Source organism: Passer domesticus, chromosome 2 (assembly GCF_036417665.1).
Source record: "Passer domesticus isolate bPasDom1 chromosome 2, bPasDom1.hap1, whole genome shotgun sequence".
Lineage (NCBI taxonomy): Eukaryota > Metazoa > Chordata > Aves > Passeriformes > Passeridae > Passer > Passer domesticus.
The window spans coordinates 78578719-78718748 of record NC_087475.1 but is presented as its reverse complement, the minus strand read 5'-3'; the positions used below and the strand labels follow the sequence as shown (position 1 = coordinate 78718748).

The following is a 140030-nucleotide window of genomic DNA, read 5'->3' as shown; positions in this document are numbered from 1 at the left end:
GAACAGCACATTTTGCAAGTAAATAACAACAATAGGAATTTTCAAGGGGCAAGATATTAATTAATAGAAATGCAGATATCAGACTTTACTTCCTTTTGCAATAATCTTTTAATAACAAAGTCCTGTTCTGTTACCTACTTCCACTTCCTTTTTTTCAAATGCAATTTTCAAAGGCAATTAAAATGTAACCATTAGTATATTCCTTTTTACCTTTGTTTTTTGAGACTTTTTTTGGTTTACAGTATCCCTTTTCAAAGCATGAGAAATGAATTTTAGGGATGCAGTATGGTACTCCCAATCATAAGAAAAACACTCTTAACAAATGTCTTCACTGCCCCATTTTATTGTGAGCAGTTTGTCGGTTACTTTATAGTTTCATGTCATAAATGATTCATGGTTGGATGCACAAGCAAAACAGTTTACTGAAACTAATCCCAGCAGTGTGCAGACCTATTTGTATTTCTCTGGCAATGTTCCTTGCAGAAGCACAGTCAGTTGTAAACATAGCAGGAAAGGGATCTGTAACTAATTCTCATAATATTCACATATCACCAGGAGGAGTATCATCTTTGTTAATACGGAGGTCTGCAGCTGGAATCTTCTTCAGCTGACCAATTTTCCCATGCTCCAGGAGAGGGATTTATCTCCTGTCAGTATTCGTACCACTATGCTGGAGGGAAAATGGTCTAAAAAATTAGTCTTACATGTTATCATTCTTGGTAGTCTGCTTAAGAATTGGTCACAGATCTGCTTCTAGAACATCTCTGGAAAGAAGCCTTTATTTATATCAGTGTTGCTGTTTTAGCCACTTTTTCCATCAACAGAAGGAATTTGTCCAAAATGGATGTGGTTTATGTATTAGCCCAAAAGTATTCTGTCTGCTTGTATCTTTACTGTAATGACATGCAAAGGTGGGTTCATGTTCTTAATTTCAATAATTGACTTATTTAAAAATTATTTGAAAAAAATAGGTCATATAGACTTATAAACAAACAAAGGCAAGAGCAACTACTCAAATAAGCTGTTCATTTAAAACAGTTTCTTCCAAATTTTTAGCAGAATACACTAAAGTATTGCTTAGTACTGAAAACATAGATTGATATGCATTATATTTCATAGTATCTGCATTGTAAATTTACATGAAATAAAATTAAAAGGAGAAAATAAGGAAAAAAAACCCACACCAAACCAAAATCCCCAAACAAAACAGAGTACAAATCTTCTCAGTCAGTTTCCATGGAGAATTTTTGTTTTAAAGGAAAGTTTCCATCTCCTTATAAAAGAAAAACATATTTTATCTGGGTTCCAGTTTGAATGGTATAAAGGAAAAAGTTGGACTAAGTTTTACACTTTATTCTCCAATAGTAAATAAGAAGGGTTCCTACATAATGAATGGAGAACAGCAGCTGTCTTTGAAAGCCTCCAGAGGGAGAACCTGTTTATCTTAGCACCTAAATGTGAACAGGCTGAAATTCAGCATTTGTTCCACAAACAACCAAGAGAGCTGGCTTACAGCTTCTACATCTGGCACCCATAGGACTTTTTAACCCAAAGCTATTCTGGAGTGAGGCTCACAGAAAGAAGCAAGGTTGCCTCCTAAATAGGTGGGAATGGTGGAAGCAGCCCAGTGATGACAGATGATATTTAACAGCTGTAGGATACCTCTTAACTTCTTTTAAAAGACTCACAAAGGAAGTTTGTAAATAAAAACTGAAAGAGGACAAAAAAACCTCTTCAGAACAACAAATACACATGAAAGTTGGCCTGAAATATGAACAGAGTACCTAGCTATAGAGCTGAAGGATCATGAAAAAAAAAATACAATGCTTACAAAATTCACATTTGTCCTTTTTTATGGACTTCTTATGATACTCTTGTCATGCATGCTGAATGAGAAGCACTGGAAGTATTATCACAGCATGGTCATTTAGATGATATTTTGAGCTTGTTACTGAAATAGGTATGCTATTCTCTTAAAACACAAGATAGGACTAGAAGTGTCTCACTGACAGTTGTTAATGGGAATTAATTTTTATGTGTATCCCTTAATTTTGCCCAGCATTTTCTTTCTATAGATCTGTATTTTATCCCTTGATGCTTCTCCAAAAAATTGTCTGAAGTCTCTTATTTCAATTTTTAAACCAAATTGCTTTTCCCCCATGAGTTTTATATAAGGCAGATGCTGTGAGTGTTTTTAGATTGCAAATACCTTTTGTTTTTCAGAGTCTCTGTGCTCTGTGTTCAGAACTGCACTGTTTTTCTGATACTAATCATGCACTAAAGCTAACTAATGCATGGAAAAAAAAAACCTTTTAATGAAGAAAGAAATTTTAGTCAGTGTTCTTTTTAAAGTAGAATATAACAAAAAGAACTGAAGTAAAAACCTTCCTACTGTTCTTCAAACATATATGAACCTGATTCTCTGTTCTTTTATGCCTCATCTGTAGCTTCATGAAAAATTGCCTTTCTCAGCAAATGTGGTTTAAGATACTCAGAATGTCACCACCTTCAGCCAATTATTCTTACCCCTGTGCAACCCTTTGACACTGCTTAGTTATGCCAATACAGTTGATTCAGGATGCATATAATAAATTAAATGGTCCAAGGTAGAAGTAAAAACCAAACCAAGGATCAGTGAAATCTGATTCTGCAAGGGGTTTGGGGTGCTGCAGGGGTACAGCTATAGCAGCATTGCTGGCATGCTTTTAATGATTGCTTCAATTACAGGCATTCTTTGATGTTAAAATGCTACTTTGAACATTTTTGCGATGACAGCAGTGACCCTGGCAGTTTGGCTTTTCCAATATATGTCTATTTCAGGAATTAGCTTCCATAAAAGAGAAAAATCTACCATGACAGTGAAATGGTCTCTGTTTGAGAAAATGTTTTGTTCCTTTGAAATATGTTTTACATTTCAGCAAAATTTCAATGGAACATTAAACCTAAGGAGATTCACTTAGATTGCAGAAGCTGTGCTGTCTTTATGCATGAGTGTCAAGCAATAAAGCACATACACCCCCCGTGTGTTCTCTTGGTAGGGGGCCCGTGGAAACTGCCGCTTTCAATTCTATCTAATGTTTACACGCTAGGCAGTCTTCCTTCAGATATTGAGGGTTGCTTGTTCCTAATGTTCAGGCATATAGACCAATCCATCACATGAAACTGTCAGTGACATTTCTACCCCTTTCTTGGTTTTGCCATTAAAGGGAGGAAATAAACATGAGACCTCTGCTTTATCCCTTCAGTTTTCCTCTGTTAAGGGATTATTCATTCACTTCCATGTGTAAAGCCATGAATTACAAATGAATGCTGATGTATTCATTTTGCACCTAGAGTCTTATAATTTAGCTGAACTGTATCTGAATTTACTATGCATTGTGACTTCAACATGTTTTTGGACAAAGATTTTTCCTCAATCTATGTGTCCAAAAGTGTCCAGAAACAAGTCTTCTTCCTCTATTCCTAATTGCAGAAAGATTATGATGATGAATGAAACCTTTTTTTTCCCCTGCTCATTAGCCTAAATGAAAAAGGAACAAGGACATGGATTTCAGCTGTAAGTGGAACCTACTTTTAGACCACCCACTATGAAACATACCTATATGTTTCCTGTATTTTTAGGTCACAGAATCACAAAATATTCTGAATTGGAAGAGACATACAAGGATCATTGACTCCCGCTCCTAAGTGAACGGCCCATTCAGGGATCAAACCCACAATCTTGGTGTTATTACCACCATTCTCTAACAGATCAGATGGACATTTATAGCATTAACATTTATACCTAAATATTCCTGCAAAGCTGTCCAGGGAAGAATTCTTTGCTAATAATAGATGGTGAAAAGCAAGATGCATATCTCACTCATTTTAAGGTAGGAAAAATCAAGATTCAGAATGGATTTCAGCTAGAAAAGACCTTCTAAAATGGATGTAATTTGCAATAGATTCTGGAAGACATAGAAATATGGCCTTCAGCCATGAAGTGTCAATTACAGGGCCAAGAGTTGCTTAGAGAAGAAGCCTAAGTTCTCTGCTTGATTAACCAAAAGGAAGTAGAGGCTGATAGGAAGATCTTTATGTTATTTTTCCAAAAATCTTGAGAGAGTTAGAGACTCAAGTTTTGTGGGGAAGTTTAAAATCCCTTACTAGATCAATTTATATAATTATAAATTCAAATAGAAAGAGGTCAGACACACACCAGGTCTAGTCTAGCTCACTCCATAATCCTGAACATGTAACTTGGAAGTGGGAAGAGCAAGGTTTCAAGAATAATCTGCTATATCATTTTTGTATAACCAGAATTGAAGAGAATAATTCACATTTTTAACCAAACACAGGTTTATGTAGCATAACAGTGACTGTTTTGTTCTCTGTTTTTCTTTTGTAATTTCTAATAATTTCCTAATAATATATTTCTTACTATGCTGTCTCTTTTCCACTGAGCTGTGCAAGAGCTATTACCATAACAGATAATTTAGAAGCTCAAATTGTGTGCATATTGTCTTTTTTTCCCTCCATTTATGTTTCTTTGCATGTAGTGACATTGAACTTGACTCATCCAGTTTTGTGAGATCTATCTGCAAACCTTTGCAATTAATTTCATTTTTGAATACAGTGAGTAATAATTTTGTATCAGCAAACTTTTCCATATCACCTTTCCACAGAGTGTCTCTTCTGATGAACATCACAAGCCCTGGTTCAAATCATTCAGACACATCAATGGCAGTATCCTTCCACTGTGGGAAAACTCTTTCTTGCTATCTTGTCATAGATTTTTCCCTTTATTCAGAAATATGTCAGAAGATTTTCCAAATCCAGAACCACTCTGCCAATCACATCAAAGTCATCTTCATGCTTATTGATTCTTTAACAAACTCTAAAAGTTTTGTGAACTACAATTTCCCTCCACAAAAGCCCTGTTTTCTATCTTATTGCTCCATGTGCATTTATGTCTCTGCTATATCTACCAAGAGTTTCTAGCAATTTGCAGACTGAGGAAGTCAAATATTCAGACCTATAATTTGACGTCTTCCTGAATGATAAATTTAGAAATCTGGAGATTTTGTCAAATTAAATTCCTTTACTAATGGTGATGTTAGTAATAAATTATATACTACAGTTAACAATTACATAATTTACTACTTGAGCTCCTTCAGAACTTCTGAATGAATCACATATGGTACTGGATATATTTTACTCTTTATTTTACTAATTTATTTTAAAACATCCTCCACTGACACTTCAGTCTGAGACTGTTTCAATGACTCACTTGTCATAGGAACAGCTCCTTCTGATTTCCACACTGATGTAAAATATTCAGTCAGCTTTTCTGTAGTGGCCACATCTTTTCTGCTTTTGTAACATCTCAATCATTTCTCAACTGTACAGAAAAAAAATATGTTTGAAAAATTTATGGGTCAAGATAAGGACAGGGAGACCACCCACTGACTGTCATCATTGGCAAAACACCATTTCCTTTGGGGAAAAAAATTTAACCTATTTATCCAACAGAACAGGATAATGAGAAATAAGAACAAATATAAAACCACCTTTCACCTACACCCCCATTTCTTCCCAGGCTCATGTTCACTGTTGACTCTTCTACCTTCATGCCCTGAGCAGTACCATGGGACTGGGAAATGGGGTTAATGTTGCTCCTCATGGTCTTCCTCTGCTCCACTGTGGGGTCCTTCACATTTGAGACAGTCCTACATGAACTATTTCTCCTTTGGTCCCTTCCACAGGGTGCAGTTCTTCAGGAACAGACTGCTTCATCCTGGGTCTCTCATTGGGCCACAGTTTCTGCCAGGACCCTGTTCCAGCAAAGGCTTCCCTTGGGGTCACAGCCTCCTTTGGTCTTCCACCTGCTGTGGCTAGGATTCTCCAGGGGATGCTGGTGCTATTGGGTTATTTGCTCCACCATGAACCTCCATGGGCCGCCAGAGCACAACTGGATCACCATGGTCTGTGCCATGGGCTGCAGGGGAATCTCTGCTTCAGTGCCTGGAGCACCTCCTGCCCCTCCTTCTGAGCTGACCCTGAGGTTGGCATGGCAGTTCCTCTCATGTATTCTCACTCTCACATCTGCAGTGTAGTTTTTTTACCCTCTCTCAAATATGTTATCCCAGAGGTGTTACCAGCATTGTTGATGGCCTTTGGCCAGCAGTGGGCCCTTTCTGGAGGTGTCTGAAATTGAATAGAGGGACAACCCTAGTCTTTTTTTCTCACAGAGGCCATCTTTGTACCCTTTTGCTACCAAACTCTCGCCTTATAAATCAAATCATATATCCATGTTTTAATACTAGTTTTACTTGTCTATAAGTTTATTCCTTTTTCATCATCCTTTTGTACTTTTACTTTTAAATAAGCAGACCTTATATTTTGCTTTCTTTTTATTTTCCTCATCTGGAAACAAATTCTACTCTTAAAAGATACTTTATTCATTAATGATATGCTCTGTACAGACTGTTATGATTCAGAAATTGGATCTTATGATGAATAGCTCCATGAAAATGTCAGCTCAGTGATCAGCAGTGGTCAAAAATAAACTGAGTGTGAGAGATGCCTTAGGTTTTAGATTTTTGATTGTATTTTTCAGATCCTGAAAAGATACTTAGATGTTTCATGTACTTTTAGATCACAGAATCAAAAAATATTCTGAATTGGAAGAGACTTACAAGGATCATTGACTCCAACTCTTAAGTGAACTTTAGATTCACTTTAGATTGTAGTTCTGAGCTTCATATTAGGGGATAGTAAGCTCTGTTCACAAAGTTGGTAGACAAAACAATTCCTTTCCTAGCTTGGGACCAGGAATAACCACCCAAATTTCAGGCCCAAGAGCATAAACAACAGTGGACTAAAGAGGAAAAAACAAGAAGGATGGGACTTCATACCCTAAGGCTATAATTGGACAATTAACTCCAATATGCTAATGGACCAGAATGTATAAATGTGAGAGACCCTGTGATCCGTTGTCTATTTTGTGACCATTTTGGATTCATCTTGGGTGTAGCCCTGGCTGGACTCTTGTACTGCCCAAGGTGGATCCATTGAGGCCTTTTAATAAATACCTACTTTATTCTTTAGCTCTGTATAGTCCCTGTTCTAGGTCAGCCTTCACAGCGCTTCATGAGGAACTATAAAGAAAAGAGTAGAAAATAAAATAGAAAACACAATCATATTGGTAGAAAAAGTTCTTATCCCAAAATCTAAAAAAGGATGTTGCAGCTGGAAGAGGCTTACAGAAAGCCACAAAGAATAATAAAAAATATGGAATGGCAGTCAATGGAATTCATAAATAGCCCAGGACCATTCAGTCTGAAAAGTAACAATTTAGGGAAGGTTTTGACAGAAATCTGTCCTATCATAAGGGGAAAGGAATAGATAAAAAGAGACAGATGGTTCATTTTCTCTTCCAAAGTGAGAATGAGAGTATCGCATGCTGTTGGCAGGTGGTAGGTTCAAAGAAAAAAAAAAAGAAAAAAAAAAGGGAGGTAGTTGTCTACATAAAATGTAGGTAGGTAACTCTCCCCAGGTCACTTTTTTCCCAGAATTCTTTACTTTATACAAAAAGACACTGCAAGCAGTAATACATGTACCACTTGCAAGCACACAATGTCTGGCTAGAGCAACCAATGGGAAGCAAAAATTACCATTTCTGTGTCTGCATGCCTCATGATCCTCTCTGGATCAGCAGTCATATGATGATGGGATGGTGGGAAGTGTCAGTCAGCCCTGTCGTACTCTGGCAAGGGTTGGTCTTTGGTGCTGCCAAAAAGGCAGATTCTATGCTTTTTCCATAGATCAGAATAGTTTCATGTCAGTATTTTTCTCCTGAATTTCTAAGCTGCAAATTGTTACCTCTCACTTCAGTTTGTGTATTTTAGTTTTGTTACCCTGTAAGGTGTTAGTTTACTTATCCCCAGAGATCTGAAAAACAGGTTACTCAAAAACCAAGCCAAACCTGAGTGTTAAGTTGGCAGCTGCATCTTCATGGGATACACTTGGAAAGAATTTTGCTCAGGATATTTTGGATACCAAGGTTTTGCATGCATTGAAAAAGGAAGGGGACAAAAATAACAATTTAAGATATTAGATAGAAATACCAGAGACCTGATTCTGTTAAAGGTTTGTTTCTGTTTCAAGAAGCTCCTGAGTAGTAAATCACTGTGGATCTCAGAGAGCATTCACAGCATGCGTCATCACTTTGATCTTCCTTAGAAATCTGTTTGTCATCATTGATGGAAGTGGGACATAGGGCTGGGCCAGCCTTTGATCTGGCTCAGCACAGCTGCTTTTGTGCTCTGAAAACCTTTGCTCTGCCATAACTATGTGGTCTGGATTTAGTAATTTGATATTTTTTAACACCTTTTTGCCAGAGATTGCACATTTCTTTGGCAAAATGCTTTTAAGCAATGTTGTCCCTATAAATTTTTTTTTCATTTTAGTTCCTCTTAATTTGTTTTTACCATGATTTCTTGGAGGCTTTCTTGTTTCAGAAGTTTCTTTATATGAAGAGGATGAAGTATGGAGACGAAGGAAAACTTTTCAATCAGATGACTGAAGTGTGAGATGAAGTACAGTATTTTAAGAGGGTGTCAGTGTAGATTTAGCTACTTCATTTATACTACAGCTACTTCATATTCTCCTCTTGGATATTTCAAAATGCAGTCATTTTGGTATCTCACGATTTAACTATGTATTATAAGTCATTAATACAATTTCCCAGATAATGAGTATTAAGTAAAACATCAAATGATGTTTCTCTTTTCATTCCTTGTAGTGACCTTGATGTTTGCATTTCTGAGGCATTATCATGGACACATGATGATATAAAGCAAACAGAATAATATATTCTTTAATCTAAGCATGACATTTTTGTTCACACGAATTGGGATAATTGTTATGGTTAATTAATTTACTGTATTTAACCTTCACTATAATTTAAGCTCTGGAACTTTTTTTTAGCAGCTTGGTCTACTATGTCAGTGCTGTGTATTATCTTCTTGTTTCTGAAGGCACATAAATGATGAGTTTCTCAGTTGAAGTTTTTCTATGCTTGTTATGTCCATATCTTCACTTCCAACCAGTCCCTTCAGTGTATTCATCTTACTTTATTGTTTTTCAGTATTTATAGACTTTTACTATGAGAAAAACACATTTTCCTTTGATCTAGTTGTCTATTTTTAGATCGAAATTTATGTGGTGAGAGGATTCTTTGATGTCTCTTATCTGAGGTTTATTGAATTATATCTTTATTTGGAGGCTGAAAGTTTTGCTCTTAGAGGATGACTAATCTCAGACTGTTTTCTTTAATTCCCTTGTTAGATTCCCCCTAATATTTATAAAAACAAAACCAAATCAACAACTTCAACCATTTTATATTTTGAAGTTAAATGCCCGTGCATATTCAGTATTGGCATAGACAGAAATGATCCTGTTTTTATAGGACTGATATATTTCAAAGGTTTCTGAAAATCCCCTCACTGCCTCACATTATTCCTGCAAGCATGTTTAACACTGTTCCTTATCAGCTTGTTTACCAAATTGTAGAAGCTTTCCAGAGAGCACTATTGTCAAGACTTTATGTCAATATTGAAAGATCAAATTTTGCATCCTTTCTCTCCCCTGCTAGTCATGGGCACTTCATCGACAATGTAAAACAAGTAGAAACCTTGTGAGGTTCATTGCTTTCATATACAACAGAGAGGTTATGGGCATTCAGAGCTGACTGCTCAGGTGTTGAATGGAATCTGAACTGTACATGTTAAAGAACTTCTAAAGGAGGCTGCTCCTGGTCTTCTCTCCGCACTGCCCTAGGACAGACCTCCAAAGATTAATTTTTTCCTTCCATTACCTCCAGAGCTCATTAAATAAGGGGTAGGGGGATACAGTCAAGTCTGACTAAAATCTCCATGCCTCTTGTGGGGGAATAGTGATGCCTCTCCACCTGCTCCCAATTTTTATACTGGACATGACACTCTATGGTATGGAATAGACATTCTATGATATGGAATACGACTTTGGCCAGTTTAGGTCAACTGCGCTGGCCGTGCCTCCTCCAGATTCTTGTGCCCCTTCTCACTGACAGAGCTTGAGACACTGAAAAGTCCTTGGCTTAGGATAAGCACAGAGCAGCAACAACTGACACATCAATGTGCTTTCGACATTATTCTCCCACTGAGCCCAAAACACAGCGCTGTGCCAGCTACTAAGAAAGAAATGAATTTTATCCCAGCCAAAACCAGGACACCCTCTCAGCATGGTGTGAAGAAAGCAGAAATATCTACAAGGACCCTAAGGGCTAGGCATGAGATAATGTCCTGCTTGGGTAGCTTAGTCTAGAATGAAGTGAGCTTGGCCTCAGTTTAACCCCTTAAAGCACAGGCTGGAGGGTACAATTGTAAAACTGCCATTTATCTGCTGTGTTAGAATCTTACTAGTCATGTTGATGTGGTAATTTTTTGTGCCGAAGGGGAGCACTGCTGGCAGAAAAAGCAGCCTCAACTAAACAAATGGAAGGTAAATGCTCAAAAAAACCCCCAAACCCATCACTGGAAAGCTCCAATTGGGTAAATCCATTCTTATTAACTGAGCATTTTCATTACACCTTTTATGGTTGTCATGCTTCATTATTCTTCATGTTTGGTAATGAATTTTATGGTATTGTCAAAGTGATACTGATCACTCCCTTGAAATGTTTTTAATTTAAAAATGTGCTGTGCTGTTCTATTAGAACACTGCTTCGGTGTCTAAGGCAACTGTCTTTTATTATAGGTCAGCTGGTGTGAATCCCATCACTGGTAATTGAGAGAATTACATTAAGATAAAGGCGATTGTATGAAATCATTACCATTGATTAGAATAAAGATCATTCATTTTCCAAAGTTTACACTAGATGAATATGCATGTGCATCTAGTAGAAATCATGCCAGCTCAAATTATTTAAAGTGATTATACTTTTCCCTTGCAATTTTTGGTTAAACAAATAGAAATTGAACTTGAAATGAGATGTACTTGAGACATTTTATACCTTAAAATCAGTCTTTGTGTTCTTTTTTTTTTTAGTTTCAATGTCAATACTTTTATTTTAGAAATTACATTTACATGCTAAAAATTCATAGTTAGTATAAATCCTGATTACATATTATTCTCAATCAGAAGGTAATAAAAGTTATTCTTGATATAAATGACAACAACAAACTTAGGTAGTTATAGCATTACTCAAAAATTGAAATCGTGACCCATGGAAACATTTACTGTATTTCTAAACCACAAGTTTTAGATTGTGTCAAAGACACTGATATGTCAAAATGTGTTTTCATGCACAACTGAAAAAAATGAAAAATATCCATTTCTCTCATAAGTAAGTTTTATAACAAATAGTTTATCCCATTTAACTGGAAAATCTTGTTCTATAAATAGATATTAAAATACAATTTTAAAAGTCTGTTTTCATTTTATCTCCTTTGTTGATTTTTTAAATTGGTTCTTGTAAATAAATGCATCATATCTTTTTCAGAACCATACCATTTACTGCTTAGTAGAATAAAAAGAAGCATGGAGGCCAAAGTATGTTCAATAATGGATGTAATGGGTTAAGGCTGGCCAGACACCCACCAAAGCCGCTCTCTCATTTCTCTCTTCAAAATGGGCAAAGGAGACAAAATTTAACAAAGCGTTTGTGAGTTGAGATAAGGACCAGGAGACAGACTACACATCAAATACCATCATGGGCAGAAGAGGCTCAACTTAGACACATGAAGTGAATTTATTACTAACAAAATCAGAGCAGGATAATGAGAAGTAAAATAAACCCTTAAAACACCTTCCCCCTACCCTTTCCTCCTTCCCCGCTCTACCTTCCTGCGCAGTGGTGCAAGTGGACAGGGAAAGGGGTTTATGGTCTTTTCATCACCTGAGGTTTTCTTCTGCTCCTCAGGGAGAGAAAAGTCCGTCCTCTGCTGCACTGCAGGGTCCCTCCCATGGGAGACAGTTCTCTGCAAACTTCTCCAACGTGGCTCCATCTCATGAGCAACAGTTCCCTGCAAACTGCACTCTTCCATAGGGTGCAGTCCCTCAAGGACAGGCTGCTCCAGTATTGGCCTCTCTCCTCATGGGTCTCAGCATCCTCTCAGGCATCCACCCACTCCAGCATGGGCTCCTCCATAGGCTGCGAGTGGATCTCTGCATCCCCGTGGATCCCCAGGAGCTTCAGGGCCACAGGTGCTTCACGATGGTCTCTAACAGGGACTGGAGATGAATCTCAGCTCTGGTGCCTGAGGCCCTTTCTCCCCCTCCTTCCCTGATCTGTGACTTTTTCTTCTCACATGTTCTCACTCTGCTCTTTTCTGGTCACAATTAAAACTGTGGCACAACCTTTATTTTTTTTTTTCCTTTTTTCTTAAACTTGTTACCACAGAGGTGTTACTGCCATTTCGAATTGGCCCAGCCTTGGCCAGCATCACAGTGTCCAGCTTTGGAGCCACCAGGGATTGGCTCTGCCAAACACTGAGGAAGCTTCCAGAAATTTCCGTCAGAAGCCACCCCTGCAGCAACACCCTCACTTCCAAAACCAGGCCATACAAACCCAGTACACTGTCACTTTACACTCTTATGGGTTCCAGCATTTAAATATATCAAGTTGTGAATCTATCATCTCTTTGGGGCTATTGAGTGAACTGGAATGCCAGCTACTGCACTCTCCTACTGAGCTCACAAATATCAGAATCAGATTTTGTGTTTTGGGGGTGGGTGGTGCGGTTGGGGAGTGGAATTTCTTTTAGCACAGATAATTGAAACAAAAAAATTATTTTCTGGGTATTTTTGGTCTTTTGTTAATTGATAGCATTTTGTCAAAAAACTTTGTCCTACAGACTTATGTGAAAAAATTCACCCTAACCAATGACTATGTATAGGTTAACCTAATGGCTACATGTATATTAAGCTAATTGTATGAGATTTCTTTGCAGTGTATGAATGCTTTAGGTCCTTACAGAAAGGGACCAAACTCCCTCAAGGATAAAACTTATTATAAATCCAAATGATCCAGTACAGTTAAGGTAGTATTGAGGTTTCCATTAAGTAGAATATCTAAGTTCTCAGTGAAAATGGTCCAAAATGGGAGTTTAAAAATTTGTCCTGTTTTCACTGCAATATTACCATATCGCAGTGTTATTATCTCTGCAAACTTATTTAACTGAAATATTTCAGTTACTCAGAAAAGGAGGGAAAAAGAAAAAAATATTGACATTTATAATATTCCATTATTTATAATGAAAATGGAAACTAATTTCACAGGTAATTTTTTGTGAAGGTGGTCCTTGTGCTCAATTCTTTTCTTTTTTTTTTCTTTTGGAGATGTTTTTCCTGAGATGGATTTCATATCTTACATAAAGGATTTTTTTATTCTCTACTATGTTTTTGTATTTGAAAGTGATAATCTACTTTTATATATTATATATAATTATATATTATATATAAATATGTATATTGTATATAAGTATATATTATACATATAAGTATATATAGTTTGGCTTATGGTTCTCTTGTGAAATCTGTCACATTTTGAGGTTCATGGAGGTTCATTCTATAAAGTCAGACTTTCTAAATTGTTTTACTTTCCTGAAAAAGTGTTATGTAGTTATCATACTTAGTAGATCAGATGGTTTGCATCAGTACTTCTGAACTGCAACACCAGAAATAACTTGTTCTTTTTAGAAAGCATGTCATGTGTCATATTTTCATATGGTGTTTTTAAGGAAATGAACATTCATTATAGTGAAACAATATTTTAAAATCATACCTCATGAAAAAGAAGTTTATGCCTCATGATTAAGAAGTTTAGCACAAGATCTGTTACTAATACATTAAGCCCACAAAAAAACCTGTGAATATGATCTCTAAAAACTAGTTATATATTTTTTTTTTCAGACAGATAAAACAAATTATCACTGAGTTTTATGGCATATTATGAAATTGATATAGACTGCATGTAAAGTAGAAGTTATGCATTGTTGAAACAAATCTGTTACAGGCGCTGGACGACAAGTGTAACAATTTTTTCATGTATTCAACTCTGAAATAATAAAAACAGGGCTCAGTGAACTGGAGAAAACAAGGCCAGACTTCCCATAAGTAGACATATGGAGATATTTTTTTGTGTTAGTGTGAACTTCTGCATGCGTTCAGGGCAGAGCACTGTTGGGGAGAGGTTTATAAATATCACTGTTGGGTTTGATGTCTCATTTGGAGCCAACAGATTAAGAACAATACCAGCTTCAGCTTTGCTACTAAATTTCCTATATCAAAACAAAAAGGAAGGCTTAGCTCCTTCAGTGTCCTGCCAGAAACCAAACTGTTCTTTTAGCCAGGTTCAATGTAACTGCATGTAAGTAGTTTTGTTCAGCTGAAGTAATTCTTATGCTAACTGTAGGCAAGATAGAGCAGCGAATCAAAGAGAAATATTATATTTGGGGATTCAAACAACTTGTATCTGGAAAAAATTCTGTTTGTTGATGTTACTGTTGGAAAAACACTCTTGTTTTTTGAAACCTATTCCCCTAGGGTCCCTCATATTTTACGTATGAGGGAATAAATATTCAAGTGAATGCTTGTTTCTTCACTATATCACTCCGTGAAATAACATAAATAAATGCAGAAGTGAGAGGAAAGACTTTTTGCCAGCAAAGGAAAATGGAAGACAGAATAAATGGCAATTGAATGAAATTGTTTGTTCTGCATTTGTCAGTGGTCCATACAGCAGCATGTGGACATGACTAGAGTGCATTTTTAAAGTACATATGAGTCTTAGTTTAATTATTTGCTCAAATTATTTTCTGGAATTGATATTCATAAGACTTTGGTGCATCTGTCTAAAGGCCTTAGCTCACAGTAATCATGAAAAGAAAACTACAGCGACACTCAAAGGAACAGCTTACATAGCTAATTACTACTTCTGAGGCTGGTACAGAGTCAAGCTGGATTTACTCTGTTACTCTCCAGGTCTAGCTTTAGATTTGTAAGCATGGATGCTGGGGTTTGAGTGTAGGCAAATGAAACAATGGCTGCATCTCAGTAAATCAATGATAGAAAAACAACTGGTCTAAAAACTGGTATAATAGATAAGGACAGAAGTGAGTTAATGAAAATAACAAATGAAGTATGCAGATGTATCAGCAAATATCACTCTCTTTCAAAGTAAATTTTTATATGCAGTCTTTGTCTTCTTTCAGTGGTATTTAGCCCCATGATTTTGTCATGTGTCACTTAATCCCTCTATGATGTCTACCATCCCTTCAGAGTGGTCCAGACTGTGAAGCATGCACCCCAACTCACTGGATTTATTATCTGCATCTTCATTGAAATGATGCATTCTGTCATCTGCCTTAGGAAACTCAGCCATTCTATACTCCACTTCATATTCAAAGATACCCTGCAGAGGGGTATTTGTCTAGTTAACATCTGTCCTAAGGTATGAATCTCTGTCCTCTCTCTTTGTCCACATTTGAGTAGCTCCAGAAAGAAGAGGTATGGCAATGAGTTGCCTGGTACAACCTGCTCTACTTCCTAAGAGCCCTTCAGGTATGAACAGGTTACCCATCTTCCCTTGGCTAACTGGGTATAGATCTTTAAGCTGGACTTTCCTGCTGTAATGAGTTGGGATCCCCAAACTACCACATACTACTCTATGACCATGAGTAAGCTACTCAGTCTAATTTTATTTATCTCCTGTTCATGTTTGTTGAAACTATTACATTTTCAAGGTATCTCTCCTCTATGTTATTGTCCAGTATCCAGCACAATGGGGTTCTGATCTCTGATGGAAACTTCGTATACTATTTGGTTATAGATAATGAATAGAACATATTTGCCATGCAGAGGTAATGAATGTAGAATACTGAGGGGGGCCCTTATTCCTCTTTAATGCTTATTATAGAGATTGAGAAGAAACTAAACATCTTTTGTGTGGGATTGGAAAATAACATTTTTATCCTTAAACAACAGCAGTACCACAATCTGCTGTTTACACAGTGAAGAAGCAGAAGTCCATTCATTTCATGCCTGGTTATCTGTGCTCCTATAAATTTCCTCAAAAAAAATTTTTCTCCCCTGGAATTTTGCTTGTATTGTCTCTGAACAGTGGATGAATGTAACTGTTTTTAAGTGGTTTGGGGAGAGCCTTATAAACATATAAGGTAATGTTGGAATATTCATAACACTGCTTTTGTGACCCATAAATGAAGAGCAGTGTGCTTTCTGGCTGTAGAGCTGCCATGCAGTCATGCTGCCGAGTGAATTTTTATACAAGAGAAAAAATTGCTTCTGCAGATTCTGATTCTCATCTCCACTCTCACCACTACATTAGGAAAGTGGCTGTCATTCATGTAAGTCTTTACCTACTTTTTAAATATATAATTTATAATGAGAAGTAATGAGGCACAAAGCAGACAACTGAATAGCAGAACCTGATGAAGCTCTGAGTAGTCATGGGTATTTGCAGGAATGCTCCATGTTTCTCCTCCTCTCTTGTCCCTAATAGAAAAGGAAGACAGGGGCAAGAAGATCCTGGTGTACTGGAAAAGGCAGCCAGGAGAGTAAAAAGACTAAAGGTTAAAAGTTGTTTGGATGTAGACTTCCTACAAAGTTTGATGGTGAACTAAACAGCTTTGAAGATTTGAGATCAACTGCCTCCATCAAATCCATGTCAAACCAAGCTGAGGTACCCTAATCACTAAATAATTTTCTGTCTGGCTTGCTGTATTTCTGTGGTGCTAAATAAAGAACAGACATTTCACCAGATCTCACCAACATCAATTACGTTTTGTTTGGAGCAATCCTAGGAACTAGAGGACGTGGAATATAACTGGGAGCATATGAAGGCACACAGTCACAAGTTCAGGAGGGTATTGTAGTTTCAAAAATGCATTTTAGTAGAGATAATTCCTAGGCAACTCCAGGTTTCATGTCTTCTCCTTGATTTCTTGCAGGAGCAGCCCTGTATAACACTTCACAAGGGAATCTTCTGACTATAGGAATGGTGTGGTGTTCTCAATTTACTGCAAAAGGGAAGCCTGACTTGAAATTGTTAAACAACAAATTACAGCAAGCAGATATCTAACCCAAATTCTTGAATCACATAAAATAGCCCCACTTTATTGATATAAGTGGAGTTACTTTGTTTTTCACCAGCAAAAAGATATAAAAGCAATTTATATAATTTAGCAAAGAAGCTGTGTGGAATTAACATTTTGTTAATTGTTTCACAAAGTCTGTTAATTCCTAAATGAAATATAGTGACCCTGACTGTCATGGTTTGACCCTAGCACAATGCCAGGGCCCCCCTGAAGGATATATTTCCAAAATGGTTACTGTGAGATGTGACCCGGAAACAGAACAAAGCAGGCTCCCACTTGGGGATGGAGGGAAAAACACCATACTTTATTAATTACAATATCTAAAAAGGAACACACACAAAGCTAAGAATGAAAACCCTCCAAATACATTCCTCCTCCCCCCTCCCTTTTCTCCATAAAATGAAATAACAACTTAGATTTCCACCCAGTCACCATCTCTCAGGTAATCAACTTTCAGTCCATCATCACCCCTCAAATAATCAACTTTCAAATTCATCAGGGAGAGAGGAGTCCCCCCTTGCACCATAGGCTTCCCCTGGAAGCACAATTGAAACCTCTGGTGTTTCTGTGTCACTCATGGCCCCACCCAGAGAACATCGGCCCTCGTGACTTCTTCCCCTCTCACCACTGCACATGGGCCAGGACTGCTTTTAGGGTTCCCCGTTTAAAGATGCTCCACCCAGTTCCAAAAGCAGCAGTCTCTCAACTTTGGGACACCAGTCCCCCCCACATTTACCCCCTGGGGCCGAGGGGCCTCGTGAACAGAGATCTTCCCCTCCATGGAGACAGAGGGCATCTCACACCCTCCTCAGCCGTCTCTGTTCACGCCGCTGCTTCACTCTTGACTCCAAGGCATTGCCTCCCCCTAAATACATTCTCCGGGTCTCAGGAAAAACATGGGTCTGTCCATGGCCATACAAGAAAGAGTCCAGCTCAAGGCCACTCCATCATCTCTTCCTACCCAGGATTCTTCTCACCTCTTCCAACTTTCCTTACACTTGCCCATTTCATCATCTCTCATCTTTCTCTCCTCATTCTCATTCATGAGGGTCAGTATTTGTAAGGTTTCCATTATTCCAGCAAGGGTTTAAAATCTTTGCCTCTGTCTGCCCAGGACTCCCACAGCTGCCGGGCACCTTCTCTCGCTGCATCCTCCACTTCTGGCCGGCTGTGCTGCCAGCACAGTCTCTATCACTCTCTCCGGGGGGGCTGCCCAAACATCCCAGGTCTCCTCCATCCCTGCCTCTTGCAGGGCTCACCCATCACAGGCCGCATGACTTCTCCCTCCCTCACCCAGACACAGCTGGGCAGGGGAGAGGAGGTCAGACTGCACTCACCAACACCGGATTCCAAAGAGGAAGTTCTCAGGGAATCCTCTGCTTTTAACCCCTCTGTGTTCTCAGAGGTGTATCCAAATCCCCAGTGGCCACCACAGGTGAAAATTTCAAATCTGGCCACTGATTAGTTTGACCACAATTTTTCCAAAAACTCACTTCCGGGTCAAACCAAAACAATGACTTAGGTAATATACAGCCTCATAAAGACATCACCTGCCTTAAATAAACTAATAAATGAAATGGCCAAAATGTGTGGAAAGAGGTCTCCGCACCAAAGCATTGGATGATAAAATATGATAAAATATGTAAGAGGATTAATGTATGCTCTTTTTGTTTGTTCATGCAAGTTTATAGTTCGTAGTGATGTGTGCCATTTAGGAATGGATCGGGACAATATGGCTTATGATATATTGGTTTCTCAATTGAGTTTAATAAAGGCTTACAGGTGAAACCAGGTGACTGGACATCATCTATAAGGAGAGGACAAACCCTGGTTTTCCAGTTGATTAAATCACCTTTGAATTGGTCTCTTAATTTAACAGTAGTAGATACTTCATTCATGTAGTAAGCTGTGGTCCTTCTGTGCAATGATTTTCTTTTACTACCAGGGAGTACTGATCTCCCTAGCACCGATCATCACAATATCATCCCTTTCACAAAACAATTTCAGAATTTCAGAGAAACAGAAAGTCAGGTGTTGATCTTCCTAGAGAAAACATAATGATTGGACAAGCAAAATAGAAAACAAATTAAGAATTCCTGAGGCATTATGTGCTTTTAGTAATATTGTATCAAAATCAAAATTTGTCACTTTATGCAGTATTTTAAAATGACAATGCAACTTGTGACTATTTGAGTACATAATTCAAAACTGAGTGACAGTGACTGGTTAATAGTCAGCCATACATAATATAAATAAATCAAATGGAGAAAAAAATAAAAAGAAAGCCTATTAGTAAAATCCAGCATGGATCAAGGAATACATTTTTGGTTATTCTGTTAGAAAAATGATTGTATTTGTTGAATTATAAAACAGTGACTTTCATATTCATTAAATAAGGAAGAAAAATGAAAAACCCCCACGACTCTTGATATTAAGAGCATGAACCATATCTGATATCAAAATTAAAATATGTATTTATATACATACTTCAGGTTACCCTGATCTTTAAAGCTTTTAATTTAGCTGAAAAAATTAGAGTTAAGTTTTATGTACTCTTTGTTTTACTAGGATATATTTTGAAAATCTGTTTCATACAAGCTCTGTCTCTCTCCTTAGAGTAAAGATAAGTCAGAGAAAACATACAAAATGAATAACAGGTATACTGACTCTTGTTTGCTTTTCAATCTGCTACATGGTCTTTAGTTATTATTGCTTATAAAATTTTTATATTGAAATGCCATTATGTTAACTGATTTAGAAACACAGGTGCATAAAATACAGATTAATGGAAACAGAGGTTCCTTCTCCTCTCCTTAGCCTAAGGAGAAATAACACAAGCTTAATTAACTCTGCTCTTGGACATTTTATATTTCTAACAAAATATAAAATTAATTAGTATTAAGCACTTCTGTTTCAGCAATGACACGATTTTATTAATTTGATTACAAGAAGGATAGAATTGGAAACTATGTTTTGAATGATTCTATATACACATATGTGAGTTTATTTAACATGGTTAATTATTTGCAGAATGGAATTTTTACTTTTATTAAATACTTTCCACTTGAAACACTCCTTAACCCATACTATAAAATGAATAGCTGAATGCTATAGGGTTTCCTGAAGATGAATAAGAATCTATAACTAATCACTGAAAACCCAAAACTGGAATTCCTTTGAAGTGAGGCATATTTAGGATTTTTAGCTTTTACTTTTAAATAATAGCCAAATAATCTCTAGTTTGAGGTGCAATATTTTATTGACATTGCAGCATTTTAATCATGTATCCATCTGAATATGCAGTAGATTTTGTGTTTCAGGCAAGCTGAAGCAGAAAAACAACATCTGAAAAAATATGAAAGATCACAGTGTTATCATCTAAGATATAAAAGTGTTAGGATTATAAATTGTCACATTACTGCCAGCACACACCAATGTGTGAATGTATCATGAAAAAAAACTATGCAGACACTTGAATATATTATATTGAAAAATATAATTTTTAAAGTTTCTAATTTAAGGATCTCTGCTGTGAAAAACGACAATAAAAGCTTGTTATATTAGTTTTATTTTGTTTTTTTAAAAATTGTTATTTATTTTGCTTCAGGGGATGAAGCATTTATACACAAGGCAACAAAGGGTTTGTATTGCCTTTCATTTATCCTCTTGAAACCAGAGCCACCTAGGTCCTCAGTAGTTAGAAAGGTAGAAATAAAATCTTAGATATAGACAGTGAAGTATTTCAGACTTATCAGAATGAAGACCTCTGTCTTAAGTTTATGTGTCATAATTTGCGTAAGTAGCCTGGTAGATTGTATGTCCAGCACATTATCTGTATGCATTTTGTTTTTTTCTGACTCAAGAATTAATCTTACAACTGTACACCAAAGCTGATAGATATAGCACTCAGAATTTTATTTTCAGTTCTAAAAATATTCTGCAACAAATAATAAAACCTTAATGCTGAGACGGAATGACCCTCCCTCTGTCCTATCTCTTTGGATTCAGATATTGTTCATGTCCCCATGGACCACTCTTGGATCCTTTGTTTGAGAGTAATGCTTTGTCAGAGTAATGATAGAGGCTGTAGGCATGAGGTATAGCAAGTGGTTTTATCTTGTGTACAGCAGAAGGGTTACATACCAGAGCAGAATGTAAGATGGATTTAATTAGAAGCCGGGGGGACTGAAGGCTTGTGACAGGAATAAATCAATGTTTTTGATCATTAGACCTTGTGCAGTTTCTGCCGCTATAATGGAAAACTAGTACATGCTATTTCCTGCAAAACCCTTGACATAAATGTGATATATTTCACTGACATACTGTTGGACAGATTTCTTTGACTTTCACCATCACCTTTTGATCTCACTTGAAATTATTACTAAGGTATGAAAAAAAAAAATTATTTTGGTTGCTACAGTAACATGTCCTATAACCCCCAGGCATGTGCTACCACTTTATCAAATGCTCATGGCAACAGCTAAATGTAAATCCACAAGGAAATAAGATGATAATCAGAGTACACTTAGATTGCTGGACCTTCTGTGCGCTGTAGGGGTGATGGACCATGTCCTCGGTGGGAGCTAGGCTAATTTGTTTCAGGTGAAGATCTATTCCAGTCATTCTAATTTGCCTTAACATAAACCCATGCTGTTTTTGAATGGCAGCTTCTGCCATTAATGTCAGTGAAGACATTGACATTGAGTTCATCTGGGGCTAGGACTGACATTTTGTCCATTGTTCATGTACCACCTTCTGTGGGATGTGTGTGTTAGACTTGGGGACAATAACTTATGGATTATTCCTCTCTCTTAGAGATAGCTGTATTGGGGCTGACCACATGTAAAAAAAAACTTTGTCTCTTCATTCTTTAATGCTAATTATGCAAAGTCAGATGCACTTTGAGAAACGAAATGGTTGTGTGTCTCAAACTGTGTAACTATAAATATAACTGTGCTGAAAACAGCATGTGAAGATCTGTGTCTGTGCCTGTGTGCATTTCTCAGTGAGATGAGTCTGTTCTCCCACCTGGAGCAAAAAGAAGATAATACTATTATAGAAACAGTTAACTCCTCACTACCCATGGGTGGAATATTTGTGTTGTGTATTATTTAGACCAAACTTTAAAGAAATAAAAGCTTTTCCTTTTCACAAGTGCAGCCTTGATTCAGGTATAACATTCATATTCTCAAAGATCCATTTCAATAAGTACTCTCTGGTCTTAAAAGTCAATTTATACACATTTTGTATTGCATATATTCTTTAGTGAATTTACCTTAATTCAGAATTTTTGTAACTGTGTTGAAAGCTGATGGTAGTTTCCTTTTACTGTAATTTTGTCCTAATGGGTGTTATGAGGACAGTGAAAATCTCTATTCACATTTGTTTAGATCAGAAGAACAAATACAAATGATGTTTTATTTCTGACAGAAGCTGCCTTTTGTGCTCACATACATGCCTGGTAGGCCAGATGTGAATGAAAAACAAACTATAGAAAAGAGCAAAACTTTAAATCAGGAAGGCATTTGGAGGAAACAGGTTTCCCTTCCTTCTCTGTAGTGTTCACTCCATGCTTATCACAGTAGTCAACTCTTTTATGGTACAAAGTTATGGTTAACCCATAAAAAGAACTTTTCCTGTACACTGCACTCTCTCAGCTACAAGTAAGCTTAAGAATTTGTGTTGGAGTGTGGGAACTCAGTACATCACTCCGGATGTCCAGAGCTACCGAGACAACCCTTGGGGGGCTCAGAGGTCCTGGAATGTTGCCAAAAGTGCCTGGTGGCTTGACTTTGATCCTTTTAAAGAAATGACACCTGAATGTGAGGAAATGAGAGAATTTTAGGCTTGAATGGTGAGGGGATGACATTCACTTGCTAGAACTTGAGTTATAATGCACTGTACAGGGGGGTTTTATGTGTTGTACAGGGGGGTCTAGAATTCTGTGCATGGATCAGGAGTCCCAAGATGGAGGAATTTGGGCGTGCCCTGTCCTTCTTCTTTCTTCTCCTTGGCATCCATGTTCAGGATGATGTTGGCACGTGTGGACTGGTTCATAGAGAAAGTGCACTTGCCAACAAGGGCAGAAAGTATTGGGAATTAAAGGTAAATATCTAATACGTAGTTTTCACTATAAAAGAGACAACCACCCCGTGGGCGGGAGAGAGTGCCCTTGGCTGTCTTGCTGATCAGACCTCGGCTGGACAGACAGAAAAACTTTGTAGATAAGAAATAATAAACTCAACTGAAGACCTAAAAGCAAGAGTCCAGACTCCTTCTTTGAGAGCGCGGCCTGCCCAGAACCACTTTTTCCCGTGCTGGGGCAGAGACAAGTAACAGCTGACCCTGGCATTGGAGGTGAACGGTCCAGCTGTAGTCACAGAAAAACACACCCACTACTTCCAATAAATATGATTGTGGTTTTATAAATCACTTAATATCATCAGTCTATCTTCTAGATTCATAGAGTGAAGAGCATATGACTCTTTATAGGGAAAAGCTTGTAACTGTCATGCAGAATCTTTTCAATTCAGTGGTGGTGGCTTTCTAATAGTTTCAGTCTGACACTGACTTGGAGGAAGAGATGATATTACTGCTCCATAGCACCTGCAAGACAAAAAACAAGGATGATGTGACAAGGACTACTAAGCAAACCACCAAGTTACATGTACATGCAACTATTATTCAGCTATTAGGAATAATTTTAATGGAAATATTTAAAGTAAAGATCCTGAAAAATTAATTTTGTCCACATATTAATCTCATCTTTGACAATACAAGTACTGTAAAAGGGCAGCCATTTTGTTCCAATAATTTTCAGTTGAACTATTATATTTTTTAGATAAAGATATCACTCAGAACATACGTTTGTCTTTGGCTCCAGTTAAGAAACTGCTAAGCCTGAGGTTTATCAACATAATGTTTAAAAATCCATTTATTTAATCCACTTTTTACTGAGGTGAAGCTATTGAATTACTTTTGGTGTGGGGTTTCTGTTTTGGTTTGGTTTACTTTTCTTCTCTCTAGCTGACTTCTTTAAATTCAGCATTGTTTTCTGTAGGTACCTTCTTTATTATTTAATTTTTATGTGAATGAAAGAAACTCAACTTAGCAGATAGGTAACTTCTGCTACTGACTCACCTTCATTTAAATAAGATGTTTGCCAAGAAGCAAAACAAAACCTCTGGGCTTTGTACTAGCTCTACCCCCAGACATACACATACATTCTGTTGAGACAGTGGAAGTGTCCATAAGGAGACCATTTAATGTGATTGAGCTATTTGATGCAGTAGAAAAACAGAGACACATATAAGCATGAAAGATTTAATCGAAATGTAAAGAGACATGAACTTTAACCACTTTTCATTTGGCTTGTCTTGCACTTAACTCTGGCATTGTGGATTTGGGCTACTATGGGAGACATAATATTGGATTTGAGAAGTAACATCAGTATACTACTTTTAATGTTTCTCTAAAATCAAATAATTTCTGCTAGATATATATAGCCTCTCAGAAAAATCAATAAACAAAATTGCTAAAAAGTGTGATTCAGGTAATTTTAATAAAATCTTTATTTCAAAATCTATAACATTTTACAAATTTAGGCAATAATGTTTACTGGGAATTAAGCAAAATATAGGCTGATGTGTATTTATCACAGATTAAAAAAAAAGAGCTGATATCAACAGCAAAATAAAACAAAAACAAAACCATCTGATTTTCAATCCCTAGGGCTAGTACATTCTTTAGAAGTAAAAAATGCTGTGGAAGTGAAAGAGTCACACAAATAAAATTGAAAGGAAATGTAATTCAGTAGTTAGGTTGCCTCAAATAAACTTTGTGTTTTCTTTGAAGTACATTTTCATAGCTCCTTTCTTGTCTAACAACAGTTTTATATCATAGAAAATCCTCTGACTTTGATAGTGTGATTCCAGGTTATGACCTCCCTGTAGTCTTGCACTGAACCATTTGACTATTGATTTAAAGACATGCTGGAGTGCCTGAACTGAGCCAAGCATTGTGTGGAGGAAAGGGAACTCCGGTACTCTCAAATGATAGAGGGCTAAGCAAATCTGCTCCCAAGACAAGATCACATCACACACAGTTACTAGTGCTCAGAAGAAATATTTTAATCCATTAAACTCTGATATCTCCTTTGTCAATAATTTAAACTGTTTTAGTTCATATTCATCCCTCTAAGTTTTTTTCCTTTTTTTTCTTTTCCTTTTTCTTTTTTCCCTTTTCCTTTTTGTTTTCCTTTTTCTTTTTCCTTCTCTTTCTCCGATTTTCTATCTATTTTCTATTTTCTATTATTTTCTATTTTTTCCTTTACTTTTTTTCCTATCCCTATTCACTTTTTTTTCCTTTTTCCTTTTCTGTTTCCTTTTTCTTTTCCTGAATCCTAAAAGCCTTCAAAGAAACAACCCTTCAAGCAATTCCACAAATAATTAAAAAAAATGTTTGGGGAGTCATGATACTGTCCTGTTTTTCCTTCTTTAAATCAGTTGATTCAAACAAAATAATTCAACTGACACCTTGGTATTTCAAAAGGTCATTTCTGCACCTACTAAATCTATGATGCCATCTTATTTGACTTTTATACAAGAAACTCTGTGTTTTAAATCCTGCTGTCTGTTGGGAGGATGTCTCTGTAAACAACTGAAAAATGTTTCTTTTATCCTTTTCCAAATTCCTCCTTCACTTTATTACTCCAAGGAGTTCTGTGAAAACAAAGCAAAGTAAAAACATAAGTCTCCTGATATGGCAAGATCAGCCACGTCTTACTGCTTTCTCTTTGTTCTCTGTCTGTCTACACTCATCTTTTGTTTCAGCTTCTATATTTAGACTGTGAGCTCTCCGAGACAGGGGCTGTCTTGTTTTGATCCGTGTTCTGTGCCAAGTGTTAAAGCAGTGCAAATAAATAACATTAATGATGTACTGCTCCAGTCTGTCAGGACACTGCAGTGCTGCACTCAGCTCATCTGGCTGGTGAGTCGGAAGACGTAGGTAGATGTAGTGACAGTGCCTGTCACTCTGTGTTGTTTCATCTTAGCAGCCAAAGAATCTATCAAGTTTCATATCAATTCACGAGTTTCCAGAACTTGTGTGCGGTTTAACAAAAAAATCTGTAATTCTTCTTAATGTGCTGTGGAGGTAAAAGCAGCTTGTAAGCAGCATTATAAAATGCCCAGAGGTGGTAATTTTCCCTTCAGCAATGTCAAGTTTTCAAAAACTTTTTTATTTGTTTGTTTGTTTATTTATTTTTTTTTTAGGAGGGAAGAAACGTACATTGGGAGAAACTTTGGGGCAGAAAAAAAATATTTGTAATGTATTTAAAAATATAGGTTTGTTCTTTCTCAAAGTAAATTTTACCTAATTTTGAAATACCCTTTCCTTTTAAAGTTCTGAAATGGTAGGAACACCTTTGAAAGAGAGGCAAAGAGATGCAGGTAGTACCTGCTAATTAATTCAATTTTACCAAAACTAATTTTAGAAAAATTATTCAGCTACTGGTATTTGCTTCTGTTTTGGAAGTTTAAACATAACTATGTGAGGAAGAGCTAATTCACCATTTTAAATTAAGAGTATTAATGTCAAAACCATCATTTTCAACTCAAACTTTTGTTTTAATTCTGTGTACTACATCACTGACTATTTCCATACTATGGTCTGTATGATATGTTCAAAAGAAAACCCTATATATATTAATGTATTTTTTGTTCTGTGATTTTAACTTAATGTATCACTATTTCTACTTAATTATTTATATGCTTTATAAATTCATTCTTAAGACATACAGAAACTGTTATACCATTTAGTTTGCTATGTTTCAGTTAATAACAATGTGCTTTACAGCCAGATGTTAGCATAACTATTTCCTTACCATTTTGGAAAATAAATGTTTTTTTTAAAAAATATATTCTCATATTTCCCCAGGTGTTCCCCAGTACATAAAAAATTATTTTAAGTTGCTAATAACTAGTATCTTTAGGGTCTTGCAGTCAATACCAAATTTTCTGTTGTGTTTAAAGAACTTCAGGATGCAAATTTACCTGAGAAAATTGCATGTCACCTCATCGACAAGAATGTTAGAAATAGTGATTAATAGTGATTGTTTTCCAATGCATTTTCTCCATTTTTATGCCTAATTATTCTATTATATACATTTAGTTTATTTTATAACAGCTCAGAGTTTTTTTCTCTATCTCTTTTTTTTTTTTTTTTGACTGGTTATTTTGAGGGGGTGGAGGTCTTGGGAGGAATAGAACAGAGAATTCAATATTTTAAACATTATGTATAGTTGCATCCTCTTTCTTCATTCATTAATAGTCCCACTTTCTTCTTAATACCCCCTAAAAATTCTTTCTTGTCCAAGGAAAGGACTATCATAAATTTATGGTAGAGATGTGGAAGTATTACAGATGAGACAACAGAAATGTCCTGTTCAGTGATTACAAGATTAGTTCTCAGACTCTCACACTATTATTTTTAATCTCTCTCTGTCTGAAAACTCAGCAAGAAATGGACATTTGTCAAATTTTGGCCCTGTTTCTTTGTGGAATATCTCTAAAATAAAACATCTTTATTCTTTGACAATAAAATTCTGAACCTTGTACATACAGCATTTTGAAAGGGTTGCTCAAAATAGTACAGTTTATGGAGCTAATACAAGTTTTGGTCCCTGTCTAATTTCAACAGTAGATATTCACAGGATGTCTAAAGAAAAATTGAAATCATATCCACTATTGAAATCATATCCACTATTCTGCAGTCCCACATTGTCAGTAAATTTATGGTCTGCTCAGTTAGCAAGGGACTTTAAACCAAAACTGATCCTGTAGAATTATGTAAGAGAGGAATTTTCAGGTTGAGACTTATCACTACATAAAAAATAACTTTTTGTACAGAATTTAAAATTATAATTGAAAACCAGTAAATTGCTTTTTAAAATATTATTTCCTGTCAGGGAAATGCTATACTCATTAAGCCTAGATTGAACTTGACCTTTGAGATGAAGAAGAGACTTCTCTTTCTTCAGAGACTCACAGAACACTTTACATTGGAGAACACCTTTAAGATCAAGTCCAATGGTTAACCCAGCACTGCCAAGTCCACCATGACCCCGGCTGCCACATCTACATGTCTTTTAAATATTTCCATGGACGGTGACTCCACCACTCCTCTGGGCATCCCGTTCGGGTGTTTGACAAACTTTCCAGTGAAGAAATTTTTCTGAATAGCAAATTTAAATCTTCCCTGTACCCATGAATATCAGATACCAGGTGAATGGTCAGAAAAGGAAGAAGGAGTTGAGTGGGAATACCTGTCTGAATGTTTTTTTCTAAAATATCTTGAACCATATGTTCATTCCAATCTTTGTGAGTCAGAGACCGCTTTTCTCTTATCTGCTTTAGCTAACTTACCTTGCAGACATTGCTTTTTTATAAGCTTGGATTTATTTTTGATTCCTCTTCTGTCTCAGTAGAGATACCACTTACCACCTTGGGTTTACAATGTCTCTTTGACAAATTGCCTGCAAGTTGGACAGTGAAGTGCTCAGCCTAAAATCACCTTGTGAATCTAGCACAAACAGGTTTGCCACTTTTCCTGAGGATGAATCCTGAGAGTGCCAGTGGATTGGAGACTCTTGCTTTACTGTCTGTTGTCTGTCAAATGCATTCTAGCAATAAGAGGCTCTGAGTGCTCTTGCAGTTCAGTAAGGGAGCACTCTGCAAACCTTTGAGGACTTTACCTTATTTGTGAGGTGTCATTGCTTGGCAATAGATGAGCCCTAAAAGGTCTTGTCATGTTCTTGGGATACCTATTGTTTGACATCCCTCCTGAAATCATTATGAAAAGTAGAAAAAATATTACAGTAAAACTGAAAGTGATTTTACTTACTGAAATGAAAACTTTTATGAAGTGGTTTACTAGGAAAAATAAGAAGTGAAATAACTAAGCATACTCTAATTAGTTTAATCTGATTTAAATTTAAGTCTATTTTCACATCTCAGTCAGAGTGAAGGCTCTGAAGCCTGGGTAATTCTTCAAGTGATTTTCACAGATCACACAGCTGTGACCCTGTCCTTTAGAAAGGCCAATCCTTAGGCTTTGCTTTCCTCAAATAGGATCATAACTTGTAGTAAACCTGCCAATCTTTTTCAACTAGAAGTAAATTCATCTCTATCCACTTCCTATAAATCCTACATCCTTACAACTGAGTCAGTCAGAGCATCACTTCTGTGCTATCAGAATCCTGCCTGACACTGGATTTATCTTCATTAGAAAAGGATTTCTTTGTCTATCTCCATGGGATCTGCTGGCTGGATGGGCTCAATTACATTTGGTGTCTAGTTGACTACAAGCAGATCCAGCCTTCAATGAGAGCAGAAAAATGGGGTTTGAGCCTGGATGTGGAAAGATCATTTACTATCTTAACTTAAATACATCCTTCTGAATGATTTAATCTTTGTTAATTGATGACTTAAGTTAATGGCATGTGGTGAGGGTACAATTATATAATGTTATAATGAATACAATGTACAATATATATGAGGAAAGTGTGATGAAAGCAAAAATGTAGAGTAACCCTAGATTTCAGCCCAGATACCCTTAGTTATTTAAAGGTAATTTATGTATGCCAAGATAATTTTCAATGCTTATTCAAGAAGACTAAGCTATTTCCAAAGGATTTCATTAAATCCTTTAGTAGATGTCAAGCTGAACAGAACAGACCTTCACTTGATGAGCCGTTTACTAAGTAAAGTTGGTCCTAAATATCTGAAGTTCAGTGAGAGGAAATGCTAAATCCTACACTACAACTGATTCCAGGCAACAGTACACATTTGGGATTCAAGTATGACTCTGTGAAATTGTGTTTTATTAAATTAACATATTAGTTAACTTGTTCACCATAAAATAGAGATGAGTTTATCAGTTCATTATTAATTATTAAGGAAGGGCAGGTACAAGAGCTGTTAAGCTTATTTAGGAATCACAACATGTTTCAAATCTATATATAAGTAGAGGGTAATATTCCAGAAGGTACCAAATGGGAAATAAATAATATCCAGAAGTTAGATTAGGGGTTTTAATTGTTATTATTTTATTTTATTATTTTAATTTTTTATAATACTCTGTGAAATAATGTAACTTGCAGGCCTTCTTTCAATGTTTTGTTTAAAACCATTGTCTAGGTACAACTAGTTGAGGGATAAAAGATTGCAAATCTTTCCCTGCATAAAAAAGAGGTTACCAAGTGTAAGAAAATATTCCTCCTTTTTCCTGCCTTTATAGCATTTTTAGTCACTGTAGTGTTTTCTCTATCCCTGAGACAAGGCAGGGCAAAGAGTCTGTGATTTAGTCTGTGAGGTAGATGTGATTCAGCTGAGCAAAGTCTGTCCTGAAAGAGAGTTGTGTCTAGGTAAAGTGCCATGAGAGAATGTTAAACAAACCTTAACCACTTCTCTAGCACTGATCTATCCAACAAGCTTCACAGTAAAAACAAAACAGATATTAGTATGGTTCAAAGAATTTACAATCTGGTATTTCACATGGTAAGAAAATGGTAGGAATAAAACCTATAAAAACAAAGAGAATATGTCTCTCAAACCCCATATCTGTGTGAACCCCATCACAGCTGAGCTCAAAGGATAGCAGACACATTGTCATAAATAAACTAAATTTCTTGTAGCCTGTAGGCATGACTGGCTGTAAGACAGAATTTCTACAAAGTACTGAGTTGTAGAGAAGTGCAACATTCCTGGATTTGTGTTTTTAGCTAATTTTCAAAACAATAATTCTTTCTGAGGAAGGGTCATTTCAGAGAACCCACTGCAGAATTTTATCCTCAGCTTGAGTCGTTCACTATCTGCTCTGTATTGCCCCTCAAAGCATTAGATAGAGCCTTTTCTTGAACCTCAAGGGATAACTAAAAGGCTTTGGGTGATCTGACTTAGGATTCAACACCTTTCAAACACCATTGTGGCATCAAATGCTTTTCATAAAAAAAAAAAAGGGAAAACCACATAGGCCTTGCTTAAAAAAATTAGAAAAAGATTGATAGGACAAATTCACTGATGAAAAGTCAACATATAAGCCAAGATAAAAGGATTAGATAGTAGTAAACATCTGTGTGGAAAACTGAGGGTTTGGTGATTAAAGGCCAGAGCATGCACACAGCAGGCACATACTGTAGGGGTTTAGAGGGTAAAAAAACTAATTAGTTGAATGGATTAAGAGGCCAAGGGCAAAAGCAAAATAGTAGTGCTGACTGCAAGAATAATGATTAGATCATGAATGTAGTTATGCTGTTGATTCTGTTACTTTTAAACCTGTGCATTTGAAACAGACTTGGCACCTGCAATATTGTGTTGTATGAAGTAAAAGAAAATATTTTAACTGATAAGGTGCTGAACCATGACCTCAGCCTTCTCTTATTCAGGGAACACAAAAGAAGAAAACAGATCTTCTCTAGATAAGCTTATTTTGTATTTCGTGTTTTCATTTATAAAATGTCCCAGAGAGATATGAGGTGTGAGAAAATACTTGGATATCTTTTATTTATGCAAGACTTGATACTAACTGAAGTTTTGAAATATCTGTTTAGTTCCTACTAAAGTATTCAACTATACTTCTAAGTGATAATACATGTGCACTTTTCCTGTTTCCCTGCTGCAGCAGGATGTGGTATGGGCATATGATAATTTATGAACGGTTGCAGCAATGCAGAAATTCTTAACACTAACAGTTGTACAAAAACAGTGCTCTGAGTATGGCTAAAAACACAGAGAAGGTATTCACAGGCACTCAGGAAAGCTATCAAATACCTTTACCCTTGTTATATCTACCTTAAATATATCTATCTTAAATATAATTGTATAGGAATTGCAAGATTTGAAAAAAAGAAAAAAATCTTTGACTTTATGATATGGAAGCCTTCTACTGCAACATACTTATAACTCTTCCCGGAATATTCTAAGCATTTACTAACACATTAGATTAGTTCATTGTCTTTATCCAGAAATAGTTATAAGCAACTGTCTTTTGAAGTACCTATAAAAATTGCAGATTAAATACAATTGTAGGCAGAAAGCAAATGTTGGGAGAAAGAAATAAATAATGAAAAATATGAGGGGTAACAATGAGTTATTTAAGAATGCTTTGGTGAATAGCAGAAATGCTACAGTCACTCTCCAGAAGGAAGGTCACACTGATTAGAAATGATGTAAAAGAGAGCAGTTGCATGCACAAAACAACATATATTATTAAATATTTCATATATGATAGGAGTAATAAAAAAATTATATGGAAATCCATGCTCTACAGGACTAAGTTATGTCTATTAGAAACAATAATAACATTAGGAGATACTTTCATGTAGATCCCAGCAGAATAAGGTATAATTAAAGAAAAAAAGTGTTCTTGATAGTGCATATAGAATTATCAGTAATTGTCTGGATGTTCCGTAAATATATTGGTTCTATTTGAAGAACAAACATGCATCTGAATAATGTCATATGGAGAGATGATAAAAGCAATTAAAAGGTTCTTGTATAGTTTATGACTTATAATTTAAAGGATATGGCTAAAGATCTCTCTGGGTTGTTCATGTTGATTTTTCAGTATGCACAGAAATGCTGAAAAGCTCCAGTGTTCCAAAAGAAGCAAATGCTTCACAATTGGTTTTAAAGAAGCTAAATTGGTGAACTTTTCTCTGTTACAATTTCTTCATCATAATGTTCCTTCACAGAGAAACAGTGATACATCTCATATGTATCAAAAGGTTGGAAAACCAATATAATTAATTGGAAAAACTTAGAGAAAAATCTTTGGAGAAGTATGCTTGGTAGACAAAGCAAGTACAATCCGTTTATTCTGTACAGATTTATCTAAGGCTTCTGACTTGATTCTGAAGAACATATTTATAAAGAAATTAGAATGATATAAGAACAGCCTATAGAAGTCCTGCAAAACAGAAACTAGCTAATCCTGAGCTTTTACTATAGGAGTTACTGTCTATCTGGCCATCTTTTTTTAGGATTCAGTTCCTGGCATGTGCTCTGTAGTGTTTTAGAGACTTGTAAAAATGCAATAAATCCTAGCAGCATTTACAGTGAATCTCATTGGTTTAATTAGTGAATCTTCTCTTTATTGCAATAAAATGGTATAATAAAATAGCACAGATATTTTTTTTATTTGGATTTTTATGACAGATTAAAAAAAAATCAGAATAAATGCAATTCTTACAGAAAAATATTTTTTTTGCATCACTTTATTAAAAGTTATGAGGAGTTAAATGCAGCTTAAACTAAGTAAAGATTAGACATGTACTCCCAGGTTTTGATTGAAATATGAAGACTATACATGTTTTTCAATCTGTTTGTAGAGTACCAATCAAATAATACCTTTAAAAAGTGTTGCTGTTGCAAGTCTTCAAATTATTTTACGAATATTTAGACAAATGAGTTATTTTCACATCAGCCAAGTTATTGTCTCTTTTGAGATAGGAGGGCAACAAGCTCAAAACAACCCAACCAAAAAGTTATATACACATGCTTTATTTTCTGAGATACATTTTATATATCTGAACCCACAATATTTTTGTAGTATAATGGAACTTCCTCATTCAGCTGTAAATGTTTTCTTGAGCTCTAATGAAGCAGTTAATCAAGTCTGTTCATTCATCTACAGAACATAAATTCCTTATATCATCACGTAGCTTTGTACACATAATTGCATGTATTCCACACTCACTGGAGAGTTACTGATATAAACAAACATATTATGGTAGGGTCTTTTTTTTTTTTTTTTTTTCCTGGGTTTTTTTGTTGGTTGTTTTTGTGTTGTTTTGTTTGTTTTGTTTTTAGTATGTTATTGGGTTTTTTTGTACTAAAGGCAATTCAAATTCAAATGCCAGGAAGTGAGTACTAAGTTGAGTTCATATATAGAAAAAGAGCACTTAAGTCTATCATTCTCCATATAAAAACTTGAAATCAACCTCTTCATTTATGTCACTACAATTGGATGTTTGAAAATCTACACATTATTTCATTTTTTTTACAAAAAATTTCACAAAATCAGTTAATGGCAATTTCAAGCTGAGAAGTTGGGACATGAGAAATGGAGAGTCAAGAATTTTTTTCCTGTGGATATAGTCCCTTCCTGAGTGTTGCTGCAATTTTAATGACTTCCACTTCCTGTAATATTTCCTTTGGTCAAAGATATTTTACACGTGAGAACACACAATGGGGGACACAGCCACTGCAGCTGACCCCAGCTGACCAAAGGAATATCCCAGACCATATGTCATCATGATCAGCATATTAATTTGGGGAAGAAGAGGGGATGTTCACAGTTCATTTGGAGGGATGTTGTGTCTACCCAAGTCACCATTATGCATGATGCCCTGCTCTGGTGGGGATGGCTCAACACCTGCCTGACCATGGGAAGCAGTGAATGAATTCCTGATTTTTCTTTGCTTGTTCATGTGTCTTTTGCTTTACTTATTAGGCTGTCTGATCTAAGTCTATGATTTTTCTTACCTTTAGTCCTCTGATCCTGTTCCTACACCACGGCGAGGAGGAGTGGGAGGAGCGGTATGGAATTAGCTGGGGTTAAACCATGACAAAATATACATAACTAAAGTTAGGATTTCTGCTGTAAAGGTGGTACACTCAAATGCACAGATGAGCAAACCTAGAAGTACTTTGGAAGGTAATGACAAAGGGTACATAGTGCTATTGTTTGTAGTGGCTGCTGCAAGTGGGCAAAGGGTTTTTGGATGCTGGATGACACTGCTTGGTATAAAGCCATAGAATCCTTTAGGCTGGGAAAAAAGTTTAAGATCATCAACTCCAATTGTTATCCTAACACTATCAACTCCATCCTTAAATAAAATCCCTAAATGCCACATTAATACTTTTTTAAAATACCTCCTGGCATGGTGACACAACCACTTCCCTGGGCAACCGCTTCAAAATGCTTCAAAGCCCTCTCAAAGAAGAAATTTTTAATAGCCAATTTAAAAGTTTAATTTAACAGACTTAACAGAAGATGACTTCTAGAAAAGAAAATCTCTACAAATATATAATCTCTTTATTACAGTGTGAGCCTAAATGTGTAGCATGCTTTGTAATTCTTATTCTATTACTAGTGAGCTCTTCATCTAATATGAAACAGAGCAGATAATTTTGAGATAGAACTGTTTCTATCACACTTTCTCTCTTGAGGTGGAGAAAGCTCCAGATTTATCTGTACTCAATACTGACATTCCTGGTGACAGAATGCTCACACAGGAATAGTGGAAAAAAGCTGATCAAAAATTGGCTCATTTATTGCAATTTTAATCTTCTGAAAGATGTAACATGTTAATGCTTTAAAAACCCTTGTGTATATATCTGGTTGACCACCTGAACAACAGACAGTATTACCTAAGAACCCTTCTTGTTCTTAAACTGAGTTAGTAGTGTAAAATTTGTCTGCATATTCTTTTCTTGGAACTTCACCAAATGTTACTACAAAGCATTATGACACTGGTATAAATTAGTCACAGGATGCACAGACTGTGCTCTAACAGTGTCTGTCACCTCATGGCAAGCAGCACAAAGAAGAAAAGGTAGTAGAGTCTCTGTCCATGGATGAAAACAGGCCTCTCCCCTCATCTTCCCATCTGGTAAAACAAATAGCTTGTCTGGTTCTGAGGGGAAAATGGGAAAGGACTCATAAATGGGAGAAACTGACCTTGAGAGTATGATAGAGGTCCTGACACTAAAGTACGTGATAGCAAGAAAAATCTATACTTTGAAAGGCTCTTGAAAAGTATTCATTTTTTACATTAGACGAAAATACTTCTACTGCTACCAGTAGTTTACCAAACAGATCTCTCATGATCTTTCTCTTTTGCGTTGAAGGAATATCTAATGAAAATCACAAAAAGGGAAGCTGATATTTTTCTCTTAGTTACATTTGCAGAGAAAATCAGAGACGCTACAGAGACTACAATGCCTTGACATAAGATATTGCCATTACTATTGTCTGAAAGTAACAGCCACTGCAGAGTTAATAACTTGATTACAATTTAGAAATGCCACCAGAGTAAAGCCAGTATGTCTCTATTTATTCTGGAGCCACAACCAACTCCAGTATTAGCCATGTGCCATTTATTCTTTTTTTGACCTTGCCCCAGGAAAGAGGTAGTTTGCCACCAGCCTTTTGGGGATATTGCAAGTAGGAAATGGGTAGTGGGCACTGAGTAAAGCTTGCTTTGTGTTTATTTCTTACTATCTAAGCACTTACTGAATCTTCCCAAAGCTAAAGGATAGCTGGAAGTTTTCCAAAATTATTCTCAGCTTCTCTTGGTCACAGTGTCAGAGAGTTCAAACGAGTTGAGTAATTTTTAAGTCCTAGCTTATTTCTAACAGACAAAAAAAAAAAAAAAACAAAAAAAAAACAAAAACAAACAAACAAAAAAAAAATCGGGGCTTGTTTCTGTGAACTGCAGGAGAATTGCCATCATTTATACCTAATTTTCTTGAGTATCACAGTGTTACTCTCAGTAGAAGGGTCCACTCTCCTAAGCCACAGAAATAACTTTCTCTTCAATTTCAGCCAGTGTGTGACTATGCTTGGAGTTTTTGACCCCTGTAATTCTTCGTCTCTTTTTGAGAATTCAATCTCTGATTAATGTCTGCATTCTCTGCAAATCATTCTGAATAATTTCCTTAGTGATCTGTCTCCTGAAGAGGAATTAGGCGCTGAGGATTAAACATGAATGGGTCTCTGTCTTTAATTACACTGTGTCAGGTTCCGATGTCTAAATGAAAAAATTATACCATTTAAAGTCCAATGTTGGTTTTTTTTCCCCCAAAACTTTTATCATTATTTTGGCTCCTTTCTTTTGTGGAACTCAGAGATACAATCAACTCATTGCAGGCACCTACTTATATTACTACTTGATAAAAAAAAAAACTCAACAAAAAACAGCAACAAACTTCCCCAAACTAGAAATTGATAGAGAGATCCTGAAAGTTTTTGTGGTGTATTTTCAGTCTTGTGTGCACATGCATAACTGTATCAGGCCTAGGGAGTGTAACATATAAAGGGCCACAGTACTGAAGAATCTTTACTCAAGAAAATTGTTTGTATTGACTCCTTTGTTAGTTGATCGCTATTCTAAAAGGACAAGATTTTCAAGTGTAAATCGGCATAATTTTCAATTTGGCTGAAGAAATCCTATAATAATTTGCAGGAATGAGTATTTGGTTTTGCTGTTGCTGTTAGTAACAGTCTTTGCATAAACAAGGAAGATAACAGATTCCAAAAGGTAGTAAGTGCAACAGACCGGTAATATATTCAATCCAGATCTTGCAAATTGAGACAGGGAAAGAAACTGATGAGTCCAGCTTCTATTTATCACTAAAGGTGGTCTTCATATCACCTAATAATAATAATAATGATATAGATGTCTAACCTTTTCTGTCTAGAAGCTGTCAAGTCTGAGCTAGTCACCAAAGTTCCCTGTGTAGCAAGTGGAAAGGAGTGGCTTCATCCACAAGGTGATCTCTGTCAGCCTAAGATAAATGTTTAAGGTAGAAAGATGGAATAAAGTAAGGTGGAAGAGAAGTGAGATGTATCATTCTCTGGACAAATGTGTCTTCCTTTTCCTAAAGCATTAAAGGTCATGGAGACAATCTGGCTAGACTTGACCCACAGGCAGATAATATTAGATGAGAGAAATCCTACCTCGCACTGTGGCACTTGAGAAAATCATATTACTTTCCTATGACTATTTGCACATCCATAAAACGGGGCATATAATATATCCCTATATCAAAAATATCCTGCAAAATTTGATTCATGGTAAGTCTTTGTGACCCTTGAGTAAAATGAAGCATAGGGACAGTACAGCATATTTCTCTAAGGGCAAAAAGTGCAAATTCATTAAATTTATATTATCACCTTTTTGTAAATACCTAGGTTTTGCATGCAGCATCCCACCTTGAGCCTTGTCAACAGGTCTCAAAAAGCTGAAAATATAAAGAGAGAATGTGCACAGTTAAATGAGTTTGGTGATTGTCAAGCTATTTCTATGAGGCTGTAATAGGCTTGGTATCTAGGTCATGCTTTGCTCAGAAAAGAATGTAAAAGAGCTTTAAATGCACTTTTCATCTCAGCAGAATGACCCCACATGAATTCAAAATTGAGCCAGAGAAAGCTGTTAATCAGAGATTAAGCTCTAACAAATAAGTTTTCTGCCAATAATGTCTGTGGTCATCTACTGTGATGTGTTCAATAGGATCATGTTTAGAATTAAAACCCAGTCTTTTCCTGTTCTACCTCTTTTAGGAGAATGCTGACACATCACAGTTCGGAATTGTTCAAGGCATTAGGAAAAAAATGGGCAAATTCAGAACTTCACGCATCACATCTTGTTCTCTACTCGTAAAGTACTAATGTTGAGTGGGTTTATGGAAGGGGTTAAAGTGAGAAATGGTCCACAGGAAAAAGTGGTGAAATAAAGAAAAAATTTGGGTTCCTGACTGAAGTCTCACTTGTCTAAATCTTTACCTGTTTGCTTCAAAAGGAAAAGAAAAAGGTTTCAGTTTTTCCCATCTGTTATTACATTATATCATCACTACTGTGGACACAGAGAATGTACTATTCAAAACTCAAGAAGTGATGTTCTTTACTCAGTAGAAGGTAGGTGAGATAAAGACAAGCTGTGGCTAGCCTATGGTGCTGACCCAGCAAAGCTTGGAACAGTTGCAGCAGTGAAATCTCTTGGTAATTCTTCCTTTCTGGGTCATGTAAAAGAGGTAACGTTTGTTGAATGCACAGAGAATCTGCAGAAGGATGGATTCAGAAGGCATGTTGATTTTTAACTTACTGGGTTATTCAAAGAGGCAGCCAGGTCCAGCAGGCCAGAAGGACCAATTCACACTCACACACCTGGAAAGACACCAGTGCACTCAACTATTAATCAGGCAGGAAGAATTTGTCTTTGTTATCCCATGGAAAGGTCTGATCCTTGATGTTTTGAAGCTGCCATCCTAGAGAATCTGTAGACACCTAACTACCTACTGCTCAACCCCTTTGCCTTATAGGGAAATCAAGGTGTTAACTGTTAGAATCTCAACTATTACATTTCTGTCTGTAGTTTTGCTTTTCTTATAGTGCATGCATGTAGCTCATGTGCTCTTGTCACACCTTGTCACAATTTCCCTGGTAAAACTGAGTCAAGATCACACAGCTGCATGAAACCAGTGTTTGATCAAGGATAGCTGAACCTCTGGATTGAGAATTACACTTTGACTGATCCTAATTAAAACTGAAATGACTGACTCTTACATATTTTTTACAACAATCATGTATCTTAAAAGAAAATGTATGTTACATATAGCACCATATCTGACTCATCATGCTTGAGAATAAATTCATTTCTTCCTGTGTTTCTTTCTAATTATTGCCTTGAGCTACTGAAAAGGGTTCTTAATGATGCATGAGTAGCACCCACATTACTCATTTACCAACCTGATGAGAAATTTCATGGGATACAGGAGACTAAACTGAATCCCTGAAAAGAAAGGCAATCAATATCATACAATTTGAATATTATTCATGTATGTGTACTGCAAATTTGGTCTGAAAGAAGGTAGATATTCTGGAATAGTCTTCCAGTAAGAAGGCAGTTTTTTTATAGCATGGATCAATATGTGGTGTGCCTGTTTGTATGAGCTTACGTCTGCATAGGTGTCCAAGGAAAATTCTTTCCAGTCCTACACTACAACTAAAAAAAGGAACAAAATGAACAAAGTAATAACCCACTGAGGAATGCATACAAACATACATGGAAATGAGTAATAAAGTTCCCCATGTATATTGACCACAACACATCTTTTACTGGTTTTTGGAAGATTCTATTTAAAAGAGCATACTGATTTGGGACAGTATTTAAAGATTTTATTTTAAGCATGTGCTTAAGGTGAACTAGCAGCTCAGTGCTGAAGGCTACACCATGTGTTTCAGTTAATATTATTGGGTTTCTTAACACTTCCATAGGTTTTTTTTCTTTATATAGGCATGTAGGCATGAGAACATATTACAAAAGAATTTTCTGTTTAATTTCAGTGCTTTGGAAAATTTGGGCACCAATTTTTACTTACTAAGTCAGTCATTATTATTTTATAGCTAAATTTGCAATTTTTCTTTAATGCTTCCAGAATATCTTTTTAGTAGTCACCTGAATGACAAGAGATCTGTTCTGATTATGCTTGAGGGATTCTTCAAGTTACTATAATATCAGATATGAGACATGCAGATGTTCAGTCTTAACCTGTGTCATCTGTGTCACAGTTGAAATGGTGCCTGTTCTGACACCATTGCAATAAGACTCCTCAAACATTTTATTATTTGTTTCTACTGACTGAAATGATGTTTACTTCATGCAACATGATTCTCAGCATTTATGAGGCGATCAGATATTGCATATAACCTTGACAAATAAAAGGTTCCTCGAAGAATAAATGTGATGCCCTTATGCATGAGCAGTGGTCTGGTATAATTCTGGTTTCTAGACAATGGTGTCTTGTAGCCTTCTAGCTTCCATCAGTCTGCTTACCTTCATCTCTGCCTTTCTGGGGCCAGCAGCAGCTGACTTCTGCTGACTCCTGCTGACTCCTGCTGTGGCATCAACAAGACCCTTTTTGGCACACTGAACAAGGTCTGGGATATCCTTGGCTCCTTGTCCATGGACCATGTTCCTGAGAGGAGAGTATTTCACTGGTTGTTCATTATGTTAAGATGGGTTTTTAATGCAAACCTTCAATTTTCCTCTGCAAGATTGCTCTACTGATGTAATTTTAGTGCCCAGAGGCCTCTAATCTTGTAGAGTTGAGAAGCAGGTATTTTTTGCTTCCCAGCAGCATAATTTACTCTCATAATGTAGCACTTTTTGTCTGCTAATACTGAATCACTCCATTCTGTCTACCATTTTTTTCATCATATTGAATCACAAAGGGTAAACTGCAGTTCAGAGTTGCAGGTAAAATTGCAAACAAATTAAAATTCCTTTTTAAGTTTCTTGAAAAATTATCTTGATGGATCCAAAAGTAAAAGAGATAATACATTATGATTCCTAATTATAGAAAATTTGTATGATATGATAACTTTTTTTTTTTGAGAATCTGCCTAAGCTTAGGTCATTCCTTTGTTATCATTTATTTTTCATCTCCTATTTGCTGTTTTCCATGAATGATAGTGTGAGCAGAAAAAGAGTAGGCATATTAAATAACACTTAGGCTATTTCCTAGTTTATAGCTTCCTCTCCCAGAAAGCCTTAATCTCTGATACCAAAGTTTGTACACAGAATCACATTCACTTGAAATCTAAACAGGTTGAATAAGGTACCCACAGTAAAATAACATAAATATCCCTTTTAATCTTCCAAAAATTAAAATTGATCATCCTCTGACATTGTCATTCAGGTTTTGGAGCAAATTTCCTTTATTTACTCAGAGCACTTATAGAGAAGGAAGGGGTGGATAAAAAGAATTTGTCTCATCTTACACCACAATACAATTCAGTGGCTCAACTCATGCAGATTTGTCAGTGAGGACATTAAACATTAGCCCTCTAATAGCAGAAGAAATTCTTGTGACATTAGAGCATTAAATGATATATTGTTATACACCACTCTGGCCACTGGTTAATATTAATCATCAGCATTTGAAATGGTGTTTCAGAGCACTGTTTGATCCAACCTACCTGGAAATAAATGGAAAATGGCAAATAGTTGACTAAAGATTCCAAGATGGTGAATGAAGACCCTGAGGAAACTTTGTCATAAAGTTTCAGAGCTGGAATTTCTTCTTACTGGTTTTCACTGCATTTTTTTTCACAAGGAAAATCTGATTGAAGAGAGAGCTGCAAAATCTTTTGATGAGAAAAGAAAATGCTTTCCAGTGAGAAATCAATATGCATAACTTATCAAAAGTAGATTGAGCAGTGACTTAATTAAGGTGTGTAAAGATCGTCAGTGGAGGAAAATAGCAGATACTAATTGGCTCTTCAATCTTTTGGAAAAAAGATATTGCAAAACTGAAAACCATTGGAAGTTAAATCTAGAACAATTCAAATGAGAAATACAAGACAGATTTTTAACTATGGCATAATCAAGCATTTGCAGGGATATATAGGACAAAAAACAGCAGGTGATGGATTTCTTTGTTTCTTTCAAACAAAACTACATACCTGTCTAGTAAACATGCTTTAGATAAACTAATATAAATAAACCTGAAACAATGGAACAGTAAATTATATGGTCTGTGGAAAATTTAGGTGATGAAAGCAAGTGATAGATTTGCTTCTGGTTTTAACAGATGGCAAGGGCTGGCCAATTTCTATGTATTTACACTTCCTTATAAAAAGCTGGGGCTCAGATCAATATAGCTACATTTGCACATTCATAGCTGATTTCAATAAAGTCTTTCAGTCTGCATTGGAGTCTGTCTTCCCCCATTTTCTAGCACCCATAATACCTAGTTTGGTTGGCTTATCAATCAGAGTGAACAACCAAGAAGAGAAAAAAGTGTTCTCCAGTCTAGTTCATGCTTGCTGTAGTCCATGGGTTGGTTATGCCTTTCCCAGACTGCAGCACACAGGTTTCCCCAGTGTGCTTTGTTCCCAGGAGGCTTTTGTGAAGGGCAGAGTCTCTTCAGGTATTAGTCTTAATCTAGGACTGCAAATGACTCTAGAGATTTGAATTTCTCCAGCAAAGTGAAGTGTGCCATAAGACAAAAATCCACGATCATGTATTTGTTTCTCTCCCTGCTTTGTTTTGCCTGTTTATATTTGTTTCAGTACATATTTCTCAGTCTTTGTTTCAAAAGTGAGATTCTTCTACAAACCCCTGCATTTCTCTATACATGACCACTTTGACAGTACCATTTACACATAAGGGCTAGGGCTTAGCAGGCTAGAGAGGATTATAGTTCAAAGAGAGATTGAAGATTATAAATGCAGGTCAAATAACACAGATAAAGTGTTAAACTGGGAACGCTGAGATCAGATGACAGGAAAAGATTACTCCTTCAACTGGATGTTCTAGATATCTATCTACTTTAAATTTTCAGTGACATTTCCAAAATATGTAAGTAAGACAAGGATTTTCCCTCAAGTGGAGTTTTGTGTATATTCACTGCATTCAGAGAATTCATCCTTGTAGTCTGTCACTATGAAAATAATAAAGTTTGGTGTATTTCAGACTGTGTTTCAGGAGGCACTGGAAACATTTTAAATTAATAATTTACAGCTTTAAGTCCATGGTGTATTACTCTTTTCTTGTTTCTAATCTTTTTTACCTTGAGATCAACAGGACTGTTTTTATCAACTACAGTGGGAATTGGGAACATTAGACCTTTCTCCATTTCTGTTTCTCAAATGTATTCCAGGTGATTGCTAACAGGTAAGTCAGGGAATACCACTTGATGTTAAATCTGAAAAGTGTCCCTTTTCAATGCAACATCCCCTGGACATTCCTGAACTTTAAAAGTGATAATTATTTATTGTACTATGTATCTCACAGACCCACTCAGATTGCAAGTAGGTTGAGGTCATCTACATCTATCACTGTGTCCCAAAGCAAGATCTGCAGTGTCTATCATTCCTTGCAGATGTGCTTCTAAAGTGATCATAGAGATCTCCAGTGATATGGACTGCATAGCTGCTAGTGGCAGTCTGGTGTTGTACTTTACTGTCCTCAATTTTATAAAGTTTCTTCATCAATCTATCCAATCTTCCTCATTGCAGTTTAAACCCATTAATTTTTCTCCAGTCCTCTCTGGAGATGGAGAACAAATTGTTCCTGCCCCTCTGCAGTAGCCTCTTTAATAGGTGAAAGCTGGGCCATACCTGAGTCAATGTTCTTTATTATCAGCTAAATAAGTCCAATTATTTTACTTTCCATATTTCTGATTCTCATTGCTCTTTTTTCTCCCATCCCCCTCCCCCAGCTTTAAGCACAAATACAAACAAACTAATGCTACAATCCCATTACACAATGCAAAATATATTGCTACTCAAGTTATCCACCTTGTTAATATTTTCCTTGGCCTGTCTGTTTTCTCATTATTATTTTCTGTGTATTAATTTCTTTGTTGATATTGATTGTCTGCAAATTCTTTTTATTTAAATGAATATTTGTCTCACAAAATATTTTGGAATATAATTATTAGATGGACAAGTGTTCTGAATTGACTTTGAATGATAGATTTCCTTTATTAAGTTACCTTGACAATATAGTTTTTTAGTTTTATTTCCTTGCTGAACACCTTGCTATTTAAAATTAAGCAGCAGATTTCCCTTTTCTTTGTTTTAGAGATCATAATAGTTCACTTTAGCTAAGTCTCACCTTGAGTGCAAGCTTAGTTTTCTTCTGGAGAGTATTGATCGGTGTTACACAGCCCTTAAAACAATCAGTATTTTAAACCTTTCATTTTAAAGGTGTCTCTTCTTTCATACATTTACATTTAAGTTGTAAGCAGAAGCCTTTTAAGATTTGGCCTGGAGGTTTTGAGTAACTCCTCTGAGGTTGGAAAGATAGATCTGGACATTTATAATGTTTAGCACCTCATGGATAGACAAAATCCATAGGCAGAATAAGTGGAATAAATTCCATTGATTCAGTGAAAAAAATACCAATTTTAGCTATTTGGGTTGCAGGGCAGCAATCCACAGATTTATATGGGATCAAGGCTTAAGCCATATTATTGAGAGATAAGGTTTTGCATTCAGTTCTATGGGAAAATTAGAAGTGGATTGTGGGAAAACAGGATGGAGACTCCATGTGGGCCATAAATAACAACCGTGTTTTTTTGCACAGACCATTCAAGTGAAAAGTGGAGGGGACTATGCTCTAGCAAGGAAGGTGTTCTAAGAATACATCCAAAGAGTGTGAACACCTTGCGGGGAGATTGTTCATGGTGAGGCATTGATCAGAAGCATTCCAGTCAGAAAATAGACCAAACTAACCTTCTTTTCCTTCTCTGCTGTTTTCTAAAAGTTAAAAAGGAATCTCTGGAAAGCTATTACTTTTTGCTCATTTGTGAGAGCAATCTAGCCTTTCAGCTTATCAGCCAGGGTATGAACACAGGACAACTAAATATTAAACTTGTGTGATGCAAACCCTTTTGTGATGCAATACCTCTTAGTGTTGTCATGCTTGTTTTCCAATCATCCTTTCAACAGCACTCAAGCTCTCCCACGGAGAAAGACATTGCTCTCAATTTACTCTGCTTTGCTAAACAATAAACAAGACCTTATTATGGTTACCACTTTCCTCAGATTTGACAGGAATGTCTCAATACACAAAGGTCCAGTGAAACAAGTAAAGACTTAGATGCATGGTGAATGCCCATCCTATAATGCATGAATAGTCAAACTCTGTGATTCCTGCTGGTTGTATGTAGCTCTGAATAAAACATTTGTGGAATGAGTTCATAACTGTATTTGTTGCAAATTTTGAGATAAAGTAAATGAAAAGGTTGTGGCAATGAATTATTTAGATTGTTATCATATTACTAGTATATGTTTTTAATCTGAAAAAAAAAAACAGAAATCACTCTGAATGTTAGCATTCCTAGCACTTTTTTTCTGGCACTATGTGGTTTCTGCTCCAGCACCTTGATTTTAAATTTCCATTACAAGCATGAGTCAGGCTTCCATGGCACTTTCTTTGGCATTTACTGAAATAAGATTTTTGTTCACCCATAGTTGGAAATAACTAGGAAGACTGTGAATCATTACCAATGCCCTTCTACTTTCCTTCTCTTAGATGACGATTTCACAAAAATTAAAATAAATTCCTTAAAATCTACAAAATGTGTTATGGAAAAAATAATTTAAAAATCAATCAAGAGTCTTGAATGGCAAAGATTTATTTATGATAACTTAATATGTCGTTATAACCATAGATGTGATGAATGGGAATCATTAAGTTTTCTTTGCAGGAGGGTTAATTTTAAATTAGAGTCACTTACAGGGATGGCTTCTGTGAGAAGCTGCCATAAGCTTTGTCCATGTCTGACAGGACCAATGACAGTTGTGTCCAAGATAGAGCAACCACTGGTCAAGCCCAAGCCCATCAGACATGATGGTAATGCCTCTGACATAACATGTTTAAGAAGAGGAATAAAAAAAGCTGACCTACAGCAAACAGGGAGAGGGATGAGGATATGTGAGAGGAACATCCCTGCAGACCTAAGAGAAGAGGGGGCCGGAGGTCTCCAGGCACCAGAGCTGAGATCCCCCTGCAGCCCATGGTGCAGACCATGGTGAGGCAGCTGTGCCCCTGCAGCCCATGGAGGTCCATGGGGATGCAGAGACCAGTATGTGGCCCCTGGATAAACCCATGCTGGAGCTGTAGCTTCCTGAAGGAGGCTGTAACTCTACAGGATGCTCGTGCTGGAGCAGGCTCCTGGCAGGACCTGTGGCCACAGAAGCCCATGCTGGAGCAATTTTGCTGTCAGGATTTCTGACCCCACAAAAGGGATCCTGTGCTGGGGACGTTCAGTTAGATATTATATTTTAGGGTGTTTTCGGTTTGATATTTTAGTAAAAGATCTTCACCAAGAGGGTGGGTACTGGAACAGCTGCCCAGGGAAGTGGTCACAGCGCCAGCCTGAAACAATTCAAGAACACTCTCTGGCACATGGTGTGACTCTTGGGGTGTTCTGTGCAGAACCAGGAGCTGGACTCAATGATCCTGATGGGTTTCTTCCACCTCAGATATTCTGTGATTCTATGACTGTACCCTGTGACTGGAACACAAATTGGAGCAGTTTGTGAAGAACTGCAGCTCATGGGAAGGACTCTCATTGAAGGACCGTATGGAGCACGTCTCCTGCGGGAAGGACCCTAACTGGAGCAGGGGAAGAGTATGAGGAGTCCTTCCTCAGGAGGGAGGCAGTGTCAGAGACACCATGTGATGAACAGTCTACAGACAACATTCCCTTCTTCCCTGTGCTACTGCACAGGAGGACGTAGAGAAATAAGAAGTTGAGACCTGGAAGATTGGAGGGGTGATGGAAGGGTGTTTTAAGAATTAGTTTTAATTTCTCATTACACTACTCTGTTTTGATTTGCAATAAATTAAGTTAATTTCCCAAACTCGTGTCTGTTTTTTTTCATTACAGTAATTGCAGAGTGGTCTCTTGCTGTCCTTATTTCAACCCATAAGCCATTCGTTTTCCCTTCCAAGCCCAGCTGAGAAGGGAAATCATAGAGCTGCCATGGCAGGCACCTGGCATCCAGCCAGGAACAGCCCACGACAGAGTATTATACCTTACAGCAGTTTATCACTGGCCTGCTCTCTTCACTAGAAGCTTTTCCCTGTCTGCATAAGAAACAGAAGATATTTGCTCTGCAAAGAGTTCTGCAGCACATTATTTCTGCATCCATTATTTGTGAACTTTGGTCATTCCTCTTGTACATTTCACTTAGCCACCTGTTAAATCTGGCCATCTGTCAAGGAGTTATCCTTAATCTTTATCAGCTTCTTTTACTGTTGTCTGTCTTATCCAGCATCTTCTTGTGTCATGCACAGAAGTTCCTTACTACTCTGTATGTAGTACACAGTACTGCATACTGTGTACTACATTCTGTCCAGCTAGGTTAATCTTGGTCCTAGTTAGCAACATATTAATCTGTCTGCAGTCCTAAAATCTTGAAGAAAAATTTAAAGATTAAAAAATTATGTTAGAAATTGATATGTACAAACTACATTTGCATGTTTTTATATACTATTATATACATTATTGATTAGAGAGCAGTAATGAAAATTTATTGCATAGTGAAATGTTACCCTACTATGCCAGGACTGCTTGAAAACATCACTGGAGCTGTGGAGTATGTAGTCTAATTAGAAAACAGAATGTCTTATGTAATTACGGGTCTTTGGGACTAGGTGTGTCCTAGGGTGACATTATGGTGGGAATATCCCCAGTCGTCTGTTCTGTTTATGCTGGATATTATGTTCTGTGCCTTCCAGACAGGCTCTGAAGAGCAGAGTTTTGTTTCGGTTTTGTTATCATCCTGCTCCCCCACGGCTGGCGGGACACAGAGATGAGGCAGTACATAGCGTGGCTTTTGCTTTTTGCTTTGCTCTTGTTCTTGGTTCTGCTTTGCTCCTGCTTTGCTCATGCTTTTGCGCTTCTCGTTAGTTAGTTTAGCTAAGCAGTCCGAATTTTCCCTGGACTGTTTTTCTTTCCCTTTCTTGGAACCACTCGAGCCTGCTCCGGACTGTGACCTGGGAAACAACAAGAGTTTGCATCTTGTGGCTGCAGCAGCCATCCCCAGCGCTGGAGGGAGCAACAACAGAGCGACCACTCCCAGGAGAGACTTTCTGAATTTGTCATCCTTTTCAGATAGGTGAGTGTGTTGTCATCTGGTATTGTTCATTTTGTGTGCTGGGGAGTGCTCTGCCTGTTAAATAAACAGGTGCTTTCCACTTCTCTCCGAGGAATCCTTCCTGAACCAATTGTGGGGGCAGGGGGAAGCTGTGTGGGTTTGCTTTCTGGAGGGGTCCCCTTTGGAGGTTCTCTCCCAAATTTGCCCTAAACCAGGACAAAGTGGAAGAATGGAATGACATTTTTAAGACTAGTGAGATACATGACAATAACACCTAGATCACATACTCTGATACTCTCATGTCAGAAAATGAATTGTTAGAAGTGTTGACTATCAGGAGAGAGTATTGCTCAATAGATTTGTGTGCCTAGGAGAAAGAAGTGACAGAAATGGCATATGGAGTAGGAGCAGCAAGAAAATCCAAGACAACTAAATAAATGGTCATAGCATGATTCTGGGCTGAGGTTGAGTGAATGCTTTTGCAAGAAGCAATGTTTAAGAAACTGCATTGTACTGCTAGCAAGGCAAGATTATTTTATTTATTGAGTCCATCTGTATTCAAGGTAACAGGACCATTTATGTTTTCTCACACAGTTGAAAACTTGCAATGAAGAAGTCCATCATCACTGGGATTTTCTTTTTTTAAATTTTCATGGTGGAAATTGTGCAAAGGACCCATATTCCTCATGGCTGCTTCAGTGAAACTGTTGCCCACTATTTCTTAGATAGTGTGCTGAAATAAAATATTAGGTTCTATTAGGTGAGCTAATTTACTGATCTGCACTATTGTTAGCTAAGTATTATCCTTGTTTTATAAGGATGATTATTGATTACTAAATGACTTTAATTTCAGTAAACAGCACAGAGAGTGAGTTACATTGAATTATCAATAATTAATTGCTAAACGTTAGCATATGTTTTCATTGATCTTTGGCAGGGCTTTTAAATTCAGAAATTGGAAATGATTCTGTAGTTTCTTCCAAGATGGTAATTATTATTATATTGTTATTATATTCCTTAGTAATTTCATAAATAATAATTAATTTCATTGTAACTGGCACCATCTTTTCATCCTGTTTCTATCTTGGGATTAGCACAATAGTCTTGTGTCACCTTTCAACACACTTTATTACCACCTGATCTCCTTGCCATTTCTAATTCAAAATATTCATAAACATCACAAGGTTGCTAATAGGTGAGAAAAAATTGTTCTTAAGTCATTACGAGCTGGCACTGTTTAATTAATTTGGATAGTTTACATGGATAAAGTAGGGAGGATTTGTCTTACATATTTAAAGAGCTTGATTGGTCATTTTTGTGACAACCTAAGTTCCTGTGTCTCTTCTGGGGGTTCGTGCTTCCTTGTAAGCGAAGAAGAGTGGGAAAAGTGTCTGTGACTCTTCCCTTGTTTCTGGTGCAATACTAAACCCAGCTAACTGACATTTTAAATGAGCAGATTGAGCTTGGATGGGTAAGAGACAGACTTACATTCTGTTCTGCCTCTGCTGCTGCAAGGAGCCTCTAGAAGGAAAGGGAGCAGGAAAGAAAGCTCAGAACTGTGAGAATGCTCAGACATGAAAGACACATAAGGTCATCTGCCAATGCCCAGCAGACACATGCAGACACATGCAAAGATTTATCTTCTCTGAGGAGGATGCATGCCATAACAACAGGACTTTCTTTTCTGTTTGCTGTGTACAACAGGTTGTGGAGTACCAGATATTTGTTATAAGTAATAAAAACCTACTGATCTCTTGACTCTTCTATAATTAAAAACATCAGCAAAGTTAGAACTTCTGTCTAACTTCTGTCAACAAAGTTCATCAGGGATTAAAAGGTTAGATGAATAGCAGGCAAGACAAAAGCAGAATATTTTGTGTTGGAAATGCTGGAATATTTAATTTCTGAATTTATGAGATTAAATTCTCCAACTGTTTTTTCAAATTGGATTCACCAGCAAAAATTAGGGGTGAAGAAGAGGATGATGAAAATTAAGATACCTTACCTACTGCACTGAAGACTGTTGTTCCTATGGAAAAGATCTTTCAATGCTTTCTTTCTCTGGTGTTCAGTACTCTTTGTTCAGTCCCCAAAGTAAGTAACTTTTGTGCCAAGAGAATCCCAATAACTCCTGGAAGCAGAGGAAATTTCAAGTGTTTTGTCAGCAGAGTGCTGAACAGTGGGATGCCAAAAAACTGTCTGTATAATTACACACTGCATTTAGATGAAGGACAGGCAAATTAGAACTTTCTTTACTGTTTTTAGTGGTACACAAAAGATATGACACTTCTCAGATCCTCTGAGTAGAATTGCTTTATACCACATGAAGTAGGTAGCTGTAGTGAATAATTTCCTTCTTCCACAAGCCCAGTGTAATTCTTTTATGTTGTTCAGCTGAGTCGTTATTTATAATGGACAGCTAGTAAAACAAACAGGAATAAAATAAGAACAAGTGAGAAAACTTAACTCCAATGAATTAAGCTCAGATATCATGAAGATATCAGGCATTAAAGCAAAAAACAAAAAAAAAAAAAACTCAGACAATCGTGAAAAGAACAACTCAACATAACAAGTAAACCCAACCCAAACAAAAAATAAAAACAAGAAAAAAGGAAAAAAAAAGGCAAGAACCCTCTCGGTGTGGAAGAACCATAGGCTCAGTCTAATGGAGAAAACAGGATGGGAGGACAAGATACCTGAATGTGTGCCTGGACTAGGTCCTAATTCTCAGCAGTCTCAGAAAGGGATAATCACCCCAGATCTTTCTTTCTCTCCCTTTCTTTATTAGGTATGAATGTAAGAAGCAACACACATTTTCTTCCGAGGACGTTATTATTATTCCTCATATTATAGTTTTATCTATTGATCCCATTCTAAATGGGAATTTATTGAAATTGAAATAAAATACTTTTCTACTTACTTCAATAGGTTTTAAGTCCATAAATATGAAAGTTAATCTTCTTCTTTGGAAGTTATTTCAAGATAAACGCTAGAACATGAGTTAGGATAAGACAAGAAGCAATCACACTTTATAAAACTGTGACTCTAACTATTATGAAATTACACAGTTATTGTAGTTTATGTAATTATAATGTATCTAAGTAATTAGTAGTAGTTCTTATAGCAGGGAGTTTAGTCCCATTTCTGTACTACTTTTTAATACAATTTTATTTCATAGTCCTACAAATCCCTTTTACATGGATTATAGTATATGATGCAGTTATTTATACTTCAGTTGCAGTCATTTATGTACAGACCTTTCAGTTAAGTTAATGTATTATTAATTACCTGGATGACAATATATAACTATCCCAGTGTACACACTACACCAATCTTAAAAGCTAACTACCTAATTCTAATTCTTTCTCTGAGTAATACAATGCTTATTTACTACCTCAGAACTTCAATTCTAGATAAAGACAATACATTTCATTGTAGAGAAGGTTTTTTTCCAGCAAGACAAAGGGTGGCAGGCTTTTGCCCCACACAGCTAGGAGGTGAATGCCCTGTAATACCAATACAAATTAAATAGCATAGGGGTATCAAAGACTTCAGTTTCCCACCAGAGCTCGAAAACTCTCCTAGTGAACTTATAAACAGGCTGTAGACATGAAAAAATACTAACTGGCTTCTCTATGTTTTTTGGTTACCAGTGGATAGAGTTTGCCTAAGATCTATCCAATTTGTTTAGGATAATGCCAGGTCTAGGCTGTATATACATCCCTGATAAAGTCTGGAACATAGATTTCCTTCAACGTATTTCAAAAAGAGATGGCAGCTTACAGACTGTATAATGCTCACATGCCAACAACTTACTTTCAATGAAAGAATCTTTTTTTCCCCCTTAAAACTTTAAAAGGATACTTTTGTCAAGATGTTAAAAGTGGATGAGACTTGAGCCCCTTTGCTTTCTGATATATCATATTGAATAGTGAGCACTATGCTGATCCAGTAGTATACACCCGGATCAGCAATTCTGTATAGCTGATATCAATGTTACTAAGCACTGGTGTTGTCTTTCATTGCCTGTGGTATTTTCTGTACATCACCATGCCCCTAAATCTTCATGCTAAGAAGCTACAGCTCTTACCACCCAGGCTCAGTCTGTTGCTGTCCAAAAGCTGTCCACTCCCTGTCCAGAAATGGGGAAAAAACCCTTGCAACACTGATGAGGAGCAACTGAAGACAAGACACATTCTCACCTCTCAGCTCCCAGCAAATTGTTGAAGAGAAGTGTTTCTTCTCATGCACTACTAGCAAGGATCTGAAGGCCTCAAGAATTCCTCTAGGAGCAGATATCAGTCCCCAAGGAAAATCAGATCAGCTCACTGCTCTTACTTCAAGTCACAAGGGCTGTCACTTGTGCTCTGCTGATGTTTCAGTGATTCTTGCCCATAGTACTTAACAGTGTTGTGCCACCTGGGTCAGGATGGCACATTCTGGAATTGTGACCACTAAGCACACCCACTGCCATGCAGTCTGTTTTTAATGGTTGCACACACCATTAAACCTACAAACAGGTTCAACAGCAGCAGGATCCAGAGGACTGTGTAAGGTAATGATGCACAGAAACTTCTGAGGGGAATTAAAAAAAAAATATTTTATGATACAATAACCTGAAGGATTAAACTCCTATTTAGCCTATGGTTGAAGACTTGCATTTTTTACCTTCCTTCTGCTGTATGCCACAGAACCACCAGAATTATTTGGCAAAAGATGGTAACCTCTGCAGCCATCCTAAAAGAGGGAGGATTCACACGTCCTCAATTATTCAAAGAGAAAAATGTAGCATGACTGGGTACCCCAAGTAAAAGACGTTTTCATAAAATGATAAAAATTGTATTGTATATACAGATATATTACCTACCTATGGACTGTTAATGTATTCAATTAATTTCCTCAATTTGAGGTTTTTTGTTTTTGGTTTTTTTTCCCATGTAATTGGTGAGAGATGTTTCCTTGTCCTTAGCTCAACCCACAAGCCTGTTATATTTTCTCTCCCCTGTCCAGCTGAGGACAGTGATAGAGTGTCTTTGGTAGGCACCTAGTGTCCAGCCGAGAACAAACCATGTCACTCACACATCCTCACTCCTCTCTCCAGATGTATTTGCTCTGGCAGCTTTTTTTCCCCTGCTTCTTAAATATGTTATCCCAGAAGCTTTACCACTGTTGTTGATATGTTGAGCCTTGGACAGGGGCAGGACTGTCCTGGAGCCAGCTGGAATTGATTTTACCAGACATGGGGGAACTTCCTGGCAGCTTCTCAGAGAAATCATCCCTTTAACCTCCCCCGCCACCAAAAAAAAAAAAATTCTATATTTAAGCCATGAGTCAAATGAAAACATTAGAAGGCATGATTGCAGCCTACAGTGCATTCTTGAACTATATATATTTTCTCATTTAATTGACAGTGGAAATTATTGGTGAAGTATAATTTTAAAGAAAAACAATGTAATGTCCTGTCAAATTAAACATATTCACACAATGGATGCTTAATTTTGATTTGGCATGATAGCTGTGGTTGTCAGGAACATGCCCTCTTGTTCAAGTTATGCCTTAACATTTTCTGAACCTCCTACTAGAGTCAAAGTTAAATTTACAGTCTTGACATTTTCCACTGTCTTTAAATATCCCCGTGACTAGTTATTCAAACATTTTCATAGTAGCATTGTTCCCTTGTGTTTCTGAAGTTTTTAATGATCTTCAAGTTTGAAGTTTTGAAATAAAGCAAGGGATAATTTGAAGGGGGAAAAAAAAGTATGATTATGATATCAAAATACCTTTTCAAATTTAGTGGGTTAAAGTACTAAGATAAAATCTAAAATAGAGCATTGTCATGTTCAGTCAGTGAGGAGAGGAAAGTTTGTGCATATGTGGATGTGCATATCAAATTGTTAACCAGATCTTCCCTTTTATCAGGCAAAGCACAGGGAAAGTCAGAGATTGCCATTCCCCTTAATTTACAGGGAGCAGATAAGTTCCATTAATATGAAAGCCCACAGAGTTTGCCATCTCTTGGTTGCTAGAGCCACACAGAAGAAAGCTGATGCATCACTCCTCTTTTTATTTTACCTTTCTGCTCTCATCAATCTTCTAGGAAAAATTCCCTGGTTATGACTTTGTCTCCTTTTTGTGGTTCAACTCTTTCCTCTCATTTACTACAGCTCTAACGGCATCTGAATTTGGCTAATTCTCCCTTTTATAAAACTAGATATAATTACTGTGATATGAATTATGTCACTGGAGAAATTGAGCCTTCTGCAGAGGTTTAAGCAATAGGGTTAAAACAAGCAGCTCCATGTCCCTTGGAAGACCACATTATTGTCTACAGCTTTCCCACATGTAAATTATTACCTAGTGTAAGTTGCATACAGTGTTTCCTCTCCAGGATATTCATATTACAAATGATTTTTCAAAGAATAGCTAATATAACAAGATGAAGGAGAAATATAAAGGCAAGATGAAAAACATGAGAGCAAGTTAATCTTTGGCAAAATTTGACTCAAGATCATTAAGTTTACAAATTAATAACATGATTTTTCTTTGTGTCAGCTGGGTGTAAAAGACCAATTTCTTCTCTCTAATACTTATAAGGTGCTTATTAAACCTTATGTACAACTTTCAAGTATTACTAAATGGAGATACCCCAGCATTGTGTTCTTGTTGCTATGTGCTTGACAATTTTAGAGATTATGATAGTAACTTGTGATGTATATGTTACCATGGTGATGACTTTCTTAATGAACAGAGTATGAAATTGGCTTATAAAACATACATACTTTTAGCCTGTAAATTGCAGGGGTTCTGTATGAACCAGTATTCACACTTGCTGGAATGTATGATTAATATATTACATGAGGCTGACAGCGTATGCTCAAAGGTTCTTATTGTGGCAGCAGATGCTGATCTGCCGAGAATTAAATACCTTTTCCTGAACCAGAGCCTTCCACTTGCATGTAAAAGATGTTGGAACAGTTGGCCACAGCCAACTCATGTCACATGCAGAGAGGCTACATGCAGACTCCTTCAGGCCTGAAAGCAACATTGCTTTGTTTGCATGGCACCACAGTGAAGGTGATAAATTCCCTCTCTCAGTACAGCCACAGCACAGCCACTCAGCATCTTGGGTACTGCAGAAAAGAATTGCCCAAGGCAGGTCAGTGTCTTTAGCCCATTCACTGAGAGGGAATAACACCTGCAGGAAGAGCCAGCTTGCTTAAAGGCTATCTAAAGAGCCTGAAGACCTCCACAGTTATCCTAGAACTTCAACAGAAATCAAAACTCTCCAGCTGAGCAGCACTGTGTAGGCACAATGTACGGCCACTTCTTCTGTGTACTTCCTATTCAAGCTCATAGTCCCTGCTCCTGCATGCTCTGAGAACAGGCTCAGAGCTAGGGAGTCTGTTGGTGCATTTGGTGCACAAGAAAAATATTGTCAATATGCTGGGTTTGGCTGGGGTACATTTTCTTCAGAAAAGATTTTAGGAAAGTTATCAACTTCTGGTGAGCATGGATGATGCTGTCCCCAAAGTAAGAGTCTACCCCGCTCTGCCCTATTTTGGTCTAGAGAAAAAAGATGATTATATTCTTATTTCTGCAACTGTCTCCCACTCCACTTTTTGGTCCCCAGATTTTAATAAGGCAGTAGGCAATAGGTCCCACATATGTGAAAGTGAAAAATATTGTGGAGAAGTATTCAAGTAATTTGTCAAGGCATCATAAAGGCAGGGTTTAAATAGAGATTATAAAGCTACTGAATCCTCTGGACAAACACAAAGAGAGAGTGATAGAATTGCCTGTGCAAAGAGTGACAAAGAATAATAAATTTTCATATAACTGGAAAAAAAAAAGTGCATTAAGTACTATTACATAAGGAAACTAGGCTTTTTTTAACAGACCAGATACAGAACACGTGATTAATTTTCACTATCATTTGAAAAGCTGTTGGAAATGGACAGGCAAATACAAGATGACATATGAGGATCTAAGCACACTATTCTCACTTTACCACAACGCCACTGCTTACATAGCAGCTAAAAGCAATTAGTATTTATCATTTACAGACGTCAAAGTGCTTTTCTATACACTTGATTTGATGGGTTTCTTGAAGGTGTCAGAGACTGATTTTTTCTGGATCCTCAAACACAGATTCATGCTATTGACAGGGTGGCAAAATAATCCAATGGATGTGGCTTGTGCAAAACACAAGGGAAAACATTTTTATGCCACATATCTTTTCTTCACTCAACAACACAATACTTATTTTCTCAGTTATTGCTTCTTTGCTCCAATTCAATCCATTTTGCCCAGAAATCTGTAGCAGATCAACAAAGATCTGCTTTGAAAGGTTTCTCCTGCAACTCATACATTACATGCTTATCCAGAACATTGTTACATTATTTTATAGTGTACATGAAACTGCAGTCACAATGCGCCTGTAGGAAAGCCCCTTCAAAAGCCTTATTGATATCAGATAAATGGATATTTTCTCAATTTTGAAAAGGTGAAGTAGAATTTTAAGAATGCAATAAGATTTCAATATTATTAATCGAGATGAATGCATTAAGAATTTCTGTCTTTTTTTTAATACCAAAATATATGGCATTCTCAAGCATTTAAATTACTTATCAACTCTGAAAGTGGTAACTCTGTAATGTATATAGAGGGGATTACCTCATCCTCTAGCATAGTATCTGAACATATAAATGTTATGATTTCTATCATTCAACACACCCACTTCCTCCCATAATTTTTTCCTTTCCTTTGTAGTGTTACTAAGATCTGATTTGGCCACCTTCTTTGGTGACATTGACAGTAGAACAACTCCTTTAGATGCTTATGGATTTCACTGTTCTGGGCAGTAAAAAATCCTCAAGCAGTAGCATTTGCAAAAGATAGATAAGGATGAATAGCTAAACCTGATCTGGTCAATCTACGTGGTATCCCTGGAAACTTCCCCAGCATTATTAAAGAAGGAATCTAAGTTATTAGAGTATAATAATTTTTAATCAAATTAATTTGGCAGGAGGGGGTGGTAGTATTTTGTTGTAATTTTGGTAGAAATTAGATTCTATGGAAAGAAATTTTCATTTTAATATATAGTAATACATATACTATAACTTTTGGTGATAGCATCTTTACCAGTGATATAAGACTTTCCATTCCTTCAGCTCAAAGCCCGTATTCTGTTCCTCATAATTTTACCAGACTTGGACAAAAAAAGACTAAGGTTCTTGTCTTAAATTTATATATGTATTGCACACAAATGCTGAGAAATCTGATGGATATAGTTGTAAGGACACTGTCCATTATCTTTGGAAGGTCACAGGGATTTGGTGGACAAGGGTGTTCCTGAGCAATGGCAGAAAGCAAATGTCATGCCTATCTTTGAGGAGGGTAAGGAGAAATTAGGATCAAAGAAACTACAGACTGCTCATGTTCATCTCTGTAAAGGTGATGGAGTAAATTCTCCTGAAATGCTTTTCTAAGCATATTAAGCAGAGCAAAAAGAATAGGAATAGTCAGGCTGGATTTTGAAGCAAGGATTATGCCTGAGCAATCCAATAACCTTCTATGATGGGACTGGCACGATGAATAAATTAAGGTCAGCCATTCCTATTTATCTTGGTTTAAGCAAGGCATTCCACTCTTCCTTCCATGACATTCTCCTAGACAATCTGATAAGCATGCAGTCCATAAAGATGATGAGATGGATTAGAAAAGTGTCTGAACAACTGGGCTCAAGAGGTTGGGATCAGTGGCACAGCTGGATGCAAGTCTTGTGTATGGCAGGGGATGATACCGGGAGAAATGCTCTTGAACACCTTCATGAATGATGGGCGATGAGTCAGAGCATACACTCAAGCAAGTTCACAGATGACATAAAATGGGGAAAGTAGTTGCTGCATGAGATGGAAGAGCGGCCATCCAGATCATCCTTGACACAGACTGGAGAAATGGAACAAAAGAAATTTAATGAAGTTCAGCATAGGGAAATCCCACCTCCTCCCCCTGTGGAGTCATAACACCAGGTTAAGTACATACTGGGGGTTGACAGGAGGCAGCTTGGGGAAGAGGACCAGGAGGTCCTGTTTGCACCACAGTGGCCATAACATAGCATTGAACCCTTGCAGTAAAGGTTGCCCCAGATGCTTCTTTGAGCAGGGATGTGGAGAAAGTGACTTCCATGGCCGTGAGGATGGAAATGTTCTTTTGTCCAGGAGAACAGATGCGGAGGACTTCCCAATACGCAAAGGTGAAGATGAGTGTCCACAGGGCAGTTTAAAATAAGCAAAACAACTGAAACTTGAGACACTCTGTATTCTTAGTGTAGTCTGCAATACTGCCTATTGACGTGAATGCAGAGTGCTTATAGTCTGGATCTTGCTCTCTATCTTTCTCCGGGGAATATTTTCTTTCCATTCTGCTTTTCGTTCCTGCAGTCACAGAGCAAAGTTGATGCACCTGATAAATTTACCATCTGCACAGTAAAATCACTCAGATTTCTTTGATGGGAACTGTGTAGCCTTGTACACATTAGAGATGTCTCAGATTTCCAACTGTCCTTTCACTGTGATGGAGTTTAATAGAGCTTCCCAAAATAGCCTACTTACTAAATTTCTAACTTCCTGCAAATGTGGTTTCTTTAATTCTTATAACCTTGTCCTGCTGTACTGTGAAAAACAAACACTTCTTGAATTATTTTAAGCTGAAAACATATTGGCCTCTAATGCTCTAATCAAATTAAACAGAAGATCAAGTTAAGCAGTGATCAAATCAGCTGGTCCTGTTATTTGTGAAGCCAGATTAAATTCAGAATATCTACCCAGGCAGGTATCCTCTAGCCATGCACAAGTACTTCTGTTAAAAGCTCTGAAAATTGCATTTACTGCTGCCTTTTTTCATGATTTTATTGTGAGGAGTCATTTAGGATATAAAATAATTATTATCTCTACAGCTGTCAGAATCAGGTGAATACTGGAAAACCTCACCTGTCTTAAAAAAAGTAAACAAGTAATCTGCCAAACTTTTTGCTTCCAAACCCCCCCCAGACAGTGTGGACACCTGTAAAATATGGATCTGATCAGTGAGAGGAAGAAAAACAAAAAAGAAGAAAAGATAAAATTTAATATTTTTAGGCTTTGTGTTTTTAGAAAAATTACTTCATTATTTTGGAAGCTTTATTTTCTTACATAGCAAGCACTTGAGATTAACAAAGTTCAATTCAAGAAACCAGCAAATGAAAAAAACAAGGTTGAAATGAGATATTGAGAAACCAATTAGGTCAGTTCTCTATGGATCTTTTCTCTTTACAGATCAAGATTGATTGCACTCAGATTGAATTTCAGGAGGCAAACTGAACAATGCTGCAGATAGAGTACTGTGTGCCTTGTGCTTCCTGGCATTCTAGCATTACCTGTATGGACAAGTAAATCAAGCAGTGATTTTTCTCTTCCACATGTGATTTCTTATGCCTATCTGGAATTCCATGTATACCGGTACACATGCTCTTTATTATTATGGTACAAACAAAATAAAAAAAGCCCAAAAGACTATATTTATTTTTCAGGTGATTTAATGTATTTCAAATTTTTAAATTTCATGACGTAAGAATTCTCCTTATTGGATGCAGATATTTTTGATTCTTTGTTCAACGGGGATACATTTGGTCTATGCATCAAAGTAAAGTTATAAAAATACAAAATAGTGTAATAATACTGTGATATTAGAACAATAGTTGGGTAATACATATTACTGAGATACCATAAATTATTTTAAATTAACTGTTTCCTAATTTTTTGGCAGAATACGTGTATTTGTAGTGTTCAAAAAAAATCACCTGGGTCACATGAGAATCTGTATGTGTCAATAATCAAACTCAGGTAACTGCCCGTTCCACAGATTTGCTCTTTCTTTTCAAACATCCAACATCTCAGGGGCATTATTGTAGATTTTCACATGCTGGTAAAACTAAACCTTTAGACATATTCCTGTAGCTGTTTGGAAAGCTGCAGGAAATATGTGTCTCAAGAACTCTGAAAACTGTCCTTTAGAAAAATGGAAAAGAAGCGGTCTTGTTTGTAGCTTTAGAGCCTTTAGGCATTCCCTGTGTGCAGTCACTCTGTGCTTTGAATTTGTTGCTGTATTAGCCTCTCATTCTATAAACATCTCTTGTCTCAAAAGAGGAAAAGTAGATTTTTTTGGTATAAATCCAGGAACTCCGTTGTCAAAGGAGACATGGCCTTCACTTTGAAATTGGCCTGTTGAAAAAAATCTATTCTACAAGCACTTAAAGCCAGGTGGCCTGAAGGAAACCTAATTTTTCAATTGTAGCAAAGTGGCAAACTGGGAAGATTACTGCAAATGCTCATCTTAATCAAGTTGCAAATGCTATGATCTTTCACAATAAACAATAACAGTTTGGAAACAAAATCAAAAAAGTGTTATGGAAATGGACTATAACAGATTTAGGGAAATCTATTGTTATTTACAGTAAAGTAAATTAGCATCTTGAGATCAAGAAATAAACATAATTACTGAAATGGGAGGCATGCAGAATGGCTCATGTGAGAATACTCTTCTTTAATCACAGCTGCATTAAAATCACACATTGAAGCAGCATAGAGATGGGATTAAACTCCTAATTGTAGTGAGTGCAGTAGTACACTTTGCATTAGATGTGGGCAATCTACCCCTACCCCCCAAGGCATTTCCCTCACTTTAGGCATCTCTTTTCATCTGGAATACTCAAGTACACCTAGGACATCTGCAAATGTGACTCAGGACCTAGAAAAGCCTTGTGCCTCGATGGAATGTCCTCTGAGGGCTAGGGAGATATTGGATAGAATTTCAAATGATATTGAAATGAAAGCTGTAATTGGATAGGTAGCAGACAAAAAACTCTTTAAAATAATATCACTGTCTGAAGTCCATTGAACATTTTGAGCAGACCTCCTTCAGTTATGATGAGAAAAACATCTCCAGACCACAAGCAGTCAACAGAACTCATAAGAGAAAAGTTTAACTGCATAAAATTTTAGCGCTAACTATTGCCCTTTGACAGATATGATATTGGTAGGATTCATTTCTAAGATAATTGTCCAGATTGCGGAGGGGGTCCTTGCAAACTTTCCAATGGAAATTAGTTCTTATCTTCAGCTCTTTGATTAGGGGAAACCTTGAGACGATCAGTAGGGACTTTTTGAACTTGATCATAAACAGGAATTAAATTGTATGTATGTTTTAGATGTGTGCTTTTCTACAGATATTTCATTCAAGAAACAAATAATGTTTTAAAAATGAGCTTAGTTTTTTATTGCATCATTGTCCCAAGCAACAAAAGAAGACATTAATGAGAATACACGTTGTTTGTTTTGAAACAGTGGTGGTAGGATTTTCTTTTCATGGGCCCATATACTGACACATACGTATAGGTCTATATATAGGACTATATATACAAGACAGTTCTATGTGTACACATGGTAAAGAACTTGGATTTGGTCACAGTTTTACATTTTATAAAATTTTTTGTTGTTACTGTGTATTGTCAGCAAATTATTTTTGTTCATTTCCTATTAAAATTTTTAATGTTTCACTGAGTAATATTTTCACTGTTTTAGGTTTGGATAATGCCCTTCTGACATTGTGTTTGCTGATAGCGGTAGTGTGGTTGCTCAGAAAAGGTGATGAGTCTCATTTATTTAAATTGACTGCTCAGAAAGTTTGGGAATTATTTAGACTTTGGCACTTTTTTCCAAATTCAGGTATAGTAGTACCACTTAGATTTGGCTAATTAATCTTCATATCTTTCATTAGTCACAGCTTATTTTGAATCTAAGCAATCACCTAGACTTTTCCTTAGTTTACTGGACCAGACTACTGCCTTTTAGGCCTGAAGAGCTGATGCAGAGCATCAGCTCTGTGGTGTGTAGCAGTGTAACAAGCTCCAGGTTCTGATGTCAGTGACACTAGAGCTGTTCTTGAAGAACATCAGGTGACGTGGCCTGTCTGTTTTGGGCATGGCTTTGAAGTACTTATAAGAAATCAGCCAAAGGTGGGGGGACTAAGAAAAAGAGAGCCCTAATCCCATTGATGAAGCATCATCAAATCCCATTCTTTCAAGGATTTAAAGAGATAATCCCAGCAAGCCCTACTGAAGAGTTTTTCACCACCGAGTGATAACACTACCAGAAACTCCTTTCAGCGCTGTGACATTGTAGTTGTGTGTCAGCTTAGCTGCTTGCCTGCTTAAATTTATGGAAAGCTCTTTGTAAAAAGCACAACATTCCCTCGCCCACTGAATATATAACAGATGCAAAAATACACTTGAGGTTATATATACTAGAAGACTAAACTGTTCAATTTGACACATTTAGCTTGTTGGCAATGTGCTTTGTTTAAATTAAAAAATAACACTTTGCTAAAAATGATGAAGTAGAATGCTGCATTGAAAGAAAGTATTAATCATAATTAGTGTAGTGATTTGCTCTTTATTAACACTGTTGCATCAGTAGCCTCAGGCCCAAATCCAGATTGCTGGCCCATTAGGGTAGACCAATGCATATTAAATTACTGATGAATTAAAATGCACAACATTTCTTATACACCAACACCTAATAGAACTGTTCCCTTCTCCAGAGAAGCCAACTCTGCTTTTTTTTGTGTTTAGATGGTAAGGACCCTGGTGAATGACTGGGTTTTATTGTGTTTGTACAGCAGAGGAAGCCCCACCATCCATTAACAAGTCCAGAGAATTCTTGCTGCTTCCATTCTTGAGGTTTTGCTTTCACTGGTTGGAGAGGTCTCTGCCTGTGCTTGGTCATCTGTGACACCAACAAAGCCACATGTTTGTGTGTTTTCAAGGGGCCAGTGTCACTGGGGATGGTAGGAACATTTTATACATGGTATGAAATAAGAGCCAGTCTTGGCATACTCACAAGGGCAAACTGCAACAGAAAATGGTAAACAATGTATTTTGCTGTGTATCTGGCATTTTTTCCCTCATTTCACATTAATTATTTTGAAACATTGGCTACTCCTGCTGCATATTGCAGGGAATCCACAGCTAATTATCAGACCATTGTTTTTGTATGCCCTTTCGGTGGCTATAAATTAGTGTAAATCCTGCTGATTCGCTAATTTTGCTCCTCAGAGGGTTTCAGAGTCACACCTGAGGTTTATTAACTAATGTTTCTTCACTTCATTTACTATATTTAAGTAGTTTTCAAAGGCTTTTGCAAAATACTTAGCCTAACTCTGCTAATGCAGCTGTATGGGTCACCTCTACAGCTGCAGTGGGAAGTTAGCACTGTTTGGGAGGAATGGATCATGGAAACACCTGGGCAGTGTTTCCTGAAAGTGCTGCTCATTGTGGGAAGAGCAGGAATCCTTACGGCTGCAAAACTATAAAGGCTTCCAATAAGTAAGAAACCAAAACAAACCAACCAACCAAACAAAAACCCAACAAAATCCCCCAACCTACCAAAAAAACCCAAACAAGCAAACCAAAACCAACCTCAGAGATTTATATTTGAAAAACAAGAGTTTAAAAAAAAATATTTCATGTGAATCTATATCCAAGGACCTATAGGAAGTTAGGTAGGAAATTCAAAGAGAGTATGCCTGTGAGATTTCTGTGCTTGCATTCTGCTTGAGAGATAAATAATATCAGCAGATTTTTATTCTCTCCCAGGAAAATGAGGTGTTTCCATCTCAGCATGAAACAAGAAACCTGCAGGTTAGACAAATACAGCAATTCTGAGAAAAAATAAAACAAAACTTTTATTACCCCAAAACCTCTGGGAAAATACAAAAGGGATTCATTTCTCTAAAATGTTGCTTAAGTGGGAAGCGTAGGAGAGTTTCTCTAATGTCTCAGAAAAAGCAGTATTTATCTCCTTTAAATGAAAACACAAAGACTATTCCTTGTTCTGTAGCTTAGTGATCAGAGTTCTATCCTGGGATTTTGTTCTTCTTCCTTGAAAAACAAACTGAAAATTCAAGGGAAACATGCCTAATGTCTGTCTCTTTTTTTCCTGTTTTTTTATTAAGGCTTTAACTTCTTGAGTGAAAATGTGTATATGGCTTCACTTTTCTCTTTCTTGGTTTTTGTAAACATCTGACAGGTGAAGTCTTCCGTAAAGAAACATCATTCTGATTGAAGTGCAAAGGGCAAAATTGTAAGAGACCAAATACTTCACTGCTGCAGAACCATCTTTCCCAGATGTGTTTGGAACACAGAGAGAGACAAGGTAAGGGATCTATAGGGCAATATATCCAAATTGTCTGTGAAAGTCTTGTCTGTAAGACAACAATGTTTTAAGCTTGTTGAAGTTCAGAATTTTTTTCCCACAGTTGGTCTTCACGTATTTAGAATAATATGTAATGAGAAAGAACAAAACTCATCAAATTGTTGATTAAGGTGAGAGTTAAGGAGATGGGGTTGAATCACTGTCAGTGTCAGAATGTCATCTCATAAAGAAGTCTGTGCTAGTTTGGAGACAATGTGGCTCATGTTAGATAATGAAACGTGATTTCAAATAGAGAAGATTTCAAAATGATGCCTGAAAAGATCTAAACATTGTGTTCCAAAATTGCCCAAATGTTCTATCGTGTTTTCAGACTTAATTTTGTCAAAGTTGACATTCCACTTTAGAAACATTGATGTTGATGAAATGTCATTTTGAATGACAAATGCTTGGAAATCTTTAAATTGGTTTTACTGGGCCTGTATTTTATTTAAGTACTGATCTTTGATCTCTGAGGTCTCAAGGATCAAGAGAAATTACAAGAGACTTTCCCAATACTTGCACCAAGTACTTATGATCTTAAGGACTTGCTACTGCACCCTTCATTTTCTGTGCACAGTTGTCCTGGTGAAATCTTCTTCACCCCGGTAACTCATATATCATTTGTAGGGTGGAGAAAGGGACTTTGCATCACAAGAGTGAATTTCTGGCATCCAGAGAGGTGTATCAACTTTATACTTGTAGAGATTCCTACAGCTAGCTGGTATGTGATGAATCAAAGTCTTCTGATGTTGCACGAAGCCTAGTATCACTCTTTGACAACACTTTGGAAGGTTAATCCTTCAGAAATTGTATTATCTTTGTTTCTGATGAGAATAAATTAATTTTTAAGGTTGTGCATTTTGATAAATTATATAATTTCAAAAAGTAGTAGAATTTGGTCTACAGAAGGGATATGAGACATTCAATTGAAAAAGTCACTGTGCCCGGCACAGCAGCTGACTTGCAAAATTCAGTGTGCTAGGTCCACTGCTCCAGACTGCGCAGGTTTTTTGGAATTTTGATTTGCCTTTTTCTTGTTTATTGAGTTGTCATTGTCTTGACTGATGAGTTTGATCACTTCTGTTTCTCCTGTTCTCCTCAATGCTGGTAGGGAATGGAGTGAACATAGAGAGGGCTGTGGGGTGCTGAGCTGCTAGCTGGGCTCTACGCACAGCAACGAAAGATTTCCTTTCATTTTTAAGTGCCAAAAGTTTCTCTTATGCATATCAGTGCTGAAAATTTAGCAACAAATTAATGAAGTATGTTTTAATTTCCTTTCCTATTGAAAAAAATAAAAAACAAACCAACAACAAAACACAATAAAGCAGTTAAGCATCTCTGGGAGTTTTGTGAAGAGTAAGAAAATGTTTAGTTTCAGAGGTCAGCCTTTGCTGTTATTATGCTGCATGCCAGGGAAGGACCGTGGTGGTCTCTGTTGAGTTCATGTGGGTAAGCATCCCACAGGGGCAGAGGGATGTGGACTCCTCTGAGGGTGGTGCAGTTTGTGCTGGTGTGGCTGAATCGTGTCTGAGGTTCTGCAGTGTGATGCCAGCCAGGTGCTGGGGAGGGAGGCTGCCAGCTGTTAACTTGCAGGGCATTCCAGCAGAGCTCTGTGATGACATAGCTGCAGCCTCACAACTGCATGTCCTCTGGGAAAATCTGCTCACTGTTCACTGTAACATGAAGTGAAAGCACTCAGAGCTCAATCTTCTTCTTCTTCAAAAGAAATTGCAGCCATTCTTCAGAGCAAATCGTATCTATCGTGAAAAATTGTAACCACAGATCAGCAGAATTCTATGGAAAATTAGCCATGAAGTGAAATTAATGAAAGAGTGCTACTAAATGTCATACTGCATATTGTGTCACATCTTATAACATGTACTTTTATCCTTTCTCTGAACAGATCCTGCTCATAAAATAATAAATAATACCTTTATGAGTTTGAGTATTGCCAATAAAAAGTAGATTTTCATAATGAAACTGAATCAGAAAAAAGAATAAATCCTTCCTATTTTTTTCTCTCTTGTTATTTGTTTTTCTTCTAAAATTCTAGAACAAAGTATGTTACCAAAAATGGGGCTCCCGTTCTCTTATTTTCTTACTTTTTACTCATAAAAAAAAATAAATTCAAATCACATGAGAGAAAAAATCAATTTTTGCAAAGCTAGTACACCCAAGTTTCAGTCAGCTCTATTGATATTGATTGAATACAAGAGGGGGAAACAGCCTTCATTTTATATGTTTCAAACATATCTAAAAAAGTAATATGTTAATGTCATGTTCATCATATAGAGAGGGAGTTGGGGCATGTAGATACAAGGTCTCCAAAGGCATGTGTTGCAGTATTTAATTTTTTTTTTCTTCTTACAGGACTCCTTGTATGGGCATCAAAACCCACAAAGTTTCAAAAGGTTTTATGAAAATTCTTGGCCAAATAGAGAAGTAAAAGTTTAATAGAATTCTAACAGATTATGATTTTAAAAACATTATTTTCCAGATACCAGTTTATTTTCATTAGTTTGTAAATATTTGTCTTTCGACCAATTCTTCCTTTCTGTTCTCAAACAACATCCAACTCTTCTCAGAAAATGGAAGCCAATGGGTGACATGTTCCTGCTACAGATAGCTGTACACAGTTTAGATTTAACTATTTGTGTGTTATCAGAACAATACAATTTTCATCAAAGTTTTTACAGCCTGTCTTACCTCTCAAGAGTGCTGAAGTCTAAACCCAGCAGTAGTAGTAGGGATCTCAACTGATATAGAGTCAGGCCTGATTTACGGGCTATCTACCCGAGGGGCTCCTTTGCTGGCTGTTGATCTGCTCCATACATAAACACCTAAGGGAGAGTTCACCTTTCCTGCATCCCCAGAGGACAGGAGACCCTTCATGAGGCCATGAGGAGCACGGATGTAGGAGTGGGGCAGACACTGTGTTTTAGAGGGAGAAACCACAAGGACACCTGCAGAGTGTGACTGTGCCTTAAGTCATTCCTAAATTCTGCACTTAAACACACAAGAAGTGAAATAGTACCCTGTTCTTGGTAATAAATTATGTTTTTCTTTCTTTCCTTTTTGCTAAGCTACTGTACAATTTAAATAATGAGTCTAGTTCAAGAAGGGCTTTCAATACTTTCAATGCTTTATGAGGAGATGTATTTCCCTAATTGCTGAAACAGACACTTGAGAAAAAAAAAGAGTAGGTGACCATTTCTAGATGTTCTGTCCATGCTTTTCAGAAACACACAGTATTGTACAGATTAGTGGTTGCATTTCATATGCTGAGACGTGTAATTGACAAATGAGCCTTAATCTGTCATCCATGCAAAGGAACGGAATGATGCCTCTTGTTTATCTACAGAGAAAAGGATACAGGTAATAAAATTACTAAGTGTTTGTATATTTGCTATCTGACAAGCATTTGAATTTTACTTCAGGGTGTAGGTAGTGTTTTAAATAGACCGAAATTATATTGTTTTCTAGAAAATATGTTGAATCCAGGTATTCATATTCTTTCATTTATTTCCTGATGAGTTTGGTTTTCCATTATGTTGACAGAAATTTTGAGAATTGGTATTAGGAGGTTATGTATTGCATTGCATTATATAGTGAAAAATTTGACATCCTGAGGAACAATGGTAGACACGGACTTTGGAAGACAAGCAGCCCTCCACCCCATTTTTGTCACTGAGTGTGTTGTTCATTAATCTGCTTGGTTGTTACTGTGGGTGCTCAGCTCCTGTCTGGGAAGGGGAAGGCAACACAAAATTACAGATTATAAAGATAATTTTACATACATAAGTATTTGTACTTTACTGAATAGACCAGGTATTTAAAATAATGTTTATTACTTTAGTAACTGTGTTAGGAAAACAAATTACCTAAAAAATATATAAAATTTTGCTAAACTGTCTTGATTTTATTATCATGTAGCAAAACAGTAAACCATGTTTCTTAAAATTTGTGGGGATTGAGTCCACAGTTATGCCTCACATCCGAGGATAAGGCTTTCTGTCTACAGCATGGACCTGGTGCTTCCATATTGCAGTTGCTGTTGTCCCCTGTTCCTATGTAGAAAAATACAATTTAGTATTGAACAGGCTTGTGAAAAACAGCTGTCTCCTTGTTAGGCACCTTCAGATCATTGTGGTGGGTGTGACTACAGTAAATGTTCCCTTTGGGTTTGTTTTATAGCCAAATACAGAGGGCTGTGTTGAGGGGAATAGGACAGTAATGAGAACAATGAAAGCAACAAATTTTAGGCTCTCATTCTGGTGTAGATATTCAGAACTAACCAAAGGAACAGCTCCCTAGCATTGCTCAATTCTATCAGCTGCTGAAGGAGCATAAAATGACTCAGATGGAGACTAAAATTAGGCTTAATGAATCCCATCCTAATTTTTACAGGGAATTGGCACTTGGGGAATGCACAGACTTTTCAATTTTAATTAAAATTCCATAATTAGGGTCTTGAAAATAATTTGCATTCTGCAAAATGTTTTTGAATTTTCCTCCTCCTTCTTTTTTTGAAACCAAAATCTTGAACTTTTTTTGTCTTTCAAAAGTTGAATTTCACTTACTACTGTTAATTATGGTTTCCTTCTTGTGCAACATCCTTCTATTGATAATTTTTTGAGTCTAGACTATGATGTTTCCTGAGATTGCTCAGACTGTGGTGAGGCTTCAGTATAGCTGACTGGAGCAGAGAATACTAAAGTTCTGTCAAGGGACCTGTGAGGACTATTCACCACCCCCAAACAAAAGAATAAAAATGAAAAATTAAAGTCTGTAATGCTTAACTGAACTGAACTGTAACATTTTAAGGGTGTACAGTAATATATTTTTCCTTACAAAAGAAATAAACAATCCTAAAAATGTAGCAGTAGCATGCAAAGTGGATTTCTCACATTTATTTGAGGAATATGGGTTTATAAGCTTCTGTTTTAATTAGAATGACTCATAGATTTTGATTTTCTTTTGTGACAAAGATTTTTTATTCTAATTATAGAATGTATTCTTTTTTAATCCAAATTAGATAAGAAGCAGCATCTCAGCATAGCATGAGTTATCTAGAATTATATTTGAAAATAATTTTTTAAAATTATAATTATGGTCTGATAAATAATTTAAAACTATATTTTACAGGTTTTTTTTAAATACAGGAAAATAATTTTATTTTTCTGAACTTTTAGACTACTTGACTTCATCAGAGGATCACAGTTTACGGAATAGTTTCTCTGTACCATAAAGACAATAATGCTCTCAACAATTCATTTCCTGGTTGTCACAATGTTTGTGTGAAATACTTTTTTTCATAAGTCTTTATAGTATTAAATTTCAGCTCATTCTTCATGTTCAGATCTAGAACATCAGTGTTCACATAAATAGCAACATCTTCCTGGTTCCCATCCTAACTTTACTTCTGGATCACTCAGTTTTTCTATTGATGAGGGATTTAGGGGTTTTACTCCTGTGTCTGCAAATCACTGTGTATCTGGGGACTACTCTGAAAGAGATTGCATCAGAAGAAGAGGAAGCATCAGAGAAAAGAGGAAGTCTGTTTATATTCCATATACAGAATAGAACCTACGTGATTTTCCTCAGAATGTCAAAGACTCCTAAAGAATTGTTAGATGCCTACAAACTGGGAAAGGTTGGAAAATACTGAATCAATTAAAAAATAATTCTGATTCTCTAGAACTTATTCCACAGTTATGTTTATAGGCAATATTTATGTGCTCTTTAGGAATTAATGTGTTTTAACATATTTTTCTTGTCTTGTAAAGCAGTAAATGCAATTCCCTCATCTCCTTATTTACAGGCTGTTGGGTTCTTTCTTGCCTTTGGTTGTTGGTTGGTTGGTCTGGATTTTTTTTTTAGGATTTTTTTGTTTGTTTCATTTGGTTTGGGATTTTTTGTTGTTTTGTTTTGTTCGTGTTTTGGGGTGAGATTGTTTTCATTTGTTGGTTTTGGTTTGATTTGGGTTTGGTGGAAGTTTTTAGAGTTTTTTCTGGGTTTTTGTTTGTTTGGTTGGTTGGTTGATTTTTACTATTGGTCTGATTTAATGTTTCTGGACCCTAAGTGTGTCTATTCTGATGAATAAAAGAGAATTAGGGAGCAGCCCCTAGACCCGATGTCAGGCAGAACTCTTTGGTTCATGTGTATGTTATGCCAGGGACAGCTCCCCTCTGGCAGGCTGGCTACATCTACAGCCATACAGTAGCCCTTGGCACCTGAAGATTCAGACAGTGCCCCTAAAATATAAAATACAAAATTATTAACATGTGTTGCAGTAGTGCTAATGAGAATAATTTCAAGGTGCTTGAAATAATTCAAGGATTATAGTGCAATTTGATAGGGAGAAGTTTTTATAACATAAAAATAAGACTGTGGCTTCTGTGCACTGGCATATGGCATATGTGAGTATTCAAAGGTAACATACAAGTTTGGATAATATTTCAGAACTAAGGAGATTGTATGTAATTGTATCAGACAGACATTATGCAATTGTATACACACTGCCCTATGGAGAGAGAATCTGTCTGGCATTATGCCCTGAACTGGAATGGAGAAAACTTGTGAAAAACTTGCTGAAATTCTTTAGGAAGAATGGAGAGTCAGCTGATAGTTAAGCAGTGTAGAGAGCTAAGTCTGGTCTGTTTATAATAAGTTTTCCAAACTTGTTCCTGACTCTGTTACAGCAGGTAAAGTAAATGTATACTGAATATTCCAGATAAAATATTGTCTGTGATTGGTGGTTCATTTCTAGTATAGTTTGGAAAAAAAAGACATTACTAGTGTAGTCAGGAATCTGTCTTTATGTTGACTTTGTCACAATGGTGGTTCACCATTATTCCCCAATTGAGTAAAAATTTAGCATTCCTTTCTATATCTGTCTCTCTCAAATTCCAGAAAAGTTAGAATTATCCCTACGTGTCAAAGCATCTTAATCACAGTGACATTCTAAAATTACTTACACTCACACAGCTATTTCTTGGGCATGTATTGTTTTCTGGTTCTTGAATGGACTTGAGATATGGGGAGTTACAAAGATTCTCTGGACCTTTCCTTGCTTCACTAAATCATATCTGTGGATTTTTGCTGAGATAAAAATAATGCTGGAAGACTTCCCATTACAGTCAGATTTGCAAAGAACCCATTAAAGCTCGCCAAGCAAATGTGATCCTGTTTTCACTGGGGGAAAAAAAAAAGTATTGTGTATTCACATCGCTGAGCAGGGCATGCTTAATATGAATATTAGGATGCTAAGCAAAAAAAAAAAAAAAAAAAAGAGAAAAGAATTCACAATTTCAGCAGACATCAGGACTGCTGCAGCTGTTTAGGGGTGATACACAGGGCTAACTGCATTTAATTACTGAAATAGACTAAACATAACTGTACCAGTAAATTTTGCAAAGTTCAGCTGACGAGCTTCCACTTTATAGCCAAAATGTATTTTATTCATCTTGTAAAACAGGCCTAGTTATAGCTAGACACACTCTTCAAACTGTATTTATAGTCACTGGAAGGCTCCCCTAGAAAATTATTCATTCCCTTGGGAGGCTGTACCTCAGTCTAGAGGTGCCTGTCCCTCTCAACTAATTGTAGAAATAACTAAAAATAGCTAGCCTTCAGACATCTCTAAATCAAGACAATTCAAGACATACATGCATGAACGTGTGCCTTAAATGGTTATATTTCACTATTTCAGTGTTTTTTTGTATCATGTTTTTCTCTGTAAAATATATTTTGATCTTTTTGTGTGTTAACAATGCTTTCAAATTTATAATCATCAAGAGTCATCATTAAAATACCAACTTTTCTGCCAAAAAAAAACCCAACAAAAAACTCCCAACCAAACTCCCAACTATCTGCAGGTGGGTTTTTTTCGTAACATCTGCAAGCCTGTTGGAGTTGAACAGAATTGGCCCTGATTTGAAACCCTGGCACACACCACCAGTGATTGGCCTCCAGCTGGAGTGGATGCAACTGATCACCACTCTCTAATCCTGGAAGCTGGGCTAATTTTCATTTTGTCTCACTATCCAGTTATCTAGACTAGACTTTACCTATTTGTTCGTGAGGATTTGATGGGAGACAGTGTCAAAATCTGAAGTGAACATGAACCACAACAGTAATCTGCTGAGCCAATGATTTCTTTGCAAAAGTTTACCAGGATATTCAGGCATTCGATATGATATACATGATTTATATAAAATAAAACCCCAATATATGCAATTGATTTTCCTTTTTAAAATTCATGTTGACTAGTCTCAAAAGCCTTATTTTCCTTAATGTGATTGGAAATGTATTTTGGGATTATTTTCTTTTTCATCTTCCCTGGGATTCAGGTGAAGATAATGGGCCTGTAGTTTCCCCGATCCTTATTCTTGTGTGTCTTCATCAGTTTCCTTTTCTTCATTGGCCAAGAATCTCTTGCACTTAACATGATCTTTCCAAGGTATCTGAGAGTGGCCTTGCAACAACATTTTCCAGCTCTTTCAGCACTCATGAGCACAATGTCCCATAGACTTGTGGATGTTCAGTTTCTTTAAATATTCCCAAATCTGATCCTCTTCTACTGAGGGTAACTCTACTTTGCTCCAGACTTTCCCACAGATTTGAGGAGTCTGGAATCCTAGAACATAAATCTTAGCAGTAAAAGCAAAAGTATTTTCTGGGCTCTGGTACATCAAGTTGCCTGTGCTCTTCGGCAGCAGTTTGATAGTTCTGGTCTTCCTTTTGCTGCTGATATTCTTGTTGAAACCTTGACAGATATAACTACAAATGAGTTTTGGCTTCCCTAACCACAAATTTGTCCTTGGAGAGGACAAGTTATCTTGCTTCCACCTCTCGTATTCTCACTTTTTCTTTTTTTTCCCCCCTACATTTGACTGTAGTTAATACAAGCAAGACAATCCACGTTCACACAGCCAGAATTCTTGTCATCTTTATTTGATTGTCCACATATTGGGATGGACCACACAGGATCACAAATTGCACCATCTCTGGAGTCAAGAATGCCCCCAGCATTCACATTCCTGACAGTTCATCATTTGTTGTAATTGTGAGATCAAGGAAAGCAGCTCCCTTCATCTACTTCTCAACCACCTGCACCAGGAACAATGCAGTCCAGAAACATCTCATGTTGCTTGAGCTCTTCCATGTTTTCCCTCTGCAGATATCAGACTGGTTTCAGTTACTCATGATGGCCAGTTGTCTTAAGTAAGCAGACATTTTTAGGCTCCTTTTTACTTATCAAGTCTTTTTCCAAAGTGCTATCTTTTTTGGTTTGCTCTATACCAGAGCCAAAAATGGACTAAATGTTACTAAGGAGTTAATTAGGACAGTTGTCAGTCTGAAATTATTCTTTCAAAATTGGGGAGAGATCCTATGTATTCTGTTAGAAAATTATTTATGACAGTTCCATATTAACATATAATGGCAGTTATTTTGCAGGGAGTTTTTAAAAGCAGTAACAGCCATATGTGCTTACAATTAAAACAAAACAAAACAAAAATAACAATGCTGTGCTTCTTTTGTTTTTGAATTCATTTCCTAAGTGCATCAGTGGCATTCAGAAAGAATGATAACAAGATAATGACTGGAAAATGACCTTTCTAATGATTGCTGTTAAATTTTAGAAAATGATACATAGGCAATAAAGACTTTAAAAACCCCCTCCTTGTATAACTCGGTGAATGTGAATGAACATATAGGCCTCTTTAGGAAAGATCTTAGGAATGTGTGCTTTACTTGACAAGGAACAAAGCTAATTACCACTAGAGTAATCAATAACCCCTGCTAATGTGTTCAGTTGGCGACATACACCAGATCAATAAAACCTGCCACATGCTTTTGTTTTAGGAAATGAAACCTTTTAGTTCTTAATTAAGGGAGAGACCTCACATCCTTAATGATGTTTGCAATGACTGTTGCCACAGAGGACAATAACAACTGCATCTGAGGTTTGCTCTAAAAGACTTTGACAAAGTAGGTAGAGAGTTGAGCCAAAACTGATCTAAATTTATTTAATTTATTTTAATGCAGCAAAACCGGGGAAATACTACTCAAGAAGAGAAGTATTCTGATAAATTATGGTGGTTATCAGAGGAAATAACGCTTCCATTACTGTAAAGTGTGTCTGCAATCTGGCAACAAAAGATACAGAATCAAACCATGTCAAAATGCTTTGTGTGCTACTGATTGTGGATCTTTAAATGGCCTTGGTAGAATGTAAGTTTGTTTGGTTTTTTTTGTTTCCTCTCTATTGTTATTATTCTGACTTCTGTATGCTGGTGCATTTTCTACAAGGGAGCTAAGCCAAGGGAAAGCTCATGTGGAGTGGAGAGCAGGAACAAACTAACAATAATGACAGGACTGAAAATGGCTCAGCTATTTACAGTTAATAAAAGGATAAACATATGGGAGGGAATGGATAACTTTAAATGTTTAATCAAAAAATCCTGTTTGCACTATACATAAAAGATGTGAATGGGCTCATACACATGCATCTTGGTGATGGTTCTGTTGTCTTTTCCAATGCTAGTATGTTGGAAAAGACATCAGAGCCATCACCAAGATGCATGTGTATGAGCACATCAAAGGTTTGTACAACTGGTTTGTAATATTTTTATTTCCAACATAGTTTCTGTGATAAGATTAGCTGCAATGAAGTCTTAAATGTTCAAAGAAGGTTTGAGAGAAACATATCTAAGCATATCTTACCCTATCTCAGGTTTTAGATTTGCAAAGCACTAAACTTTCACAGAAATTGACTGTTGCCCCAATTTTTTAAGATTTTATAGGCCTTCTGATGTTTACATTCTTGTAGCAAACTTTCTCACACTCTTTCTCAAAACAACTTATTGTTTTGCATTTTTTATGGAGGAGAAATTTGACAGACTGTTCGTTTGTCCAGTGTCATTGGAGAGGTGGCAGTTTCACCCTCCAATCCACTGTCACCTTTGGAAATCTGTAAATGTTAGAATCAGAAAATAAACTTCCCTTTTTACCTTGAGAACAGCAGAGTGTTCACGTTGTGTTTTTTCACATCCTATAGTGACAATTGACTATATGCTCACTTGTCTAAGGAGGTGTGGAGATGTATGTTGGGGTGCATTAGTTTTAAGTTGGTTTATTCCTGTACCCCCCATTCCTGTTTATGGTTCTGCCCGGGCTTTCTCTCTCTCCCTCTTCTGAATTGTCCTGTCAGCTACACTCTATCTTTCCTAAATTCCTCCCTAACTGCCTGTCTGTTATTCAGGGTCCTTGCCCACTCATCCAGAACATTCTGGCCTGGACATTGAATGATTGGTTTAGAGGTCAGGGCTCAACCCCTAATTTATTTACACTGGACATCTGAGCTGTTTGTTATGCGTTATTCCCTCCTCTCAAAATTTTAGATTGGTCGCTGTGTTCTAGTTATAAGACCTTGCCGAGCAAGCTTTTTTGTCCGCGCCCGATGCACCATCAATAAACACCTCCTTTTTCCCTGTCGGCGCGGTCCGAAGCCTTTTCTCCTGTGGGACGCAGCCCAGCTTCTCTCCTCACGGCTCTGGGGGTTTCTCGCCCTTCTGAAGGCATTCCGCCTTCCCCCCTCACTGCTGCCGGCGGTGCTGGCCTGTGCAGCCGGGCGAGTCAGAGACCAAGAGGTCAGCAGTAGCCGCTGCAATGTAGAAGGGAATAAAAATGGAGGAAATCAAAGAGAGAATTGCTAAGCATTTGCATAGCAACCTAACAATGCCAAAGCTTACATTGTCACTAATCCTGCAAATGCAAATCTATATGCCTAATTTTACTCTCACAAATGATTACTTGCAGGACCAAGCTCAAAGATCATCATTATTAACCAAGAAATACAAGAATCTAAAAGCACAATGATTGACACCCCTTTCATTTACGCAGTACTAAGACACACACTTAATGTGCTGAAAGCAGTAGGAATGCAGCAGTTTAGAACCAAGAATTTAAATTTAGGCTAACTATACCTACAGGAACAATGTGATGTGGAGGAGATCAAAGTAGGTAAAGAAGTAAAGATTTTACGTTCTATGTACTTCCTCAAAGTAACTTTTAAAAAATATATACTTAGCAGATGCTTGGGAACAACACTTGAATCATGAATGCAAAATTTGACCTGTATAAGGCCTAAATTTTCTACAGCAAATGGGGATTATTTTGGTTTTATTTTTGATGGGTTTTTGTGTGTGGGTTTTTTGGGTTTAATTGTGGGGGGTTTTTTTGGAAGTTAAGGTTTTGGGTTTTATTTGTTTTGGGTTTTCTTGGATTGTTTTGCTTTGATTTTTTTTAATCCCTGTATGAAACCAGGACAGTTTTTGTTGTTTTGGTGTTTTTGTTTTGTTTGTTTGGTTGGTTGTTTGTTTGGGTTTTGTTTTTTTTTTTAATTTATCACTTGTTTTAAGCTTAAACAAAGTATAAAACAAAGAGCTGCAAGTAAAATTCAAATTTTGTGATTCCATATGTTGCAAGCTCTTGTTCATCAGAATAAGTTATTCTCTTGGGAAAAGACCTACCTGTACGTATTACTAAACGAACCATTTCTTACCTATCTCTAGCCAGCTACAAATGCAAACATCTAAAGTTGATTCAAACATCTAAAGTTGATTCAATAGCTTAAATGCAGGTATTGGTTGCTCTTAATTTTCCCCACCATATCTGGGATATCAGAATACAGCTTGTATCTGACAGAAGACCCAAGCTAAACCTCTTTCCTTTCTGGCTGAATACCACATGGCATGTCTACACCAGATGTTTATAGGCAAATGAGCTGCCTTCGATTGAATACTAACTTTTTTTATTGGGAGCAGAGCAAAGGAGGTGAAATGAGCTGACTTAGACACCTCCTGAAGATGTCTATGTTGGGGCTGAAATGAAACATTGAAGGAAAACAGTGCTCTCTTTCTGATGGAAAAATAAGTTGCTTGATGATTTGCCTAGGTCACGTAATTCATTCTTTAAAAAATGAGTTCCACCTGCTATGAAAGTAACAGCACCTCTGTATGCTTTAATAATGTATTCTGTCTGAAGCTGCTGAGGACCTTGCTGCTAACTTGAATGATAGCAAGGCTGGTCATTTTATTCATATGAATTAAAGTACTACAATACAGTAATTATTCTCCCACAATTTCTATTTTTGAACAAGGTATTTCAAGTCTGAAATTTCTCAAAGTATCTTTAGATGCTCATATAATACACCATGGACAAGTAGAAAACAGCCTCTTTTAGAAGATTAGGCTGTATAAAATACAAGGTAACTTTCTGAGAAAATAAAGAGGGGAGAAATAGCTCTAAGAGGCTCTATTTCAACCAGATGAGGAAGCTTAGTAAAGAAATATGATCAAAGCAATGTACTATATGCCTGCCAGAAATAATAGGTACATATTGAAATTTCCACTTTTAACTTTGAGTATGGTTGTTTGAAGATTTGCATATATCCATAGCTGTTGAACATTTTTCTTTCTACAGATTCCATGAAACAAGTTGTAACTCAATGGAATATACTAAAAAAAATCATGAAAAGGGAAGAGAGGGTGCCAGGGAGGCTTTCAGGATTAACATGCAGTGCTGAATATTTAATTAGCCAAAGATAACAACAGGTAATTATGAAATCAAGCAAAGTTCTATTATGCATCATTTTATAATTCATGCGGGTGTGTCATAAAATTACAAGCATTTGTACTTTTAAAAAACTAACCATGTGTTTAATGCAAATGCAATCATGGTAATGTGATTCACATTTTTAAAGTGCACATTGAGAGAGTGGGTAATAATGAGAGGCATTGTAAACAAAATCATTGGGAGATAGTAATAATGTAGCACTACTAAAGCATGTTATTTATTGCAAAATTTGAAGGAGAGAAAAAAAATGACCTATAATCAGCTCTTCATTTCCTGTTTTTAATTCTCAGGTATTTTAGGATTGTATTTTTCTTTTGTTGTTCCTCTATTTGTGTTTCCGGCCTTGGCTGTGTAAGTCTGGGAGAAGGAGAGAGTGATCAGAGGGGGTGAGGACATATTCATACAATTTCACTTTATTTTTGCTGGTTAAATGGAAGGAGATTATCTCTTCCTCTGAACTGCCCCTGGCAGAAACTCTGACGACTCCAAGGGGAACCTTAGCTTATGTGGATAACATGATATAACAGTTATATATGAAGTTATAATACATGGAAAATTGTTTTGCTGTCTAAGGTTTATTGTAACATCAATGTCTAAACCTAGATTATCCATGGCTTCTAGCAAACCAGAAAATTTCCAAGATATTCACATAGGATGGAAAATATGATCTGGTGCTTGGCAGCTGGAGGGCATGGGGAATACTCCAGACCTTTTTGAAATAGTACAGAACATCTGTGTTTAGATAACTGAACCCTGCTGTTGGTATCTATGTGGGTAAATTGAATAGCTTTCAGTTCCCCACTAGTGATATTGAATAGAACTAGATGAATTTGATGTCTGGTGCACTCATAGACCTAAATGCCTGGTACAAAAGAGACATGAACTTACCGGAGCAAGTTCAATGAAGGGCCACAATGTTGATGAAGGCCTTGAAGCATCACTTTTATAAGAAGAGGCTGACAGAGCTCAGGCTGTTCAAACTGTAGAAGTAAAGGCTTAGAAGGATTGAGTCAATGTGTGTAAATTGCTGATGAGGGAATAAAGAAGTGATGCCAGAGTCCTCAGTAGTGCCCAATGAACTGGTTGCCCAGAGGGGCTGAAGAATCTCCTTTCTAGGAGATGTATAAAACCCAACTGACCTGGCCCTGGGCAGCCAGCTCTAGGTGACCCTGCTCTGAGTAGGGCATAGGAACTCTGACTCTGGAGCTGCCTTTCACATCAACTGCTCTGTGTTTCTCTTTCGATGATATGTACAAGAAAGGAATAGATTTTGAAGGAAAAGGTACTTAGAAATACCTCAGCCAGGGAAGTAGGAGTTTCTAGTATCTGAATTTGTACCTGTATATGTAAATACAACTATGCAGACAATTAAACTGAAGTTCCTTGATTTGTACTCACATGCATCCAATATCCCGACATAGAAGTGTCTAATATGCTAGCCCATAATGAAACTTTAAAAGCATAATGAAGTGTCACTGCAAACCCTCTCTTCTCTCTAAAGAAGTAACATTTTGTTAAAAATGTGCCTTTGATGCCTTTTAAATGTCTGTTGGTGAGAATATGGGTTTTCAATGAAGATTTTATATGGATTCCTAGGCCTCTACTCATAAGTAAAATATATCCTGAATAATTTTTTTAGTAATTTCAACTATTTGCCCTCAAAATGGTATCAAGCTATTTTTCATGCCAGGGTTCTTCACAAAAGTAACACAATTACAGAATCACAGAATGGGTAAAGTTGGAAGGAACCACAGTGGGTTTATCTGGTCCAACCTTCCTGCTCAATCAGGGCCATCCTAGAACTTATGGCACAGGTTGTATTCAGATGGTTCTTGAGTATCTCCAGAGAGGGACACTCCACAATCTCTCTGGGCTACCTGCATGGTCACCCGCACTGTAAAGAAGCTCTTCCTCATGTTCAGGTGGAACTTCCTGTGCATTAGTTTCTGCCCATTGCCTCTTGTCCTTTTGCTTGGCACCACTGAAAAGAGCCTGGCTCCATCCTACAGGCACCCTCCCTTCAGATACTTGTCGGCATTCATGAGTTCCCTCTCAGTCATCTCTTTTTGAGGCTAAACTGTAGAAAGGTGATTTGTAGCAGGCCTTTGTACTGGATTTGTCTCTTTATGCTGTCCAGAGTCCTTCAACATTATCTCAATGCTAATGGTCTCAAACACTACCCCAAGTCCGCAAAAAAACCCATAAGAATGCTATATTTAGTCAGATCAGATCAAGGATATTTTCAATTCAGCAGTCTGTCTTCAACAGCAACAGAAAATTGCTGAGAAGCTATAGATAAAGCTTATAAAGTGCTTTCTTTTAATAGCATCCTGTTCTATCATTCATGGCCCATATTATTACTCATTACTCCATTATTTAGAGAAAACATATTCTAAATAAGTTAGAAATTGTTTTATTAACAAAGCATATTTTCTCTTAATACCTCCAAAGGAAATATTTTGCTAAATCTTAGTTTAAAAGCTTTCAGTGTGTTATTCTTGCACCAATATAAACTTGCATCAATGACTCAGCTACAGATGTATTGTCACTTCTTCCTGATGAGCTTAGGTTCAAAACATTTTTCTTTAGAGAGGAGTATGAGGAGCAGGCAGTAAAATTTAAAATGACAACATGGCTTCTTTCATTCAAAGACACTCTACAGACTCTCCACCTAAATACTTTGGCTTCAGTCCCATTTTCTTTAGGATGTTGTAAATAACTGAATGACAGGGAAAGAAAGCTAATTTTATAGCTGCATCTCCAACTAGAATTTATTCAAAAAAAATTAAATTATATTTTTAAACTGATATCTTGTTTTTCAACTCAAGTCTCATTTATGAAGAGTAGTTGGTGTTTTTCCTCTACACTATTGTAATCAAAACTCCTTCTAGAGCATGATCTTCCAGCATTAGTCTCAGAAAGATTTTTTTTAAATTTTATAGATGACTCATAAACTTTGAAAAATGGATCTTATAATGAAAATGCTGACATAACATTAACCATAGTAGCAAGAACAGTGCCACGGTAATTTATTTACATGTTGCTTTTCAATTTCTTTGCATGGTATTGTTATCATTTTTATGGCAAGTGTTATTTTTCAACAAGTTTCTGATTTGCTATTTTATTCTGCAATCTTTACTGTTGGCTGGTGTTTTCTTACAAATTAATTACACTCTTCAAGGAAATTGCTTAGACCTAGAAAACTGACACAATTTATTATTGTTTCCAAAGGGAAACCTTAATGTCTTCACTGCAGTATGGGCTCAGACCTATTGTAGTTTTCTCTATAGTGATATGTATAATAAATAATAATGTAATAGTATTCTTAAAAATCATCAGAAGACATCATTTCAAGTCAGGAAGGATTGCTGGTATAATTTTCTTCTCAATTCCAAAGATTTAATACTGGTACAACTCCAATTTCTGTGAATTTATTACATATTGTCCCACTTAGAAGAACTAAACTTATCTCTTTTATAATGGAATGAACTAAAATCTGAAGGAATGTATATAATTTGCAGAATTTAAGCTCAGTATTCATGGGGAAGGAGAAGACAAGGATTTAATGAAAAAGAGAATTATAGGAAGAATAATGGTACTCTCTTAGTTGTCAGTAAACTATCAAAACACTGGTAAAAGGAGATACTTCAAGACCTAATTCATGATCAAAATGATGACTTAGCTGTCATCACAGAGACTGTGGGATATGCTGCACATCTGACACAGACACAGAAGAATACAATTTGTTCAAGGAGACAAGCAAGGGAAAAATGCAGGAAATGTGTTTGATATCAAAGGCGTAAATATTGGTTTAGATGCTACATGAGAATAAACTGATTGAAAATCTGTGCCTAATATTAAGAAGAAAGAAGAAAAGGAAACTGCTATGACTGGGGATTACTCTGAGCCACCAAATGCATACAATGAGTAAAACTCCAGAGAGAAATCTTTTTGTGACTAATAGAAGAATAAGTGAAGTATCTTAATTAGTAATAAGGGGAATATTTAGCTATCAAGGGGCCTGTTGAGAGCAGGGAAAAAGAAAATGGATGGTTCAAGAAGATTTTTGAATTAGTTTAGAAGTTATTTAAACTGAAGATGGAGACATAAATTAGACAGGCAAGATCTTCTGTACCAATTCTATTAAAATGGGAAGAAGTGACTGAAATGAAGGTATGAGTGATAATACTATGATAAGACCCTTAACAAAACATCAGATAGAGAATGGCAAAGTAAAAGCAAGGGATTCTAAGGAAAATAACTCTCAGAGATGGTAAGGAAGAAAAATATATATAAATATGTGTCTGTGTGTGTGTGTTTATGCAAAGATGGGGGGGAAATCACTTCAGAAGGGCTGATAGCTTTTAAAATAAAACTTCAAATTATTCCATTCAAATCATTCATTTCAGACACTGGCTTAGGGGAAGCATCAATAGATTATCTCAGCTAAATCAAGTTATCTTTTCTGTCCTCAAATTCAACAGGAAAGTTCATAAAATGTTAACATGAGCAAATACTGAGAAGTATGAAGGGAAGCATTCACATGGGACTATAGGCCTTGATGAGAAAAGAGATCTAACTATGAAGGGATTTCTAAGAAAACTCCACTCTATCAGTACATTAACAGTACCAGGAAAGAGGGTGTTATTTTGTTAGAGAGTGGAGACAAATTTGATGTGCTAACAAATTAATGTGTTTGCAGCTTTGTTTGTAACACTCCTACTGGGAAAATTCAACCCACATCCCAAATCCCACCATGTACTTGGAGAAACTTACATTCCATATGATCCTTTGCATTCCATTTCATTTCAGTCTTGAGATAAAATCACAGAAGGACTTTTCCAATGACATGCATGAAGTTCAAACTGTGAAGTCTATTACATAGAGTGCTACCTCAAAATTTAAGGTGCCAGTGTCACTGCTCATTATGTTAATTGCTACAGCCTTTATCCACTAAAAACTAATAAAGGAGAAATAGTTGCCTACTTTCTACTCATGTGTCAGGTATATCAAGGTAAAAATATTCTGATTTATAACTCTGAAGGAGTATGAGGGAGGATTTGAATTTTTGTGGATTAGTCAGTTTCTTTCCACCAGTTCATCTTACCTCATGCTTCAGGATTTTACAGAAAATGTCAAAATATCCATCTTCAGTTTTGAGATCTTCTTACTTTATCTGTCCTATAGTAACATTCAGAAGTTGAAGAAATTACAGTAAAAGTACGTAAGGCAGGAAAGAGTGCAAGAAACCCTTGCAGCATTCCTCTGAAGTACATATTTTTTACTCATACTGCCTGTCCACACTCTCTACTGCAACTGTGCCAGGGGACGAATAAAGAAACACAGAAGAAATAGTCATCTTGACATGCAGGGGAGGATTTCAGAGACTCAGCAGCACCAATTTATAATTATCTATGAGAGGGGAGATAGTATATATTACATGCATAAACTTGTAATTGTATTTCATCAGGCACTCCCAGGCACTGCGAGGTGAGGGGTGTATCTGGGTACATCAATCTAGTGAGGCTGGAAGAAAACAATCTTCCTACTATGTCCATATTATCTTAAAAGAGCAGTGACTCCTTCTCCTCTTTGCTCCCCTCATTGATATGTAGTTTTGTACACAGTATGCTGCTGCTGGCTCCATGATGTACACTGGCCCCTGCCTCCTTTATTTACTTATTTTATTACTCATCTTCTGCAGCAAGATCAAGAGAATGGAGCCTGGTATAGAGCGTAGGGGAAGGGCACTGGGATTGGACAGGATTGACTATGGGATGTTTTAGGGACAAACCAAGGGTGGGGAAAAGGAGGAATCAAGGTATCTTGGGGAAGAAGTGGAAAAATAGAAGTATAAGTTGATAGATGAGCCACTCGTGTGCAAGCGGGCACTGGTTAGTGCATCTGCTTGGCTACGCCCTGTTCCTGATCATTACTGTGTGTCTTAGCTTCTCACTAAGCCCCATTTCCTAAGCCATTTTCCTGAATGGAGGTCTCTGTCCTATGTGCAAAAGTGTGTGTGTGGGGCTCAGTGGTAGCCCTGGGGCTGGGACCAGGAGCCAGAGCCGTCCCTGTGTCCACAGTGCCAGTGACAGGAATGAGCATGGCAATAACAGTCAGTGAAGGATCTTCCAGTTAATACAGAGAGTAGGTGATGTGGGCTGGGACAGGGGGCAGGACGTGTGCCTCTGAGGCTGCAGCCATAGAAGGAGGTGGCAAACGAAGGTGCCAGCCTGGGGGATCTGGAGTCCAGGCCAGCTGCTGGAGAGACAGTGGGATCTGGGGCTGCACTGAGAGATATTTTTTGTGTGTGTGTGCATATGCAAGGGTGTCTGTACTGGCAGTTAATGTGGGTTGAGGGTTTGTATGTCCACATGCCAGCAACTGGAGAGACTGAAGACAAATCCTGATTGGACTGACAGTCAGCATGGAGCTGCTGCAGCATCCTCCTAGCAGGCTTCTGCATTTGGAAACTCTGTAGCATTGTAAACCATGGAATGAATTATTTTACTGAAACCAAGTGCTACACATCAAGCTAAGAAGCCTTACTTGGTTCTATATTCCCTGAAATGATTTTAGAGCATAGAGACTTTTATTGACGTATATAAAATACAGCCTTATTAAAATTAAGACTAGGTTTATGTGCCTCGTCTCTTTCTGTTTGTATGTATTTGCACAGACTATAAACTTAAACTACAACCTACATTACTTAAAGAAAGGTCTAATGTATAACAAGATTCTCCAGGGCATGGAAGTTAAGAAGTTTTAGCAGTTCAGCTTGTAAATCTATTATAATGTACAGATAAAATCCCAGAGTCATAATCCTTATTCTTCTCGGTCAATGGCCATTTTGCCAGTACCAGACCTTCTGTTCTTTCTCTTCTCTCTTTTTTTATTGCTTTCTTCCTGAAAGATGTTAAGCAAAAATAAATGGCAAGGAAAAGAAAGAAAACCACTTCCTTTTCCCCACTCCCCCAGATCTTTCCTCAGTGTTTAAATAACCTTTAAAATGTTGCTATAGAAATTACTTTCCCATTGACAATATGAAAATCATTGAATTCAGAAGACTTCTAATTTACTTTGTAAAGTCAAATTCCATGCAAATATTCATATTATATGAAGATCAAATGTAGTCTAAAATTACGTTTTTCACAGTTCAAGAAAAATTGAACTCAAACTACCCAAATTTCCACTCAAAACACCCAAAAATCTAATGTCATAGCCTAAGTGCCAGGTCTTAGAGACAAGCTGTGTTTATTGTGTGCCAGCACTCTCCTGTCCTCCAAAAGCTCTGTAGAAAGAGAAGAAAAAGGAAGCACAAGTTTTAAGCACTTTGATGATGTTTGGCATTTGATCTCTTAGCTAAGTAAGAGTTTCATTACTTTCACGGGCTTTCTGAAAAATAGGATGCTGCCTTTGTTCCATGGGAGTCCACTGAAAAAGGTCTTTTTGGTAATAAAGAATTTTTTCATGGCTTATAATGGTGATGTGCATATTAGGAGAAATATTTGTGTATAGAAGATCAACATAAACTTTAGGGAGAATAACATCCTTTCTAAAAGAAAACAAAAAAGAGCAAGAGAAATTAATCAGATGATTAAGATGAGAAGGAACCAAAGCAGCAGAAACCAGATGACAATCCTGGTGTTTCAGTCTGCTGCATGCTTGGTACTTGGTCCTTTTCTTGATTCACAGTTGGAAAAGCAACCAGAATGGAGGATTTAGCTTAGGTAGATCAACAATGCCACTACTTTAATGTTATCTAGTGCACTTATTGATGTTTGCTTTGCTTGTTTGCATGTAGTTCATCACAAAGAATAACTTCAAATAGACATTCATAATTTGTTTGCAGAACCGAATTTTTCAGCTGTGAATATATTATTCTAGTGATTTTTTGGGACTGGTTTAACCCAAGCAGGCAATTAAGTACTATGCAGCTGCTCGCTCATTGCACCTTCTCCATGGTGGGATGGGGAGGAGAATCAGGAAAAGAGTAAAACTCATGGGTTGAGATAAGAACAGTTACATGATTGACACAAAGCTAAACAAAACATACACAATTATGATGATGATGAGAAGGATGATGATGAGGATAATAATAATAATAATAATAATAATAATAATAAAAAATTAATAATAAATGTAATAAAAAAGGAGGGGGAGAAAGAGAGCTGAGAGAAACAAGTGATACACAATACAATTCTCACCACCATCTCAGCCTGTCTCCAAGTCACAATTGATCCTTGCAAGGTAAATTCCCCCAGTCTATATACTGGATGTTCTGCAGTATGGAATATCATTTGGGTACTTTGAGTCACCTGTCTCAGCCACGGTCCCTCAGAGGTGCTTGTGCAGTTCCTTACTGGCAGAACACAAGACACCGAAAAGTTCTTGACAGGACAAGCATGACTGAGCAACCACCAAAACATCACTCTGTTATCAACATTATTCTCCTACTGAATGTAAAACACAGCACTGTTCAGCTACTAAGAAGAAAATTAATTATATCCCAGTTAAAACCAGGAGAGGGACTTTCTAAACTCTATTTTTTTTCCCCTTTTATGATTACTTTAATAACCTATCAACATCTTCCCAGCATGTAGGCTCTTTTTATAATCAGCAGTTTTACTTTCCAAACAAATCAACTTTTGTCTGTCATGTAAAATCTAAAACATGCTATTAAGCAATACAGTATGCACAGTGGTCAGCTTTGCTGGTCATGTACTGCACTGTGATTAGTGAATGCTCTTAGTAACAGAGACCTGAAAACCAAAAGAGCATCTAAAAAAAATATGGAAACATATGTAAGATTTCTTGTCTGGACTTTTCCTGTTATTTTCAACATTTCAGTGAGAATAAAAGAAACTCTACATTATAATTTCATTTAGAGATTTTTTTTCCCCATTTTTAGAGATAATTTGCTTATTATTAACTTAAAATTTAAGGCTAGATTCTGAAAAAATCTTATTCTTTACTCTGTTTCACGGAAATCAAGACATTGTTCAATAAGAATGAATTTATCACAAACTAGCCATGCTGCAGAAACCAAACCTTAGGCAAGAAATGTTTTCATACAAACCATTCATTAAATGACTGTGAATAATGAAGAAACTAATATAAATTGTTTTCTCTTCACAGACAATTCAGTAACGGCCTGGATTTGACAAACTGCTTGTTACAAATAATTTACACCAACAATGAATATGGTCTCTCCAGCTGTATGTCTGTTTGGGATTAACAGAAGTTCTTTCAGACCCATTTTTCTCCCTACATCATCTGTTTGTTTTGTTCTGTTTGTACAGTTTGCACAAAATTGCTCAGCTTGTGGTATATAGCCAGCAATTAACACCACTTAGCAGCTGTTAAAAAGGGTAATCGCCTGTTGTTATCCTCATTCAGGAACTAATTGCTCTCAGTGCACCACTCATAAACCCACCAGAGCACCAGGTATGATCTGCTGAAGATGATCTAATGTGAAGGGGGCTTTACTTTCCCTCCTCAAGGAACAGTTCCTCTGGCTATTTACACCTGCAGAGTGGAAGGACATTGAAACACTAGTAAGGATTTCCTTTCATAGGAGCTGGTGAGCTCATGCGTTTGGTGGATAAGGGGAACTGCAGGGAAAATCACACACAGCATTGAGTGCCAATGTGAATAGCAGTGGTTCTATTGCTGCCCTGGTTTGAACAGAACAAACAGCAAAGCACAGTATCTTCTGTGGCAGCACAGTTTATGAATGGATGGTTAATGTTTTGTTGTTCCTTTTTCTGACTACTATCCTGAAGACATTTTTAAAGCAGATGAAACAGGTTTTCTTTTTTTCCTGTTAAAACTGACTGCTCAAAAACAAAACAGTGCTAATGGCAGAAAGAAATGGAATGAAATGAATGAATTATTAAATTATCAGAATTAAATAATGTGATTTTGTTCCATTTTTTACATATGAAATACATTTAATATGCTCTTTTTTGGTAGTCTTGAAACACCAGTAATCAATAATGTGAACTTATTTCAAATAAATGCACATCTCTTGGTCTGCAGCTATATATAGAAAAGAAATATGCCTCCTAATCCAAATGAAATATGCTTTGTAATTAATGGGGAACTCACAACGGCAGCAATCGGAAACAGAAAATTTGAGTTTTATTGCCTGCACATATCTCTTTGCAGCATATTGAATGTGGTTCTAGAATAAGTAACATGAAGTGAATTATGGTGTCTTGAATGTACCTCAAATATCCTTCATGACCCTTGTGCTGGTCACTTATGCTGAATACTTTAGAAACACCTATTGATTCCATGTTTCCTCTATTTTAAAAAGCTTCTAGTTTTCTAATTAGAAAATGTAACAGTAACTTGTACTGCCTTAAGAGCTGGGTAAAGACTCTAGGCCTCCCATACTATTGGAAGACTGTTTTATCCATGCTCTTCAAGAGAACATGCTAGCAGAAATAAAAAAAATAAAATAAAAAAAAAAAAAAACAAACACAAAAAACCATAAAAGGTTATTCCAATAAAAATCTTCCTGTACTTCTTCTGTATTAAATCATACACTTGCCAGATAATAGGTGTATTGGAAGGAAACAATTTTTGATTGACTGCAAAGTGCTAAAGTAGGATGTTACTCAACTTTCCCTTCAAGATAATTTAAATGACTTTGGTAAAGGTCTAGGTAAATACCTGGACTAGAGGGCTGAGGTTTATTTACTCTGGTATGAGCTAACATCAAAAACAAGACAGAAAGGTTTTACACTGATAATTGCTTTTCTTTATTGCCTTTCTGTTAATCTGACACAGTTTATGAATGCTGTTTGTGTGTACATGTAGTAGGGTCAAGCACCAATTCCAGGAGCTATAACCTTTGCATATAATTCATATTACCAAAGAAACATACAAAAACAAAAAGTCAAAACTCAACAAGTCCCAAACAAGAGTAAAGAATGTGAAGCAGCACAAATGGTTTGCAAGCTGAAATTCACAAATACTGAATGAAATTTAAATACATCTATTACAAGTCAATCTCTTTCACTGTATGAATTTATACTATGACTATAGGTTGTTCTGCATCAGTAGGAGAGAAATACAGAAGTTTAGCATGAATTCACTGTTTTGACTGTGAAAATGATCTGTCCAAGCATAATGCTTCTTTCTGCAATCCTAGTTCCCAGATATCACAAATGCGTGCTGGGTCCTTTTGTTCTCATACAGCAAAGGGAAAGAATTACAGCTTTAATAATAACCAGCCCGCTAATCAAGAGACCTATACTCCTTTCAATGACTTATACTCAAAAAAAAGGTCTGAAACCTGGGTTTTGTCCCATATTATGTGTTCATACATCAGAATTAAGTATGCATATATATACGTATAATACAGTGATTTCCATTTAATTCCATTTCTTTCTGCCAGAATGAAACACCTCAATGAATCTGCCTTAATCATTTATTTACAGATGACCCACACCCATTATTACTGTTGCCTATTACTACCTACTATTTTGATTATTAGAGTAATCATCCAGAGAGGAAAGTGGGATTTGAAAGTTTTTCCCTGTACAAGGAGACTCAGATTTACAATTTTATTCCCTGGCAAAAGGCTGGAACCAGGTAAGTAGTTTGATGAGAGTTCTTCGGGGTTCACAGAAAAACTGAAGAACTCCCTTGGTCTAGAAATTTCACACAGCACATTCACATTCTCATAACTCTTCCCTGGCACCTTCCAGCAAGGTTCAGTGCTTTCAGACTGCTATCTCTCCACGTTTCTCTGACTTTTGCAGGAACATACTCCAACAAATACACTCTCTCAGAGGAATCACCATAATTTACCTACTATGATGAAAACAGCAACATTCCAACTTTTCCAGGATCTGTTACAACCAAAATACAAAGAACAGCTTTTCTGAAGCTGTTATGCATCGCACAAGAATCTCTTGCTTTAGGCAAATGCCTGATATTCATATAGCTGTGGGTATTATAAATAATCTCAAAGGGAAACATGCCAAAGACTTTCCACTAAATAGACTACAAGAAACCACAAGAACTTTCAAAGAACAAAAATCCAGCAATCAACTGAGTTTTGGATGGAACACAGAACTGAAAAAAAAGAAAAGGCAACTATTGCAGATCAATTTTCTCATTCGATTTTGTTGTTTTTTTTGGTTTTTTTTACAAACATTTAATGAAATTTTCCAATGTTTTACAGCACTGTTTGTGGCATGTAAAGGCAAGAGACAACTTTCCAAAACTATGTTTCACTCAACATTGTAAGTCTATTTCATTAAGAGCCTTGAAATTCAAGCAGTTATCAACAATTTGCATCCAAATGTTAGTTTTGTGTTTTTAATTGTCATTTCTAGTCCTTCTTCCAAAGCACATCAAATTACAGTTCAGCCTGCTAGGGCAGGATCAGTGTCCAGTAGACTAGCAGTAATATAGACTTTCAACTTATCGTAATGGTAAGTTAAAAGTAAAACAAGATACTGTTTAAATAATTTATCTGACAACTGCCAATATAGCAAAAAGGGCCAAAGGAAAAGCACAAATAACTTCAGTGAAATGCTATGTTTGTCTGTGGGGGATGACTACTGGTGAGAAATAGATGACTAGCTGAGAAATTAACTTTTCTTTTAGAAATTTGAAGGTTTAAAAAATTTCTCATTTTTTGGCTTATTGCTAAATCAAGAGTTTGTTAGAGACATAATTCAATTTTTCTCTAGACTAATCACTAAATAAGAAATATTTCAATACACCCTTATTTTCTTTTCCAAAATTTCATAGGCATAACATATATAGAAAAAGTGGTGTTTCAGTTCAAATAATAAAAAGATCATTAAACCCATGCTACCTGCTAGTGCAGTACATTAAGCTTTGATTGGTGTTCTTACTCTTGCCCAGTAGAAAAATAGAAATATAGAAATCTAAATATCAACAGCTGAAATGTGTCCTATAAAGATATATCTGCCTTGCATTACAAAAGCTTCTTTCGGCATACCATGTGCAATGGAGACAATTATTCTGTGGCAAATATTGGTATTTTTACTGATCACTAAACCCACCATGCTATTCAACTTTAAATCCTCTACATCTTTTATACCACGAAACAAAATTGAAGGGAGATTCCATATGGAGGGTGCCTGTGAGACATGAGACATGGACTTCTCTCTGTAACACCTTGTAGGAAGCAGTCCTGGACCAGATTGTAGTTAAGGCTCATTAATATTCTCTGCTGCTGAAGAGCAAGGGCTGCTGGCATTTTAGCAGAAATCTTGTCAGCCACTTGACACTGTTCTGGCCTTGAGATGCATAAATCGGTTATTTCTGTCTTATTTCCATAGCAAGTGAGCAGATGCAGGACAGGATGGTAGGGGTATGCTTTCACTTGCTTTCAGCTGCCAGGCCTGCTAGCTCCAGGAATTTCTGTTGTCTAGCTACCTTTTCTTATTCTTGCTCTTCCCTTGCAGTCATGTGGGTAATTGAAAAAACAGATTGGAAAAAGCAAGTTGTTACCCTGCATCTGTTTACTGATCTCCTTAATTCCCCAGTTCTTAGAATATCTGTAAGATCTGAATGCAATACAGTGTAGAAGTTCTTGTCATTGTGAAATGTGTCTGGAACCAAAATACCAAGCTGCAGTTTTAAAACATCTGTTTAAGGTTCCAAAATGTGCTTTGGAGAATGGAGAGAGAGCTGTTTTCCTGAAAAAGATGAGATCTTTGGTTTAATGAAGAAAGATTTTCAGGATACCTCTGAATCTTAAAGCATTTCTTTTTTTGTTCAATAAAAACAAATATGGCTCAAGAAATTTGTAATATCTTTGCACAAGTCTCTGAAGCAAGGTCTATAGAAACCCATTGAAAGTATTTTTGTTGCTTAGCTATGGAAATATATGCAGTGCCTCCTACCACTCTCATTGCACTAAGAACATTATAGAATGATTAGTTGTTATTATTCTCCCATTAAGCATTTCTTCCTTTTTTCTCCTGGTTTGTCTTGCATCCAGTCCATGCCTTACACTCCCCAAATCCAGGACATATTGGAATGGTGCTGAGAAGGAATCAAATTATTTTCTGCATAGAGCTCAATTAGAGCATGTAATTTATTGCTACAAGATGTTATGAAGGCCAAAATACAAATAACTTAAAAAAGGGACTGGATCTGTGCACAAAGAATAGGTCTTTAGTGGCTGCTAAACATAATCCTAAGGATGTAACCTCTGGCTTGGAAAAGTTACTGAATCGTAATTATGGAAATTTGGGAGCTCTGTGAGGAACGGAACTGCTTGATCTAAGCCTTGTTCTATTCAGGGCTTTTTATTGGTTTGTTTTGTTTTGGTTTTGAGTTTTTTTCCTCTTGGACTATTTAGTAGGAATAAATGTCATTTCTTTATAACTCTATAGAGCAGCTCTCATTCTGCTTCAGGTATTTCCTGTGCTAGATACAACCTAGTTAATTTATAGCTGCAAGATCAAACTCTGAGTAAAAGAATAGAAAAAGTAAAGGAATGAAATAGTGTCAGTATACTCTTTGCAGTAAAGTTTTGTTTAGCATGTCAGTAATTTTTTCAGTCCATTCTTTATGAAGTCTTTTGTGCATTAATCCAATTGTTAAGCTAATACAGACAGAAATAAATTTTGATTCTCTAATTATTAATATTTTCTGGTCAAAAACAGTTTAATGGCTGATACTTGGTTTTGTGACACTGAAATGAAATGCAATAGGCATCTAGCAGAAAACTTCTGAACAGACAAATTTGTTTGATTTGGGGTTTTTTTTACTCCAATAGGATTGGCTATTTTCCTAACTAATTTTCTTTAAAAAGTAGGAAATAAAGCACCTATTTTGAGATATTTTGTGCTGATATTTATATTATTCTTCATTTAGGGTCTGAATAACCTTTAACTAATATTCTTGTTGCTATTGCAGATATAAAAATATTAATAAGATAAGTGTTTGGTGGTGACTTACACACAAGATAACTTTGCAACTAATTGCAAGCAAGAGAACATGATATCACATCACATCCTTATCACAGACATCCTTTTTGAAATCCAGTGCTGTGCACTAATAACTGTTAAATTTAAATGCTTAATATGTTCAGATATATTTCAAGGATTAAGTGGCACCTTTTTTTATCCCTGATTTTACCCCAGTAGAGTGAGATTCCTCCCACACACATGTTCTTGTAGTGGTGTATGCAGATGCACCTTATCATAAATACTTCTGTAGAGTCTGAAATGAGATAGAAGGTCCATTAAACACTTACATAGAAGCAGTATAAAGAGATTGATGTTTTAACCGTTAAAATCTTGACTAATATGAGCAATGAGATATCTGGATTTTTAACAAAGTACCAAGTAGCCATTGGCTTTCTCTTCATCCCTATTAGTCAGGTAACTATCTTCAAAAAGGATCCTCCCAATGCTTCCTTTAGATCTCACTTGCTATTACTGCACTTTGAAAACTCTTCTTGTTGTATGACACAACAATGGTCAGTTTCACTCTAATTGAGCTTTGCCCTTTTGCACCTTCTTCCTGCATCTATAAAACAGAGCTCTTCATTTTGGAAAGCTTGGTTTTGCTTCCAGAGTTTATGCAATTTTTTTCTCTTGATCTCAACAGGGAGTTTGATATTCGGTTAAGCTGGTCTTTTACCCTGCTTGCTTGACTTATGACACAGTGGAATTGTTGCTCCTCTTGGTCTGTAAAGTGGTTCTTAAATACTTACCAGCACTTTTGAACTCCTAAGCCTTTAAAAGCAGATACCTGGAGTACTCTGCTAAATAGATTCTTGAAAAGCTTAAGATTTGCTCTCCTGAAGTCTAACAACTCTGCTGTCCTTTTTTTTTTTCTTATTAGCAACAGCAAATTGGAACAGATTGCCAGTAGGCATCAGGAGTCTCTCTCACTGGAGATATTCTGCATAGTCTGGACACAGTTCTCTGCCATATGCTCTAGGATGACCCTGCTTGAGCAGGGAGGTAGGGCTGCAATCCTTTCCCACCTGATCAGTTCTGTGATTTCACGAATATTTTAATTTTTACCATTTCATGATCACAGGCCAAGGCAGTCACCTACCATCACATCTCCCACGACTGGGTTTCAGATTCAGTACGACTAGTAAAATATAAGTTTAGCTACAATGTCCTTTGAGGAAAAAGTCTCTGAAACACTAATCATCAGGGTCCATCATAAATCAATATTCTTAGCATGCCTATTTCTTACACAGGGCCAATTCCCTGTTTTCCTACCAGGATCCCATGCTATATCAGTTCTACAGCACTAGAAGGTTCTCCCTGATGGATTCCTGTTTAAAAAATAGTGTTGTGTTTGAACTACAAGTGATCCATGTAAATTGCTTTATTATATTATTTCTAGCAAAGTTGCATAAGCTAAAATTATGGTCATTCCAATTTAGAAATGTAGTTCTGGGAGTGAATCAACCTTGCAATTTGACACAGAGATACCAAGCTAGCCTGAAGAGCACAAGTGGTCTACTGTGGTAGAAGAGAGTTACTGAAGGTTAGTATGCCCTGTTGAGAGGTGTTTCAAGTGTTGGCTAACTCATTATGCTTGCCTTGGTCTTTGTTTAACCTTCAGGTACATTTTTTCTTTACTCAGTATGCATTGAGCTTTGCAGGAAAAAAAGAAACAATATGTTTTCCATCCTATTATTCAGCATTAACACTTTCTATCTCATACTACCTATATTCATAGATAAAAATCCTTTAAATGCTGCTCACTCTACATTCTCAAACACAGTGGAAACAGACAGGAATGGAAATTCAGCATCAGTAAATGGTTTGTCTGCTCAGGGTCAGAACAATTTTTTTTCTGAATGACCTGAATGGAGTGCAGAGCTTAAAAAACCACTATATACTGCCAATATAGAAGAGGACTAGAAAAAAAAATATTTTCCAGCATTGTCAGCCAATGTTTTGCCTGGTTCTTGCTAGCCTATGAAGTGGAAAAGAAGTGAGGTGAAATCACCTGTCTCCATCTTTTCTTCATTACTCTTTGATGTTTGTCAGGAAAAAGCTGAGGTCTGTAGTCACTGCAATGCATTGCTCACTGTATTTCTAGAATGGATTCAGGGTATAGCCACTTATAAGTAATTTGTGAAAATGTTTTCCCTTCAACATATTTCTCCGAGATTTCGAAGGACAATTTATTTTTTTCTTAAGGAGTACTCACAAGGTCTAACTTCAGTGTTTAAGTACAGTAACTTCTGAGTCCTGCTGTCAAAGGAAAGAAATGAGTTCCACTTGCATGCAGCTGGGTTAGTTTCTAGCTTTAGCTCACCTTAGGAGAAGCCTTTTTCTCTACTGACTGAAGAGGGAAACTGAAGTGACTCATCTGTTAACATAGGGCTCTGATGGATGAGTGGTGAGAGCCTGCCTTAGAATGGTACACCCACCTCTCTATCTTGCTCTCACTTGGTGGACTGTGGACCTGCTCATTAATCAATTTCTGAACCTCTCAGCTTCTTACAGTAAGATATCACTGATACCACCTTTCCTTAAGACATCCTGTTATAAACTGCAGGTGCTGACTGACGGGTGGAAATGGCTTAACTCAGATCAGTGCCTGGCCTCCATCTGTGTTCTGCCCTTGCTGCAGGGACATCTGAAATGGACATTAATCAAATCTTGCATAACAAGAGTTTATGGTGCAATTTTTGGAGGGAAAAAACCTAACTGAATTTAACCTGTAATGAGGAACAAGTTGATGAAGAAGTCAGAAATCTCTGCAGTAGTTAGAATGGGCAGGACAGGGTAGCAGCTCCATTGGTTGTCTCAAGAAACAACATTCTTGATTGCCAAGAAAACTTTTAGCTACCTAAGAGAGATGTCTAACATCAGAGAGTGCAAATAGTTTCTTTAACATCTCTCTAATAACTTCCTTTCTGAGATTGCATGCACATGTACTATCAGTTCCTGTCATGATGTACGCTTGTTCTACAGGAGCAACACTGAGCTCTTTGATTTCTTATGCAGAGGTTATGAAAGAATTATGAGGCAGCCATGACAAGTAGCAGTCATAGTATGGCTAAAGGACTAAAAATTTTTAAAACCTTGTGCTTTATATGCTTTCATTTGGTACTTTTCAACCAAATATTTAATATCACAAACATACGTTTCCATACCTGATAAATAATTTGCAAGTTTCCACTTTTATCTTTGATTAAGTAAGCCATGAAATGCGGTGAATTCCAGTGAATAACATTTTAATTTCAGTGGGTTTTTTAAAAATATCACCCAAAGACTCACAATGGGGAAAATCAAAATTTTGCATCTGGTGACAGCCTCAGAATCAAACTTCAAAACTTCACTGTCTTTGTCTCAGGTTAAAATCATTTTTTCTGGGTAGTGTTTTACTCAATCAAAGACTAATTAAAGAATATATTAAAATTATTATAAAACTAAAATATAAAGAGGGAAAAAATCTCATAAACATTATTTTGACCTTAGATAATTTTATAGTATTTATACATCAAGAGGATTAAAATGGAGTTGCTTATGAACAAATGCTTATGAGCTGTTAATTTAAAGGCAGTATTCAAATTGTCATTTTGATTTAATATTTTAAGAATGTATTTTAAATGGATTCCATTAAGTCTGGTGCTCAGTCATCACTGAGCTGTACCACTTGTGCAGCTTGTTCTGTTTCTGTGAAATATTAAAGCAATTTGAAGTGCTGTGTGCTGTGATTGATACTGATGTACATACATATGCTCATCTTGTAATGGTAGAATCACAGACTGGACTATATTGAATACAGAATTTAGAGGTAACAGCTTGTTTATTGGTCTGATATCAGGAATTGGTACTGAGGTGAAGAGTCTATCAAAAGATATGACAATTTTTAAAAAAGAAAAAAAAAAAAAAGCCAGTGTTTCAGAGAAGTGATGAGATTCTTCTCACTTATTCACTTCTCTCAAGAGCTAGATTAGTCATTGATCCATCTTTCCTATGCCCTGGCCATTTAACATAATTTGTGTAAGCTGCTCATAGATGGTGCCTGTTTCTTTTCTTTACTGTGGAAATAATCTAGATGACTAGATAAAATTGAAGATCAAGGTTTTTCTTTTTTTTGTGGTTACAGCTAGATGATCTAAATCCCACATTTCATGTTACATTCGATCTGAGAAATATTTGTTCTATTTAACTGTACCTCAGTCATTTACAAGTCATTTTTGACACAATAAAAGCTACTTGAAAAAAAAAAGGAGAAAGAAAAGTAGAAGATAGCTATTATCTATCTGTCTTTATATGATGGGGTAAGTTTGAGTTTTGCATTTTTTATTTGGTGTTTCATCTTCCTGAATTTCTAAATTATTTCATTTAGTGTTGCTTACTTTACACTATTTCACTATTTAGCTATATGTTAACACTTTGGAGAAAATGGATACTGTGTACCTGAAGAAAGGCTACAAACCAAGTACTTTCATTCTATTGTTTTAAGCAGACCAAAGTCTGAAATGACAAAACTAACAGCTCTTTCAGAAATGACATATTCAAGCTGTCATTTCTTTCTCATAGCAGAAGGTGCTATGGCCTCATTTTGGCTCCCACTGCTGGATCCAGGCTTACTCAAAAATGCCGAACTTTCTCATTGAGCTGCCAACAGTTTGTCCTAACATCTGGGCACTATTCGGAAGAACATATTTGCTGTCAGTAAAACCTCTAGAAAATCAAGGGAAAAAAGAAGAAAATGTTGAATTCTCCTAAAAATATTTTTTTCAGGCATTGAGGGAGTCCTATGATGAAAACGGCCAGTTTTATATTCATCTTAATATCAGGAGACATAACAACATATATTACCTACCATGGGTCAGTAGCAAGGTGGGATTAAAATCCTCAAAACACCTTTTCTCCCAAGTTCTCCAGAAGATTTGTGCCTCTATAAGCCAAATCAATATATAATAGCCTAAAGGGGAGTTAATGCACTCAAGTCCACATGCAAGGAAACTGGTAATGAAATGGCCAGAAAAAAAAAATTCAGGTAGCAATTGAATGTAAATTACTTATCACTGGTGAAGAACAGCCTACTGTAGTGTTCCTTCTGAACAGCTTTACAACGGAGCTTCATAAATGTGTGTAGAGAATTGTAACTACATAACTCTACGTAATGTAACTCTGTCGCTATCCTACATGTGGTGTTTGCCTCAGTCCTTGTGTCATAAACATTTGAAGATGCAGATTTGGGTCCAGTTCTAGAAAGAATGTGGTAACATGTAGGTTTGGATTTCTGCTGGATTGTTTGGATTTTTTTTTCCATGTGAGTGTGGGTTTTTTTGCTTTTATTTTTTTCTGGTTTTTTTATAATTGGACTCAATGATCTTAAAACTATTTTCCAAACTCAGTGATTCTTTGATTGTAAACCACTTCAGGAAGGGAGGTAGTGGCTGCTGCCTACTCTACCTATGCTACACTCAAAGAGGAGTGCATGTGCTGCCCCTCTCCCTGCTGGGTGAAGGGTCTGGGCATCCAGGGCCTTGGGGACCTGAGGGGCCTCCCAGCATTAACAATCTTGGCTCTCAGGCTGCCACTGAGATCTGACCAGCTCTGCACCATCCATCAACAACAGTCAAAGGACAGTCTGCCTCTCCAGGGTTTAGAGATCTGATCTTCATCCTTGCAGGGCAAAAATTAACTGCCTACACTACTAAGAAACCCTGAACTAGCTCTTCTTATATTAGCATTCAAAATGTTCTTTAAAAATTCTTTGTGAATCATTCATTATACTAGGCTAAAATAAATTAGTGTCTTCCTTATTCTGTCTCTTGGAGTGGATTATATAATGTAAGTGATTACTTGAGATATATTTATATATTGGTTCTGGATGTGGTGGAGTTAACTTTACTCATAGCAGCCCATAATAATAAATAAACAATTACAAATAAACTGCTTTTATCACAACTCCTGAGCTTTTCCATCATAGTTTCTTTCCACTGAGAAGGAGGAGTGAGGAAGTCACTGGGTAGGGGGCTGACAGCCAGCCTAGGTCAAACTTACTCTAGAGTTTAACAACTACAGAAAATTTTCAAGTGACTTACAGCTGTTCCATGTGCCATATACTTTAAATCTTGATGTACATCTCTATTTCCTGCCTGCTCTTATTTTAAATCTGTGTGAAAATTATATAATTTACTTTTCTGGATCATGCCCACAAAAAAACTTACAGGTAGATCATTAAGAAAATTTTATAATTACAGAAAACCTGTACTCCATGATTGCTGATAAAAGCACTATTGAATGTCCATTCAGTAATTTAGAAACCATCAATAAAAACAGACATTTACAAGGGAAAGAAAGAAGATAGGTAACATTTAGCTATTAAATTTCAGAAGACCGAGAGTCTACCATCTATTTTTTTTATGAGGTATCTTTGAATAGTTTATAGTAAAATGAAGATTGATTTTCCTTTAGATTCTTTACTCATCATTTTATCATTGGATTTACGGTTATATATTTGATGACTTGTTTTATTTATTGATTATTCTGTGTTTTAAGACTTATAAATCAGTTTTAGATTAATATAAAAAATGTAAAGATGCATGTCTACTTAAATGTTTGTCAGTATTTAAAAAACTTGCTTAAAATCCACAGAATCTCATAGATACATCTAAAAAGGAATTGGGAGCCTAAGCCAAAAACTGGAAGTCTGAAAACTTCTATTTATCTGGAGGCATCCAAAATACACAGAGACTCTGATCAAACCCTGGGCGCCAATTAAGAAGTGATTCAGTTTGCAAATTAGTCTTTGGGCACTCGGGTAACTCAGGAAGACAGAAAATTTCACTTTTACACATAGTACAGTAGGTTAAGAATAGCTCTTTACAGGTCACAATCAACTCTAGCAGATCAATTGGGTATGTTGGGCAGTTCATAATTATGCTTTAGTAAAAACTTAGTTCTTTTCTTTCTTTGACTAGATAGCTGTAACATTTCTATGCTTTTTATGGTAGGTGCAAAGTAGATAAGAGCAATAATTTAGGTGCAAAGTAGATAAGAGCAATAATTTCTCATTACAGACAAATGCTGCTAAGGTGGAGGAAACATTACCTTTAATTCATCTCTGGACTTCCACCACAGACTTAAACTGCAGATGTCTTTTGAGGTCAAGTAGTCATAAAGTCTGGCTTTCACGCGCACTGATAAAATTAACTCTATTGCTTTTAGTCTGCTAATGGCAGATGTTAAGAAAAAAACATTTACATTGCAAGTCTGAGGCCCCTTGTATTTTCCAGAGTATTTCATGTGAAAAGCTTTCACCCTTCCTATGCCATCGGTGCAACAAGTAAGCAACCTGTAAAGCCTCAGAGAACCTCATGAAACTTCTCTTTTCTTCCTCTGACCCCTGAATAAGAGCTGGACCTCAGCCACTGGTTGCACCACAGGCTGCTGAAAGCCTTAGATGAAACTTTATCGTCATAGAGACCTTCAACTGGGCACTACCCTGGCCACTGGCAGCTGGAAAGGAGGCCTTCAGGAGCAGGTCACACCTCCACATCTCATTCCACATTCCTGTTTCCAGCAGGAGAGTGGGAGTATTTTTAAAGTATTTCATCTGCTACCTATTTTCAATGGAAGTACAATTGGAAATGCAGGCACATTCTGCTGTCTTTCTGGCAGACTGAACACCTCTTAATTTTCCAACTCTTCAGTTTGCCAGAACTGACTGTCATCAGGACTGAGGGGAAATGGCCAGCTAGGACCTTGCTGCAATTTGTTTTTACAGGTCAATATTTTGGAACAGGTTCTTTTACAATCTTAGTCAAAATAAGATAGGAGGTAAACCCAAAGATTTTTCATATTGCTTTTTACAGTAAACCACATACGCCATCTGTTAACACACATTTTCAGTTGTTGCAATTAATGTAATTATGGTTAATTTGTTGTTTAAATTATTAATGTAGTAATCAGTGCACAATACTAAAAACAACTAACTATTAACTCCTGTTTTTTCTATTAAATAATCTACATAATTATTAATGTTTTCTGGGATTTACATTAACATGAAAATTTAATAAATTTTGAATTTTTTTCTAATTAATAATTACTGTGTTGATATTTAGGAAGAAAATGAGATTTTACAGGCCACATTTTAGTTCATACTTTTATATTGCTTGCTTTATTTTATTACTGGAGAAAAAGATATCTGGTGATCAGAACTGGTTTCATACTGGATCAAGATAATTGTTTAAGAGTGGAAAAAAAGTCTTTAGAAAAAAACCCAAACAGATAATTGATTTTTTAAATGCATATGTGATGCAAAATTCAATTGAAATCAGATGACAAATTGTGGTTTTCTTCTAGAAATAGATGAACAGACTTAGAGCTGCTTTGAAAATATGTGCATATATGTAAACATGATCCAATTCAGTAACAAAATGTATTTTTCATCTGAGACTGTTGTAGAGTCCAGTATGAACCAGTAGCATAAGCTGGACTTCCCAAAATAACCAATATCTGCATTCAGTCATAGCTTGGAGCAAAAGGATCAGCGAGTGCTTCAGAGCACTGTGCTATGGTTCTGTTGGATTTTGTCACTTGGCTCCTACTGACCCCAGTGGGATTTGCAAAGTTGGGATTTAGAAGGTAACAATGTCTGATAATACTTTTTATTTATCTCAAAATAAAAACAAGTCTTCCTGGTTCTCTCTACAGCATTGTAGAACATTACAAAAAGGATACACATGGCAATTATGCTAATTCCCTACTTCCTTCAAACAACTTTCTGAATCACTTCTCAGACAATGTGATCTTGCAGCAAAGTGCCATTGTTTTTTATTTACTTTTAGAATCATCAAAATTTCCTTTGAGAAAAACTAAAAATCACAAGAAAATAAAATTATAACCTTTTTTTTTAAATCTAGACTGTAAATATGAAGATATTTTCATCTAAATGTTATGACTGGTATTCACTAAGAAAATGTAGTGCTTAACATCACAGCACTTTATTTTATTCTAGTGTCTGAAAACAGAAAATGTATTGAACACAATTTCAAGATTTCAGTTTAATAAAGACAAAAAAAAGTTTTTACCCAGTAGCAATTTAAAGCGTAAGAAAAATAGAGCTATGCACTTGCAGAGAGGATACTTCCTGGGTCTGGCACCAGCAACTTCAAGGACAGGTTTGAGTTGAATATCAAAATTGAATATACTAGTATGGATTCAGACTGTTAAAAAAAATGAATATTGAGTTGTTAGTAAGCATTTATGAACTTATTAGATTGTGCAGCTTGATACTATTTCCTCACATGCTCATAGAAAAAGGTGTGAATAGAAATTTTACTACAGTGCTGACAATTTGTAGCAGATTTTGTGATAAAAATATCATCTCATTTACCAAGTACAAGTAGGATTTTAGAGATTATATTCATTAGTTCCTCTGCAATATTCAGGCCAGCCTGTTTAGCTCCCAATATATGCACATATCTTGCTGGCATTCAACAAAGATAGAATTTGCAATAGCAAGTTATGTCAGTAATTCCACATACAGAATAAATCTAGAAGTATATTCTTCTAATTGTTTTCCAATTCCAACATTCAACTGTAAACCTAAGTGACTAAAATTACCTTTTCATGCTGTATGCCTGTTTCCATCTTTCAGCCAAGTATCTCTGATTGGCAACACAATAGATTTAAATAGGGATCTCCATCCAGAAGAAAGTCTTTATTTATGCCACCAGATGTAGGTAATAAAGTGTGCATCAAACTACTGTAAACACAAAGGTTATTTCCTTAGAATTTCTTTTATTTAATGCATTGTGTGGGAAGTTATGTATTTTTATAATCCACTATCTATGGTATTTCATAACCAATTTCACTCAAATTTGATACAGTTCCACAAGGGAACATGACAGTATTTAAAATGGACCATTTTACAAAGCACTTGTTTCCAGAAGAATTCCTGCAATGGAGCTTTCATTCTTCCATGGTTGTCATCTCTAATGATTTTATTATAGCTTTTGTGGATATTTGGTGCTATTTCTTGCAAGTTGTAGGTCTTGAAATGCATCATTATATATGATTTTCAACTTTCTTTTAAAAAGTTGAGCCTTAAGTATTCCAAATTTACAAGAGTGGTGAAGTGCTTGGTGGGCGGGCAGTCATATCCCTGATACTTCCCTGGGACACTGAGCTCCCAAGTGCCACTTCACAGTCTTGTCTTCCTTCTGTTGTTTGTCATATACCACTCTTAATACCCTTTTCTAAAGCCAGAGAGAACAAGGCAAAATCTCATGGAAGTAGCTGAGATGGATAAAGCTGATGATATGTCAGACTCAAGCAGTACTTCAAAAGGAAGAGCAATGAAAAACTATACAATGATCATTGCAAAATAAGTTGGAACATGTGCTGATGCTAGGAGTCTGACCTATCTAAGTCTGAACAAGAGGACAGCTTTAACCAACACAGGATTTTGACAGGTTTTTAATGAAAATAATCTTGATAACTTTGCATCATTTAGTCAATCGTGATAGAATTGATAGAAGCAAAACCCTATTTTTTAAAAGTATTTTACTGTAAAAGAACCCTTTATGGAGTTGGAACATATGTCAATAGATGCTAGCAATTAATTTACCAGCTCTTTCCTGTCTTTCATCTCTAAAAGTTAACATCTGGAACTTTTATATTATTCAGCCATTCAATATACTTATACATATTGTGAAACTTAGTGCTGTTTAGCGGCAAAAAACCAGAGAAGTGAGGAGACGAGAGCTGAAAAAGTGTCCCTCTGTCCTAGAAGAGAGATACATTGAGGAACTCTAGAAATTTCCTAGACTTCTGTATTTGTTTTATAATCTGGCTAGAAATACAAAAAACAATTTTGTACTTCACTGCAAATGACTAGAATAGTAACAATTTCCAGACAAGCCAGAATAAAGCAGAGAATCTAAAAGGAATATTAAGCAAGATTACTTTATGTCATTATCATTTCAACTTCCCTGATAATGCTGAATACCATCAGACAGCTCTGTCTGTTCTCTGCAGTTTTCAAGGGGTTATGTATAAAATTTCTTGGGATAGCTTGCCATAGCACAAACACTTATTTATAGGAAAAAAAGCAATGCATTTTTATCTGAAACTAGAATTTGCAATGCCTTATATCACACTCATGAAACATTGTACTGAGTGCTTGTGAATGGTGCTATTATTTCTTGAAAATGCACAGAATATTTTTTTTGAAGGCTAAAATTGGAAAGTTTTATTATTATTTATGATTAGTAAAAGAATGAACATCCTTAAACTGATTCTGTCTAAGAATCTGACAGGTAATACTAACCAAAAATTTGAAACTGTCAATATAAAAATCATTGTATAAATGATTTTTACTCTCCTTTTGAGAGTAGCTTGGACAAAAAATAAACATAATTTTCCTGAAACTGAATCTGGTCTTTTGTGAAATAAATGCATTCATTGTAACAGAATGATATAGCAACTTAAATTTTACTTCAGAAATATATGAATCCTGTAGGTCTGAACTTAGCTGAGTCTTCAAGTCCCACGGGATATAAGGGTAGAAAACCCTCCTTATTTCTAACAGTATAAAATCTAGAGATCATGAAAAGACATCATCACTGAGCAGGTTGAAACAAGCAAACAAGAAATATATTTTCACCTGAATACATAGACTCTGGTGGAAACTCCGCCAAGCAGCATTCCAGATGTCAAAAGTGCAAATCAGTTCAAAAGGCAATACGACAAAATCATGGAAGAGATACACATTGAGACTTTAACAAACAAAAATATCTCTGGCTCTAGAAATCCCTAGACAGTCTGCTGAAAGCTGGGAGGACAGAGTGGAAAAAAACACAGGATAAGCCTATATTCTAAAGGCTTGCCTGGTTCTCACAGTCTCTGTCCTTTCAGCTGTCACTTCCTAACGTCAAAGACCATCCAGCAAAGAGACCCTTGGTCTGGCTCAGTGTGCTTTTCCTATTTTCTTGTATATTATGCATGCAGGCCCCCAGAACCAAGTGAGTCTCCTATTCATTCATTTGATCTAGACACTCAGATTTGTTGACACAGATGTGCATAATTTCGACAGTGGCACTGATGAGCAGATTCTTGACTCATACAGATAGATGTGGGGGCTCTAAATTACTACCAAGTTAGTGAAAAATTTGTTATCATTTGCTTATAAGTACACCAAAGAAACAGCCTAGCTAAGAGGGAAGCTATACTTAAAACTTGGCTTTTCTTTTGCCATCTCACACACTGAAGATCTCAAGGCTTCTGTCATTACAGTCAGTAGAGAAATAATTTATAAATTACCATTAAATTACTGGTAGGCTCAGACTTGAGAGTGTAGTAAAAAGACAGAAGACGTGCACTGAATGAAAGCTCTATTTATAGTGTCTCCTTTAGACGTGGGCATACCTTCTGACATGTCCTCTAGCTATTGAGACCTTTTTCCATAAATAAGACAGGCTGCCAGGGTATTCCAATGCTCTACACTGCAGCGAGTTATTTGTGTCTTTTGGAATCTACATGCTCCATTATTTCTTGTGCATGTACTTAAATTTGCTCCAAGGAAAATTTCATCTCCAATTTCTTCTGCAGTATTACAATGATTTTAGGGAGCAGGAATTGATATTTAATAAGTAAATTTGTAAAATTAACTAACTTAGTCTATTTCTTGTAAGAATTATTCTTTGTATTTTTTTACAGAAAACGTATCTTAAATGTTGCTTTATTGTCTACTTTAATCCACCACTGAAAATTCTCTCTGTTAAGAAACAGTTTATATTTATCTTTAGTTAAGATGGTATGTAAACCTTAATTTTTAAGTAGTTGAATATAATTGTTGTTTTTATGTAAATGGTCATTTGCAAAGTGAAAGGTTGTAATTAATTGGTGTGGAGATACCTAGTGTTCTTGCGGATTTAAAGCAAGAATCAGAAAACACAAGAGTCCAATGAAAGTAGAATTTCCGATTTTGTCTGGGAAATCTTTCACTTAAAAATACTATTTTGTCAAATGTGAGTTTAAAATATTTTCTGTAGAGATTTTTGTGGGGTCTGGTTAGGATGGAATTAGCTTTCCTCATAGCAGCCCCCCCTGTGGGAAAGGGGACTGAATAGAGCTGCTGAATGAAAGTTTAGCTTTTGGCAAAGTTAATCCAATACAACGTGACTCAATTTTATTTCCATCAGTTAACTGATAGCTGCTTTCCTTTTCATCTAATTCATCAACAGTGATCAGCTGAAAATAAACTGATTTATTTTTCTCGCTATCATCAATATTCTTTTAATCTACTACTTCATAGCCCTCTTTGAATCCTATTAATTCTGTAGATCTTTGCCTTCTGAACTACTTTAGCTGTACAGTATGAACAAAAGAAGCAAAGCCTGTGATACACACCTTTCAATGTCATACATAAATGAGATTTATCTTGGGAAAACAAATAAAAAACCCTAGAATAGCTGTAATATATTGAAAAATATAATGAAAACAGCATGTCATGGCAAATTTTCAGTGCTTTACAATAATTATTTTTACAGTATATGCTTTGTGCCTACTCACTTCCTTCTACTTTCTTCTCTTTTAATAGTAAATACAATAGATTGAAGACTATCCACAATCCAGTTTTTTACTTAAACTTTTTAAGCTTGTTCAGATTTGAAATGAGTCTTAGTCTTTACTTTCCATTGCTTTAAGCTAGCTCTTCAAACTATAAATAAACATATTCTAAAAAGAGTAACTGAGTATCAAGTTTATCAGATGATTTATCTTATTTCTCACAAATAAATAGAATTTGATATCAAGGAATATTCCTGTCCCTTTTCCTGATAAATGTAAAAAACCCCTCAAAATCAAAAGCAAAACAAAAACCAAGAAACAAAAAAAAACCCCAAACAAACAAACAACCACAAAAATACAAACAACCCCCTTTCCCCACCAAATGCCAAACTTATAAAAAGACTCAGTGAAAAGATGAAGTCTCTTGGGAAATAAAAAGACATCTGGAAAAATCTCTTTATGACATTAAAGCTCAGTGAAAATTACAGCATAGATGACATACTTGGTCCTGTTAATTAGATATGGCTCATTTTTGGAGGTTTGGTTCTGTGCCCTAAAGTCGCTTCCTCCTCACTGCTAAGGGGAGCCCAGGACAAGAAGCTCAGATATAAATATATGCCCTGGGGAGAGGGAGCCTGCTGCATACCCTGTATAAATACATTACCTTTGCAAATACACCAGCATCTCATTGTTTTAATGGTGAGAAAATGCTAACTCTAAATTCATTTATTGCTTGTTTATATTCATTAATTCTAAGATGGTGTTCTCCCTGGGCAGTATCTGGTGAAGATACTCTAATACTGTATATTAAGAAAGTCTTGGCTGTATCATTTGAGAATGTCATGGTTCCTTGTGGAATTTTTTTCCTTTAATAATATAATCTCAAAATACATGCCATGAGTTTTTTTCTTCCAAAGAAAGTTTGGACAAAGCAGATCGTATTTAGTTGCTGTAATTGCTTAGGATTGAATTTGTTTTAGTCATTTGAAAAAACTATGTAAGTTTGGTTTCTGACAACAGGTTAATCAGAGATTGAACTGAAACAATATTTGAAACTGTCAGTAGGATCTCACCTACTCAATATGACATTTGATTTATTTAAAAATATTGTAAAAGAAATATTTCTACTTCTCAACCTTTCAAACTAGATGAGTTAAATTTTTGACTACTAATCACAAGTCAGTTATCATTATGATTCTAATAACATTCTGCTTTTTGCTGTCTGTGGAAGAGAGGTAGAGATAGTGATTCCAAAGCAATGCTCAATTAACTTTTTTCTACATATTTCTACATTATAATAATTACATAGTAGGTTTTCCATGCTCCAAAATAGAACCTGAATTTTATATATTGAGTTTCTGAATTATTTAAAAATAAATAAAACATGAGCTAAAAGGTTCTCACAATGATATTGAAGGGATAAAGTTGCAGAGTCATATTAAAAACACTATAAGAGAAGATATATTGTGGCTGTTTGACAGGCAGGCAAAGTTTTCATGTTTTAACAGGGAACATTGTGGTTCTGCCTTCCAGGCTCTGTATGAAAGCAGACCAGTGCCAAAATACACATGAAACTTACCCCAAGGTAGCACTTTAGTTGAATCCTCAGGGAGTTTCATGGTTCATTTTTCAATATAGATGAGGTCTGAGAGAAGGCAGGCTGAGTGCAGGCAGCAGGAGCAGAGAGAAACAGCTAATCTACAGCTCAGAAGAGGAGGTGCAAGGACCAAGGCCCAGAAGAATGAGCAAAAAAAATAAGGCAATAGCAGGGGAAGGAACAGGCAGAAACAGAGGACTACAGAGACAAAGCAAGGGCAAGAGAGCCTGGTGGCAGCAGCAATAGCACCAAACCCGGATTGCTGCCAGGCATCCTTAATCACCACCTTTCAACAACAAATATGTTGAAAATTCTCAGTGCTGATGTGTATTCTAGTTTCTAGAACCTGCCCCGGGTAGGGGTTACTAATAGTGCCAGGACTGCCTGAAGTAGGTAGGTCATCTTGCAGCTTTCTGAATTTTTGTTCTGAAAGATTTGACTCTCAAAAAGTCACAGCTCGGCTCCAGAGGAGATTTCTTCTCCTTTTTTTTTTTTTTTTTTTTTTTTTTCTGCCTCAGCAACAGTGGCTGTTTTTCATGTTTTAAAAAGCTAATTATAATTGATACATGTGGAGTACTGCGATTGCAAGGTCAATTACTCAGAAGTTAGAAAAATGTCAGAATTAAGGTTGCCTATACAGCCTTAATTAGTCTGTCTTAGATGTAAGAATTACCATCTATAATTACATTAGCACATGCAATTTTTTCGTAGCATTCTCTCCTCATTCAGTTCACAGACTGCCAATCAAGTTTTATAATGAAAGAGACTGTCAACTGTGGGATATCCATGCATTTTTGTCCCAGTAAATGAAGATAAACAGCTAATAAAGCAAAAGCATAAGCTATATATAAGAAGATTTAATAATTGTGATTACTGGATACTTCCCAAAGAAATTGGACTTCATCACAGTGATGATGTTCCACTGTGATTCTGGACAAGTCACACTCATGCAGTGTGGGCTTTTTATCTCTTCTGTGTCTGGTTGCTCTAATCTGGAGCTAGAGAATAGCACAATACAATGCAGAGGCTGCTCTCATAATACATAAATATAGTGTCAAATTGGGGTTACATTGAGACCTTAATTCTGGTATTTATTAGTTTTGGAATACTCATCTGGAAATATTTTTATTAAGCGCTTCATCTTCTTCAGAACTTTATGTGTTTCTTAAAAGTTAAATGTGATTGCGCTATTCAGACCTTGGTGCCAATCTTGATTTGTGCCGTCCTGACGAAAGAGTCTAGACTTAAAACATTTTGAAGCATGACTACGTCTTGAACATTCAGACTAGGTTTAAGTCAGAGCTGTGAACAGCAGGAGTTAATCCTTACATTTCCTCACGCTTATTTCTTTTCTTTGGCTAATTCCAATATTTCCTTATCCTTCTTCCTTTCTTTAAAAATGCAAAGTTATTGCCATAATAACAATAAAGTTAATGTAAATTGTCTTAATTATCTCAGTTAGTTTTAACTATCTAGCCATGAAAGTCACAAATTTTTAGAAAATGCAGACACAATAAATCAAACCTGACATGATTTATGTACAGTTGCTTTTGCTGTGTGATGAAGAACCATGGCTAGTATATTCCAGACTCATTTCTCTTCATAATCAAATACCAATGCTTTTGTCTCACCAAAGTAAACAGTTTGTGGGGAGGGGCAGGGTGTGTCCTGCATTGTGTCCCTCACCGCTGGGGCATTCCTATGGAAAAGTATTGCTGAAGGTGTGTTGAGGTCCTTCACATAGCATCAATTCCTAAGGTCCTCCTTTGCTCTATCTTCTGGTTCCCTAATGCGCTCCTCTAAGAAGGTGTGGCAACTTGTGATAGTTGCACGACAAGGATGTTGTTTCTCATGGGTTTCTATAACATCAATGGCTGGTGAATGCTCACCTTGGGTGGTCAGAACTGTCAGGAGAAAATCTGTGTGAGTATCACCAAGGTGGAGGATTTTTGTGCAGCTCTAGCTCTGGGTGTCTGTACTCGGGAGTACACAGCATCCATCTGCTTTGTCTTTCCATTCGCTGTCTTTTGGTAAGAATTGCAGTGAATTACTGGCAACAGAGACAGGAACAGTACCTATAAAAGATTCAGAACCTGGGGTTAGAATAAAAAGATATTAATAGTCATATCAGAATACTTCCTCATTACAATAAATAGGTTTTTTTACACTGCTTTTTGTCAACTGATCTCAGCATAGTTTGCCAAAGATTTTTTAACCACATTTTCTTTAGTGTTTTGTCCAGTTTAGATTTAATGTTAGTGTTCAAAAATATGCTATAATTTCAGTATACTTGGAAAACCCCAAGACAGAGAAAATCAAGGAGTATCTGCTTGTCTTATAAAACTTAATGATGAAACCATCAGAGGATAAGGATCAAACTACACTGCTTGTAGTTTCTCTTTGATAATCTCCCATGCCATGTTAGTATCACTGGAAAACTAGCTTAAGCAAAAAGAAAAAAAGGAATGAAAATAAAAACCTTTGCAAACCTTTTTCAAAATTAAGCATCCTTTCTGTGGACAAAAAACAGCACTTCATTTCTGAAATTAATTTTAAAAAATGAACCATTTTTTTTAAATTACATAATGGTAACCATTAACATTATTAGTATATAAACAAAGTCATGCAGTCAAAATCATCTGGTACCATGTCAGACAAGTTTAATTATCAACACATCTCATTCTCTTGCCATTGTGATGCACAGTGGTATTTTGACCAGAGTTACATTCAGCAGCCAGGTTGGCTTTTACAGCTGTGGATTTGGGAGTAAATTTCCTGTACAAGGATTTTGCTCATGGTGTGATGAACTTGTAGCCCAAAATAATTTTTTGATTCATCTGACTTATTTTTTTCATATTAACCAAAAGTGTAAAATGTTGACTGACTACTTGGATCAAAGATGAGTGTAGATTAGCAATTTTCCAATTAAATATTTTTAAACAAGGGTAAATTGGAAGAATAATTTAATTTTGAAAGAAATTGAACTAGTTCTTTTTACATTTCAAAAAAGTTGATAAATTCTTTGCAACACTTTTGAAGTTTCATTAATTTCAATTTCTTCTTTAAAAGCTATTTTTGCATAATTTATATTAAATGTATTTTCAATATAAAATGTTTCTGCTTCTCTTATGCTGTATTATTATAATTATGTCAATATATAATATTGGTATATTATATTTTATAAGAGATGTAAGGACATTTTTTATAAAATATGTAAATGTTTATGCCTGCATCATAGTTCCTAGATAAAATTTATGTTAATGCTGACATATGTTCTTTCCTTTTAAGAGAAAGTTGCTGTTTCTTGAAAAGACATCAGACCAAGACAGGAGAAGCAAAAGTGCAGAAGAGAGCTTGTATCCACCTGGTTTCTGCTCAGTTTACACTGGCTAGAAGGTCCTTCCTGTTTCTTGATTGGAAACAAGGGGTTTGAAAGATATCTCCCTTCAGTCGTTTTACTCATTATTCTTGGAAAACTCCTTCTCTCCTTTCTTTTTTTGCCTTCTTTTTATATATGTCCACATGGTTTAAAAGACCTAAGAAAAACCTTGTATCTTGGTGGATATTGCACATTTAAGAGGATTATTTCCAGTCCATTCTTCAATGAGTGTGTAGGCAATTATATAGCTATGTTCAGACTAATAAAGACTGCATGTTTATTAGGTACCTGAACTAACTGCTCAGTGTCTATGCTGCTTGCTTAGAAGCTTTTAGAAACCTAAATATGTTTTTTAATATAAAGGTGGATATGCTGATTTATCTATCATCTGTCGTGGAAACAGCAGTGCTAAAAAAAGCTCCTATTTCAATTTCACTGTTATGTGAGTAGATCTATCAGAGATTCTGCTAGTAAAGAAAGAATTTTAATTGTCCTTTAAAATGAGTTTGATGAGGACCAAATAATCTCACTAGGCTCTTGTCTTAACAGTCAGTCTAAGATTACTGAAGGCAATCAGAGATTTAATTCATCAGAAGTAGGGATCTGAATTAACATTCTTTTATCACTAAAATTAAAGTGTCTGTTTTCCAGTAGGGTTTCAGCTTGTTATCTTCTTTCCTTTTCACATGGCCTAGCAGAAGCAGGTGGTCTGGCATTAATAAAATCACCCTGGGGAAAATTCTGAAGAATCACTCCTTTAAATATGCCTCATTTTATCTACTTTACATACTTATTCTCAAAGATATTCTTATACACATTGAGATCAATACATTAGAGTGTCTAATTCTTATTACCTACACAAATCACTCTTTTCATTAACATCATGCTTACATTAGCAATTATTAGCATATTACCATAATTACATCATTATTATAATTTAAACATGCAGATAATTTATTGCCCAAAACCAATTCTATTAAGCAACTCAGATGTTGAAACTTGTTATAAATAGCACACCTCTGTTCTCCTTTCTAGCCAACAAAATTACTTTCTATTACAACCTACATGCTGGGTATTAAGACAGCTTCCTCTAATGCCATACCCCTTGTTCAGTTTTCTCATATCAAACAAGGTGAAATTTTGTTCTACTAGGCAGACTTCTATTGTACTAGAAGACTTCTGACCTGTTTCCTACTGAAGCAGATGCATTCATCATACCAAAACCTTATGAGGAAAATGGTGTTGCCACCTCAGCTGTGGTGACTCACTCAAAGAAGAAAAGATCATATTAGGAAGAGGTATAATCAATCTGAACAAAAGAGGGGAAAAAATTGTGAGTAGAAAAGGAGACTCCCTCTCAGTAGGAAAACTAGAAATGAGCTCTTCAAAATCATAGGATTATCTTAGTCCCTGAAAAGAGCATTAAGCCAATTCCTCTTTGAGTTCAGTTCCAAAAGCATGAAGGAGAAAGCATCCATCAGGAATAATTAAAATGGATTCAAAAAGGGGTCATTCATGCTTGTCCAATGTGAATGGCTAAAATGAAATTACTAGCTAAATGTCCAGGTAAGAGTAGTGTAAAATACATTTATGGAGGATTTGTATATAATTGAATTTACTAAAGCTTTGAACATGTCCTCCATCCCCTCATTTGGAAGTTGAGGAAGTGCTGAGTAGATGGAAGATTTTCTGGTCAGCTGTATTTAAAGTGGAAAGCACATGCATTTCCAATCTGGCTTTCATCCTCTGATGAAAGTTTCAGTTAACAACTCCAGGGACAGAAACTTGACAGAAACCTGACAGAAACCTTAAGAAGTTCATTAGGCAGCAGCTCCAAGTTCTGCACCTGGAGTGCAGTAATTCTGTGGTAGAGGATAGACTACTGGCAGGGAACAGCCATCATTAAAGTGTTCTGGGGATCATATAGATTTGTGCCAGTTTGGGCCGGGATAGGGTCAATTTTCTTCATAGTAACAAGTATGGGGTTATATTTTGGAATTGTGCTGGAAACAGACTGGATAACACAGGGATGTTTTAGTCACTGCTGAGCAGAGCTTACACAGAGTCAAGGCCTTTTCTGCTTCTCACTTCCACCCCACCAGAGAGGAGGTTGGGGGGGCACAAGGAACTGGGACAGCTGACACCAGCTGATCACAGGAATATTGTGTACCATACAGCATCATTATCAGAATATAAAGCTGAGAGAAAAATTAAAAAGCACAGGACATCTTGAATTATGATATCTGTCAATCCAGGCCCCTGTCACCTAAGATTAAACTGTCCTGGATATGGCTGTACACCTGCCTGCTGATAGCAAGTGGTGCATTAATTACTTGCTTTGATTTGCTTGTGTGCACAGCTTTTGCCTAACCTATTAAACTGTCTTTATCTCAGCCCATGAGCTTTCTCACTTTTACCTTACTAATTACCTTTCCTGCCCCAATGCTGGAGGAGGGTGAGAGAGTGAGTGAGTGAGTGAGTGAGTGAGTGAGTGAGTGAGTGAGTGAGTGAGTGAGTGAGTGAGTGAGGCTTAGCTAGGGTTCAGCCACAACAAGATCCAGCTCTACAGTGAAATTCCATTGCAAACATCAATATAGTTCTAATATATTTGGTTATATCAGAAGAAATATGGCTATTATATGGAGGGAACTGATGATTCACCAGTTGCTGACACTGCTCAGGCCAAATCTGATTTACTGCAGCTAGCATTGGTCCTCTTTTCAACAAAAACATGGAAAATCTGTTGGAGCACCAACAGAGAGTAGAAATTACTGAAATTTTGCACAGGGGAGAAATAAGAAGAAGCTCAAGAAAGTGAGCTTCATTAATCTGGTGTAGAGGTGGTTAAGAGATGGCCTAAAAATGTCTGAAACAAATCCTTATAACTGACACTTGAATGGCAGTTATAAAGAAGACAAGACCAACTTATTTTTGTTAGTAGCAAACAATAGAAGAATGGACAAAGGGCACAAAATCTGACTTGGTAGTTCATGTGGGGCTTTCTTCTTTTTGAAAAGCAAAATCAGTATAGGAGCAGAGCAACACTGAGTCAGATTATTTAGAGAACTGGTAGTATATCGAATGTTGACAATCCCTGTAACAGAAATTTTTGCAAGACAGAGATAAAATTATTGCTTTACTGATCATCACACCATCACATATGTGTTTTACTCCTACTAGTAAAGAGATTGATGACCATTAGATAATGAGAGGACATTTTAAACTTCTAGGTAAATTTCTACAGTTAAACTTTTCTGTGGAGAATTGAAAAGAACATTTATACTTTCAACAGGGAAATACAAAATTCTATCCCAAAGTGCACTGTTTTAGAAAGCAAACATTCCTCCAGTGTGAGATACTTAAGTATAAATAATTTGGTTTGGTGCACTCAACTTTGGTTTGTTGCAAGATGCCAGATTATTGAAATGAGAAAGGAAAAATGTTCACAACTTGAACAAAGAAAATGAAATTTAAAAAACCCCAAACATTTAGACAAGGAATTTTTTTCAAACCTTTTTGATTTGCATTCAGTTGTTTCAATGTCTGTTTTCAGCAGTAAGTGTAGAATTTTTTGTCACTGATAATCGTAATGTAAGCATAGCCTAGTCCCTTGTCCTGGTTTAGGGCAAGTTTGGGAGATAACCCCCAAAGGGGCTTCTCTACAAAAGCAGATTCAATTGCCCCTCCCCCCTCTAACCGGTTCGGGAGAAAATATCTCCTTGGAGAAAAAGTGGAAAGAAACCTGTTTATTAAACAATAGAACCCAAACAATATTAAACAATAAAACTTCTCACTGCTCCAAAGAAAGCAAACTCAGAACAGTCTCCTCTCTGGGTTGCAGCTCGGCTCACTCAGTCTCTGATCAGTCTCTGGTGTTGGAAACGCCGCGGCCCAGGCCCGGCCAGGGGGGCCACAGGTGGAGCTGCCGGTGCTCTTCTGGGTGTTCAGTCCAGAGCAGGCTTGAACAGGTCCAAGAAAAAGGAAAGGAAAAAATCACAGTCCAGGGAATTTCTTTGCCTCAGGTAGCTAAAACTAACAAAAAGCAGAAAAAAAGGGAAAAAGGAGCTCTGTCCAGCTGTCTGTCCATCCGCAGACAGCACAGTCCAGGAGCAGGAATGTGGAGGAGTGACAGCAGTCTGAAAACAAACTGTGCGCTTCTTCCCTCCCCTCCTCACTGTCTGGAAGAGAGTCTTAAAGGTGTAAAACTTATTATTTGGTATAAACAGAACAAGACAATTGGGGATAAAAGCATCATATAGTCAGCCCAGGACATCCCTTTATTTGTCAATTATGCTTTCAATTAGTTTATAGGAAGTCTTATTTTGTATTTAAAAAGTCACTGAAAAATGACAAACATATGCTCTGAATTAATGACAGTCCAGTCCTCAGAGGTTTCCAATTCAAATGTTTGCCAAGGTCATAAATCAGGTACATAAGATTCTGGCCTAAGGAAGCAGGTTGCCACTGTCTTCTGGTTTTTACCTCATCTGTGCAAAACAAATACTGGCCACTACATTTGTACTAGATTGGAAATATTATCAGTACATTCTAAAGTATCTGAGATAAGTTCTCTTATGTCTTTTGGCTCAATTTAATTGTTCAGCTATAATGGAAAAGATAATTTGGCATCACGGTCTTTAGGATACATACTTCCAACTAGAATATCCCACTGGGATCAAGAAATAATATAGCAGCTTTTAATTAGGATATTTTGCATGAATTGTTTTGCATAGTTAACTGATATAAATAAACCTTTATTGCATAAACTATGGAAATCAGACTATTAATTCAACAAATGCATTAAAAATAGTATTTTGAAGGACACATTAGGAAAAGCCTAATAAGCATATAAAAACCTCAAAAGAAACATGTTTTCTTTTCTCTTCCTTAAAGAAAAGAAAAAAAATCTGAAATTGTTCTAATTTCCATCTCCAGTATAGCCTGTAGCTGGATATCCCAAATCCAGCTCATTAAGACAATTGAAATAATGAAACTGTGACGCTGTCCTCTATGTCAGAGATTAAATCATAGGAGAGAATAATTTAAAATACATACTACAGCGATGGTATTTCTGAAGTTGAAGTAATGAGAAGACAACAAAAAAGAAAAATAAACCCCCAGAAAGACAAGTGGTGCAAATTGCTCCTCACCAGCTGACTAATGTCCAACCAGTCTCCAAGCAGCGTCTCCTTGCCACGTCCCATATAATTTTATTGCTAAACATGTTGACCTGTGGTATGCAATATCCCTTGAGCCCCTACAGCTGTCCTTGCTGTATCTCATCCCCACTCCTTGTTCTCCCCCAGCCTCCTCACTGGTGGCGTGGGGTGAGGAGCAGAAAAGACCCTGATGCTGTGCAAGCCCTGCTCAGCAGGCACTAAAACATCCCTGAATTAGCAACACTGTCTCCAGCACAGATCCAAAATTTAGCCCCACATGAGTGACTGTGAAGAAAATTAACTCTATCCCAGACAGAACCAGCACATGGATACAGTCATGTTCATATTCTGCATTCATTATTTCTTTTCCAGTAAAACGAACCCTGGGTAATAGCAGCATTCAGGAAACAATATTCTACAATGGGCTCGAGTTTTGATATCTAGGGCCCAGGAAATGCAGGTATTGTTCATCATATACTTGCAGAGCAAGTAGTAAGTTACTGAAAATCTCTTTTCCAATGGTCAAGAACTCTCTTTTATTATCTTCAAACTGTCTCTGTATGTGTAAATTGTCTATTCATATTCACATTTCCATTTGTATTTGAGATTACTTGCTGTCTTTTCATGAGATAAGTACACGTATTCAATAAAAACTCCCTTTCATATGCAGCATGACCAGTAAAAGAAATTTGCTTTGTTGTACAAATTCCATTCTCACTTTCACATTTACATTGATGTGGAAACATTTCAGCTAAATCAGTGTTTCAAGTTCTGCATTATAACACTGTGACATATTGTTATTTAGTTTTCTATATCCTTGCAAATCAAATCTTCAGAATATCCTAAAGGCACAAGAAAGGGCATTCCAGATTGGGCCTGTGTCTCAGTGTTTTGTCTCCAAGGTTTGTGTGTGTAATACCAGATGCAGAAAATATGTACACTCACACACACACACATATATATATATATATATGTACATACATACACATATATTTCCACAATATTTTTATTCTGCTTTTTCTGTTCCCTCAAAACTTTCACTATGTATATGTATAGAGCATCACAGGACCACTAAGGTTGGAAAACACCTTTAAGGTCATGAAGTTCAGCACTGCCAAATCCACTACTAAGACATATGCTGTAGTGCTTGTCTTTTAAATACCTCCAGGGATGGGCGCTCCACATCTTCACTTTTGGGCTTTTCACTATAAGAAAAACACTGACTGAGGGTCTGGAGCATCTGGAACATCTTCAGAAAAGGGCATTGAAGCTGGTGGAGGGTCTGGAGCACAGGTGTTGTGAGGAACCGCTGAGGGAACTGGGCTGTTTAGTCTGGAGAAAAGGAGGGTCTGGGCACACTTCCTCTGCCTCTTCTCAACCAACTCCAGTCATAAAACTATATTTATTGTGCCATGTTTTAGTTCCATGTATTCCAGCCGATGATATGTACACACCTAGAAATTCTCAAGTGCAATTTTTTAAAAGTTTGCAGTGGAAGGATTATTAGATAACAAAAAAAAAAAAAAAAAAAAGAATTGGGGAATAGAAGCTGGTCCACTTAATCCTACAACACATTTATATAATAAAGAAGAACATTTGCTATTTTAAGAGGGTTGGTCTGCAGATAGAAAATTCTTTTCTTCTGAAAAGGTCATTGTATTTAATGTATTTGAGAGGTGACATGAAGAAGCTCAGTGTATCAATGCAGCTCCCACAGCAAACTTCTTGTCTTTGTAGGACAGAGATAAAACTTTGTGTCTTTGATTGGTAGAAATGAAAAATTAGACAAAGCATACACTAGGTTGCCAGAAAATCTAATAAATATAATTTTCTATCTATATAGTTATCTAAAATGTATCTAATTATATTAGAATTATAGAATTATAGTCGAATTCTAAGCATACATAACCATTTGGGAACATGCTACGAGAGAAAAATTACCCTATTTAATAGAGAGGTCATGTATCTATACTTTGTTTTTCTGTATTTCATATATATATTAGATGTTTGGAATATTAACAAATATCTATGATTCTAGACAGCTCTTATCAGTTACAACTCCCAAAAAATTATAACATCTGCGGATCTGTTTCATTTATTTAAAATTATGAATTCATAACTTAGATTTTGAGCTACTTTTGTTTTTATTTTGTTTATGTTGTTGGTTTTTTGTTTTTTTTTGGTTTTGTTTTGTTTTGCTTTGGTTTGGTTTTTTTTTAATTCCTGTGTAGGTTAGGAACAACTACACTGAAGTAAAAATGTCTCAATTAATACCTGGCTTAAATTAATGCAGTGAATCTCCACCTATTTAACAAAGATACATGTATGGTAGGTTTGAATCCCTGTTACACAGGCATGCTGGCAAGCTTCCAAGAAAGGTAATCATTATCTATAACGAAGTTATTATCATGGACTATAGTGCTAATGCTGTGACATTTCACAGTGTCTGAATTGTTCGGCTGCGATATTTTCTCTCAGGTCCCATATTTCTTGGCCAATTGAGAAAGATCTTCGGAGGATATTGCTTGTTTATATGCCTTTGGTTTTAAGAAGCAACTGCCAAAACCCAAATGAATACTGGTGGCATGGTTGGAACTTCTCTGTTGTACGATGTGAAGGTTTAAAGATGAATTTATAGAATGTCAAGTAATATTATCCACTACATGGTGATATGATCTGATGGGCAGAAATCACGTCTTCAAAGTGTCATCCTGATACACCAGAGACTGACAGCCACTGCCCTACTCTATGTTTGTAGTCATACAAAAATAGCTTCCACTCCGGATACAAAAAGACTACAGCTTGAAAGGTCAGGAAATTTGTAGTATTTCTTGAATAGAAGATCTTAAGCATGAAGTGCAATGCTTTTCAATTCCTTTTGTTTGTTCTGTTATACTAAACTTAACTGTATTTTGCTGGGGCATTATTTCACTCAAGGCTGCTTTTGCAAAGACAACAGCAACATCAAACTTTTATTTAAAGCCTCTGAGCTCAAAATTAAGGCATCTGAGTTCAGACAACTTTCAGGTGGTATTTGGGGGTGAAAACTGAGGGAGTGGGGTAAGGCATTGCTGTCACCCAGCTCCTGTCCTACATTCATCTGGTGGCTTTATTTTAGCTGTACATTCTTCAGCTGCTTTTTCAAAAATAGTGTAGTACTATTCACACCAATGCCTAACCTTGGAGGCACTTCAAGCATGTAAAGGACTGCTGTCAACAGTGACATTTTCCAGGAAAGTGAAATTTGGCATCTGAGCAGTCCTGGCTTCTTCTTCAGTTGACCCCCTGGGGTCCGTGATGTGGCTGTGAATCTGTCAGTGTTATTCATTCCACACTTGTAGCAAGCCTTGCACACACCATATGTGACACTTGTGCCACTGTTGTTCCCTGCTTAAAGAGTTTATCCCAGGAATAAGAGAACCAGCTCCATTCCTTCCTTTCATTAAAGGAATTACAGGTAATCTCCATTCTGATATGATTTTTGTCACTTTTCTTTGAAGTTTCCCTGCTTAGAACAAAAGAGAACTGTCACACAACTGCTTTTTAAACTGTTTAAATTAAGAAGTATTTGGGTCAGCACGCTGTATTTTATCAGGGTCGTTTTTTTTATTAGTTTTTAATTCTACACAGAAAATGCCACTAAAAAATCAGCAAAGGCCTGAAAACCCACACCCCCTCTCTCTGCTTTCACCACCCACTGCCCCTCTGAGATCAACAGCACTGAGTCATACCAGAAGCTCACCTTCAGTGGTGCTCAGCAGCAGATGTTCAGGGAACGAATATCAAGAGCAGGATATGCACAGAGTGGTAATTTCCTTGCTTCTGTTCTTGCAGCTCCTAGCTCTCTCTGGTTCACAGACCTCCTGAACTAAAGCCAGAGGCTGTAATCAGACCCCCATGTTTGGCAGTCCTTGGTGAAGCTTTCCTCCATTACCTTGCCTAATCAACTTTTGAAGCCATTTATAGTCTTGGCAACCAAAACATCCTGTAGCCACAGGTTCAACGATCCATTTAAGTATTGAATGACACAGGTATTTCCTTTGAGTTTTTGAGAAAATTTTCTTTCACAAATTCATTTGATGTTCTCTCATTTCCATGTCATTAAAACCAAAATGCAATTACCCATTGCATATTACCTATGTTTTTACAGATCTCTCTATATCTCAGTCATCTCTTGTCTGACTTGAAGTGTCTCAATCAGTTTAATATTTTTTAGACATGCTTTACATGTCTTTCAGCCTGTCAGTGACTGTGTTTCTTTTCAAGTGAGATAACCAGAACAGCCATGAGGTTTTCAAATTGTGAGTGCACCAGTGATTTGCATAAATTTATAGAATTATAAAGTTTTCATTTCTTTTTCAATTCTTCTGACTGTCCTTCAGTCAGCTGTTCTTGACATCTTCTTTTGCACCACAGTTATGTATTAGACTTTCAGAAAGTTATTAACAATAATTTTAGTTTCTGTGATATTTTTTTATCTGGAAAGTTTATATGGACTTCAGTGCGTACAAAATTTAATGTGTAATTAAATTAATCCTTTCAGTGAGACATATGAAACAAATTATTACAAAATGTTCACATGAACTAAATGGAATTTGATGTATTGTATCTATTTCATTTGTTTCCAACTCAGGTGAAATCATGTCACTCCTCAAAAGATGCTTTCTTGCAAGACCTGGAGTAGAAGCTAAGACAAATATACCTACTTGGAACCTAGGAGAAATGTGTTGATGACTGGAAGTAAACATTCTAGAGAACCTGGAGCCAATTCACTAGTGTTAGAGAATTTTTTTAGAGAACCTTTACAGACCACAACATCAGGGGAGATTTTCTCTGAGGATAAAAAAATCCCTGACAACCTCACCTGTAGTACTCCATGCCATGGCACCAGGATGGGACACTGGGATATTTCTGATTTGTGGTGCAGGAATACTGCTCTCTAAAATGCTGATACTGTTTCTGGTATTCTTGATATATCTTTGGAGGACACATTTTTGGCCTAATTATAATATCTGCAAATGTCATAAACCAGGACTGGAATTCTACTGAGGACATTAACAACTTCATGGAGGCTTGGTAGAAAGATTTATTCCATTGTATATTTTTCTCGCCATTAAATTTATCCTACTACTGTCTTTGTCTCTCCCTACCACCTTTCACATGCAATATTGGAAATATGCCAGTTCTGTAAGGGTTTGTTTTCTTCTTCCTGACTGACACATATACTCAGTTTGAAGAGCAAACAGCACAAAAGGTAATTTTGTGATCAATATAAATAAAACTGACACTTTTCTGATGGCAAGTGCTTTGTTATTGCTTTGGGTAGAAGCAGTAGGGAACAGGCTTGGAACATGGTGTGGAATATGATGAATAACTTCTTCTGTGTCAAAGTTTTCTTTATTTTATGTATTGTATTGAGAAGATTAAGATGTAGATATTCTATGTAATATATTGCTCTTCGTATATGGATGCAAAAGCATGACGTAGTAAATCCATTTATAGTTCACTTCTGACTTTCAGACCACATGGTATCTTGCACTAATTAATCAACTCCAGACTTATTCTACTATTGCAAAACAATAAAAAACCACCATCCTCACAGAGCAGGCAGCAGTCTAATACCTCATTTTCTTCTCAGATGTAGAATTCTCTTCTTTATAAAGCACACCAGGTTTATGATGGAAAAGGCAGAGCAGAATATTAATTAATTTTCCTGGCATAAAAATTTCATGCTTTTTAAGTAATGTAAAATCTCTGAGAAGACCTAGTTTTAGGCAGACAATGCTAAATATTACGGAGAAATTTTTTTTGCATTTTAAAGATGAAGGTAGGTTTAGGGCATTCTGCTTATCCTTGAAGCTGGCAGTCCAAGATCCAAATTCAGTCTGAAACGCAGATCTGTGTGACTGCCAAGCTGAAGCCAATGAGCAGCATCTCTCAATAGGACTGTGCACTGGGTCACACTGCATGTGGATATGTGTTCCTGATTCTCTGCTAACAAGGTGGATAGCAAGCCCATGACTATGTCCATGTGAAACATTCTTCATACATTTTAAACAGATCAAGTACCAAAGAAAAACAGAGAATAGTAGAAAGACCAAGTTAAATAAAGGCTTAGTTAGTGGAAATGAGAACTACATTATGATACAGGGAAAATGCGTTGTTACAAAATGTGGATTTTCAAGATCTAGAAAGAAGAGGTTTTTGCAGTTGTGCTTCTGCAAGTGACATAGAAAAACTGTATTTCCTATAGTCAGCTGGGGACTGATGAAGATTCTAGAATCAAAAGCAGAAACACTGTAATATTCTTACCAAGAAATGTTAAATGTGTATGCTTTTAGTTCACTTATTGCCACCTAATTTCAAGGCAATTCACAGGGTGTTGGTCATTAATGTTACAGAGCTGTGGTGGAACTTTTCTTCCAAAAACAGCATATTAGAAACACTGGGTTCCCCTAGGAGGCTGCTAAGATCATTCAGACCCTAAGCAGCAAGAAGGAATTAGCAGTTTTATGAGGATTCTCTTGAGCAGGCTATAATAGTTTCATTGACATTTATAGCCAATTATTATTAGATATAAAGGGTATCTAAAATTTCTTCTTCTACTACTTAGTAGTATTTCTTATTCACATCTCTACCCAGAGATTCTTCCTATGTTGTGCTCAAGTAAAAAAAAAAAGAAAAAAAAACACAAAAAAACCCCCAACCCCCCCCCCCCAAAAAAAAAAAAAACCAAAACAAAAAACCCCCAAAAAAACCCAAAACCAAAAACCCAACATGATGAGGCAGCTTTGCTGGGCAACTCCTGGACAACTGTAAAAAAAAAAAAACTCTATACACTGATTTCTTTCTCTGTGCCTAGTAGACCTTGACAGGACCAAACACTTCCTAGGCATAATTGTCTCCTCAGAGAGTAAACAATTTCTTGCATAAACAGAATCTTTATTTTCCTATACACTAGTTGTATGAAAGCTATATGAAAAAGCATGAAGTTGATAGAATCAAAGAGGACTAAGACATACAATGGTGGATTTGTGGTGCTGTCCAAAACCAGCTGGAGCAAAAAACTACAACTCAAGCAGAAGCATAAATTCTGCACAGACAGGAAAAAGTTCACTGGCTAATGGTTTAATTTGGTAAAAGTTAAGTAGGAAATGAATGCAGAATAAGCAGTTACACACATAAACACATGCATATTTATTCACAGTCACATTATGTATCTGCAGAGTTCAACAGGCTAATAAATAACACAATGAGTTTATTCATTGTGAATCACTGATGGAATTTACTTCTGGTTTTGGTCGTGTGAATTACTAGCAGACACATTAGGGCTTCCATGTTTTTTTTTGTTATTTAAAATAATTTACTGAATGTCCAGAACAGATAGTATTTTAGTGTACAGATTTTCATATTTATGAATATTCATTTATTATTTACTGTTTTCTAGCTTATTTGTAAATTCAAATTTCATCTGTTTTTTGACAGGTTAATATATCCCTATACCCTGTCTAATATTGACAATACTTACAGTTGGATTTTTGGGGCAAATATTTGCATTATTATTATATTCTGTGTGTTATTATTCTGAAAGAACACACTTAAAATTCTATGGATACTGTTGTCAGAATATATATTTGACTAATTTTCTCTTTTCCTGGTTCATTTACAGAAAATAAGTAGAAGTTCTCCATGTAAAACAGGATGGAAACTTTCCCACTCTATCTCTTTTCAGCAGTCTTATTCAAAGTTTATCAGCACATGCAGTGCATTATGGATGGATTGTTTTAGGACTTTAATCAAACTTCAATGTAAACTACATTACTTCCCCTTGAAAACATTTTCTTTGAGCTTTTTCCCTGTACCATTCTATACTTTAAATTAGTATTTTTATCTATTCACCCTACTCAATTAATCCAGTCCTTGAGAACTTCGGGATCTATTCTTAAATTTTTGTCTCTTAAAATTTCTGGTAGTTACCCTTAATTCAACATTGATCACTGTGTTGTGACCATAGACTTTACTGATGTGGGCAAAATAATGAGACGAGAGAGAAACCCTTTTATTTAAGTTTTCACCACACTCAGATCAGGGAAGGGGTCTCATAATCATATATATTAATATAGGTGAGGAAAAGTAGATACAATTAATCTGCTACTAACCTACATGTTGTTGACATTTTATCAAAGGATAAAATTACAGAAAGTAACACTTGGGAAGGCGTGTCTCAGGTACTGTTGTCTAACAAACCCTGGGCTTCATGTTTGACTTTTCTATAGCAAACATTTGTCTAAACCCATTTTATTTTTTGCAGTATTGCATTATTGTAAGTAAGAAAAACTAGAGAAACTAAGAGTTAGAATTCAGGCACAGGAATTTATTTTTGCAGATATGCTGTGGCCTTTTTACAAATCTTCAATAAAGTTTAATGAAAGTATCACAACAGGAAAAGCTGTATTGCAGAGAAGCTTCTGTCCTGGCTTTTGGTCTTATGCATTGAAGAAAGATACGTTAACATAAGGAAGATGAAATTCAAATTTAGCTCAAATGTAACACTTAATTCTCCAGATGGATTCCCATGTCTAGATTTTTTATTCTTTCAAAGCTTTCTGTCAGCAAGAACAAAATTATTATTATCTAACATATAATACATAACACAAAGGATAATATAAAATTAGTTCTACCTTCCTCTGGCAGAAAGTCCACCTTAGTCAAAAGCCTGTCTCACACATATCTCTCCATATTTTCAAAAGCTATATATAATATTATGGATCATATAATATCAGCTCTGAGCACAGCACTAGATTCCCTGACAGGTACAGAAGTTTTACAAACGGGGAAGTCACAAATGGTTAGGGACTGGAATAATTTTTGGCCAAGAGGGAGCAATTGTCCCAAATCCAAAATGAGAACCATCCCTCTTCAGATATCATCTGTCTTCATATCAAAATGTGTGTAAGAGAACTTTTTGCAATTTATCACAAAAACAATCACACTGATTGTCTTGTTGAGGGGTGTTTGCATCTCTTCTATAGTGCCAAGCTGAGCTGAAGCACCAGCTCACAAAATACAAAGATGGGTAATAGATTTTTTGCATCCCACAAATATTATTATAGTTGTATATGATATTTTATTTTTAGATTTGTATTTTCATAGACCTTTTCCTCTTATAGTCTTTTCTATGTTTGTCTTCCTGTCATTTAGTCCACTTATCTTTACAGAAACGGTTGTTTACCTCAGGTTTTCTTCCATTTTTTTCTGTAGAATTATTATTGGTGTGAATGCTTTTAATTTTTTAACTGACATTGGTGTTGTTTTATAAATGTCTTTTTCATATATGATTTCATTTGTAGCAGTTCTGTTTTGCCTACTCCCACTCTTGAGCAGATGACAGCTTATCAGGAGAGCAAACCTTCTTGTCCCTTCTTTTTGATACCAATATGAAGTTAATGTTAGCCTTATATTTTCTTTTTTTATCACCTTGTCCTTTTCAGCTGCCTTCCTCCCTCACTTCATAGTTTTGTTTTGGTACATTTTTTATATTTTCTGAGCCAATAGTCCTTAAAGTCTAGTAAGGGAAAAGGTAAAAATGTAGTCCCAGAAGTTCCAGGTGTGTATTGTGAGAAAAAGTGTTTAAAATGTATACTATACTTATTACTTATACCTATACTTTTGTATGTACTTATATATATATATACTTATATATATAATTATATACTATACTTATGTATAGGTATAAATAACCAAATTACAATAAAAAGTTTTTTGCCTATATTGGTGTATTTTAAGACAGCTAACTACAAAGACAAACCTGTGGAAACAGAATATATAAATAACAAATATTTTCCATTATTTTTAAGAATAAATGGCTCTGAAAAGGATTGTTTTTGGGTGGTGTTTTTTTTTTTTTTTTTTTGGTTTTTTTTTTTTTTTTTTTTGTGGATAACTAGCTGTATCTCAGCTGCTCTGTTATACCACTGCTAAGAGAAAAAATGTCTATGGGCAGAATGATGTGACCTCCTGGTGTTTCAGTCCAAATTTTGGCCAAATTTCAGAAAATAATGTGGAAAAAATGAATTTATTTATTTATTTATTTATTTATTTATTTTTAAAAATAAATTATCCAGGAAAGCAATCATGTTCATGTGGAAAAGACTCTCAATAGCAACTTAAAGTTGTTTAGCCTTTCAAGAGTTTCAAAATTTAAATGTAAGCATTATTTTATATTAATAATTATATCTTCCAGTTTGTGTTGGTTATCAAAATTAACCCTATGTTCTGAATGGTTGCAACAGAAAGGAAATTAGATTCCTCAATAAGCAAATTATTGCTCAGAAATTTTGTTCTGATGTTTCCACAGACATAAAATCCAAGGACATAGCCAATAACAGACCATTATGTAATTAAAAAAAAAAAAAAGAAAAAAAGGATGGATAATGATATCCACTAGATGAGAATTTTAACTAGGCAAATTAAATCCAGGAAATAGCCTTCCTTTCCTCTTTTTCCTCTTTTCTTCTCTCCTTACCTCAATTAAACATAAGAATAGTGAACCTCAAAAAAATCAGAAGTGCAGGAAGGTGCTCTGAGGCCTCCCCAGAAGTTGTTTTCTCCAGGTAAAACAACCCTCCTGGCTTGTCTTCATTGCAGAGGTGCTCCAGCCCTCTGATTGTCTTTGTGGCCCTGCCTTTATCTCGCTGCACTAGGTCTTTGTCCTTTTTATGTTGGGGACCCCAGAGCTGGACCTGGAACTCCAGCTGGGGTCTCACCAGAGCAGAGCAGAGGGGCAGAATCCCCTCCCTGGCCCTGCTGCCCACGCTGCTCTGGATGCAGCCCTGGACACGTGTGGCTTTCTGGGCTGTGAGTGCCCATGGCTGGGTCATGTCCAGCCTCTCATCAACAAGCTGTTAGTTACAGTGCGACTGCATGGAAGAAACATACAAAGAAAAACCAATTTAGATATAAAGCTAGAATGATATGCCATGGGGAGAGAGGTCAGAGATGCAAAAGGATAAGCGAGAACCTCTGACTGAGTGAAGAGGTTCAGAACAGACCCTCTTGATTTCTAAGATCCTGATGGAGCTTGGCAGTGGCTAGATCAAATCTTTATCTCAGACTTGAAAAACACTTTACACCTAACAAAATCAGGTATATGGATTTAATTAGTACTAATTCAGCATTCTGCAAGTTACTTATCAAGGATCTAGTGTGATGGGTAAAGAAGGATTTCTTAGTAAGGATTTTCAAGCAAGGAATCTCAAAACTTGAGAGGCATCTGTGCTCAAGGGAAGAGTCACTTGGTACACAGGCCAGATGCAATTTAGAAAAAACACAAATTAGACTCATCCAAAGAAGACTGTCATTAGTAGAAGGTCTTCCTGCCTTGAAAAGCAATTTTGAGAGGTGTCCCACCTCAAGAGAAGATCACTACCATATCAGCCACATTGCCTAGCAGGAAGGGCTCAAAGAAGGCTCACTTTGTCATATTTATGGAATAAAGTGGTTGGCTCGCAGTCAAATTACATGCAATGGGAAGGCGTGCCTGATACTCCTGGTACCCACAACTTTAACTCTGTGTTTCTTGATAAATAAGTCTTGAAAAAGTACATGGCTGGTGTTCCCAGCTCATACACATCAATGCCCACTGGGTCACACTTCTTTGGATGTTTCTTGGAGCAGCATGACCCAGTGGACATTGATGCATGTTTTCCCTTGCCCACCTTTGGCTCAGACCTATACCAACTTTGAAGCCTGAACCAGAGAACTGCTGGCTGGGTTAGAGGTCTGCATCCATCACAAAACTTCACAAAATCATTAATTTCTCAGTCCTTTTTATAATGAAAGTAATGGAAATTTTATACTAATGACAATCTGTTCTGAATAATCATATCTAAATTTTTATGACACATAACTTAAAAGCTTGTCTTGTCATATTTTGCAGCTTTCTCTTCTAAATATACTTTTGTTCTGCCTTTGCAGAATCTTACTGGCAGATGCTTTTTTTTTTTTCCCCAGAAAAAACTCTGCAAAATCCCAGAAAATCTCACCACAACTGTCAAGTGGTACTCCAGCTGTCATTAACATAACTGCATGTGGCAAAACACTGTGTAGGCAGTAATGGGACTGTGACACATATAAGTGCCCCTTTTCTAGAATGGGCAATATCTACACTAGTGAGTAGTGTAGAGCAGTCAGAACAATTCCAAAGTTCTATGAGGACTCAGTATTGATTCAATTTTATTTCAGACTTGCTCCTCTCTAGCAAAGTGCACTAAATGCCTAGTAGTTTTTTGATATGGATGTAATTCCAGATTGATTCTTCTAGGTTAATCTTATTATAAACAAGTCTAATTTTTTAGCTGAAAAATTAATTGAAGATATAAATTTTAACAATTTAAATGAATACCGTCAGGAGATTTCTTTCAAAAATACTCTACTGCTTTGATCTAAAATTCTGACATAAATGTACTTTGCAACATACCTTTTTTTCCCCTCTTAGCCTTTTAGCAAAAGACTGGGAGTTCAGAGATCTGTTTTAAAGACTTAACTTCAGGCTTCTTTCCTTTAAAAACAAGCAAGCAATGCAATCCTCTGAAGCAACTTCAACCTGTTAGGATTTCAAAATTAGACCTGAAAAGAACACACCTTTCTCCTCTTCTGAGATATTAACAGTGGCAGTGTTCAAGATGGTAATAAGAGAACTGCTTTTGTTCACTTGCTGCTGCAGAATACAACAGTGAAAGAGGCAGATTAATTGCATGCTCTGCACTTTCACAGCTCTTCCAGAAGCTAGTAGACATTTTCCTGTGAAATGTCAGTTAGAGATTCCTAAATTATGTCTATTTTTGTTTCATATAAAAAATTATTTTAATAGGCAGTATTAAAAGCTGGGAGTGTTCAGTACAGAGCTGTCTCTTGATGCAGATCAAAACTATAGATCACCACGTTAAACCCTTTTACCCACCAAAAACAATTCTACATATAACAAATTAAACAAGCACAAAAAATTAAATAAAAAAAGAAGTGTGAACCAAAAGCACCTCAAACAATAGATAGATTAGGAGTATTTCAGTTCCTTACAGGTTATGAGATATTTTCACATTTTCCTCAAAGACACTTTCACCTCTTCTTTTGTAGTTGCATTGATTCCAAATCCAACTGGAATTCTACCTCTTTTCTAAAAAAAAAAAATGCTCTGGCTTTATACCCTTTGGTCCTATCTTTAGTAAAGGGTTGTCTGGAGCCATTGTGGTGCCTACTGCCAGAAGTATGTCCGCATTTACTTCAGAGCAGAACTGTACTATATATGGTATGTGCACTATATAATTCATGTAACTTGCTTCCATCTCCATAGTCCTGTTTATTTCCAGGTGTCCCTCAAGTGTATGCATATTTAATAGCACAGAGGCAGTCAGTGTCTGAAACATGGTCATGTTCAACAGTGTAGCAGAGTGAACAATAAATGCTACCAAAGCTGTGTGATGGTGTCATGACAAGTGTACAGTGTACATAGTGACATGATAGGATGGGACTGGAGTGTAAGGTCCTTATGTGACTATATTAGGCCCACTCTAGGAAATAAGATGCTTTAAAAACAATTGCACAGTGTTACCAGCAGAAGAACAAAACCTCCATAACCCTATATAAATCCCTGTATCACAAGGCTCCTGGTTCATTCTTCCAGTACTCCCTTCTTCGTCCCACTGTGAATTAGAAAAACAAGGGGAGTGGAGAGTGATGCTTCCTGACAAGACTACTTACAGAATCAAAAAATTCCAGAAGAGCTGAGGGACCTCTGGAAATTGTCTAGTCCAACCTGTGCTGATGTGGGTCACATAGTACCGGGTGTTTAAGTCCATAACCAGCTGGATTTTGAACTTTTAGATGGAGACTCCACAACCTACCGGCTACAGTGTTTGCCCACCCTCAGAGTAATTTTTCCTTTTCTTTAAGTCGAATCTCTAGTTCTAGAATTTCAGTTTATGTTGAAATCATTGTCTAGGTTCTATTGATTGCATTGATCAGCTTTACAGTGACTGAAACAAAAGCTTAGATATTCATTGCACACAAAGACACCTACATATGAACATCTAAATGCAAATGTCTAATCTTAAACTGATTACCATTTCATATATCTGTTATTTAAGATCTGTAAAGCTTAAGGGCATGAAACTTTAACAGCTTGAGAAAATCAAACAAGTAGGTAAATAAAAATATGGAACAGTGCACAGGAGAACATATTAGCAATGGTTACTTAGCAATGTTACTTGTTAACTGCTTAAGTAGCAAACCCATATTAAGATTTAATTGGAACTTTAACTGGAAGACAACATTAAGTCATGTTACTGATGGTTATTCACTAAAGCAAATGAAATGGGTTTATCACCAAAATTATGAATGTAAGGTAGTTTCTCAGAACCCGCTCTGAGAGATTGCCAGATGGTGTATTTCTTCAGGTAGTAAAAGAAACCATATGTTTTCTGTCTAAACTGCTTTCTGCTTTGAACAAAAGAAAATAATAAAAGAATACAACATAATTAAATGGAAAGGTCTTCACCTTCATCAGTTTTTATGCAATATACGGATGTACATGAGTTGCCATGGACCCACCACATTCTTCTACTACAGACAAGTGCAAACAAAACAGTGTTTCACTTTTGCATCCCTTGACAGTTTCAGTGATTAGGAACCCCAATGCCAGCAGAAACCATTAGAGGCTATGTGGGTATTTCTAAAAAGGCAGTAAGTTTTCAGACTAAGAGACATGAATTGTTGTATTGGGTTTGCCAAGCTTTGGTAGTGGAGGGCTACAGGAGTGGCTTCTGTGAGAAGCTGCCAGAAGCTTCCTTCCTGTCCAGCAGAGAAAATGCCAGGTGGCTCCAAGACAAATGTTCCACTGGCCAGGGCTGGGCCAATTAGAAATTATGGTAACACTCTGTGATAAAAGATTTATGAAGAAAAACAGAAAAAAGTTATTGCGCCAATGTGATAGCGGCCAGAGAACAGGGTGAGAATATCTGAGAGGAACAGCTCTGCACACATCAAGGTCAGTGATGCAGAAGGAGAGGCAGGAGGTATTCCAGGTGCCAGAGCAGAGATTCCCCTGCAGTCCATGGTGCAGGCCACCGTGGGGCAGCTGTGCCCCTGCAGCCCATGGAGGTCCACAGGGATGCAGAGATCCACCTGCAGCCCCCAGAGGAGCTGGACCACACACTGGAGCAGGTGGATGCCTGAAAGGAGGCTGTGAACCCAAGGGAGGTCCCTGCTGGAGCCTGTAGGCACCTTCAGACCTGTCGAGAGAGACCAGTGCTGAAGTAAGGTTTTCTGGTGGGACTTAGGCCCCAATGGGGAACCCATGTTGGAGTAGCCTATCCTTGAAAGATGTCACCGCATAAAAAAAATTACTCACATTGCAGCATTTCCTGGAGAACTGTTGCCATGGGATGGACTCACGTTGGAAAAGTTGATGTAGAATTTTCTCCCATTAAGGAACCTCATGCTGGAGTAGGGGAAGGACTCCTGTCCCTAAGCAGCAGCAGAAACAACATGCTCTGAACTGATTTTAACCCTCTTTCCCCACTTCCTGCACTGCTGGGGGTGAGGAGATAGAGCTGGGAAGGAGAAGAGGGGAGAAGGTGATTGTGAGATCTGTTTTTATTTCTCATTATCCTGCTCTGATTTTGTCAGTAATAAATCCAATTAGTATCTTTAATTTTAGACTATTTTCCTCATGACATTATTAAGTCGGTGATCTCTCCCAGTCCTTATCTCAGCTCATGAATCCTTCAGTAGGTTTTCTCCCCCCTGTCCAGCTGCAGAAGTGAGTGAGAGAGAGGCTTTGGTGGGTGCCAGGCATCCAGCCAGGGTCAAGCCACTACAATTAGGTTGTATCTTCATTGCTCAGGATTAGTTTCATTTAGAGTAGATTTTACTCAGAGAGATGCAGTGGTCCAAAATAGTGTGAGGGAGAAAGATTATGATTAAGCATAATTGTCAATCAGGTCCTGATTTTACTCCTTGAAGCCTTTTTATCCGAAGATGTAGATTTTATGACCTTTTTTTGCAGCTCAGTTGGTACTTAAGAAACAGCAGTATAAATGAGAATATGGTTCATTATCACCTTTAGAGGTGTTAGGATTTTTTAGGACATAATGCAATCCACCAATATTAGAGATTCCCAAGCAGTCTCTGTGTGAGATACCAGGTCTCTGCAGAGATATTAGCTTGAGGAGTATAGTCATTTTAGAGCAGTGATTTGTCCATTCTAATTAGCCCTGCTTAAGCAAATGAATCCAGTAATTCAGTTATACTTCTTCTAATAGTGATACTTTGTTCAAATTATTCCATTCAGGTTTCATTGCTGGTAGCATTTTAGTAAAATATATGATGTATGTGAGGACAACTTCTCAGTAGGTCATAGTAAGTCTAAAACCAAAAATGGAGATTTTCCATGTGAAGTAAATAATTTTGCAAATGGTCATCAAAGAAAGCACCATTTTAAGCTCCAATTAGTACAAAATTTCACAGAAATGAGACCATACTTTGCATCCTGCAGAGATATAAAGCTCAGATCCATTCCAATTATAAAACACTATGATCGGTATCTTTGCAGCACAGCACACATCCAATGATTATAGAATAATACTGTCACTAGGAACTGTTTACCCAATACAGACCAAACATCTGTCTCTTGTCCAAAAACCCTATAAAACCTACTCCTTACAAACCAAATAATTATTCCATAAATAATATTTCTAGATAATTTTTAATGCATAGGACTCAGGAGCCATGTATGAAACTCTATTTCAGTGACCAGATCCACTGTCAAATTCTATAGTTTATTCCAAAATGTGTTGGTGAACTTGTTCTTTTGAAGCCTGACCCATTTGTATTCATTTAACAGCAGCTGCCAAAGGCAATCCACAGGTAATATAGTACAGCCATAAGCTGTAATTAACCTCCCATGGCAGTTCAGCAGACACAGAGAGTCTTGTGTTTCATTCCTATTCTGTGCCACCGTCAAAGACTCTGTCCAAAATGACCTAGACACAGGAACATGTGATGAAAAGGGTACCTAGAATCAGAATGTGCTATAAACAGCCTGCTTCCAACTGCTATTGTAATGGGCCCTGAGGCACACCGAAAAGTCACTTGTCTTCTCAAAAGAAGACAAATGGAAGATTCTATTTAAATTCTTCTTGCTTCAGTTTCCATTTTGCCTTCAGTGATATCTTTTACAAAAGATAATTAGTGCCATGAATGAGCCATCTGCATCACTCATGTTGATTTTCTACTCCTGCTGGAGCTGAACCTTTAGCCTTTAGCTTAGCCATTTGGTGCCTGTGAGACTAGCTGTATGTCATGGTCATTGACAAAGATAAATAATGATGCCTTCCTGAAGTAAAGAGAAGCTATTAATAAAAATAATGTGAAATGGGCTGATCTGAATGCTTCTCAATGGTAACATGCTTAAACAAAAGCTTCATCTTCTATTAGCACTAAAACTTCATCTACAGCATCTCAAAAATAAAAAAAAAAAAGAAAAGAAAAAAGACATTTTTTAAACATTACATAATCTACTTCTATTATGCATAATCTGCATAGACTTTAGTACACATTCATGACAGGATGTGTAGCCAGATTAAGTGAATGTTGCTGAATTTTTCATTATGCCCGAGTGCAAACTTTATTGATTTCAGAGAAAAATACCAGCCAAGTGAAAGAACTTTTCTTGTTGTCTGACACTTTGAAGAACCATATAGAAAAGGTTTCAAAACAACCCATCTGCCAAGTCTGTGGTCACTTCTCTTTTAGTCAGAAGACAGAAATATCAAAAACATCATTCAAAGATGATTCTGTATCAACGTGCCTTGTCATCCAATAATTTTGTTCACTGTTTTTTTTAACTTTTACAAGGCTCCAAGATTTAGTATCCTGAAGTTTGTATCAGAAATTCTCCTGGAATCTTTAACAGGATGCTCTGGTCTTTATATGCATTTTCTTTCCCAAACAGTCTGGAGAATTGATAGCTGTTAACCCCTCAGTGTCCAGTGCAACTTATAGTAGGTTCTTGATTTAACTAGAACCTAACTGCACAAATGTCAATAGAGTTTGACAGAAAAAAAAAAATCACAATGTTGCCTCATATACCTTACTGGAAGAAAATAGCAATTTGATGGTTATAGAGATGTGTTGAGCTTTGTCACAATGTTATCACAAAAAAGATTTTTCTCAGTTCGGAGAATAGATCTTGGATAAAAAGAATGACAATAAATTTCTGATCACTGAGAAAAAAAATCTTGTGGTACCCAATGTTGAAGTTCTTACACTCATGTTAAGTCTGACAGGCAATATCGACATTTAACCTTTTGTATTTAATATAAAAGAAACAAGGTATTCACTCAGCAATATTTTCATTCATATTTATTTTTCACACATATTAAATTAATATATCTTACTTATTACAGCTTCTGTCGCATCTGAAGTCAGTAGATCAGTGAACAACTTAAAATATTTGACATTTGAGGCTGCCAGAGTGGTGTTCAATCCAATCAGTGGGTGCAATCAGTCACTGCATTTTCCATGTGACATAGAAAACCAAGACTTTGGGACTAGCACAAATTCTCTCACCATAGACAAGCTACTGCAGTGGTTCCTTTCCTGCTAATAACATTCATATGATTCCAAGGTGAACCACTCAGACCTTTACTGGAAAACAGGTTTAACTTTCCATTAATGTTTTTATTTGTTGCTTTTTTGTTTTTTGGGGGTTTTTTTTTGTTGTTTTTTTGTTTGTTTTTTTTTTTTTTAATTTGTTTAAGGTTTGTGGCAGAAATGTCAGATATCAGAAGAAGCATTCAAATGTGTTGTTTTTTTAGTCAAATTCAGTAGCACAAATTTCAGCTCTTGTATACAAACTGCAGTTTTGGGAGATCTAAGACACATTGAAACTGAAGCCTGCAATACTTAAATAAATAAAGTGTCAAAATGTCTGGTTTAGGATACAAGTTAATAAAATAAAAAGGAAAGAAGTGCTATCATTTCTGACAGTTCCAGCCCCAGCATCCTCATTAACAGAGCAGAAGATGATTTTTTAAAGACATTCATAATCATCTCTGAACTGCTCTCTGAAACTGAAACTGTTTTTGCTTCCTCTGTGGTTGACATTGCCTTCCTGGATGTTTTGATGCCTCACAGCAGAGACTTTGTGATGTGCCTTGGGTTTAGGCTTTATGTGTTTTTTGTGAAAGGCACATCAAAATACATAAAACAAAATCAAAGTTTCAGAACATCAGAAATATATTACCTGATACTTTAATTAATGTGACAGTGTAGAGAGGGAACTAAAGTTTAGATTTTTTTCCTTACTGAAGGCTAATTTAGTCCACATTATTAATTTATTTAATTTTGGAATCTTCAGAAAGCATGTCTTATGCAAAACATATAAACAGTCAGGGAAACATCTGAGCAGGTGTTTGTTTTCCTGAGTACATAAAATCTTTAACCTCTCTTCACAAGGTAATAGGATACAAGGACAAATTCAGAGTTAAAGACCACTTAACAAAGCTTGAAAAATTACCATTGTTGGAATTAAAGGGATGGCAAGTCTGTAGGACTGAAGCAGCATTTCAACTGAAATGGGAAATGTGTGCAAGTATGTCCTAAGCGGAGTAGAATATCTTATTAAAATATATACCAATAAATGCATTGTGCTAACACCTTATGGAAAGCCTGGAAATTTGGCAACTTTCACTGAATCATAGTAAAAGGAGATAAATGAGATTTGAGTGTGTCCCTAAATCATCTCTCTATCAAATCCAGATTATTTTAAACAGATCACTGTCTAGTCCACTTTACTGTGAATTATACAATATGTTGTCAAAAAATAAGTCACAGAGACAGTTTCACGATATAATAAATCATATGGGACTGGTTTAGGATATTTCATTCCACTGTAAAATAGAAATTCAGATACAAATCAATCCATTAACAGTATTTTTCTCTATAAATTCTATCATTATTTTCCTGTATTGTTAAGTGACAACTTATTGCCTCATCACTACTGCCTTTCATTACTCCTTCCTTTGAATTCTCTCCAAACTTAAAGTCATTGCATTTATTGTTATACCACTCATTAATGTCATTCAGTATTTCTGCATATTTTTTAGTTCAAACTGACCTTTAAATAGGTTTCTGTCTTTGAATAATTTATTTTGCCCACTTTTTAAAGTTTAACATCCTAAGGAAAATTGCTTTATAGGAAAAGTTTTGGTCAGTTATGTTTTGGAAGATCTTCCTACAAAAAACAAAGAAATAAAAAAATCATACGTCAAACCAACAAATAAACAAAAACCTTAGAAAGAGCATGGATTGTTTTCTGTCAGATTTCCAGGCTTTGCAGATGGAAGTAAGATACATAAATTTGAATAACATATTTTGTTTATCTTCATATGGTTTGGATGATATTCCCCTTTTTGTACTTTTTATACAACTTTGCAACAATACTTACAAAAATTTTTCTTGTTCAAATCTTACTTATACCAAGGATTATTCTTATTATTATATATTATATTATATCATACACATTATATTATTTTTCCCTTCTGTTTTCCATACTAAAACTGTGCTTCAGAATCTTCAGTGAAAATTTGGTTTATCTATAGTTCCAGGTCTTTCCAGATTTACTTTGGAGGAGCATATCTAAAACTAGTGGAACAGGAATTTTTAATTAATTTTATAATATCTTTAAATCTTAAATACTTGTGTAAACCACATCATTATCATTACATATTTGGTCAGTAACAAATGGCTGCTCACTGCTTAGTTTACCTACACATCTATTATTCTATGGATGCTTTGTATCATTGAATGCATAAATTCATTACGTAATGATTAATGTTATTGATTATCTAAACCATGCAGTAATTGTCTGAATGGACAATCTAAGTTTCTTAAACAGGAAGACTTTTTTTTTCTACTTCACTGAGACTTGAAATGCTCAAGACTAATTTGTGCAGATTGAAAAAATTTTGTGTATGTTTTTTCCTATTCCTTCCAACAGAAATTCCATCAGTGATATTCCACAAGCCTTTCAAGTAGCTCTGGCAACATTTGACTCAGTAAGTCAACCAGAATTTACATGTGCTAAGGCTTATTTGTCACATACATAAGGCTTTATTTATTGAGGAGTTTGAGGGTTTGTTATGGGTGATGAAAAATGCACTTATTTTGTTGAGAAAACATACCCTGAGACATATAACATATTCAGGTTGCCATATGCAGTCTTGGACAACCTGCTGGCAGATCAAAAGTGTGTTGGGGCTCTTGATGCAGCTGGAAAGAACTGAGATTCTCATTCTGACAGCAACCTTCCTTCCTTCCTTCCTTCCTTCCTTCCTTCCTTCCTTCCTTCCTTCCTTCCTTCCTTCCTTCCTTCCTTCCTTCCTTCCTTCCTTCCTTCCTTCCTTCCTTCCTTCCTTCCTTCCTTCCTTCCTTCCTTCCTTCCTTCCTTCCTTCCTTCCTTCCTTCCTTCCTTCCTTCCTTCCTTCCTTCCTTCCTTCCTTCCTTCCTTCCTTCCTTCCTTCCTTCCTTCCTTCCTTCCTTCCTTCCTTCCTTCCTTCCTTCCTTCCTTCCTTCCTTCCTTCCTTCCTTCCTTCCTTCCTTCCTTCCTGCCTTCCTGCCTTCCTTCCTGCCTTCCTTCCTGCCTTCCTTCCTGCCTTCCTTCCTGCCTTCCTTCCTGCCTTCCTGCCTTCCTGCCTTCCTTCCTGCCTGCCTTCCTTCCTGCCTTCCTGCCTTTTGCTATAAACAATCCAGACTCTGGGAGCATGGCCGAACGCCAGATGCTCATGCACAAAATGGTGGCTCCACCTTTTATACCCCTGGTATTGCATCATCTTTATGCTTATTTATTTTGATATCACATAGTCTTGCCCCATGTCACTCTTTCCAGTGCCCACATAGTTTCGTCACTTCGGCCGTCAGGATTATCACTGGATGAAGTTATGCTGCTTTTAAGGTTGTCTCTCACAGATTTGGCTAGCAACAGTCTGTCCAATATAAACTCATAAACCCACATTACAACATACAAAAGCATCCCTGTGAAAACCAGCCTCACAACTAGGCCATTGTAACTACATCAACCACTTTATAACATATATCATTATCTTAACATTAATGACATTGTAATATTTAATTAATAACATAATAATATAATATTGGTCCATATAATACCCAGTGAAAGCCAATTTCCATTAACTTGTTTCTCACACTTCCTTCTTCTTTATCATACATATGGCATGTTTTTCCATCTTGAGGTTGTACCTTTTCAGTGATCAGTAACTGGGTCACTAAGTCCTGTGAAAGTCAAACTCCCTTAAACCTCACATTGTAGGTTTAGACATCAGATACCAAGTTTCTGTTACTTGATTCCCACAGTAAATTCTCATAACAAGTGTGCTTCATAACAAATTGAATAGGTCTATCCCTGATGTCTTGTAAAATTAAGGTGAGGAAAAGTAGTGTAATGCCTGTAGCCTTTTACTTACAATAGCTGGTATTTATTGAGCCATAGCAAGACAAAATCTGAACATGATGGAAGTTTGAGTACTGCATGAAAACAATGGGCAACACAGTGCCTGCAATTGTATGCAACGACACCGGTGAGTTCCCTAACAGCACCTGTCAAGCTCTATCTTCCCAGATAAATATGGATTTTGATTAAATTTTGCTGTACAATCCCATTTTCTCCTTAGCATAAAACTCAGCTTTGATAAAACAGTTTTCTCTCCTGTTTCTATAGATCTCTGTATCTCAAAGAGGAGGGTTATTGAAGTTTTTAAGTTGTTAAACTTTTGATAGACATGGAACAGTAGCAATTAAACTTTTTGTTTAAAATAAAAATTTT

General features: G+C 36.4%; 3 long non-coding RNA genes across 3 annotated transcripts; 2 read left to right on the top strand and 1 right to left on the bottom strand.

Annotated features, from left to right (window-relative positions):
* The first annotated feature begins 48129 nt into the window (after positions 1-48129).
* Positions 48130-78447, top strand: LOC135294334 (uncharacterized). Its single transcript, XR_010356452.1, has 6 exons — positions 48130-48560; positions 64664-64789; positions 65456-65549; positions 67199-68203; positions 74879-75064; positions 78317-78447. It is a non-coding gene; the product is annotated as an uncharacterized LOC135294334 (long non-coding RNA).
* LOC135294336 (uncharacterized) lies at positions 78209-116058 on the bottom strand. The gene is made up of 3 exons (XR_010356453.1): positions 115766-116058; positions 110482-110667; positions 78209-78826 (listed from the first exon to the last, which is right to left on the bottom strand). It is a non-coding gene; the product is annotated as an uncharacterized LOC135294336 (long non-coding RNA).
* On the top strand, positions 111747-122432 carry LOC135294337 (uncharacterized). The gene is made up of 3 exons (XR_010356454.1): positions 111747-111988; positions 117503-117590; positions 121764-122432. It is a non-coding gene; the product is annotated as an uncharacterized LOC135294337 (long non-coding RNA).
* Positions 122433-140030: the final 17598 nt, after the last annotated feature.